Consider the following 137,264-nt stretch of genomic DNA (forward strand, 5'->3'; position numbering starts at 1 on the left):
AAAACATAGCCAGAGTCAACTGGGAACAGTTTAAGTTAAACCATAAGAAGCCACACCACAGGGGAAAGAAGAAAACACCCTAGCAAAGATGTAATCTCATGTGAGTGCCCAGCTCCAGGGGGTGAGCCAAGGGCTTCCTGCCACCTGCTAACAGGTGTTAAAACTACAACTGCCTTGTCTTCACTAGGAATTTAACTCCTGTTGGTTCCACACGTCAACCAACCAATGGTGAGGACACACCTTTTTTAAAGACAAGACTTTAAACTGGTTTAAGAGCATCCACACTGAAATTTAAACCAGCTTAACTATATCAATTTAAAAAATAGTTAAATTAAACCTGTGTAGACAAGGCCTAAACATTATTTCCTACCAAGGCAATGTGCTCACATTAGGTATTTATATGTTACACCAGTGCAAACTTTCCCAAGTCTAGACAAGGCCTCAGAGTGTGTAGCTGACAGCGTTGCTGCATATAAACATTATTGCTTACGATCACTCTATCTTGCCCAGCTCACTTATTGATGTAAGAACATGGCAGGTAATAAATGTCACTACAACCTACACACACTCACGCACACACACATATTGAGGGAGTGAAAACAAAAAACAATAAAACTGCTCTGGTGAATGGCCAGAACCAGGCAATGGTCATACATGGCAAGACTTAAAAGCCTTTTGAGGTAGAGAAGTTTATAGGAATTGCAGATCAAAGGGAGCAGCACAATGGAGGTTTGGTTTATCGCCACAGGGAGCCACTTTATACAAGAGAAATCAATATGGAGGTGGGCGCTGATTTCCAAGGCAATGGTGGGAGAACTGGGCCATTTTGGAAGACGCAGTTGGCCCCTCCTCAGCCTAGAGCCCAAGCAGCGCAGGGGGACGAATGTGGATTGCTCTCTGTGCTTTAAAAGGGCAGGGGCAGCATCCCCCTCCCCTTGTTATAAACCCTTTTTCCTGGAAAATCCACTCTGCAGTGCCAGACTGGCCAGCCCTCCCACGACCCCAAACTTTACTGACTCAGACCTTTGTCATAAACAGATAGCTAAGGGTTAATGTCTCTTTCACCTGAAGCACCTGTCCAGAGGACCAATCAGGAGTTGAACAGTGTTCTTAAAATGTAGAGGTCTGTTAGTTATATACTTAGTGGTATATGTAAAGGTGCATGTGTTGTATTAATCTGTTTATTTTAAAGTTCTAGGAGGAAATCACCGCCAGTGAGCTTCCCCACTGTCTGCAATTTGGGGGGCGTGTCATAAACAGATAGCTAAGGGTTAATGTCTCTTTCACCTGAAGTACCTGACCAGAGGACCAATCAGGAAACAGGATTTTTTTTCAACTCTGGGTGGAGGGAAGTTTGTGTCTGAGTCTTTGTCTGTCTGCCTGCTTTTCTCTCAGCTTTGAGAAGTGATTTCTGTTTTCTAATCTTCTGTTTCCAAGTTGTAAGGACAAAGAGATCAAATAGTGAGTTATTATGATTTCTTTTCTTTGGTATTTACATGTCTATAGTGGCTGGAGTGCTTTGATTTGTATTCTTTTTGAATAAGGCTGTCTATTCAATATTCTTTTAAGCAATTGACCCTGTATTTGTCACCTTAATACAGAGAGACCATTTTTATGTATTTTTCTTTCTTTTTATATAAAGCTTTCTTTTTGAGACCTGTTGGAGTTTTTCTTTACTGGGAAACTTCAGAGAAATTGAGTCTGTACTCACCAGGGAATTGGTAGGAGGAAGAAGTCAGAGGGAGATCTGTGTGTGTTAAATTTATTCGCCTGACTTTGCATACCTCTGGGTGAGGGGGGAAAGAGAGATTAACTCTCGGTAATTCTGTTCTCCAGGACTGGAAAACGGGGAGGGGGGAGTCCCTCTGTTTAGATTCACAGAGCTTGTGTCTGTGTATCTCTCCAGGAGCACCTGGACGGGGGAAGGAAAAAAGGATTATTTCCCTTTGTTGTGAGACTCAAGGGATTTGGGTCTTGGGGTCCCCAGGGAAGGTTTTTGTGGGGACCAGAGTGCCCCAAAACACACTAATTTTTTGGGTGGTGGCAGCCGTACCAGGTCCAAGCTGGTAACTAAGCTTGGAGGTTTTCATGCTAACCCCCATATTTTGGACGCTAAGGTCCAAATCTGGGACTAGGTTATGACAACCTTGCAGGAGGTTCAAACGGGAAATGGCATCAGCTTCTCCTGGCACTGGTTTTAAGGGGAGATCACTTGAAAGGAAAGCAGCACGTTTATTCCATTCCAGATTCCACAGCTGGGAAACTGACCAGGACTGACTCCCATATGTGTGAATAGGAAGATTCTAAACCTCCTTTTCTATTGCCAACTGCAGTGAGGCAGCTGATTCCTCTGCTCGCCCTTAGCTGAAGGGCAGCTTCAAAACTTTATTTCCTTTTTGATTAACCCTCCGATCAAGTAATTTAAAGGGAAGGGATTCTGCCCAGTGACGCTAATTTCATCCTGATTCATTTCACAGTGTTGTAAAACACAGTTATGTCCTCATCCCCTTCAGAACATTAAACATTGTTCAATAACCATCAGATCTAGTGAGATGAAACTGATGCAGCTTGTTAGAGCAGAAACTTATTGAAAATGTGCTTCACAGCCAGAGACAAGTGAATGGTGCTTTTTTTTTTTTCTTCTCCTTTTCAATATGAGCTTGGCTGATTCTCCTCAAATTAAATAAACGGGGCAGTTAACAGTCTCTGATAATTAGGTTTTTAAAGAAACCAGTTCTCATTCTAAATGAAGCTAATTCTAGCTAAATGAAGTAGCTAGATTTTCAGCAGTACTCAGAAGCTGCCATAGGGATCTGTTTTAGTGATTCTCATCAAGCCAAACTTTGGGTAGAGCTCAGGGCAGATTTTGAAGTGTTCAGCGTCCCCATGGGAGGCAGATTTTCAAGAATGTTCCATTTAGGTGCCTCAGTAAAAGCCAAGGTGCTTAGCTCCCAACACCACCCATCATGGCCCAATTTTCAAAAGATTTCAGTGCTCAGAATACTGAATTCTCCTGAAAATCTGGCCCACCAGGCAGCTGGCAACAACAGGAGCTACTCTTAGGTGGGCGTATTAAACATCTGACCATTTTATTTAGGTGCCTAAATGGGAGGTGAGCACTTCTAAAAACCTGGCCTTTCGAGAACAGGGTGTTTAAAGTCAGTTTGGTTTCTCATCAGTGAACCTGGATAACAAAGACCCAGCAGGTGATGTTGAACCACCTGAGAAAGGTCTGGCCCAGAAGCTGCCTCTCCCAGTTGCAGAGGCTGACCCAGTTTGCAGACACAGGCCTGCTTTCAGGTAGGAGCAACTGGTGACACTGGAGTAGGAATATTCCAAGGAGAGCTACCTTTCTGGGGTGAGGAGGTACAAATTGGCTGGTGCTCTGAATCTACCTGAATAAATCATCAAGGTAAACTGTTATCCCTGTTATGCTCTGAGACAGGAATGGTCTAGCTGAGGCCGTAGAGAGGAAAAGATATGGGATCTCATGTCTTGTCCAGGAGCCAGTATGTGCTGATGTCCCTTCTAAGGGACAACATTGTTTGTTAACTGATTAAATCCCATGACACGAGAATTTCAGAGCAGGAACCAAATCAAAGTGGGAGCAGATCCTCCCTAACATAGCACCAAGTGCCCGACCCATAGGAACCCTAACCCTAGTTCCAAGTGCCCTACCCTTAGGAACCCTAACCCTAGGGGGGAAAGACCTACCCTTAGGAACCTTAACCATAGCTCCAGGTGCCCTACCCTTAGGAACCCTAACCCTAGAGCGGGGAGCCCTACCCATAGGAACCATAACCCTACCTCCAGGTGCCCTACCCTTAGGAACCCTAACCCTAGGGAGGGAAGCCCTACCCATTGGAACCCTAACCTAGCTCCAAGTGTCCTACTCATAGGAACCCTTAACCCTAGCTCAAAGTGCTCTACCTTTAGGAACCCTAAGCCTACGGCAGGACGCCCTACCCATAGGAATTGCAATCCTAGCACCAAGTGCCCTACCCATAGGAAACCTAATCAAAGGGTGGGGTGCCCTACCCATAGGAACCCTAACCCTAGCCACAAGTGCCGTACACTTGGGAACCCTAAACTTAGCTCCAAGTGTCCTACCCTTAGGAACCCTAAGCCTAGCTCCAAGAGCCCAACCCATAGGAACCCTAACCCTAGTGACAAGTGCCCTGCACATAGGAACCCTAACCCTAGGGCGAGGACCCCTACCCATAGGAACCCTAAGCCTAGCTCCAAGTGCCCTAACCATAGGAGCCCTAAACCTAGTTCCAAGTCCCCTACCCTTAGGAACCCTAACCCTAGGGTGGGAAGCCCTAACCATAGGAAACCTAACTGTAGCTCCAAGTCCCCTACCCTTAGGTACCCTAACCCTAGCTCCACCAGTCCTATCCATAGGAACCATAACCCTAGCTCCAAGTGCCCTACCCTTAGTAACACTAACCCTAGGGCAGAGCGCCCTACCCATAGGAACCCTAACCCTAGCTACAAGTGCCCTTCACTTAGGAACCCTAACCCTAGGGCGGGAAGCCTTACCCAAGGGAACTCTAACCCTAGCTTCAAGTACCCTACCTCCAAGTGCCCTACCCATAGGAACCCTAACACTAGCTCCAAGTGCCCTACACACAGGAACCCTAACCCTAGGGTGGGGCATCCTTCCCATAGGAATCCTAAACCTAGCTCCAACTGCCATACCCATAGGAACAATAACCCTAGGGAGGGGTGCTCTACCTATAGGAACCCTAATCCTAGCTCCAAGTGCCCTACCCTTAGGAACCCTAACCCAAGGGTGAGACGCCCTACCCGTAGGAATCCTCACCCTAGCTCCAAGTCCCCTACCCATAGGAACCCTAACCCTACAGTGGGGCACCCTACCCATAGGAACCCTAACCTTAGCTCCAAGTGCCCTACCCAAAGGAACCCTAACCCTAGCTCCAAATGCCCTACCCTTAGGAACCCTAACCCAAGGGCGGGAAGTCCTAGCCATAGGAACCCTAACCCTAGGGCGGGGTGCCCCACCCATAGAAACCCTAACCCTAGGGCGGGGTGCCTTACCGTTAGCAATCCTAATCCTAGCTGCAAGTGCCCTACCCATAGGAACCCTAACCCTATCTCCAAGAGCCCTGCACATACGGACCCTAACCATAGGGCGAGGATCCCTACCCATAGGAACCCTAACCTTAGGACGGGGTGCCCTACCCATAGGAAGCCTAACTCTAGCTCAAGTGCCCTACCCTTAGGAACCCTAACCCTAGGGCAGGGTGCCCTATCCATAGGAATCCTAACCCTAGCTCCAACTGCCCTACACTTAGGAACCTTAACCCTAACTCTCAGTGCCCTACCCATAGGAACCCTAACCCTGGTTTCAAGTGCCCTACCAATAGGAACCCTAACCCTAGCTCCAAGTGCCCTAACAATAGGAACCCTAACCCTAGCTCCAAGTGCCCTACCCATAGGAACCCTAACCCTATGGCGGGGTGCCCTACCCATAGGAACCCTAACTCTAGTTCCAAGTGTCCTACCCTTAGGAACCCTAACCTTAGGGTGGGACGCCCTACCCATAGGAACCCTAACCCTAGCTCCGTTCTAGAAGGAAATCACCGCCAGTGAGCTTCCCCACTGTCTGCAATTTGGGGGGCGTGTCATAAACAGATAGCTAAGGGTTAATGTCTCTTTCACCTGAAGCACCTGACCAGAGGACCAATCAGGAAACCAGATTTTTTCAACTCTGGGTGGAGGGAAGTTTGTGTCTAAGTCTTTGTTGTCTGTCTGCCTGCTTTCTCTGAGCTTTGGAGAAGTAGTTCTGCTTTCTAATCTTCTGTTTCTAAGTGTAAGGACAAAGAGATCAGATAGTAAGTTATATGGTTTCTTTTCTTTGATATTTGCATGAATATAAGTGCTGGAGTGCTTTGATTTGTATTCTTTTTGAATAAGGCTGTTTATTCAATATTCTTTTAAGCAATTGACCCTGTATTTCGTCACCTTAATACAGAGAGACCATTTGTATGTATTTTTCTTTCTTTTTATATAAAGCTTTCTTTTAAGACCTGTTGGAGTTTTTCTTTACTTCAGGGAAATTGAGTCTGTACTCACCAGGGAATTGGTGGGAGGAAGAAATCAGGGGAGATCTCTGTGTGTTGGATTTGTTAGCCTGATTTTGCATTCCCTCTGGGTGAAGAGGAAAGTACTTTTTGTTTCCAGGACTGGGAACGGAGAGGGGGAGTCACTCTGTTTGGATTCACAGAGCTTGTGTCTGTGTATCTCTCCAGGAGCACCTGGAGGGGGGAAGGGAAAAAGGATTATTTCCCTTTTGTTGTGAGACTCAAGGGATTTGGGTCTTGGGGTCCCCAGGGAAGGTCTTTGTGGGGACCAGAATGCCCCAAAACACTCTAATTTTTTGGGTGGTGGCAGCAAGCACCAGGTCCAAGCTGGTAACTAAGCTTGGAGGTTTTCATGCTAACCCGCATATTTTGGACGCTAAGGTCCAAATCTGGGACTAAGGTTATGACAGGGGTGCCCTACCCATAGGAACCCTAACTCTAGTTCCAAGTGTCCTACCCTTAGGAACCCTAACCTTAGGGTGGGACGCCCTACCCATAGGAACCCTAACCCTAGCTCCAAGTGCCCTTCCCATAGGATCCCTAACCCTACTGTGGGAAGCCCTCCCCATAGGAACCCTAAACCTAGCTCCAAGTGCCCTACCCATAAGAACCTTAACCCTAGGGCAGGGCACCCTACCCATAGGAACCCTAACCAGGGCCAGGTTTAGCAAATCCGGTGCCTGATTCAAACAGTTTCAATGGGATCCCAGCACGGATGACTGAAAAAAAAAACACACAGAAAAACACGTGGGGTTTGTACTCACCGGGCGGTGCTCCTAGTCTTCGGAGGAGGGACCTTCCCTCGCTCCGGGTCTTCGACAACGCTGAAGGACCCACCACCGAAGTTCTGCCAAAGACCCAGAGCACTGCCGGGTGAGTAAAAATTATAAAGGACCCTCTAGCCAGGGAAGGGATTCTCAAGCCACTTGTCCCCCCATCGGCCCTGCCACTGGGTGCGGGGCCCAATTCGGGGGAATTGGTCTAAAGCCGGCCCTGCGAGAAGAATCCAGAGACCTGGGTTCTATTCCTCACTCTCTTCATGACTGGTGTGACACTGAGCAAGTCACTCAGGCCCAGATCCTCAAAGTGCCTAACTTCTATTGATTTTAGCCGTAGTTAGGTTCCTAAATACCTTTGAGGATCTAGGCTCACCTCTCTATCCATAAGGTGCATCTTATTGAGGTTTTCTTCCCCCATGACAGCTATTTCCTGCTCCATGATTCAGTTTCCCCACCTGTAAAATTGATAGCAATTCTTCTTTTCCTCCTTAGTGGCATAGCAAGGGCTGAGTTATTATTGTTTACAAAGTGCTTTGCATGGAAAGTGCTTGAGAAGTGCAAAGCCCAGTCATTTTCTTCACAGGTTTGGTTCCAGAACTGAAGGATGAAGGATAGAAGGAAGAGATACTCTCTGCCTTGGCCTCCACTCTTGGTCCCTGTTTTATATAGCTAGGTGAGCCAGACCTCCCATATTTCATACCCTCTACCGTCTCAGACGCCTGTCCCTTTGTACTCAAGTATCTTCCCAACATTTCTAAGGCCCTTGGATAACCTCAGATTTTTTCCTTCACCATTCCTGAGGCCTGATGTCCTCTCCAATTTCAGATATCCCTCTCTTTACCAGTCCCTGCGAGCTCACCCTACCATCTATTATTGCACTCAAGATATTGGAAAGGATCAAGAAAGCAACTCAGTGGCCCCCTCAAGAGTTGTAATGACCCTCATCTCCACCTCTCTCTTCTTGCCATAGGATGACAAAATCCATGTATGGGGGGAAGAGGGGTGGGAAGGAAAGACTACTATACATTTTTTTATACAGGAACTAGGAAAGACTCAGGGTAGCAAAATTACATTGAATCAGTCTGTATTAAAAAAATAAAAAGGTTAATGTTTTAGGTGGGCTCTGTATTGGAGGTTTTTTCCCTCGACATTCAGACCATGTCATCTGTCTCACAAACAGGCTGAACAGCTGTAACTCCACCTGCTTCAACATTTGATTGATGGCATAGACCAGATTCATCCTTGATTTAATGCTGCTGAGGTCAATGGAATTACAGCAGCAATGATACATTTGTCTGTCTATTTAACCATAGTAGACTTACTGTTTAAATAAACACACCAAAAAAGTGAGTGAGAGAGAGAGAGAGAGTGTGTGTGTGTGTGTGTGTGTAGGAAGGGGGGAGTCTTTGATTTTTCAGTGCCTAAAAAATGTCCCCTCTCATTGCATGGGAGAGCGTATTGGCTCAGAAAAGATCCCAGACTAAAACAGGAATTAAATCCAAGACAGAAAGCTAGGAATGTCAGAGAAGGTCGGGGGTAAACCCATATCCTCAACGGCATTTACATGCCTAAACTTCCAATCTTGGTTAATTCCCATTGACTTTCAATGCAGGCTTTGAGCCTTTTAAAAACATTGTTTTTAGAGGTGTATTGTTTTAAATTGCAAAATCATATAATGCAATATACTGAGGTGGACAGGTGAGGAGGTGCAGTAAGAGGCCAATGAACTTTTGCATAGATATTACATAGACAATGTAATTTTTCTGATATTAAATAAGCTATACATTTGACATGCATGGGAATTCAGGCACTTGTGAACAAATCTGACATCCATGAGTGTCTCTCCCACATGTGATTCACTGCCGTTGGAGAGTATAAAAGGAATTAATGCTAAAAGCTGAGAATATTCTCATTTTGTGAAGACAGCTTCCCTACTTAAGCATTCACAGTTGAAAAACTTCCCCATCCTTTGGCTCAGATGCTGATGAACCTGTGCGTCTCAAGAGCAAAGTCTTAAGGACAAGGCAGGCTACGTGGGATCCTCAGACAGGGCCCTACAGAGTGCTGTGCATACCGGACCCAATCCAGCAGAGCACTTCAGCACATGCTTAATTTTAACAGCTGACTCATGTATTTGGGGGCTTTGCTGATATAAGATGATGGGTCACCAGTTTGACAATTTGAGCTCTTATCCCAAATCTAGTGGTCATCAGGTTATGCTCTTCTCTGAGGGTATGTCTACACTACGGGATTATTCCCATTTTACATAAACCGGTTTTGTAAAACAGATTGTATAAAGTCAAGTGCACGTGGCCACACTAAGCACATTCATTTGGCGGTGCGCGTCCATGTACCGAGGCTAGCGTCGATTTCCGGAGCGTTGCACTGTGGGTAGCTATCCCGTAGCTATCCCATAGTTCCCGCAGTCTCCCCCGCCCATTGGAATTCTGGGTTGAGATCCCAGTGCATGATGATGCAAAAACAGTGTTGCGGGTGATTCTGGGTAAATGTTGTCACTCAATCCTTCCTCCGTGAAATCAACGGCAGACAATCATTTCGCGCCCTTTTTCCCTGGATTGCCCTGGCAGATGCCATAGCATGGCAACCATGGAGCCCGTTTTGCCTTTTGTCACTGTCACTGTATGTGTACTGGATGCCGCTGACAGAGGCGGTACTGCAGTGCTACACAGCAGCATTCATTTGCCTTTGCAAGGTAGCAGAGGTGGTTACCAGTCGTTCTGTACTGTCTGCTGTGCTATTGTAAATTGGCGATGAGATGACGGTTATCAGTCGTTCTGTACTGTCTGTTGCTGTCATGGGTGCTCCTGGCTGGCCTTAGCTGATGTCAGCCGGGGGCGCAAAGACAAAAATGGGAATGACTCCCTGAGTCAATCCCTCCTTTATGGTTTATCTAAAAATAGAGTCAGTCCTGCCTAGAATATGGGGCAAGTGTACTAGAGAACCAGTGTATCAGAGAACCAGAGAGCATAGCTGCTCCATGTCAGATCCCGCAGAAATGATGAGCTGCACGTCATTCACGAGGGGTGCCCCTGCAACAATCCCACCCGTTGATTCCCTTCTCCCCCAACCTTTCTGGGCTACCGTGGCAGTGTCCCCCATTTGTGTGATGATGTAATAAAGAATGCAGGAATAAGAAACACTTTTTAGTGAGATAAAATGAGGGGGAGGCAGCCTCCAGCTGCTATGATAGTCCAGGCAGGACATTAAACGGTGGGGGGGGAGAGGAGCCCAGCATCCAGCTGCTTGATAGTCCAGGCAGTACAGAATCTTTTCTTTAGACATGAAAAGGGGGGGCTGATGGAACTCATCCCCCAGTTGCTATGATGAGGACAGTTACCAGCCGTTCTGTACCATCTACCGGGAATGACCGGGAGTCATTCCTGTTTTTACCCAGGCACCCCCGGCTGACCTCACCTGAGGCCAGCCAGGAGCACTCATGAGCTGATGATGACGATGGATAGCAGTCATATTGTACTGTCTGCCACCGGGGAGGGGAGGGAAGAGGATGCTGCTATTCATTGCCGCAGCACTGGGGGCTAAATTGATGACATAGACCCTGAAACACCCCGGACAATGTGTTTGACCCTACAGGCATTGGGAGCTCAGCCAAGAATGCAAATGCTTTTCGGAGACTGCAGGGACTGTGGGACAGCTGGAGTCCTCAGTACCCCCGCCCTCCCTCCATGAGCGTCCATTTGATTTTTTGGCTTTCCGTTACGCTTATCACACAGCACTGTGCTGTGGCCTCTGTCTATCATAGCCTGGAGATTTTTTCAAATGCTTTCTCATTTCGTCTTCTGTAACGGAGCTGTGATAGAACAGATTTGTCTCCCCATACAGAAATCAGATCCAGTATCTCCCGTACGGTCCATGCTGGAGCTCTTTTTGGATTTGGGACTGCATCGCCACCCATGCTGATCAGAGCTCCACGTTGGGCAAACAGGAAATGAAATTCAAAAGTTTGCGGGGTTTTTCCTGTTTACCTGGCCAGTGCATCCGAGTTCGGATTGCTGTCCAGAGCAGTCACAATGGTGCACTGTGGGATACCGCCCGGAGGCCAATACCGTCGATTTGCAGCCACACTAACCCTAATCCGATATGGTAATACCGATTTCAGCGCTACTCCTCTCATTGGAGAGGAGTACAGAAACCGGTTTAAAGAGCTCTTTATATCGATATAAAGGGCCTCGTTGTGTGGACGGGTGCAGCATTAAATCGGTTTAATGCTGCTAGAATTGGTTTCAACGCGTAGTGTAGACCAGGCCTGAGAGTTCTTTCTTTCCCTATGTGCATGATTTTTAAAGAGAAGCAATTCTGACAATCTTGAAAACATCTTAAAAGATAGTGGGGTGTGTGGGTAATTCAAGGTGTGGCAAATAAGATAATTTTGCTTTTCATTAGGAACAGAAAAAAAAAAGGCAGATGTGGGTAGGCAGACCAGTTACTTAATTGGCCATATAGGCCTAAATAAGATTAATAAACTTGTCTCTAAACACAAAATAAGGGGTGACACGTCATCACAAATCCATAAATCAACAGAGAACTAGCAGATGAAGGAAAGAGAGCCTTCACAAGCCATCCTTTAATGAGCACAGATGGAGAAAAATGCCAAAAGCACTGCTCACCGAACAGGTACCACCTACAAGTTTTTTTAGTATGCCATGCAGTTACAGGCTTAAAATAAAAATGCTGTATTTTATACTACATTTTTTGCTGTGTAATCCTTTGTCACCAAATGCATCTCCCTGAACTTGCGCTTTCAACTGCAAATATTCCTTTGTTTCTGTCAGCTCGTTAACAGAAGAACTGGTGTATTTTTGTCATTTCCCAGGTTAATTTTAGTTAGGTAATGGCAATAAGTGTTTTTGAGAGGATGTTTCAAGAGTATTTTAATGTTCAGCAATTAAACAAAGATGCATTTATTACCTAGGCTCAGCACTACTTAGCTTTATGTCACTCCGAAAAGAATTTTCCATCGTTCCCAAAAGCTAATCAAATCTAATTCATTACAAAATAGTTAAAGATGTGGCAGCCCTAAATCTGTGTCTCCAATATGTCCCTATTAGTAGCTTTTAGATCTTAACATCTATCTGTTGCTAATGATCAGTTGGTTAAATCATTAAGAAAAAATTCACACCATTTATGTTGATTGATGGGGGGGGGATCACAAATAATTATCTGATAAATATTATTCAACAGCTCTGTTTAAAATGGTTTCACAGCTTGAAACATATAGTCCTGGGGTTTTGTACTGATAATGGTGAAATAGAGGCTTTTCTAAAAACAAATTAAAAATTATTTCATATCCCAAATGAGAGGTAAATCCATGGCTAAAATAATGACAATTGTCACAAAAACTCATGTTTGCTGGATTGGGACTTTAAGTGCTCTCTGTAGGGGAAATCTGGAATCAAACTCGGAACTTGCCAAGGAAATGTGATTTCCAAAGATCTTGTTTTAAAAATGTATTTAATTTGTGCTTTTTAAGCCCACAGCTAGTCTCTGGATGGTATGTGATGGTTAATATATATATTTTTTCAAAACATTCAATTTCATCTTTAACATTTAATTAGAGCCAGCTCTGCCTTGATTGTTATAATCCTGTTGAAAGTCCATGCAAATTCAAGCCCCTCCCAGAGGGAAGGGCCTCAATACATATTGTTGATGCCTTTAAGGAAGAGATTGCTTTGAAGTGATGCTTTTCTTGAGCAACAGCCCAATGAACCCTAATGTAGAAGACAGGTTTCCAATTCCAAAGAAACTGCTTGTTGCAAAGATCATGTCCTAGAAGTTCCTCCTTGCTTTCCTTGGAGCCTTTTTTCCTACAACTATCTCGATCTAGATCAAACCAGGAATGTGTGCAACGGAAGGGTGGCAGGGGGGGAATTAGAAGTTAAAAAATTGGACCACCTCTGAACGTTCCCAATTGTAAGAACAAACACTGTTTCTCAGATAGTTAAATATTCTCCCTTGAAATATTCCCTTTAATACTGTAAAAGAACAAAGATCATTAAGAGACTACATAGGCTTAAAATAGCCTTCTGTAATACCCCACAATAAGGGAGCCTATAATCGCTAATAATATTAACTACTAAAGAAAATAACCTCTTCCTCCTGCTGGTAGAAATTCCATTACATGAGCCTAATTCAAGAAACTAAGTCTTGTTGCTGGAATTCTTGATCTTCCTCACCTCCACCCTCCCATACTATTAAATATACCCAGTTGTTCTGTCATGTCTAATATGATACTGTAAATTCTCTTTTTACTTGTATTCGGCTCTACCACATCTTTAGGCACTGTAAAATAATGAATAGTAAGTATCATCTAGATCTCACTTGCTCAGGCTAGGTTCCTCTCTGTTCTGGAGAAATCTTCTTGTTCCTTTTATTTACACTTCTATTCCTATTGAGGAAAACGTGTGAAATAATTTGGAATTGGTTGCTATGGGACCAGTCCTGGAACACGGTGCAAAGAGATCTTAAAACTGCACCCACTAAGTGTGCCAGTAGGGATTCCCTTGGCCTGCGGGAATCCTCAGTTGCTATAAAGCTGATGGGGCTGAGAATTCCCTTGGTATGGAGCAATCCTCAGATGGTTTAAAGCTAGACTAGCTGGTTCTGTGCCAGGGCCACGTGCCTCCTCAAGTATGGGGCAAGACCTAAATGCACTGTGCTCCAATGAACCTTACAGGTGTATAGACCCCTTGGGGGCTATTACAAGCTAATGCAACTTAGAGCAGCTCTTGGGATTTTTAAACTTGTGCTGGAGGTCACTGCAGGCCTCACTGGAGAGCACTGCAAGCTCAAAGGTGGTTTAGACCAGAGGATTTAGCCCTGTGAGCTTAGGGCCTAAACCTGCATTCCTTACTTGGGTAAAACTGCCAATGAAATCAATGCTTGTAGAAATCACTGCTTGAACTGTAAGCCCACTGGGAAGGGCGAGAGCCTTCTTGCAGATCTGCAGAGTGTTGTTGGCATTATATATGATAATTAATAATCAGCTGGGGGGGGGTGTCCTTGTTCACAACTGCAAATATTTAAAAGACTTTCCATTATGAAAAGGTGATAGATCTTAGCACATCTCCAATAGACAAATGCATTTCCTACCTAGCAGTACTCATGTTCCCAATCCTTGTGTCCCATACCACATCCATATGTCCAGTCAGCCATCCATCCTCTCTGTATTATGGCTTTCAGCATGATCTGAGTAGCCATTGCTATTACAAATTTTATTATCAAACATGCATGTTCAGAAACACAACTTGAAAAAGAAGCAGCCCCGTTCAATGAATTAACTTCAGTGATTTTAGACCTTGTCCCCCCTAATCAGATGGAGACTAGGCCAACAAAGGGCATTTTTATGAGGGTTGATTACTCTCTGAGAGCACTGAAGACCTGCAACATCACGTTTGGGGGAATCTACACTTAAAAATGTAGATCAACGTAGCTACATCGCTCAGAGTTATGAAAAGTTTTGTGCCTTGTGCGTCGTAGCGAGGTCAACCAAACCTCCAATGTAGGCGCAGCTAGGTCAGTGGAAGAATACTTCTGTACACCTAGCTACCAGCCCTCAGAGGGGTGGATTAACTACATTAATGGAAAACTTCTTCTGCCAATATAGAAAGCGACTTCACATATCTTCACTACTCTGCCACAGCCTGAACCTATTGTGTTTTTTGTTTCAGCTTTCTGCCTTTGCTTTCTGTGGCCCTGAAAAGTAAAACCCCGTCTACACTACACTGTCCATTTTTATTTTCTCTGAATTCTTGTTAAAAGTCAGGACTCTAACTTCACTCTACATTAGCTAAAATAAGTATGTCCTGCACATTTCAGGGTAAATTTTCAAATTATGCTGCAAGGATTCATCTGTGCAGTTCCAGCTGATATTAGGAGTTGTGCAGCTGAAATTCAGTGCACGGAATTTTCCCCTTAATGGCTGATGTTCAGTTGAATAGAGCAGACATCACACTGGAATTCTTCTTACAAAAGAATTTTTCACTAAACTAAAACAAGAGTTAGCAGTAAGCAGACACTGCCAAAGGGAGGAGATGTACATCAAGTTCCAGCATGACAGTTTCACATCAAGACACCCACAAACTCCTGACTTTTTTTTTTTGAATGCAAATGTCATTGGTGACACATTGATGTTTCATGCTATGGAAGCCGTATAACTGGAGGCAATCACCAAGGAGTATATTTGAAAAGAAACAACAAAATGTTTCTGTCAGTTCCTGATGAACAGATTATCTACAGGAGTGAGCATCTCTCAGACTTCAGGAGGCAAAACAGTGCTGCAGTTCTGCTCAGGCCCTGTAAAGAAGGAAATACAACACCATGCACGTTGAATAGGTGGACTAAGATACATTCATCCTAGCACTTTTCATAGAAGTTCTAACATTACGTATTATAGTGAAGTGAAGAAGGCAGCATGAGTAGGCAGCACCCTCATTTTCAACATTCTACTTTCAGACTAGCTACAGTTCAGACCAAGAAAACAGATCAGCTTTGAGTCAGATACCACACTGCATAATGCCAGTTAGGGACCAATTCTGCCCCCTACTCTGGCCACTATTCATCTCTCCAAGAGTGTACAGGGCCCAGAAAGAAGCCACAAGTACTGGGAGAATTGCTCGGGTACAGGAGCTATATCAGGCTAATATCTGAGGCCCTATATACCCCCTCAAAGCCCTCCGAGAAAGGTGGAGTAGTGTAGCACTCAGTGCTGTGAAGGATTCTGTTGCACAATCCATAGACTGCCTTGGGAAGGTTACTGTAAATTATGCTGTGGGCTATACTCACTGCTGTAGCAACATCGAATCTGCCCTCTCTCTCCCTGGAATGTACCTTCTGTGTTCTGCCTCCCTGTCCCAGATCACTGCAGGAGTTCATTGCTATTCCTATTCAAGTATCAGAGGGTAGCCGTGTTAGTCTGGATCTGTAAAAGCAGCAAAGAATCCTGTGGCACCTTATAGACTAACAGACGTTTTGGAGCATGAGCTTTCACGGGTGCATGCATCTGACGAAGTGGGTATTCACCCACGAAAGCTCATGCTCCAAAAAGTCTGTTAGTCTATAAGGTGCTACAGGATTCTTTGCTGCTATTCCTATTCACAAATTTATAACAGAAATTGACCAATGCCAACAATCACAATATTAGTAGATTACACCTGTTTCATTCTGAAGGATCCCAAAGTGCTAAACATATAGTCATTAGTCACCCCACAATGAAATGCAGCAAGCTTTCTACAGTAGCAACACTATCCAATAATCTTTAGGTAGGGAAGTGAAGAAGAATTTTATCCAGTTGAAACTACAGCAGGAATCTAGGAAGGCAGAATGTAATGACCCAACATGAAAGGAGACTGGATCTAGCACCCTCTGGTGTTACAAAAAGTGTCAGGGGATTTTAATTGAGCCCATGTGTTCCAGGCTTTGGTGTTACATATTATCAAAAGATGCTGGGTAAAATTTTCAGAAGTGCCCCACAGCCAGATTTTTAGAGGTATATAGTCACTTAAATATGTCCACAGGTGCCTAGAGGGATTTTCCTAAAGATCCTAGGTGTTTTTTAAAATCCCACTAGGTGTCTGTCTGCATATTCAGGCATCTAAATTCCTTTAAAAGTCTGTCCCTAAGTGAGTTAGGAGACTAATTCCAATTTTCAAAAGTGACTTTGGCACTTAAAGCTCAGATCCTCAAAGCTATTTAAACACTTAGCTCCCACTGATTTTTAAATTGATTTCAGTGTGAGTTAGGTGCCTATATATCTTCAAGGACCTGGGCCTTAGTCTTTCCATGAAATTTCAGCTCTTGAGTACCTAAGTCACCTTTTAAAATGGCACTTAGGCACTTTGAAAATTTTTACCCAGTAGCATTAAGCACAGAACACCTGAGCATCAAGCTGAGAGACTAATACAAAGATTATTCAGAGGAAAGAATACCACTGACTGAGTCATGTGACTAACATGATTTCCTGCAGTAACCTGATCTCATATATAAAAACTGACCAGGTCCACTTAAAGAGCACAATTTCATACTGCAATTTACCCCTCACCGATCAATGTCCATTAACTGCAAAGTATTCCCTGAAGCAGACCAGAATGCTACTGGCTTCTACAATATTACAGCAGAGTGATTCTACCCATTACCTGCCCATTGGAATATCCCCTGAAGTTAGGGTATTGTTTTTCCTAGGTCGCGGGTCCATGTGACCTGGGGTGGAGATCACCAAAAGGTCCTGAAGGCTGAACTGATGACAATCTGATTTTTGGAAAACTGTTTGAGCACTCTGAAGTTGTGTTTGTCTCTTGTCCGTGGAGTTTCTGCTACTCAGATGGATTCTCCTGGAGTGGAAAGCACTTTCTGCGTAAACAAAAGTCCAATTTATATTCTGCAATCAACATGCACCCCAGACCTGTTTTCCTAGAGTCCATGTCTATGTATCTGAGATACAAAGGGAGGAGAGATAGAGGGACAGAGTGTAAGAATACTATAGGGGCAGATCTACTGTATTCTTATACAAAGACTTGTGGGTATGCTAAGATTTCCTCTCGTGCTGTAATAATCATGTACATTTGAGGCACACTGGGGCTATCACCCTATGTTTCCACAGAGAGGCACTAGGCACTTAGATGATACAATACAAATATGCTCCAATGAAGATGACACTCACGTGTTCTACTGATGAGATGAGAGTGGTGGTGAAAAGGGAATATTACAGCCTTGTCTCCTGGTGTGAAATTGAGTTTGCTGAAGAATTTTGACACCAAGATAGGTTTCTTTTCTATTTCAGGCTCTAACAAGTTTTTGTGTGGTCTATGGACTTTTGAGTATGAGGTCAAATTCTCCCTGACATGGGGCAGGAGTTGCTCTCTCTGGTATCCAAATGGCACCAAATTCTGAGTGACTATGCTTTCACAGTAAACCATGTCAGTTGCTGTTGTGATTGCAGTCCGAGGTTGAGCCAATGTTGGGAAAGGTTTTGAAGAACAATGAATTGGATTATCTGATACTTTGGAAGAATCCACTGATGTTTGGAGCTGGAGGGGAAAAATCAGAAAGATCAAATTAGGGAGGGGCAGGAGTCAGATTGAGGCTGGTGGTAATTAGGACCAAATTTTTTCTAGTAGCCCCAGCAGTTTCTACTGGATTTGAAATTTATTATTTCAAAAAATGAAAGGCCTGATTCTCTTTTATACTAATGCCCCCTTTACATGACTGTAGTGGAGTTTAGGAGCTACAAAGGGGGAAGAAACAACCTCAGAGAAATACCCCAGTTTATGGGGTTCCCAGGCCAGTGCAGAGCTGTCTCTATAGGAGAGAGGCAGTGAAGTGGGCACACTAGAGGAGGGAAGGAACAGTCTTAGCATAGTGCTCTCCAGATATTAACACCTGTCACAGGGCCCTTATGGGGCTGCTGTGGCCAGAGCATAGGCTGGAGAAATCTGGAGGCCGCTATATTTATGCTGGAGGATAGGCAGGGTAACAGCTGTTCCAGGGTTCTGGGGAGTGTACTGCCTTAAAGTCATGTTTCCACTCATTTCCATTCCTTTGTGAAACATAGGTTTGGAGAAACAGAGATTCAAGGTCTAAAATTTTAACTCTTATTTATGATTGAGGAGATAACTTCCAGCTTATATAATGTAGTGTTGTCTGAATGAATCTTCAGAAAAAACAGAAAAATGAGTAAGCTGTAAACTATCCCGTTAACCTCAGTGGGATGCTCCCTTGCTCATGAAACTATATGTCGGCCACCTTGACAGCACCAAGAAATGATTCAACTACCATCTCAGCAAGTGCAGAATGACAGTTGAATATACTTTGGGAAGAAAAAATTGTAAGCTGTAAACTATCCCATTAACCTCAATGGGGTGCTGATTTTGTACTCTAATGATGATAATTTACATGTCAACATTAACCATTTCACTGCTGCTGATTTTAGTAGCAACACTTAGCTATTCTGGGATCGTGGGAGGATCTGGCTTGGACACTACCACCACATTTTTTTGTCCGCTCTGACATCTGACTTATCTAAACATTGCTGACAAGGACTGATTTCATAGCTACTGTGTAATCAGAATGGGCAGTATATTGATCCTGTTTAATATAATGGAGTAGTTTCCATTAGAATTATACCCTTTGTAGAATAACAGAATCATAGAAATGCAGGGCTGGAAGGGACGTCGAGGTCATCAAGTCCAGCCCCCTGCACTGAGACAAGACCAAGTAAATTTAAACCACCTCAGACAGATGTTTGTCCAACCAGTTCTTTAAAACCTCCAGTGATGGGCATTCCATAACCCTCTTTAGAAGCCTATTCAAGAACTTAGCTTTCTTTATAGTTAAAGTTTTTTCTAATATCTAATTTAAATCCACCTTGCTACAGATTAAGCCCATTACTACTTGTCCCAGCAAAAGCAGACTTGGAAAACAGTTGATCACCATCCTCTTTATAACAGCTCTTAACATATTTGAAGACTGTTATCAGATCCCTCCTCAGTCTTCTTTTCTCAAGACTAAATAAGCCTAGGTTTTTTAACTTTTCCTCATAAATCAGGCTTTCTAAACCTTTTTTCATTTTTGTTGCTCTCCTCAGGAGTCTCTCCAATTTGTCCACATCTTTCTCAAAGTATGGTGCCCAGAATTGGACATACTACTTCAGTTGAAGGTTCACCAATGCCAGCTAGAGTGGAACAATTACTTCTCATGTCTTACATACAACACTCCAGTTAAAACACCCCATAGTGATATCAGACTTTTTCTCAACTGCATCATATTGTTGGCTCATATTCAATTTGTGATCCACTAGAACCCCTACCTCTTTTTCTGCAGTACTATCACCTAGCCAGTTATTCTCCATTTTGTAGTTCTACATTTGATTTTTCCTTTCTAAGTATAGTCCTTTTCACTTTATTGAATTTCATCTTGTTGATTTCAGACCATTTCTCCAATTTATCAAGGTTGTTTTAAATTCTAATCCTGTCCTCTAAAGTGCTGACAACTCCTCTCATCTTATTATCATCTGCAGATTTTATAAGCATAATCTTTACTCCATTATCCAAGTTATTAATGAAAATATTGAACAGTACTGAACCCAAGACTAAGTCCTGCAGGGCCCCACTAGATAACGACCTCCCAGTTTGACAGAAAAGCATTGATATCTACTCTCTGAATACAGTCTTTCAACCAGTTGTGCACCCACCATTTAGTAATTTAATCTGGACCACATTTCCCTAGTTTGCTTATGAGACTGTTGGATGTCACCATGTCAAAAGCCTTACTAAAATTAAGATATATCATGTCTACTGCTTTTCCCTTATCCACTCTGTCAGTAACTCTGTCAAAGCAAATGAGGTTGGTTTGGCATGATTTGTTCTTGACAAATTCATGCTGACTCTATTCCTTAACCCCGCCCCGTTATCCTCTAGGTGCTTGCAAATTGAATGTTCAATCATTTTCCAGTATCTTTCAGGTATCAAAGTTAGGCTGACTAGTCTATAATTCCCCGGGTCCTTTTTGTTCCCTTTTTAAAGGTAGGTGCTATATTTGCCCTGCTCCAGTCCTCTGGGATCTCATCCGTCCTCTGTGATTTCTCAAAGATAATTGCTAACAGTTCTGATATTGTTTAAACTTGTTCCTTAAGTACCATATGATGATTTTCATCAGGATCGGATGACTTGAATTTATCTAATTTACCTAAATATTCTTTCATCTGTTCTCTCTCTGTTTTGGCAGTCTTTCTCCCCTGTTAATAGTAATTGAGTCGAGCACATGCTCACATTAACCTCTTCAGTGAGCCTGAAGCAAAGTAGGCAATAGACAGTTTGTAGGCTGGTCTGGGGCCCACATTAAGTGTCATTTCTAGTCTGAGATGGATGTTTGAATGGACTGGAGTTAGAAATATAGGCAAACTACTACAAATACGTACTTACAAGTGTTCTGCTACTTACTATTAATCTGACGTCCATATCTGCTGCAGAGTGATGACCATGTACTGTGCGGTCCCTCAGGTCATGGTTGGAGTTGTACTGGTCCAGGGCACTAGTTGAATTCTGCACTGTCAAGTTTGGCATGGAGCTGCAGTGCTGTACCGCTTGTTTTTCAGGTGCATTTGAATACTCATGAGTGTTGGGGTGCTCTTTTGGTGGGATGCTTGATTCCCCATTAACCAATTCTTTTTTTGTTTCTTTTTCACCTGAGAAACTGTGAAGCAGGAGAGGAGCACCAGGTCCTGACTCTGAACAAAGATAATGCTGAGAATGGAAAAAAAATAATTACATCTCATATGAATAAAGAGCAACACTGTTGCCAGAAGACCCAGGGCCAGTTTCTCTGGTGCAAACAGCATAAAAGGGCCATATTCTGCCTGTAAATGGCCAGTGAAGAATTCCCCTTGGGGAGGGGAACTCTCACCTTGTATAAGCCTAGGGGAGGCAAATCCAGTGCCACATCACCCCTCACCCATCTGGTATAGGGGGACTGCTGAGGGAAGGAGGAAACTTTTTGGTGGTGTGGCACAGCAGAGCTCCACTGCACCAATCACCCACTGACATAAAGTCCTTAGAGATTTTATGCCAGAAATAAAGTTAGAGAAACACATAGGCTGCACTAATTGATGCTGTAACCACACCCCTAGTGAACCATCTCAGTGTCGGGCTGACCTCTAAGACAGGGGAGACTTGAGCACCAATTATCTTGTCTTCAGCAGTGTTTTTAGAAAACACTTCTGATGTCTAACAAAAGGTGACAACCAGATCTAGGTGACGATATTTGCTTATAGGATGCACATATCTGCCTACATGAAAAGACTTTAAATGATTAGCTTAGTGTCCCTCACCTGCTTGGGTGGAGAAAATTGAAAGTTTGTGAACACCAGTCGAGTCTTTTTATATATAATATGCCCATCACCATTATTATCCCATCTCATTAGTTTTCTTGTGGATGTTCTATTTCTGACCTTCAGGCTTCTATTCCCCATGCCCCAAGAAGCAGGAAAATAAGTGAAAAATCAACTGAATCTTCCCTCTAAATCATACCTGTCTTAATCCTTGTGCTGTAGCTGCCCTGCTCACTAACTTCTGTTTGAAAGTCTTTATCTTCTCAGATCCAGACTCCCCCAGAAGCTCTATCTTCTTCTCTTGCAAATGGGCTGTTTTTTGCTCATGCTTCATTCGCAGCTCCTGTAGCTGCTGCCTGTAGATACAAATGGGTCCTAACAGGTCTAAAATAGTTCTGATTATATGAGTCCCACTGACTGGATCTTGGCTACAAATTCTGCCTTATATGGAACAAGTCTGGTTAGATCTAGAGGCAACATGATTCAGAGTATTGAGCTCTGCGCTTAACTCAGGAACTCTGGAATTCTAATCCTGGCTTTGACCTAGATTTGTGAGCAAGTCACTTAACCTTTGAGTGTCAATTTCACCACCTGTCAGATTAGGATTGATAATACTCATTTACCTATCTGACAGGGCCATCTCAAAGAACCATCAGTTAATGTAAAGTGCCATGTAAGTGATGGGTATTATTATTTAACACAAATTCAGAATGCATCCTCCACCCTACTTAATAAAAATTGAGCTGGAAATCCTCCATACCTAGCATGTTCTTCTCGTGCCCTAGAAGCTGCAGTCTCCTGAAAAAGTGAATTGTTGTGCTGGAAAAACTTATTATATTTGTCCAAATCAGATTTGGGGTAAATTCTGCGAAAACCACCTATGTTTTTCTCCTCATATTTCTCAGCTTGTTTCAACCAAGTGGCCTGGCAGTTCCTATACTCCTCAGCCCTGAAAAAAAAAAATTCAGGTATAACTATTAACAAATCCTGTGGGATCCAGGCCTGGTGCTAGGAACTTATGTTGCTATAACGACATTGTTCACATCCCTGAGCAACACAGTTATATCGACCTGACTCCCAGTCGATGGGAGGGCTTCTCTCATTGACGTAGGCCTGGTCTACACTGGGGCGGGGGGAGTATTTAGATCTATTTATAGCGGTGTCTTCACTGCGTGAAATCGACAGCTGATGGTCTCATGTCGACTCCGCCTGCGCCTCTCGCCCTAGTGGAGTACTGGAGTCAATGGAAGAGCGCTCGTCGGTTGATTTTTCGTGTCTAGACTAGATGCAATAAATCGATCCCCGCTGGATCAATCGCTGCCCGTAGATCAGTCGCTGCCTGTAGAGAAGCCCATAGCTATCACCTCTCTGGGAGGTGAAGTACCTACACCGACAGGTGAACTCTTCCCTTCAGTATAGGTAGCATCTTCACTGAAGCACTACAGTGGTGCAGCTGCAGCATTTTAAGTGTAGCAAAGCCCTCGGAGAAATCTCCAGAGCAGGAGTTATTTTCATTTCACACTAATCGCCGGACTAGATGATCACATTGGTCCCTTCTGACCCTAGAATCTATGAATCGCATCCCTAATCCTGTCATCTTAGTTTTGGTGAAATGTAGAACGGTTCTCATTTACCTTCCTACACATAATTTATAGCATAAACGTAAAGATTATCTGCAAAGAAAAAAAATGAGCTTGTCTTTCTGGTTTCCCTATGGTTGTTAACGAGGGCCTGAAATTTTATTTTATTTTTTGCTTTTTTTCACGTTATAAATATGGGAACTGTCTAAGATGGAAGACTCTATGAAGACTAAAGAACTAGTGAAATGATGCCATCACAACAGCTAAGAAAGTGAAAGATGAGCTATCGAGAGGGGAAGGAATTTTTGGTCAGGTTATTTTTGTTACTTTAAATGAATTGTTCAATGAAACATTAATTAACATTTTGAATAAAGGAAGACTTTGTTAAACATTCAGCACCCTCACTTTTTCAATTCAGTTGTGAAGAGCTTATAATAAACAGCCCTTACAAATCCCAACTGCACTCCAACAAAGCCAGGAAAGACCAGACTTTACATTCCTGGTATTTTTAAGGTTAAAAAAACAGGAAAGAAAAAATCTTTAAAAATATCTGTGCAGGCCATCTGTATTTGCCACAAAGAAGCAGAAGAAAAAAAGGACATAAACTAATTAAAAAACATACTTTGCAGGTCACTTGAAAATTATGGCTCACATAATCTGAGGAAATTAGATGAAGCTGTATGAGAACACACCTGGTCTCTCGAGAACGGCATTGCTTCAGGAGTCTCTCCTTTCCTCGCCGTTTCTCGTCTTCTAGGATTTTTCTCTTGTCACAGGCCCCTAAATTTATCAGAACCAAAGTGTCATACAGCAGCTGGTCCTTCACTTCTTTGTCTAACCAGGAGTCAGTGGTGAAGCTTGGAGAGTGATTCACCTGAAACAACAACAAGAATGTCATCTATTTGCTGCAGTTGAGATTTAATGGAAATTACAACTCAGGACATAAAACAAGTCTGAAATCTAGATTAGTGGGGATTCCAGCCAGAATCAAGCATTGGCAAGGATCCTTGCCAGACTTCAATGTATGATACAGGTGTATAGTAGGATTCCATGGGCCAAATTCAGAAGTGACATAATGGGTGGGATAGATTTGGTAGAAAACAGATGCAAGTGGCAGAGTGATGTAGCTTGAACCAGTTTAGTATTCAGTGCAAGATCAGTAATTTATATTAATTTGATATGCTGTGAGGACCAAATTCAGGCTCTGGTATTAGCAGGTGCAGTTCCCATTGAGGTTAATGGATAACCCTGGAAGATTCCTTTGTTCAAAGAACTGAAGGGTAAGGCTGTCCCCATGAGCTAGGATTCCCACATGCAGGAACAGATTTAAATTTCAAGGCTACAGATCAATGTGACTGTCTGTGGGAATGACTGTTATTAGCTTATCTGTAGTCTCACCCCCTCTGCTGGTCACACATCAGCTTAGAAAGCTGATGGAATAATGTAGGAGATGCTACAGGATGGACTTTTGTTAGGAGATCTAGAGAAACGAAAAAAGCAAAAATCGGTGTTAAGGAAGAGGCTGGTGATAGCAACTCATGTGGCTGAATTTGGCCCCACAGTCAGGGAAGGGTGAAAAAAGATACCAGTTCATGGTATGGATATGTTATGAGATCTAAGAGACTTTTGCTGTGGTTCTTACCTCAAGCAACCAGGGTTTGAGTTTGTGATCCAATAGAATATCAAATCCTAATATTTCAAAGCAAGCGCTACCCACAGTGTGGTTGGGGAAGCAAGTGTGATAGTTATGTTTGATAATAGGATGTGCTGATATCAAGGTTTTAATAATAACATCTTCTATATCCAGCCACATCTGGTCGGTATCATAGCCATGTTTCTGCATGTACTTATTAAAGGTGGAGAGCTTCCTATGAAGAAAAAAAAAGTAAGTTGGTAGCCCATATTAATGGCAAATCAGTTCACAGTAAGCATTTTTCTGTATGTTTCCATGCTGCTTAAGTTAAGCATAGAAATTTAGGCCTCACGGAGATCCACATACCCGCAGAAACAAAATATGAATTAATAGAACAAATTGTTAGTCAAACCCTTTCACAGATCAATGTAAGAGCTTCTCAGACACTGAGGATGGGAGACACACTAATACGTAGGTTCTCAACCAAGCATACTATGAATGTCAGTCAAGTGTGTCCTGCCTGCCTTTACCATATTGCTAATAGGGAGAGGATCCCAGATATACAGGAAAGGATTCTTTGTATGAAAAAGAAGAACCACTGTTCTAATTAACCTCTTGCTCTTAGGACAGCTCTATTCTTGAAAATTGTATTAGTATAGCTATGTCAGTTGGGGGTGGGGGTTAATGATATAGTTATACTAATATAAGCCCTAGTGTGGACACAGTTATACTGGTACAAAGATGCCTTATACTAGTATAATTATTCCTCTTCATGTATGTGAATAGCTATACTAGCATAAAGTATCTCTATACCAATATAACTGCGTCCATACTAGGGGGGCTGTACTGCATTAACTATATTGGCATAGTTAGAGCAGGACAACTTTTATGAATAGACAAGGCTTTAGGATAGGAAATGGAAAGAAGACATACACTATTGGACAGTGACCAAGGCATTGCTCCAAGTCAATTCATTCTACTGGAGCCTTTCTGGCACCAACAGAGCACTGCAGAAGAAACATTGGCACTGCTGGAGTTCCTGCTACTACTGGCAAAGAGCAATACTGCTAAGAAGAAACTGATACCACTGAAGTCCTAGTGCAACGGACAGCAACAGCTAGAAACATGGTTTAGAAGAAAAGAAAAGTAGAAGAAGACTAGGAGAAGAATGTGAGCAAGAGGAAAAAAACCTGACTGATCATTATATATAGATTTATCTACATTAGATAGCCCAACGTAACCACCAAGGACAATAAACAGAGTGATGTAATCCAGAAGCACCAGTTGCAACAAATGCATTGATATTTTCAATTTGAAGGATAGTTCACTTTTCTCTCTCCTGCTTCTGGCCTCTCACTGTTACTCATCTGATCTTCTTTAAATGATGTATATAACTAATGATACAAAATACACTGTTCACTGGCTGCACAGAAAGAAATATTTCCTAAACATATATGAAAAAAAGTGTGGAAATGCATATGAAGATTTATGAGAACAGACTAACATCATTTGGCTGTGATTAATGTTCTCTCCCTCTTACCTCTTACTTCCAGAATCTTCATCTTGGACAAAATTAGTACTGTGCTTGTTAATGGAATAATTAGTCAGGTGCATGCAGATATCATCCTGCAAATAAACGAGTGGGTTTAGGGTGACAGAGACATCTGCCTTCTTCGCTCTCCCTGTACATGATGATATCTGGTCACACTACTTAATGCAGAAAAAATCTTAGGTGCAAGACTTTTAATATCAGTACTTATCACTCTAATGAGCCCAACACAGTCTTAAGGTCATTTAAAGAGGACCGCTTGCATGAGTAAAGTCATTGTGGTATGTAATTGTTTGCAGGATCAGCCCCTAACTGCAAAGAAACTATTATGTAGTGTTACTGTGTGCTGTTAAACTCTAGCTATGTTCTACCACAGAGGTGGCTGCATTTCAGTGGTGGGTGAGATGATTCATCTATAACCTTACCCATCTCACTTTGACGAAGTGAGGCTTAATTATTATTGTTTGTGAAGGGCGTTATGTTAACAGGGTTCTTTACTCACCAGATTGCTGTGTGAGGGATCAGAGTAGGCTGATGTAGCAAAGCGTGCAAGGCCCTCATTATAGACAAATATCCTCAGGGGGTCACATGATGTCACCAGCACGTAAATCCTCAGATCAAACTTAAAACGATCAATAATAAAAGGCTGGGAAAAAGAAGACAAAACTGAGTTGCTTATAGTTTGTTTGAAGTACAAGAGGAACATTAGTAACTCATTAACTCAAGGCTGAGGTGATGAAAATAGCTATACAGTCACACCTACAAGCTGAAAAAACAAAACTAAGACATGCAAACCTTATAACAATACTTAGCACATATACATCACCTTCCTTCTTCAAAGTGCTGGGCAGATATTCAGTAATCGAGCCTTGCAGCATCCTTTGGGAGATAACAACACTTCCTTATCTATCTCCATTTTAGAAATTGGGAAACTATCTAGGTTAAGACATTCCATCCAAATAAGGGTAATTGCAAACCTTATGCAGAGCATCATCATTTTAATAAGATCACATGATTAGAACTAGTCATGGACACTTAATAGATCATGCATCCGACGAACTGGGTATTCACCCACGAAAGCTCATGCTCCAATATCTCTGTTAAATAAGGTGCCACAGGACTCTTTGCTGCTTTTAGATCTAGGTGTTCTTAATATGGTTATATAGCATCCAGTAGAATGGGCCCTAATTCTGTTTGTGGTCCTGAGTTCTATTACAATGCAAACAACAATTTACATGTAACCCAGTATCCTGGATATAATCAATTCTTGCTAGAGTACCTTCCTCTTATAAATGATGTCTCTTATAGTTATTCAAATATTGGGAAATTAGGGAAGATAAGAACAATAATGTATTCTATGGTACTGAGGACAGCCGCAACACAATAACAATAATGAAACTAATCCATCATAGAGTTCTTTACATGTTCTGAGCATTGAACAAACTCATTAATCATCACATAGACCCTATGAGGTAGATAGGCTTCCCCCATTTTAAAGGTGAGGAAACAGACCCGGAACAGTGTTTTGCTGAAAGCCACACAGTGAGTCAGTGCAAGAGCAGATATAAAACCCAGCAGTTCTGAATCCCAGCTCCCCAGACCATGCTTTATCTCCCTTAAAAATCAGTAATAAAGAATAATAACGAAACATTTTCAAAATGAGAGAACAAACCAGAGTAAAAACTTAGGTTCTGGTATTAACATTATAGGCAGTGCTGGCTCCAGCTTTTTTGCCACCCCAAGCAGCAAAGCGGGGAAAAAAAAAAAAAGAAAAGAAAAGATAAAGCCAATCGGCGGCACTTCGGCGGCAATTCGGGAGCGGGTCCTTCGCACCCTCTCTTCCTCTCTGGCGGCAGCTCAAAGAGGAAGAGAGGGACTGAGGGAACCGCCGCCAAATTGCCGCCAAAAACCTGGACGTGCTGCCCCTTTCCATCGGTCACCCCAAGCACCTGCTTCCTTCACTGGTGCCTGGAGCCGGCCCTCATTATAGGTGTCCCAAAGACATAGGAGATCCTGGAGGCTTGAATGTGGATGTTTGCTATGAAGAGAGGGTAATGCCAAGATATCAACCAAAAGATTCTTGAGTAAGAAAGATTTGTGGGACTGGGTACAAACAATCCCTTCGCTCTCTCCTCCAATTGGGCCTACAAAAATATTGTGTCTCTTTGAGAGCTAACTCACTCTACAGCAGGAAGGAGATTGCCCTCATCCAGTTAGGTTCACCCAGCAAAGGTGAATTAGTTTATATAAAAAGCTTATTCAAAAATGATTTAGGAACCCAATGGCACACAAAAGAGGGATTATTTCAGTGGGCATGTATTCAAAGGTAATGACTGCTGTTTATGACCAGCTGATCACAGGCAAGCAAGGCTGAGCTGAATTAAACTCTGGTTTAATGACAGAACAGTAGTCTTGGTATGTGGAATAGGGAGATTACTCTTGAGATGTAGAGCTGGCAGATCATATCCTCTCCGGGTTTTATGTCTTTCACAGATCTGGTGATGAAGATGCCTCTACCCTGACAGCCGGAGTCGGGCTTACAGATGTATGTCTTATGTTTCCTTGATCTGCTATAGGTCTGCAAATCTCCGTAGCTATTGGGAAGGAAAGAAAGAAAGAAAGATCAGAATTACATGATTCTGAGGTTTGATGTCTCACAGCCTACCAATGCTAGAAATGTTTTGGCAGACAAATGCAAATATTTACAGAACCAGTGATCGCAAAATAAAAAATCTGTCCCTCCAAGGCCTGGAATACAACCTGTTCTCTAGCTCTCAGTAAACCTTTATTTCCAGTAAATGCAAATTTGAAGTGAATCACACAGTCTTATGGGAATGATCCCTTTTTTTGATTTTTAGAGAAAAGAGACTTAATATGATGTAGAAATCATCTTCTCTTCCAACAAGGGAAGATACCTCATCCCACTGAGTAATACAGCAATGGACTTCATCCAGAAAAATAAAAGGAATTTTATTCCATTCACTGCCAAGGGGTTTGCATCACCAATGAACATTCTAAGGAAGACTCACTCAGCAGGAAGACACCAGGTCCTGGGAAAGAAGTTAAATTCTTTTGGAAAGAGCTTTAGCATCCTGCTCATGTTCCTGGCCAGCAAATCCTTCCTACAGATTTCACTCATCCCAGGGAAGTGGTTGATTTTCTGGAAAGAAGTCCAGAGAAAAGGCATAATAATAAGCATCTTCCTGGTCTCTAGGTCATTTGCACTGGGGAAAAAAGTAATAATTTAATATCCTCTCCACCTCACAGAGATGAGTACCTGGTAACTTTTCATTTCCATTACCCGATCCAGTGAGACTGAATAGTCTGTCCAATAGAGATTCCACTCATCATTCTCCCCTGCTTCCCGTAAGCCATACTGCTGAGCAGCCCGACGCACTGCGTCGTAAGAAAAGAAACAGTTTCAATCATACCAGAAATTTAGACTTTAGAAAATTCTGTTTGGACTCAGAAGGAGATATAGAATCATGGTTCAGTTATACCCCTCAACTCAGCCATGTACAGACCCCTATTCCACTTTGAGTGGCAACTTCCAGTCCTCTAATCTCTATGGATATGCTGCCCAAAAATCATCCATTTTGTCTGACAAATTGGACAGTCACTGGTGACTATTGAACAAGTTGACCTATCCAGTATGCTGCTAGAAACTTCATACTAGCTAGCAAATCTTGCAAGATGGAGTAAGCTTGTGTTGTTGTTGCATTGGTCTTTCTATTGGTGTAAAGCAGAACTTCTTTAAATAAACAAATTAAATTATTCATTTTATGTGGAATGGAGCCATTTGAACTGGTTCCCCGTGTTCCAAATCCATGACAAGAATTCAAATCTTGCATTTGCAAAAGTTCATGGATATGAATTCTTGCCTAACTTCATTTATGATGAGGGAAACATATTTGATGATCACAAGCTAGTCCCTTTAGACAATTGACATCATTAGCAGACTATGCTTGAGGAGGGCAGGTAATAAAATTCAGGGGACACTGTGGGTCAGTAATGAGACACCCTGGGAGAGCTATGTGGTGCCAAATGTGTGGAATAACAGGAATGCAGGTCAGGAATTAGTTTCACTAGTAGGGGAATCTTGAACAATGCTTGCCCAGACTGCATGAGATTTTTAAATGAGGCTTTCATTTGGGCATGTTCATAAGCACTAAAATTCAGTTAACAAGTCACATGACAAAATAAATTTCATTTTAAACTGAGTTCTTTTTCTTAAGAGCAAATTAAAATGTACTCCTTTTTACATGAATCGACTGGGTCACAATTCTTTGGCTTACCTTCTACATTTGGGAAAGATGAGAAAGATACTCACCACTCTCATACTTACAGTTGGTCAGATTTATCACAGGTCATCTGGAAAAAAATAAAAAAAAGCAGAAAGACAGAGGCATACAGACAAGGACCAGTTTACGCTTTACGGGGAAGCCCTGGGAACTTTACAGTTGTGCTTCCATAAATTTACGTAAAGCACTATCTAAATGTTCATCTAATAGGCTATTCACCAGGATTGATCACTGTTTTTTTTTGCTCAGTGGTCACTTAGAAAATTACTTGCTGGACACAAACCAAATAACTACGCATCTAGAAAGAGAATTCAGTGATGAGCACTACAGAAATGCCTGTAAAGATAAAATAAAAAATAATACTAGAATACCAAAATACCAGAAAACCAGTAGTTATGGAACCAATGTGACTAATTTATAGGAAGAGCACTCTTTCTATTACAGTGTGAGAAAAAGATATGGCAGTTACTCAACAAGATTCATTATTTAGGAATCAACCTATGAATGGGATTCCCCAAAGTCATGAGCCAAAGGCCAAGTGATCAAAAGGTGAATGGGGATTAACAGAAAATATTTATGATCACAGATTGTACACATTCTTCTTCTCCTGGGCTATTCTGCACTGCAACACTTAGTAGCATATCCATTTCACATCAGAACAAGAGCTCCTCTGAACCATGTTCTTTCCATGAACACTAGTGTGTAACTATTACTACTATTATTTATTACAGTAGTAACTATTACCTCTTAGGTTCTTTCTATACATTCAAGAAAAGGCAGTCCCTACGTTAAGTAGCTGACAGTCTACAAAACTTAAAATCATCACTTTTTCTGAACACCAAAACACCTTCATTTCCCCTCCACTCCAACACAACACTTACCTATCCCTCTCACTACAAAAATCCTGTGTTCCTCCCCTTCTGCATAGCACCAGTCTGAACACCCTGTTCTCCAGCATCTCTTCCCCCCATTACCCTCATCTATTTTCACTAGCTCTACTAGGAACATATTCTGCCCTCTTCAGGACTTTTACAGCCCTGTCAATAGTTATTTCTAACCTCTTTCTCTTTCTTTTCTTTTTCATGGATATGTTAGGATCTTGAATTCTTCTTTTCTTCTCTTCACATCCCACTGTATCCTGGTGTATGGTGTCCAAGGCATTATCTTCTCTTTCTAGTTCTCTTGGTAAAAAGTTTAGTTCAGTTACATCTTTCTTATCTGACTCTTCTGTCTCCTGCTCCACTTCTTCAAAGGATCCATATTTTTGCAGCACAGCTGATGCCTTCATCCTGAGGAAACATCCACAACAGATCAGAAGAAAAATGAACAGAGTAAAGGGATGAGCAACAGTTTCATCAACCTTTTTGTGAATCCAGCTGCTTCCTCAAATACAGCTGATAAAACAGAGTAATGTATAACTCCCCACATATTCCCAAGTTTGGAAGAGAGATGTTCATCCCCTCCTCACGAGTCCACCCTCCATGCCTCTCTCCCCATTCGGACAGGATCAGAAGGAATATTTGTATCTATATGTATGTACCTATATAAGTATCTGCTTTTACCAATAGTGATTCCCATCTGAATGACATCTCTGCACAGGGAAATAGCTATTTTTGATGCTGATGAATATTTCTAAATTCCTGCTGTCTGTAATATTATGCTAATAGAACATCAGGAAGGTGTCTTGATGTGGGTCCTTAGTGTTACTGCAAGAAACTACAGTGGAAGGCTTAATAGCTTTTGTCTCATTAGAGTTAGTGCTCCCTTAACATCTTGTTCTTTCTCTCTTCCCAAAGGTTCAGTCTTGCTCAGACTTGAGAATTCAGTGCCAGCTCAGCGCTAACACATGATCAGAGGGATAAGATGAATCAACATCTATCAAATCTACAGGTGAAACCCTAGTCTAACAGATCAGGTTCTGCTGCAAACAGAAATCTTTGGCAAAGTAAAGAGAGATTAACAATCTTGATATAGAAGTTAATGTTTCTCATATATCTACGGATTGTACCCTGCCCTTCCAGCAAGGGGTTGTATTTATAGAATGCTCCAGGAGGTAAGCATTCCTTTCTCTTAAAGTATAAATAGCAAGTACTTCAAAAAACAAACTCTAAAAAACTTTATATTAACAAAAATGTTCTCACTCTTTTTATTTAAAACATAATTTTTGTTTGCACTTAAAAATTTCCTTGCAGTATTTACCACCTGAATAGTAAATATTGTGCTAACTTTTGAGAACCAGAAAGTGAAACTATTCTATTTCCATTATTACTTACAAAGAACTGAATGAAGCAGGGGACCTGTAGAAAAAATAGAATACGATCATGTAATTAAAGACTTTATTGTAACGCATACACACAAGGAAGGTGAATCAGGACACAGCCTAACTTTGAGCGCTTGACTTTGCAACTTTAATAATGTTCTTTTAATGTAGTTTTGTGTATGTGATTTTTGAAGTTTTAAAAAAAACAAACTGAAAAAACAAATTTCCATCATGTGGCAGCATATTGACATCCATATGGGTTATCAGCATTGTTGCAGCCTTTAGCCCCACCACACGGATGTTTGCCATTTGAACTAACAAGTAACTGTCATCCTCGATGTGAACCAATGCTAAAGGGGAATGGAACACTTTGCCAGTGGGTTTCAGATATGTTTGAAAAGATTGCCAGAATTTTTTAACATGGGCAAAACAACTTTTTTCATTAGCCTCATTCTTGGAAATGCCTGTACAGTGTTGGCTGAATTTTACTTTTTTTTAATTCAGCGTGAGGCAGATACCCAGGATGGAAAATTTCAGCCTAAATGGTTAAAGTTTGGCAAAGTTATAAGCAACTGAAAACAGTCTTATAATGGGAAATGTTGAGCAACCTTAATAATATGTGGTACTACCAGCCTGCCTATAATACAGGGGATTAAGTGCAGACAGCATATGAATGATTACATTTATACGTATTTTTAAAGTGTTCAGATTTAATCATCTAAATACTTTTAGTAGCACAACCAAATCTAGTTAAAAAAAGTTTCACTTTTAATTTGATAGCATCTCTTTAAATGTTAACCTTAATCTCTACAAAATTTGACCTGGATTTCTAGCTCTTGTGCCCACAATGAACATTGGGTTCTACCCAGCTCTGGCCACAGCATGGAGAAGAAATAGCATATTACAGTTTTTATCTAGTAGTTGTCTCTGGGGTAAGGAAGTCACAGACAGACAAAATAACAAACACAAATCCCAACTGATGAAAGAGTGAAATATGCCAGTGCCTCACATATATATGGAGGGCCTGATTCTAAACTCACATTGATGTACATCAGGAGTTACTCCATTGAATTCAACGGAGCTACACTGGAATAAAACTGATGGGAGCTGTCCATAAATTATGTAATACATATTTTGGTGATTTCCAAAACCCACCCATTCACTTGTAACACTGCAACAAACACTATGTCATGCAAAATTAAGGACCACCAACCCACTAATATGTTGTGTTATTTATGGGCACCCCCATGTAAGTGAGATCAGAATTAGGCCCATTATTTTCAAGACATTTGTGTGTTTCAGTATAACTGGCTAGATCTGGCTTTCTGCTATAGATTATTATGGCTTCTGTCTAGTTAGAGAACCCTGAATATTGTTTTTTGTATTGTCTCACATTTTAAAAAATAGAGCTTTTCAAAGGAAAGTGTAAAATGTATCTTATTGATCCTAGATCAGTACAGTCCTTTGGGATTTTTTATTTTTATTTTATTTTTTATGGTCATATAAAGGCAGTAGCTTCTTGGCAAGACAAAACATGGTATAAGCCCCAGTCCTGGAAGATTAACCACATGATCTGACCCATAAGCAAAGCCACAATTCAATAATTAGCAACCTTTCACAAAAGAGAAACTACGATTCAATCGTTCCTCCCAAAATTCCAATGGAAACAGACTTTTAATATAAACAACATAACAAAAAAATAAGCAAATATTCCTCTGCAAAGTTTGCAAATATTGCAGCAATATGCTACTGAACAAATAAACCAGAAAATAAAATTGACTGCAAAATAAATGCAAAAACTAAACAAACAGTGAAGAATAAATTAGATGTAAATATTCTTTTCATTTTTATAATCTAAAGTGTTGGCAGTAACACAGGTGAGGAATTTATATATAATTCCTGTGTTACTGGCAACACCTCAGATTAAAAACATTATTAAATTTGATATATGGTAAATTCTTTTCAGTTGACATTGTCCCTGTAACAAACAGAGCCAAATTCATCCCTGCTGTAATTCCCTTGAGCCTTGTCTTCATCAGATTTTTCTGTCAAAAAATTCTCACTGGTACTACATCCAGTTGTGCACCATTGCATAACAAATGGCAGTATTAGCGCAGAATGGTGTCCCTAGCCTCTGTTCGTCAGAGGATGGAGATGGATGGCAGGAGAGAGATCACTTGATCATTGCCTGTTAGCTTCACTCCCTCTGGGGCACCTGGCATTGGCCACTGTCGGTAGACAGATACTGGGCTAGATGGACCTTTGGTCTGACCCAGTACGGCCGTTCTTATGTTCTTACCAGGGAACACTGGTATTTTTACCGTCATGTATTTAAGACTCAAACAGGGTCATAAAACATAGCCATAGAAGTCATGTCTACTCTAGCATTTTTACTACAGCTACCACTGGTGCAGTTAAACCAGTACTAACAATTGGCAAATTCTGGGAAAACCTCTAGTGCAGGACAACCTTAAAGTCCCTGGTATTACAACAGGGTTGAATTCGGTCCTCCAGCTTAAGTTGTAAAGGAAAGATGTCTAAAACCATTACTAATCATACTGTTTTGAAGGCTCGTGATAACATCAATGCTTGCAGGACAAATACACAACATTGAACTCTTGGAAGATAATTCATAGACTCATAGACTCTAGGACTGGAAGGGACCTCGAGAGGTCATCGAGTCCAGTCCCCTGCCCTCATGGCAGGACCAAATACTGTCTAGACCATCCCTGATAGACATTTATCTAACCTACTCTTAAATATCTCCAGCGATGGAGATTCCACAACTTCCCTAGGCAATCTATTCCAGTGTTTAACTACCCTGACAGTTAGGAACTTTTTCCTAATGTCCAACCTAAATCTCCCTTGCTGCAGTTTAAGTCCATTGCTTCTTGTTCTACCATTGGAGGCCAAGGTGAACAAGTTTTCTCCCTCCTCCTGATGACACCCTTTTAGATACCTGAAAACTGCTATCAGGTCCCCTCTCAGTCTTCTCTTTTCCAAACTAAACAAACCCAATTCCTTCAGCCTTCCTTCATAGGTCATGTTCTCAAGACCTTTAATCATTCTTGTTGCTCTTCTCTGGACCCTCTCCAATTTCTCCACATCTTTCTTGAAATGCGGTGCCCAGAACTGGACACAATACTCCAGTTGAGGCCTAACCAGCGCAGAGTAAAGCGGCAGAATGACTTCTCGTGTCTTGTTTACAACACACCTGTTAATGCATCCCAGAATCATGTTTGCTTTTTTTGCAACAGTATCACACTGTTGACTCATATTAAGCTTGTGGTCCACTATGACCCCTAGATCTCTTTCTGCCATACTCCTTCCTAGACAGTCTCTTCCCATTCTGTATGTGTGAAACTGATTGTTCCTTCCTAAGTGGAGCACTTTGCATTTATCTTTATTGAACTTCATCCTGTTTACCTCAGACCATTTCTCCAATTTGTCCAGATCATTTTGAATTTTGACCCTGTCCTCCAGAGCAGTTGCAATCCCTCCCAGTTTGGTATCGTCCGCAAACTTAATAAGCGTACTTTCTATGCCAACATCTAAATCGTTGATGAAGATATTGAACAGAACCGGTCCCAAAACAGACCCCTGCGGAACCCCACTTGTTATACCTTTCCAGCAGGATTGGGAGCCATTAACAACTACTCTCTGAGTACGGTTATCCAGCCAGTTATGCACCCACCTTATAGTAGCCCCATCTAAATTGTACTTTCCTAGTTTATCATGATAAAGAATATCATGCGAGACCGTATCAAATGCCTTACTAAAGTCTAGGTATATCACATCCACCGCTTCTCCCTTATCTACAAGGCTCGTTATCCTATCAAAGAACGCTATCAGATTAGTTTGACATGATTTGTTCTTTACAAATCCATGCTGGCTATTCCCTATCACCTTACCACCTTCCAAGTGTTTGCAGATGATTTCTTTGATTACCTGCTCCATTATCTTCCCTGGCACAGAAGTTAAACTAACTGGTCTGTAGTTTCCTGGGTTGTTTTTATTTCCCTTTTTATAGATGGGCACTATATTTGCCCCCTTCCAGTCTTCTGGAATCTCCCCCGTCTCCCATGATTTCCCAAAGATAATAGCTAGAGGCTCAGATACCTCCTCTATTAACTCCTTGTGTATTCTAGGATGCATTTCATCAGGCCCTGGTGACTTGCAGGCATCTAACTTTTCTAAGTGATTTTTTACTTGCTCTTTCCTTATTTTCTCTTCTAAACCTACCCTCTTCCCGTAAGGATTCACTATACTAGACATTCCTTCAGACTTCTCAGTGAAGACCGAAACAAAGAAGTCATTAAGCATCTCTGCCATTTCCGAGTCTCCCGTTACTGTTACCCCCTCCTCATTGAGCAGTGGGCCTACCCTGTCCTTAGTCTTCCTCTTGCTTCTAATGTATTGATAAAAAGTCTTCTTGTTTCCCTTTATTCCCATAGCTAGTTTGAGTTCATTTTGTGCCTTTGCTTTTCTAATCTTGCCTCTGCATTCCTGTGTTTGCCTATATTCATCCTTCGTGATCTGACCTAGTTTCCATTTTTTATATGACGCCTTTTTATTTTGTAGGTCACGCAAGATCTCAAGGGTAAGCCAAGGTGGTCTTTTGCCACATTTTCTATCTTTCCTAACCATCGGAATAACTTGCTTTTGGGCCCTTAATAGCGTCCCTTTGAAAAACTGCCAACTTTCCTCAGTTGTTTTTCTCCTCACTCTTAATTCCCATGGGACCTTGCCTATCAGCTCTCTGAGCTTACCAAATAATTGAAGAGACTAAGCGTGATTCTCCACTGCTCTGAATCTTGTGTAGTCATTCGCATCTGCGCAAAGTGGATGAGAGATGCTACCACCAGTGAGTGAATGATTTGGTAGAATTATACATTCATTTCACACTTTTTGCATAGGTGCAAATGACGACACAAAGTGAAAAGGAGTAGGGATGCAGGGCCACTGAATTTAAAATGTGTCAGAAAATGTTAATGTATTTGTAACATATAGTCTTTTTCTCTTATGTATATATAGTATAACTGATTGAATCAAACTATTTTACAAACTTTTTATATCCAGGCCTTTTTTTACTCCAATCCAAAGACTACTGTAGTCAATTGGAGCCCTTCTATTTCTTTCAGTGGGCTTTTGACAGAGTCCACATGCCACACTCATCTCTGTGGTATCTGAGCATATACACATAATTCAGGATGATTATTATTGGTACATATTACCATATTTTCTCCTGGTATTCCAATTTTTTAATTCTGCATTGCTCATGCAGAAGAACTATCTGATTGGTGGAGAGTAGATTGAAGAATCTGTAGCTGCAGTTTAAGCAGCAACTTGCAAACTTACTTTTAGAAATTTAATTATGAGTAATGTAATTTATAAATGGCTTTTAGTTCACTTCTGAGTAATCAGACAGTGGGGGTGTTTCACCAACACCCTAGGTAATCTTGTATTATCTACACAGATTTCACTATCAGTCACTGCACAACATGGATAAATTGTTGCACAATATATGTCCTTGTTTACCCTCTGTCTGATATCTATATGCACAACTCCCTAGGAGAGGAGTGTGAAGAATGGGAAGGGGAAATATCGTTGGGTAAAGAAGGTGGGACTAGAGACAGAGAGCGTGAGTGAGTGACTGAGTATAAACAACAGGCACTGGGCTCAAGGAAAGAAAAGTGACACCCAGTAAGACGTTCACGAACGAAGACACATAGGCCTTCACCATTTCTGAACACTTATGTGGCCCTCAGCAAGCAGCCCCAGACAACAAATGGATAGAGCAAGGGCAAGACATAGTCAGATACTGTGCTGCATACACAGCCACCCTTTTTAGGGGAGGCAAGGAGGTTTAGTAGAATATTTATAATGTCCCTACTGTCTGCAGTGCCCACCATATTACAACCTTTGCTCTCCTTCCTCCATCCCTATCCTGACAACACAGTCCACCAGCGGTCACCAGTCAGAGGAATTGGTAAGGGGTCAATTCAAATCTGGCAGCAGTACAGAAAGCAATGACGTACTATTCCCAAAAGAGGGGAAAAGAAGAAAAAGTAAGGGATTGCTTCCTGTCACTCCTCACTCTTGCAGCAGAGTGGGCCCCTGGGGTCCCTCCAACCCTGCTCCAGTACTGGGGGGCAATGGGAGAGCTCTGCATCAGGATGGGCTCTGCACAGAGGGAAATATAGAGGAATCTGCACAGGGGAAAATGGGGGGGAGCCCTGCACTGGGGCTAGGGCCAGAGGGATGCTGAGGTGGGGGCTGTGTACTGGGGAGAATGAGGGGGCTCTGCAATGGGAATAGGGATGGAGGGATATTGAGGTGGGGGCTGTGCCCAGGGAGCTGTGTGCACCGGGGAGAATGTGGGGAGGGCTGCTGTGTACTGAAGCTAGGGCTGGAGGGACGCTGAGATGGGGGCTGTGCACTGGGGTGGACTCTGAACAGGAGAAAATGGGGGTGTCCTGCCCTGGGGAATCTGCAGGGAGCTCTGCACTGGAGGTGGGGACTGTGTGCACTGAGGAGAACAGGGGGGGCTCTGTACTGGGGCTAGGCCGGAGGGACGCTGAGGTGGGGGCTGTGCGCACCGAGGAGAATAGGGGGGCTCTGTACTGGGGCTAGGCCGGAGGGACGCTGAGGTGGGGGCTGTACGCACTGAGGAGAATAGGGGGGGCTCTGTACTGGGGCTAGGCCGGAGGGACGGTGAGCTGGGGGCTGTGCGCACCGAGGAGAATAGGGGGGCTCTGTACTGGGGCTAGGCCGGAGGGACGCTGAGGTGGGGGCTGTGCGCACCGAGGAGAATAGGGGGGCTCTGTACTGGGGCTAGGCCGGAGGGACGCTGAGGTGGGGGCTGTACACACCGAGGAGAATAGGGGGGCTCTGTACTGGGGCTAGGCCGGAGGGACGCTGAGATGGGGGCTGTACGCACTGAGGAGAATAAGGGGAGTTCCCCGCTCTTACCTGACCCTGCTCCCTTCCTCTCCTTCTCACTCCCCGCTTTATTCCCCAACTCACCCCGTAACGCTCTCAACCAACCTACACCCTCCGCCCCCCCACCTACCCTGATTACTACCTCCTGCCTTCTTATTAGTTGAAATACATCCCGAAGGCCCCGCCTCTCCACTTCCCTTACCTGTCAATCATTATATACTTCAGTCCCATTGGTCCAAGCGTCAGCTAGGTTTCTGATTGGGTGAGAAGAAGGTTGTCAAGGCAATGTTAGGACGCTCTGGCCTCGCGCTCCCGAGTGTGAGGGCTCGTGCCATCCTGCCCATGCGCAGTTGAGATTCTCGGGTATTCTCCTTCCCTTGCCCCACTCCCTCCCTCAAAAAAAATTAAAAAAAAGCTCGAGACAAACTGTCACCACCAACCGCACTACCTCGGGTGTGGAGCCAGGGGCGGGGCCTCGGTTTGAACCTCCAGACCGCAGCCAATCAGAGCTGTGAAGGCAGTGTTTGATTTGAATATACATAAGTCGCTCTCCTCCTTCTCTCAGGAGATTTGGGGGGCAGCAACTGAGGTTCTGCCTAGAGACAAGGGGGTCCAGACAGAGGGAACGAGACCCCTCGGGACTGGATCCCTTACACCACCCATTTCTAAACCACTGCCTTAGCCTGACGTGGCATCACGGCACTAAACGTTTCACCACAACATCAACAGCACTAAATATGTCACCGTGACATCACCGTGCCAAACATGTCACGGCCACATCACAGCGCTAAATGTGTCACCGTGACATCACCATGCTAAATATCTCACTGCCACATCACAGCGCTAAATGTGTCACCGTGACATCACCGTGCCAAACATGTCACGGCCACATCACAGCGCTAAATGTGTCACCGTGACATCACCGTGCCAAACATGTCACGGCCACATCACAGCGCTAAATGTGTCACCGTGACATCACCGTGCCAAACATGTCACTGCCACATCACAGCACTAAATGTGTCACCGTGACATCACCGTGCTACATATGTCACGGCCACATCACAGCGCTAAATGTGTCACCGTGACATCACCGTGCCAAACATGTCACTGCCACATCACAGCACTAAATGTGTCACCGTGACATCACCATGCTAAATGTGTCACTGCCACATCACAGCGCTAAATGTGACACCGTGACATCACCGTGCCAAACATGTCACGGCCACATCACAGCGCTAAATGTGTCACCGTGACATCACCATGCTAAATATGTCACTGCCACATCACAGCGCTAAATGTGTCACGGTGACATCACTGTGCCAAACATGTCACGGCCACATCACAGCGCTAAATGTGTCACCGTGACATCACCGCGCCAAACATGTCACTGCCACATCACAGCGCTAAATGTGTCACCGTGACATCACTGCATCAAACCTATCACATGACAACATGGCACTAAACACATCAGTGCACCACATGTGTCACTGCGATAGGGTTGACAACTTTCTAATCGCACAAAACCGAACACCCTTGTCCCTCCTGCCCCTTCCCTGAGGCCCTGCCCTTTCTGAGGCCCCACCCTCCATTTACTCCCCGCCCCCAGCTCCCCCATTGCTTGCGCTCCCCCACCCTCACTCACTTTCACCGGGCTGGGGCAGGGGGTTGGGGTGTGGGAGGGGGTGTGGGCTCTGGAGTGGGGCCGGGTATGAGCAGGGCCGACTTCAGGCACCAGCAAAGGAAGCAGGTGCTTGGAGCAGCCAATGGAAAGGGGTGGCACGTCCAGGTCTTCTGCAGGGGGTCCCTCAGTCCTTCTCGGAGCGGAGGACCTGCCGCCGAATTGCCACAGAAGAAGTAAGTGGCCCGGCTGAGCTGTCGCCAAAGTGCTGCCAATCGGGACTTTCTCTTTTTTTTTTTTTCCTGCCACTTGGCAAAAAAGCTGGAGCCGGCCCCGGGTATGAGGGATTTGGGGTACAGGAGGGGGTTCAGGGCTGGGGTGGGGAGAGAGGGGCAGGAGGGGATGCGGGCTCCAGGAGGGAGTTTGGGTGTGCAGGGAGGTTCCAAGCTGGGGCAGAGGGTTGGAGTGTGGGAGGGGGTCGGGGTGCGAGCTCTGGCCAGGCAGCGCTTACAACAGGCAGCTCCTGGTACAAGGCACAGCAGGGCTAAGGCAGGCTCCCTGCCTGCCCTGACTCTGCGTGGCTCCTGGAAGCAGTCAGCATGTCCCTGGGTGGAGAGGTCAGGAGGCTCTGTGCATTGCCTGTGCCTACAGGCACCACCCCTGCAACTCCCATTGGCTGCGGTTCCCGGCCAATGGGAGCTGTGGAGCCAGCGCTCGGAGCAGGGGCAGCACGTGGAGCCCTTTGCCCACCTCTGTGCCTAGGGGCTGCAGGGACATGCTGCCACTTCCAGAAGCTCCGTGGAGCCAGGGTCAACTGATTGACAGTGTCTCTGAGCCTAATAAGCAAGGTAACACTCCACCAGCGCTGTGTGTAATAAACTCCTATGCTTGACCTCTACATGGTGTGGATTTATGTCCTTCAGTGAGGATAATATTCTATGTCCATGGGGAGGAGAGAGGAAGGGCAGAATTGTGAGGCCTAATTCATCAATATTTGTAATGTGTTTTGAGATCCTGGGAAGGGAAAGGGCAAAGAATGAGCTGCATTTCACAGGTTCTGCAGATTAAGGTCTGCGTTGCTAAGGATTTCACTGTATTTTGAAGTCTCCACACCAGAGTGGCAATTGTGTGAAATTATGATCCCTAAAAGGCTAAATCCTGGTCATATGGAAGCCAAGGGTAACTTTGTCACTGGGACCAGGATACAACCCTACCTTTCCACTGACGATAGCTGGGGTTGGCTATGGGGGGATAACGTGGTAAAAGGATTGCACTTGAAAAGCCTCCTCTGATGAACAGCAGGAGATAGGATGTGTAGTACAAATACAGTAACTCTGTCAAACCAATTCAGATCAGAAACTCCATTGCTAAGGAGGAGGCCTTGTGTTTGCCTAAGATTTACTGCTTTGCAGACTGAGGGAGCGGAGTGTAAACGGCAGCACATCTGTCTTTATTCCCGCAGCCTCCACAGTTACATTATCCCTGGTCTCCAATCCCCTGGATGAATTGCCTTTCCTCCACTATGGGACCAGGTGACTCTATAACTGGCCACCCAGCAGATGCTTCTGCAATACCAACTGTTCTGAATCCCCCGCCCTTCTCTCTCTCTTTTTTTTCTCCTTCTTCCCTTGTGCCCTACCAATCTAGGCTGCCAGGCACATGCTGCAGGGCTGCAGTCCCACTGGAGTGATATTGTGATGGAAATGAGGGAGGGAATGCAGGCAAAACTGCACAAATTTACAGCACTCAGAGGGCTTCCGTTAAAATCCTTGACAATCTGTGATTTATTACAGGGCCAACAGTGCTCCTAATGTCCCAGGCCTAGGCACCATTCTGCTTCAATTATGCTGTTTGGAACAAATGAGAAACCAGCTCTGTTAGTATAATGGAGGAGCCCAACAACTGATTGGTGAAAACAACTGATTTCATTTGGGATTCACTCCTGCACCCATTGACCAGAGTTTCAGGGTCTGATTCTGCCATACCTGCACCTCATGTCATCGTTCATACCAATGCAAAGTGAGTGTACAATGCTGCCATTCTGATCTGGTGGCATTTACGCCCACTTTGCATTGATATACATGACAATAAAAGCTGCAGGGTAACGGAGAAACAGGCTCTGGTTGACTTTAATTGGAGCAGGTTCTCAGTGTCAGCTGGGACCTCCACAGTAATGCAAAGACGTACAACAAAAAGGGGATCTGTACTTCAAAAACAATATGGAAAAAAATGCATTAGCAGTAAGAATCTGCATTTATTCATTTATTTTCCAAATTCTACATAGGCACATTAGGATTTATTTAATTTCTGTAACAGTTTCTGAACCTTTAACATCCAATGCCCAGTGGCTTTTGGAATAACAATACCCAACCTTTTGCCCAAATTGTGAAAAATGGCAGGTAAAATATGGGTACATCTCTAACATAGCGACCATAAACAGAATAGAAATGATCCCTGAAATAAACATTCTGATGATCATGTAGCTTTACGCATGAGGATGTATATTATACAAAACTGTGAAGAAATTACCCTCTCTCTTGCTGTGTCTTAACATGGAACTGACAAGCTGAATGACTAGCATAACCACTCAATCACTTCCTGATATGTTGCTTTCCTTTCCTCCCATTGTTTGCTTGCATTTGTCTATTTACATTTCTTGTGGCAGGAGCATTTCTTTGTTTAAAAAGTGACATGTTAATGTTTTTCACCATATGCAGAATAATAATAGATAACTATGCATACAGAGGGTAAAATTTTCAAAAGTGACTTAGAAGGCAAAGTCACAGGATGTAGACTCCTAAGGAGCAGATTTACAAAGGTATTTAGGTGCCTAAATATGTAGATGAGTGCCTAGCAAGATTTTCAAAAGCAGCACCCAATCTGCTTAGGTGTATTTGAAAATCTCACTTGGTGTCTATCTGCATTTTTGGGCACCTAAATACCTTTAGAAATCTGTCTCTAAGTCACTTTTGAAAATGGCTCTTAGGCTACTAAATAGAGCTGGGTGAAATATTTTGGCTGAAATGTTTTTCGATTAAAAAAAAAAGCACATTCAGATCGATCCAAACATTTCACAAATGTATACTGATTTTGCCAAATTGTTTCAGTTGGAAAAAAACCTACAAAAATTCTGAAAACATTTTGATTTTTTAATTCAAAACAACTATTTGTTTTGAAATTTCCTTCACTTGATTTTAAAATGAAAAAAAAAAGAGCTCAAAATTGAAATGAAACATTTTGGTTTGAGCTTAACAAAATATTTTCTTTGACCCAAAACATTTTTTTTAACTTTTCAATTTGCTAGAAATTCTGAAAAAAAATTGATTTGGGTTGACTCCAAACTATTTTCTTTCCAGAACTCCCAGCAAACCAAAACATTAGTTATTCATACAGCTTCCTTCTTAGGTCTCTTGGGCCTTTCTGAAAATTTGACAGAGAGAGTCTGATTTCCATTCTTCTACACTTTACCTCGTAACCTACACTTGTGCAAAGCAAGTGTAATAAAATGCTACCATTCTGATTCTGTAGTATTTAACATCCAATTTGCACAGGAGTAATTAATGACTGAACGTGCAAGTCAGTGGTGAATACGGGTGTGTGTGTATGTTTCCCCAACTGTGTAGGATGTCCACATGCAACTACCTTTGACACAAACCCTCAAAAGCCAGGAAATAAATTATTAATTGCACATATTTATAAGATGCTCAACAAGCAAACCAACTCCATATAAGTCATTAACATGAGTTTACCAAACATAGGTTATACCTATACAAATTGCTCCATCTACCACATTGGCCTTAACTGCTACCTTGATTCTTTTTAATACTGTCTGCTAGTATTGTTGAAATAGAAATTATGAAAAATGTATTGTGCTTCTAGAGAAACATGTTTGCTTTGTGATCAAGGTACAATAATCACAAAAAAGGTTTCCCTCTTTTAATGCAGATAAGATAGTGTATTGCTTAATAAGAAATTTGGGCCAGATTCCACAGCCCTATTTCCATCCTCTCCACATGGCTTAAGCAGCATAAAGGGGATATAATATGGCTGCAGCTGGCCATCTGAGAATTCTTCCAGTGGATTTGAATTCCCAATTTGCATAAAGCCCAATTGGCTCTTAAATTTTTTCTCCTCCCCACTCCAACATAGTGGTATGTTGTAGCGGAGCAGATGGTGCAGGGTTCTGTTCCTCTACAGCAATTCTCTGCTAGCATATGGTAAGATCCCTTAGAGAACCTTAACCACAGCCATAAATCACAGCAGCCCTTAGGCTGCTCTAACTTACATCAGGACTAAGGTGGGTTTGAGAATCAGGAAAGCTGCAACTGGCTGTCTCATGGTCCCTTCCCTCTCTCCTGCACCAAGAGTATCTTGACAAAGGAAAAGCTCTGGCCCCTCTTGAAAGAATTGAGATCACTGAGCGTGTTATGCTTTCTGCAATCACAACTAGGGTTGGTAGTATGTCGCAGCTGTTGATGGAGTTTAGCATTTAATGACTTAACTGTTTTATTTCCTGGCTCCTGACTGTTTGTGACAACGATCACTGTACATATGCACCCTTTACTTTTGAGCAAAGTTTTTTTGTATGCAAATTGGGAAATGTTCCACCATGGAATGAGCTGTCTGAAAATATGACAGATACATTTCTGGTGTGTCTGAACTGGACAACAAAAGCCAAAGGGAGGAGAGGAGAGAAATGCCTAGGAAAGAGGAGAAAGTCAAAGAGTAGGGCAAAAAGAAATCAAATGATGGAGAGAACTCCCAGTGAAGCAGGGGAAAAGAGGCCTTCCCAGGCTGAACAGACATACCCAGAAGCGGACTGCAGGCACTAGCATTAGCAACTCCTGTAAGGGACTGCAGGCACTGGAGTAAGGCTGTGAAGAAAAGTTTTGGCATACTCTCCCTGCCTGCCTCACTCCCTTACTCTCACAAACCACCCACATCCCTGTGTGCATCAATGCTTCCTCCAAGAAGTGTCACTGTTTCTTCCTAGCTACGGTCAGTGATTAGGGGAATGGGAAGACAGAAGAAAAGACAGAGTGACAAAACCTCCAGGGGAGGGAAAAGGGGGAAGTGGAGGCATGCAGACAGAAGAAGGTGTAAGGGGAGGAGTCAATAGGGAAGGGGATGTGACTAATGGGACATAAGCAGAGCTCAATCACTTATCCCTGATTTGACCCCTGATTATTAATAATCAATGTTTGTTACAATTATTTAATAATTTATGGCCACATCCACACATCCAGGAAGGAATGGTCCCTGCTCCAATGAGCTCATGGTATAGCATATTTATAGTGTACTCATCTGTGTTGCATTTAGGCCTCCTTAATATGTGTTAAAACTGAATCTATTTGTATATTCAGATAGGAGGAACAACTTTAAAAGAACAAGAACAGAGGGGTGTGTGGAAACCTGGCCAGTTTGCTAATGCCCAGGATTTCATAGCCTATTGGGGGTGTGGACAAAAGGATGTCATCTTATTTTTCCAGATATGGCTGTGTTTAGGTTTTAAATGCCAAGAGTTGGTTTTATTTTATTTTAGGGTTGTTTTGCTGTACCTTTTTGTTGTTGTTGTTGGTTTAACAATTTGTGGAGCATGGGAATGGATAGAGGGATACTTTTATTTCATTCATAGGGCAAAGAGAGATTGTTTTGGGGACAGAAGAGAGATATGGTGGGGATACTGACACTAGGTTCCTGTGGTGATTGCTGCATTCATCTGGGTGGCTTGCTTGGCTTACAGGAGTTGCTACCCTGAACAGATCAGTGGCCCCAGAAATCCTCAGCTGAAGTACATTGATGTAGCTTCATTGAGGTGAATAGAGCTGACCAGACTTACACCCACTGTCCTCCCTTTTAGCCAAATTTCAAATAAACACCTTTTCCATTCTAGGATATAACCAAAGTTGGACATAAAAGTACCTGCTGAACTCTGCACAGGTACAGGGAAGAAACTATTATGGTAGTTGTAATGTCAGCACCTGTGGAGAGGTGGCTACTAGCTAAACCCAGCTGGGCTGAAGATTTGGTTTTTGTATACATTCCTTTAGGACTTTAGTAAAGGACTCTGTAAAGTAATCTGGCTGATGGCTAGGACATTCTTTTGCCTGGAGCAGGCCTAAGGATGGTGCAGGAAACTGAGACAAAAGTTTCCACAGGACCACAGCCAGCTAAGAGGCCGTGTTGGGATGGAAACTTTGCCACAGGCAGAAAACTCCTATGCCTTTTTGGGGTTGCTCTCTGTAGGTTCTTACTCAACACCTATCAATGTAATAGGGGAGCACCTCCAAAATTAGAAAGTACATATGGTAATTCCTCATTTAAAGTCATCCCAGATAACATTGTTTTGTTATTAGGTTGCTGATCTATTAGAGAACATACTTGTTTAAAGTTGCACAATGTTCTGTTATAAGGTTGTTTGGCTCACCCTGCTCTGCCTGCCCAGCATCCCAGCCGGGGTGCAGGCAAGCCCCCAAGCCCGTTCCCCAGCAGGAGCACCAGGTGGGCGGAAGGGGGCAAGCCCCTGAGCCCCAACACCGCTACGCCCATGCCTCAACTAAGCTTCAAAATCATCATTGGTGAGTACAGTATTAAACTGTTTAAAATTATTTAAAAAACTTATGCTGTATATATTTTTAGTCCAGTGAAAAAAATTTCCCTGGAACCCACCCCCTTCCCACACCTCCCCATTTACATTAATGTTTATGGGGATATTGGATTCGCTTAACATCGTTTCACTTAAGTAGCATTTTTCAGGAACATAATACAACATTAAGTGAGGAGTTACTGTATATGCCAGTGGAGTTACTCTTAATTTACACCAGCGTATCAGAGAGGATTCCTTGGGCCCCATTCCCTGGTGATATAAATGGTGCTGTACATTACACGTCAGCAAATGGATGCCTTAATCTGTGCAGGGGCCAAATTACCCCAGGACAGAGAAGATGCGTGCTGCACCTTACTGTGCTCTGTAGAGGGAAAGGGCTGAATCTGTGCCACTACTGCAGAAAATTCCTACTAGCTCCATCATGAGACTTCCTGCTATCTAACCTCCCCTGCTGGGCATCCACTGTCTCTGCATGCTATTGGAATGGTGCAGGCGCTGTTATGTGATGATACCTGCAGAAATGACAGGAGCACCCAAGAAGGAAGATGATGGTGACAGCAACCAATGTAAAAGGGAGGAATGGCGAACTAGGAGCACAGTTCATGGCATTGACAGCATAAAGGGCATAAGACACACTCCCGCCATGGATCTAACCTCAAATAACCATGGTTTGGGTTTGTGAACTCAGATTCTAAAGCAAGTTTTAACCACAGTGTAGCTATGGTGACCAGACAGCAAATGTAAAAAATCGAGATGGGGGTGGGGGTGGGGGGTTATAGGACAATATATAAGAAAAAGACCCCAAAATCAGGACTGTCCCTATAATTTCAGGACATCTGGTCACCCTAAGTGTAGGTGGGGAAAGAGGTGTGGTAATTGTGTCTAACAGAAGCATGTGTTGATATCAGGATTTTAATAACATCGATAGCTGTCTGTATCATAGCCATGTGTCTGTAAAAACGGAGGGTTTCCTGGGAAGCAAAAAATAACTTGGTACTCGGGCTGGTGGGAAAAAATGGTTTTTCACTTGAAAATGGGGCTTCTGTGGGAAAAGAACAAGTTTGGTGACATTTTCTGTAGGGGACAATTGAAATGAACCATTTCATTTGGGGAATCTTGAGATTTCATTTTGGTCATGTCAGAATGAAATACGCTGACATTTAAAAATTTCAGAACTTTTTATTGTGCAAGGAGTCTCAGTATTGCAATTTTTGTGCCAATTGGAGATGAAAACAAAACGTCAAAATACTGTTTCCCACAGGATAAAAATTCCTTTTTTTCAATCTGCCCTGTTTGGAGTTCATATTAAGGAGGCAGCTAACAACAGGAATCTTTCCTTTTTCCAAGATCTTCTATGCCATTTAAGTTAAACACAGAGGGTCAGATCTTTAGCTGGTGTAAAGGGAGCTAACTGATTTACATGAGCTGAGGATGTGGCCAAGAGAGATCTCATGGAAACCCATGGATGAAATAAAGGCCAACTCTGATAGTGAAACTCAGACATCTGTCAATGGATCAGGGAATCAGGGTGCTAGACACCAGACACGCATAATGAAAAAAAGACCAATCCCTGCCTAAAAGCATTTATAGTCTAAACATATGAGGAGAGGCAACAAGTGGAGAAAAATAGAGTAATGATGTAGCAAATCATGCAATGCCCTAATTATAGACAAATGTCTTAAGAGGATTGCATGATGTCACCACCACAAAAACCCTCAAGTCAAACTTAAACCTAATGATGATAAAAGGAGGGGGAATAGACAATCAAACTGAATTGTTCCTCCTGTACTTCAAGCAAACCTCTGAACATCAGTGACTAATTAGCTCAGAGATGAGGTGAGGAAAACAGCTCTATGGTCTCACCTACAAGGAAAACAAACCTGCAAACCTTATCATAATACTGAGCACAAATACAATGCTCTCCCTCTTCAGAGCTATGCAATATGGTCTTGGGTGATAGGTACGAAAGTGTCAGAATCCCCATGCTACAGATGGGGAAACTGAGGCAGTGAGTATAAGTGATTGTCCAAAGTGACATGATTGTGTCAGTCCTGATCCATCTTACTAACTAAATGCCCTGGGTATGAAACCGATGCATGTTTCTCTTATGAGGAAATATTTATCCAATTCTGGGGATGGTGATTATTTATGCCAGCCTGGAGGCAAACTGGGCAGCAAGGGATGAGTGTGAGGAACACGGAAGGCGACTGGACATGTCAGGGAAAATGTTGTGTGTTTGTACAGCACCTAGCAGATTGGGGCCATGGTCCACAACTAGGGCTCCTAGATACTACCGGAAAATAAATAATAGGCATTCTGAATGGTGATACGGGTGGTAGAGTCAAGGGGATTCAGTAGCAATGCTGGGGGCAGAGTGAAGAGGCTGGGAATGTACTTGGGGATGGGAAAAGTCCGCGGGGGGGGGGGCACTTACTTTAGAATAAAAGGGTTCTAGAAGAGTGTCCTTGCACAGATTTGCACTGAAATAGCACAAGGTGCAACTTGCAATCAATTTAGTTATTTTGGTGCCAGGCTGTGTGAGGACAAGCCCCTTGTTTTACAGTAAGTGCAAGCAATGCAGTTGACTTCAGCGTGGAGTGCTAAAAGTTAGGGATGTGCATAAATGGACTTGGGCCTTAGAAAGGAATAAGGACCTGCAAGACAACTCCCCGAGGACATCTGTCACTCGGGATGGGATGGTAGAATCTCCACCTGTCTTATTTGTTACAAAAATAACCAGACGTTTTCTATGGGCGTAGTTTCTGTTTGCTATTGTTTATTCACCTTTTCCATTTTTCTGTTACACCGTTTTGTATAGTGCCTGCTAATAGTTAAAAAAATAAAATAAAAGCCTTATTACATAATTGAAGACAGAAGTCCAAAGTTTTCAAAGGTTGATGGATACAAGTTTATTTAAGCCTTTAGCACTGAAGATACTAAAGCAGCATTTTAAAATATCCATTATTCTTAACTTCATTTGAATCAGGCTATTATGAAAACCTATTAGGATTCCCTATAGATTTAGAGATTCATCACTAAATTAATGCACAGTGTAACTCTGTTGGATAATAAACTTTACCCTTGGGTTTGCATAGAGGAAAGAATGTTTGCTGTAAATTGCAACAAAAAGAATTTAAACTTGTGCAAAAGCAGTGCAATCATCCCAGGAACTTGATAGGTTTGAACCTCAGCATTCTGCACTCAGAAGAGGCTCCTTTTGGCCTGGAATCAAGAAGCGTCAGGCAAGCAAATCAGAGAAACAATCCAGGCTCCACCCCATCAGTTTCCTTAGAGGATGCACATAGATGGTTAAACTAATTCCTGAGATATGTAAAGCTTTCACTGGCTTGGGATAAAGGGTGAAGGAAGGATTCAATTTTATTATGAAGTTAGAGCTGCAATCCTGTAACCATGAATAAGAGTTGGGACTTTGGGCTCAAGGGCATTATACATTGTTTTTGGCCTTAGGGTTAGTGGTCTCAGCTCTACTCTATGAAATATAACAATTGTAACAGAGACATGCCTGCAAAACACAGACAGTTGGGAACTGCTGTTCTACAATATCAGCACTTGGCTAGATTGGAACAACAGATCATAGTGACAGCCTTTGTTCTGAAGTATTGGTATCGCACTTGGTCTGAACAACTGGTTACAGGGACTGAGCTGTTGAAGAGTGCCCATATTTGACTAAAGATAAAGGACACAGCTGACAAGGATGGATTATTTCAATAGTATTGGTGGGTATCTGACCCATCTTGATGATGGATTACATCATACGGAACAGATGGGTCAGCACTACAGTACTGGTGCTGAGTCCAGCCTTGCTGGGGTGATTTTTCTAGGATCTATATTCTTACAGTATTGGTTATGATCAAGTCCGTGCTACCACACCTGAAAGAGGCGCTATACACCTGCTAGGCAGCACAAAGCAGACTGAAGAATTATTCCAGGCTGTGGCAGTACACATGATCATCATACACCTGCTTATCCTGAAAGGTCTCGTCACAGAACGGGCAATCCAGAATGTGGCTTCGCACATGCTCCTCGTACTGACGTGGCCCAATGTCATCAGAAAAGACCTCATGACACAGGGGGCATTTCTTCACAGAGGGCTGAAAGGTGAATACAAAACAATGATGTATAGATATCTGCACTAGCAATAAAAGGAGGAAGGGAGGTTAGAAATAATCAGTTACAGGACAGGCCACTCTAGGTTCTAATACTCCACAGGGTTTTAAATGTCCCCATGCCTCAGTGATTGGCTCTGGGAGCCCAAGAGCTTCTCAGAATGGCTTTTGCTTTCTATCCTACCCAGTATGTGTCCATTTCTCCATATGAAATACAGCATCTGGCAGCTGAATTCTGCTCATTACGGCTTCCATGCTCATGTTGTCCAGGGCTGCAACTGAGTTCTAGCAAAGTTCCCTCGCTCCTGCGTAGCACAATTATCATTAATTCCCCCAGCTTATTCTGAAATATCCAGAGCTCCATTTGCTATCCGGGAAGGTAGAACCCACTACCCTGACCAGCACTAAAAGCTTATAGAGGAAACTGGCCATAGAGCTCAGTTAGACTGCCACCTTCAGACCACTAAGCAAAATCCACCAGCCACTTTACTCACCATGTTCACACCATATGTTTCTAGGGATTCTGCAAAAGAACAGAAAATGCAAGTCTTAACCATAGCCAAAAGTAAACCATTTGATGTGCTGTTGACCTGTTATTCTTGATTCTTCTTGAAGCACCAGCTCTAGCTCTGAATCTGGAAGGAACTTCCGTATTTAAGACTCTCGAATGCTCAACTGGCTGCCTTGCGACTGGGCAAACTGGCTCTCTTTCTTGGCAGAAAGAGAGCACAGTGCTAATCACTTAAGCCAACTCTCAGACCAGACAGAGTTGTGGAGCTGGCAGGGCGTCTTCTGAACACATGGGAAGCAGTACACACATGCTGTTGAGAGCTTCTTTTCTACAAGCCTCCAAATCAAGAGGGATGACAACCTGCTGAGACCCCAACCACCACGTGTAGGGGGATGTCCCTCCTGCCAACAAAGAGTGAATGGACAGATTCCATCTTCTCAGGAGCTATGGGAAGGAAGTAATTTTTACCTTCTGTCTCTCACTGGCCAAGAAGAAGTAGGAGGACTGAAGAAAAGATCTTCAGGGGGTGGGGGCTGGAATTCTGGTAGCTCCGAACTCTATTCATTCTTAATGCATCTCTGATTCTAGCCCAGTTCCTTGATTAGGGTTCTCCTGCTTGGGAGCTGTCAGGATTGTGATTAGATTGGACCCATCCCATGTGGTCCCTGGGAGCCTCTGCACAGAATGCCAAGTAACTCACTATTGTACGGGTTCCCAAACAAAAGGTCTGCACTTTCTGGAGACCGAGTTGGAACTTGCGCCGATGGGACTGCAACCCAGGCAGAATAATCTGGGCTCTCAGAGAGGCGCATCAGCAGCTCATTGTTCTCTTGCCTTAGTCTCTGCAAAGGGAAAGAAGAGCAGAATGAAGTTCCAGGAGCTCAGGGGGCCATTTCCAAGAGAAGCATCTGTTGTTATATCAGCGCAAACGGTCATGACTAGTTCCTCTCACCTGAGAATCTCAAAGCACTTCACAAATCCTTTTCAGTAGGTCAGGCTTATCCCGACTTTACAGATGGGGGGAAAACAGGCAAAGAGAGGTGAAAATACCTATTTGATAGCCTGTGTAACACAGGATGTCAGACCTGATGATCATCGAATCATAGAAATTTTGGGCTGGAAGGGACCTTGAGAAGTATTCAAGTCCAACCCCCTGACCTGTGGCAGGACCAAGTCAGGATCCCTGACTGGTGTCTGTCCAACCTGTTCTTAAAAACCTCCAATGATGGGGATTCCACAATCTCACTTGGAAGTCTATTTCAGAGCCTAACTAGCCTTATAATTAGAAACCTTTCCCCTCAGGATCTAACCTAAATCTCCCCTGCTACAGATTAAGCCCTTAACTTCTTGTCCTACCGCCAGTGGACCTGGAGAAAAATTGATCACTGTCCACTTTATAACAGTCCTTAACCTATCTGAAGACTTAACAGGTCTCCCCTTAGACTTTTCTCAAGACTAAACATGACCAGGTGTTTTGGTTTTTTTTAAACCTTTCCCTCATAGGTCAGGTTTTCTCAATCTTTTAAGAATTTTGTTGCTCTCCTCTGGACTCTCTCCAATTTGTCCACATCTTTCTTAAAGTGGGGTACCCAGAACTGGACACTGATGATCAAAACCACCCCTTCTGCCCTTAAAATCTATGACCAGCCTAAGGTCATTCAGTTAGTGGCAAAGCTCTGAACAGAAACTGGGAGCTATTCTTTAGCTAATAACTCAGTGAAAAGACTTTTGTGTGGTTTGTTTGCAAATACTGAGTAGGGCCACTGATTTCCATGGGAGCAGTTAGGTAAGTGCTGAGAGCACCTGAAAAAACCCACCATGTTGTCTGATTGCATTTTAGTAAAGCTTTCTTCCACAATTTCCTTGTCAGACAGCCCTTTTTAACTATTTTCTCATGATTCTCTATTTCATAATAATGGTTCACTTTTACAAGCTCCTTAATCAGTCTCAGCAAAATCTCTTACAGCTTTTCGTCCAACCACCTGGCCTAACTCTGAACTGCGTTCAGTACCACTGCTAATGAAGACCTCTCTGCGCTGTGAGGTTGGTAATGCGGGTGTGAGTTTCTCACCAGATTTTTCTCCTCAATTTCATCCTTTTTCCGCTGAAGAATCTGAAACAAATGGTTCTTCTCCTCGAGTTCCTTTGCTAGATCGTGATTTTGATGCTGTTAAGCAAAAGCATTAGGTTAATCAGGGATGGGGAATCACCAAACGAAAAGCTGTGAGAGTATCAGGAATTGCTCAGATATCATTTGTTTCGTGTGTATGTGTGTGTGAGATCAATAAATCAACCTTGAACTTCAATGAGAGTCTGACCATGTCATATCTAACCAACCTAAGTCACCACTGCTTTCAAAATAAACCACTCATGGTCTGTACTTCCCTGAATACATACATGGTGATACTGTGAGTAGGGATGTAAAAAAGTTTGATGCTTATCAGTTAATCTTATCAGTTTCGGTTATTGATTAAACTCCATAGCTGGCCTCCGCCCAGGACTCCTCTCTGGTTGTCTAAAAGTCTCCATCATCTTGGCAAACAGCAACCTGGCCTTGGCTATACATGCCTTTGTTACCGCTCAGGCTGGATTACCTCAATGCAACATACCTGGGCATGAAGCCTTCAGCATTCAGGAAACTTCAGCTGGTAGAGAACACCACAGCACATCTCCTCAGCAACACTGGCTACTGTGAACTAAGACCGCCAACCTTCCAGGATTGTCCTGGAGTCTCCAGGAATTAAAGATGAATCTTTAACTAAAGATTCTGTCATGTGATACAATCTCCAGGAGTACGTCCAACCAAAACTGACAACCCTACTGAGAATACATGAAACATGCCCTCAGCTCCCTACACTGGCTTCCCATAGAATAGCAAATCAAGTTTGAGGTCTTGGTTCTCATCTTCAGGGAGCTCAATGACATGAGCCATGGGTATCTAAAAGATTACTCAAGCTCCGAGCTCAAGATCACGGTCAACAAGTTTGCTCCTCAAGCACAATGGTAACAACAAGAGTAACAGTTTGTGTGTGCAGGAACAAGAGCTTTCTCAGGGCTAGTTGGAGCTTGTGGGGCAAACTCCCCCAGGACTAAAGACCATCGCAAACCTGGCTTCCTTCCTCTCCAAGTGCAAGGTCTGTTTCTTTGATGTGACTTCTCTAACCTGCCAGCTATATGCCCTTAATGATAAAAAAGTAATGCAGTGTTCCATTCTGCTGTAGTCCCATTGACTTTACATTCCCTTCAGTGAAATACTGGCCCTCTCTGAATCCCAGCAACACACTGTCCTCTGTGCAACCACAGATTTCATCCCTTCACTTTGCTCTTTGGAGACCATCCCCCCACATCCACCCAAAGAAAGACATGACACCTGCTTATGTTGCAGATGAAGAGCCATGCTGGCCTCTGTCACCTTCAGATCCTCCAGACACTGTTCCAGCTTCACTTCCTGCTCTTTCTGCACAGGACCACAAATTTCAGCACCATACACATCAGTGAGCGGGAGCCACATATAAATAACAAAAGGAATGCCAAAGAGAAGGGAGGTTGGAGAAGAAAATGGGAAATGCACAGTGCCTATCAACTCATCCCCCACCAAAAATGGATGCTTCCCACTGTTTTTGGCTTTCTTCTGTAATTTAGACCCTATTAAATGGCTTTGCTAAACTAAGATACTATAGATGAATAAGGAACAATAGAGAAGAGTTAAGGGTATTGTTGCCCCTCCATCAAGCAGTAGCGGATGTACAGGGCTTTGTAAACCAGCTTCCCACTGGAGCAGAAATCAGCAATGCAGAGTCTGGGTATATTCCTAGTATACCTTGTTTTATTTATATGTATACACCAGTCCTGGGACATGGGTGGTCACAAACAGAACACAGGCAATCCTCTCTTTTTCAGAAATCTCAGCCAAACACAAAACCCTGGCTCCCACAGAGCAAACCTGACCGAAGAATTGACACTAGTTAGAGATTAAGGCAGGGAGCAAATTCTCTTGCTGCTTGCAACTGCTCTTCCAAAGGAACTGAATCACAACAACCAACCAACCAACCGTCTCCCCGCCCCTCCCCAACTAAAAACTGGTTTGCATTCTAAAAAAAGAGCACCTGGAACAGAAAATTATGTGCAACAGCACCACCTGCCATAACAGGGGCAGCTCCTTTCCCGCCATCACCTAATTCCCCTGGAGCTTCCATAAGATCACCTCCATCTGCTCACCGCTATGGGCTGCTCTATATCCCTCCAACCCAGCTCCCTCAAGCCTCAACATTATTAGGGAAGGCTCTACCTGTTCAGTCAAAGTAATGCGTAACTGACGATTCTCCTCCTTCAAATGCTCCAGCTGCTCAGTCTTGTCATGGTCCAGCCGAACCAGGTTTTCCATTTCCTTCTCTTGATTCAACACCTGTGACTGAGGTAAAACGAGTGGATGAAAGCGATGGCCCAACAGTTTATACAGGACAGAAAGAAGCGCAGGGAATTTATAATGCAGCAGGAATGTCCAGAATGAAAGTAGCTTGTCAAAGTCTTACTAAGCCATAGATCCTAATTCCAAACGTTGCCCTATTCACGTGGATTTTGGGGGTGATTTGCATAACAACACACTAGTGGTAAATAACCTGAAATGTTGTGGAACAAATGTCTGGAAATGAATTCCAGTGAAACATTTTTGGAACCCAATGAAATTTTTGGACAAGCACCAATCTAGAGACAAGAAAGATGATCCTTTGGCTAGGAGACAAGAGAGCTCGGTGCTACTCCTGGCTCTGACACTGATTTTGTGCATGGCCTTAGTCAAGTCACTCCATCTTTGTTTCCCCATTTGTAAAATAGGGCTAGTAATCTTAAAGCAGATCAATTTTTCTTGATGCAACGGTTTTCCATCAAATGCCATTTAAGTGAAATTGGGATGTTTCAAAGGAATCATATTGGATTTGATAACATTTTTGTTGGAAAGGTTCGTCGGGACCAGGACGGCATTTCTGGTCAGGAGGGTGGGAAAGCTATGTAGCCGGGTGGGTAGAAGCTCCATAATCCAGTAGTTCAGACACTGCCCTGGGTCTCCCAGATCCCCAGCCTAACTACAAGGATACAGAGAGTCAGTCTCTTCTTTTCCTTCTAATGCAGAACAACACATTTTTTGAAACCTCTCTGTTTCATGAAATGGAGTTGTTGTTTTCCGGCCATCTTTACCACTTATCTACCTCACAGGGCTCTTGTGAGAATAAACCCTTCCACATTCATAAATCCCTTTGAGATCCTCAGATAGGAGGAGCTAGAGGAGTACAAAGTCTTTATGATGAACCTAACATGGGTGCACAAGGTAGGTATGTTGGAGTATGAGATGAAAAATCTGCAAGGATTCACTTAAGTTTCCTCCTTCCCAAATACAGCACTTGTTAGGAACTTCCTGGAGCTCAGGTTGTCATGTTGTAGGTTCACAGTTTCCTAAGAAGCTCATGGAATCTCTAGGAACAACTCAGATACCATCCTAATTTGGTACAGGCAGCTCCATTCCCAGCCAGACAGATACAGAGTACTGCACAGATTGCAGAAGCAGAGACAGACTGCACTTTGCCTACCTGCAGCTGGTCCATGTGATCCAGGGTAGTTTTCAATCTGCTTTCTAGCTGTTCCTTTTCAGATGACACTTCTTGGTTGTGTTCTTTGAATCTGCTCAGAGGAAACCAAACTGTAACATTTTCAGCTGCATGTGGGCTCCCCGCCAAATTCCCCCTCAGCACCAGCTCTTGGTAAACCACACCCGCAGACCTTCATTTCTCAACCTAATCAAAAGCTTATCTAGTCTTCAGGCAGGTTCAAATGGAGTAACCCTAGATACCAAAGCCCTGCTGTCTTGCTCAAACCTTTGCATGAAGTTACCAGAGATCCTGTGAATCCTGGATCTGTTTCACAACCCTGTGGGTTGCTTTCCCCTCAACTGACGCAAACAGCTGAGAGCCTATAATGCGTGGACTTATTCCAAGAGTAGTTTTGTTCAGTCACCCTCACACTTATGTTTGCCTGAGGGCCTGTGAACGCCAAACCTAGCTCAAAACCCCAAGGGGCTCCTTATACTCTCACTCACAGGGTTCATTCTGTGCATACAGTCACTGGCTTTCATCAGCACCAAACAGAAGAGGAAACCCAAACCGCTGCGCTTCCAGGAACTCCCATTTGCAAACATATCGTGTAAACACTCACTGCTGTAGCTCTCTCTCTCTGCAGCCATTCTGCTCCGTCAGCCGCTTGTTCTCCTCTTTCAGGAAATTTCCTTCCAGCTCCAATTTCTCACAGCTGCTCCTCAGAGACGCCAGTCCTTTCTGCAGCTCCTGAGTGCAGGAAGGTAAATGGGAGTCAAACCACAGAAATGGCCATCATTTTTGCTCCCCACTATATCTTTGAATGCAACAACATCAGACAACCCTCCTGAAGGGAACAAGATTTTCTCTCTCCTTTCTCGCATGTATTCAGCTCCAGTTTTCCTTAAATTGGGGCCTTGGCCAACAGAAGAGGAGGAAGGAGCAATAGGCAGGTCAGATCCAGAGCTGGTCTTTGGGGTTTTGGGACAGGCCTATGAAATCATTCTTGAGCACTTCCCCTTCCCCAAACATAACCAACTCCAGGCCATCATTACCACTCTACTCTGCACTGGGTCAGCCTCAGGCTTTGGGAGAGGGTTGGGGAGATGGTTTGTTGGAGATACACGCACAACTGACTTGTTGCAAACAAGATGCGTGTCAGATCTCTCTCTCTGTCCAAATCTTTGGACCTCACCAGGCTCCTGCTACAGAAGCGAAGCCCAGCTGCTTGCTCCTTTCCACCCAAGCGATTGGTTTGTATTTTCAAGGCTTTTTGTCAGGAAAGGGCCTTGAAACCCTTTTTGTTTTGCTTTTTAAACGGAAGTGGAGATTCTCTGTTGCACTGAGGGTTTCCCCCGAATTGGGAAGGTCCAGGGTTTCCAACTTTGCAGAGCCCAGGAGCCCCGTTCCATTCAGAACCTGTTTAATTGCAGAAAGAGGCTTGTCAGTTTCATTCCCAAGCACAAGGCACTGGGGCTGCAGCAAGACCGTTCCACAGAGATCAAAGAGGATGGGGGGAGGGAAAGAAGTGAGGGGGAGATTCTCTCTTCTCTCTGCCCTTTGGGACTAACCCTGAGAAGCATTTACCAACCCCTTCATGGGTTACAATGGGAGATACAGTTGCTCACATTTCCCTTAGGCTAAGACCTTGACTATCTTATTCTCCCCTCTCCACTTTCTCTGGACTCCCCTTTTTCCCTTCCTCCATGTCACCCGTTTCCAGCTAATCTGGACTTTTACCTGATTTTCCTTTCCAAGTTTTATGTTCTGTTCCCTAATTGAAGCCAAATTCATCTGGGCAGAGCTCATCTCTCCGGCCTGTAGCTCCTGAGCTCTCCGCAGCTCCAAGTTCCCAGTCTGCAAGAAACAGACTTCTCCCTCTAGTTCCTTCATCTTCTCCTGGAAGCACACAATGGGCATGTATAAGCCTGAGCTGTCAGCCACAAGGCCTCTGAATTACTGTATTATCCCTTGTCTGTACCTGTGCCAGCCGGAGCTCCTCCTGCAGACCCAGGTTCTGTTTCTGGAGACACAGGCAGCTTTCTTTCAGTTCCTTGTTTTCTTTAAGTAAATCCTTGTTTTGTTGCTCAATCTCCTCCACTTCTCCCTGGCAAACAACACAGACTTGATCAATAAGAATGCAGTGTAGTGATGAGGAAAGGAACGTGAGCCCTGCAGAAAACCAGTGTATTCTTCCCTACCTCGTCACTGACACCAAGGAGACTGGATTTCCCTTTCAGTCTCTCCCGGTGCTGCGAGAGCTTGTCCAACCAGAGCTCAAAATCAAGCTCCACTAGGCCTGAACCTCTAAGGCGCTCAATGCCCTCAATTCCCTGTGACATCAGTGGGAGCAGAGGGTCTTCTGCCTCTTGTAGGATTAGGTCCATGAACTGACGGCTCTGCACAACCATTAACTTCAGGTGGCCAGCTGAGTCCTCGATACAAACAAGCACCTGCTGGCTACCCAAATGCACCCTTGATCATTTCCTGGCACAGCACTACCTGCTGCCACAGCTGCACTTCCACCTCCATCCTGTTAATGCAGGAATGGTCCAATTTCTACTTCTGGGGTTGCAGGGAGCAGCACCTACTGAGGCTCTTGGAGACTGAGGCTATGGGACACCTTTAAATCCCCACCTCCCCCAGCCTAAGGGAAGAAGCCACTGAACCCAGGTCTCAACAGATCATAGGAAGCACAAATGAAAAACCAGACAGGAATGAGAGTCACATGGTCAAAAGCAGGGATCCAGAGGAAGACACTGAGCAGAGAACCCCGGATAGCACCCACTACCCCTTGAAGGCATCCAGGGAACCAGTGGACGCAGCCCAGAGGAACTCTGCCCAGAGACATGTCTTAAAGGAGAATCAGAAATATCACAGAACACCTCCCTGCCCAGCTTCCTCCTCCTGATATAGTGGACAGCCACCTTGGCCAGCACCAGGAGGAGGCTGAACAGGATGTCTTGTACTTTGCGGGGCCACAGATGAGGTATGCAAAGATCAAGAGATGCAGGGAAGTGCAGCCAGAACTTAAGAAGAAGGTTCTGGAGAAGCCAGAAAGGGGACTGCAACCTGGCGCATTCGACGTAGATGTGCGCCAGGGTCTCCCTCTCACCGCAGAAGGGGCAGGTGTCGGAGAAGGTGGTGAACTGCACCAGATACACACCCATGCTCAAAGCTCCCTGACGGAGCTGCCGGGAGCAGCAGCTGAAGGAGCCACAGATAGCTACAGGCCACATACAACACCCCACCATGTAGCCCAGCCAAAAAACACTTTCCACTTACACAGCACCTTCATCAAGGGACTCAAAGAGCTTTACAAAGTGTATCTTTCCTCAATTTACAAAGGGGTAAACTGAGACATAGAGCAATAAAGGAATTTGTCCAAATAGCACAGTCTGCAGTATACCTGGGGACATAACCCAGCAGTCTTGATTTCCAGTCCTCTACTCTAGCTATACTACATTGCTTCTTTTAAGAAAAGTCTCCTTAAGTCCAGTGGAAAACTGAATCTGACAATAGTTCTTTCACAGCACCTAGGAACCCCAATTATGGGCCACGACGAGGTGCTGCACAAACACAGAACAAAGCAATGGCCCCTGCCACAAAGAGCTGACAATCTAAGTTGGCTGTCTGACCCTCCTCCCAAACACCAAACTTTTTAACGGACTCCAAGGCCAATTTCTGCAAAGAGCCCTTAACAGGATAATTTTGCTCAGCCTGACAGCGGGAGGGGAGGGAAAAATCCTGTTCTTCTGTTTAAGTTCCAGATCTCAGTCTGTAAAACAAGAGTCCTCAAATTGTTACACTGACAAGGAGATTCCCCGCTAATGGAGACAAATAAAATGCCAGTTTCTACCTCCTGCTTGGCAAGCAGAAAAGATTTGTCCCAAGCTAAGATTTGTCCTAAGCAGAAAAGATTTGTTCCACCCTAAGTTCTATTAAGCTAGGGAGGAAGTGAGGTCTGGTCTTCTGAGCAAGAAATGGGGAACCAGGATTTTGGGTTCTATTTCTAGCTCTGTCAGTGAGTTGCTCTGAGTCTTCAGGCAAGTTTCTTTACTGCTTTGTGGCTCAGTTCACCCGTCTATAAAATGGGGATAATATTTGCTTACCTCAGAGAGAGGCTGCAAGGGCTAATGAATGAACGTTTGCAAAGTGTGTGAGATTCTTGAGCAAAGAGGTGCTACAGAGTGTACATTATTGTTACAATATTTCATAGATTTCATTTCATAGCCTTCACAAATGCCAGAAGGGACTTGTAAATCATCTACTGATCTCCCATATATGACCGGCCATTAAATGTATTCACGTGCTGAGCCCAATAACTTGGATTAGTCCAGGGTTGTTAAATGTACATTCTGCAGGCCATTTCATCCAGCCCTCAGATTTTGACCCCAGAGTCCGCATTACGGGGATGTGATGTGCAGAACACACCAATGTGTTGTGCTCTGACTCCCCCAGGCAGACCATGCTCGCGTGCAGTGGGGAGAACCAGGACTACATCAATGTGCACTACAGAACATTTAGTGCACACCAGCCAGGATCGCATGGGGGAAGTTAACACGCAGCACACTGGCGCGCTCGACAAATGTGAGTCCCAGTTCAGTGCCGTAGTCATTGGATCCCCATGTTGTGTTAGGTAAAGGGAGTTTGAACAGAAGATAAGGGCATGAGAAAGCAGGACGAGAGAGGGAACATACCTGTGTAGTAACCACCAAGATATCATCCTCGGTCTCTGCCCGGAACTGGAAAGGTACGCTGGCTCCACGGACCACTCCCTCCTCGTCAACGTAACAGAACTGGTAATATTCGTCATCTTTCGGCAGGTAGTAGGCTTAAAAGGAACAAAAATCCCCACCGTAAGGTGTTTTTAATTACTCAGGCCTCTTGTCATCTGTACAGCACCGAAAGCCCAGATCTAACAGACCCAAGACCACAGAATACAAAGCAGCATCCACATTATGGGGCCAGGTAATCACTGACCCACTCATTGTGCCTTCCTCTATAGCAGTGCAAAGTAAGTGTAAAACACTGACGTAAATGACTCCTCAAGGAGCAGGTCAGTGACTCCTTATCACCAGAAGAACACGGATGGTAAAACACAGCTCGGCGTAGTACCTGCAAGGGGGATTCTCACCAGGGGCTTTTGCTACACTGATAACAGCGGAAGAAGAGGCCGCAGGACCGCATGTGCTATATAGACGTGTCTCTGTGTTAGCAGGAGGGTACACTCTCACCAAGCTGAACTTGACTGACAGTACATTTGAGGGGAAGGACCCTTTGAGAAAAACTTGGGGGCTATTATTTTGAGATGACCTTATAACCACAGCTCCTCGAATGAAATTTACCCAAGTACTGGACTATATTCCTGTTCAACAGTTGTACAGCTTCAGGTGGTAACACTTATTACTGGCGTTTAGAGCAATTTGGTACATGATGGTATGTGTGTGTGTGCACGCTGTGAGCTGCCCATCCCTTCCCAACTGACCTCGAAACTGAATTTGCTGCTGCACGATAGAATCACCGCTGAGGTCACTCGGGAAAGGAGTCCACATGAAGGTGTAATATTCGCGGGTTGTTTTCCATCCCACCTGCAACAGCGAGATAATCATATGGTATCATACAGCTTACTTACGTTTATCCTGTGGCAGGGCGATATTGTAACTTGGGCTATACGTCCGCACTGCCATAAGAACCCCCTTTACACTCCTATACTAGCTACCCAGATCTTGGGTCCATACAAATAGGAAAAACCAGGCTATTTGCCTGCTTACTCCTTCCTTGGAGCAAGACAGAAGGGAGAGGTGTGAAATGAGAGGCGCGCTGGAGAAGAGCATTGAGGGTAGATGGGGGCACAATGCACTACACCACGCCTATTCCTCACTGGCTCTAGGAAACAGGGCACAAGTCAGATTAGCCCTGAAACAGCTCTAATTTCAGGCTGGCCAGTGACCAGTCCCAGAATACAGGAAGTGCAACAGTGGCTCAATGCACCATTAACCTCCCCTACTCCATTCCTGCTCCCAAGTGCAAGAACGGCACAGCAAAGATTCAGGTCCCACGTCTCCTGATGCAGTACAGACACAACAATATACAAGTTAGCCACCGAAAAAGAGCTGCTACTCTGTTCTTCCAAAGTCTCAAACTCCCGCTTAGGGATCAAGCATGAAATAACTGGAAATGCCCACATCAAGTCATTCCTTTTGTGAGCAGCCACCTTACAATACATGGTGGCTAATGGCTTGGAGCACACGCTTACCCGGAAAATGCCCACCCAGTCCTTTCTGCGAGGAGTGATGTGCTGCGTGAGGGTATAATAGCAGGTTATGTCTCCTCCGGGGACGTAAAATTTCTCCACATTATTAAAGATAACCTGGGAGAAGTGGCAGTTGTCCAAGAAGACAGCAGAAGTGGGAGGTTCATCTAAGGTCTTGTCCATGACGGGGCTCTATGAGAGGACAAGAGCAAAAGCGAAGGGTAAGACAAAACCTTGCAGCCTGTGGTGCTGGGACACAAGAGAATCTTCGGACCTCATCCAGAGCATTCTTACCCCCCAAGGCCAGTCTACATGAGAAATGCAAGACACGCACTTATGCCAATAAGAAGCAAATCCAACAGCCTTCCTATTTTTTTCATTAGCAATTCTACTGTAACGCTTTAGCATCCAAATCCAATACATTTTGTGCCATCCTCATCTTTGTGGCTCAAAAGGGAGACTGATACCTCACTGTTAGGCTTGGCAGAAATCAATTTTTATTTATTTATTTATAAGTTTAACAGATAATATCGATGTTTATTGTTAAGCCTTTTTTATCATCAGCTATCTACATTTTCACAGTTGCAGGAAGTTGTGGGCAGGTCAGCCAATAACTGTTTAAACAACAGGAAACATCGAGATTCAAAAAGTTAAAGCTTTTTAAATGTTAAAAAACAAAATTGTCAGCATTGCATATCGAAATATACATAACAAATATCCTTAAATCAAACTGCAAGAAGTTCCCAAGAAACATTTTTCCTGCCTTGCCTATTCGTAAATTTCTAATACTGTTGATAGAAATATTTTTGGTGGGTTTGTGTGCTTGTGTACAGTGACATCGACATTTGCCAACATTTACCAGTAGAAATGTAATGGTTCCAAGCCTATTCATTGTGCACTCCTCCCAGGCAACATGATCCTTGCTCCCTAAGTGGCAGTAGTTCGCTCTTAAGGGTCCGAACCCTAAGGATATAGCATTTGCTACTAGCAATCACTATACTAAAATTGCCACATAATTCTCAGTATTAAAACACATATGTTGCATAGCAGCAGCATTAATCAATAGTATAAGAACTCTCATCTGTTTCTTTATTTAGGAACCTTTTAACTGTGCTGTTACAAGTTCAAAAAATAAATTATACAAGGTTACCTGCAAGAGACAGTACAAAACTACTGACCCAGCAACTGTTAATAAAACAGTATCCAAACTACCAAGAACAGAGTCAGGAAACGCTCAGAAAACTAAATATATGCCTTACCATCATGCACAAGAGGCAGCCAGCCTCCTTGTCTGGCAGATTGCCAAGGGGTGGGATTTTTTTTGCCAAGAAAATCCTGCTGCAAGTCCAGGAAAACCCAATTCCAAGAGTAGAAAGCAGGAGCCTCCCAACTGATCTTAACTGCAGCTATAGTACATAGGGTAAGAGGTGACCTCAGATAAAATCCCCAGAAGGTCTGGGACTGTGTCATCAAAGTCTGTGTCATCACCGGCACCAGGAGTTCCATGTGGAAGTGACTTTAGATCAGAACACTGCTTTCCTGTGATCACTTAGAAGGTGGCCAGCTGCATTCTGTGCCAGCCAATACTTCTCAGTGGCCTCGTGGAGCAGTTCTCGATGGAACAGATGGCAGATGTATAGCCTGAAGGTGGCAAGGGTATAGGCGTTCTTAGGGCCGCATTCAGAAAAGAAAAGCTGTAATATCTCAGCCAGCCATAGAGAGGAAGGGGGACACTATTGGTCCTTATTGTTACTCGGGTATTGTCAAGGTTGGGACTTGGGCAGCCTGTGGGCACAGTGAGCTGCTCGCTATCAGGGCCAAAGGTCAGAGATCAATCCAAGTCGGGTCAAAACCACAAGGTCAAAGTCCATTACAAAACTGAGAGCGTGAGGTGAGAATCGGAGTCAGGCCAGGCCAGGGTCTTTCACTAGGGTCAAGAATGGTCTCAAGCCAGAGACAGTAAATCGGGGTCGGGAACCAGGGATCACAGCAAGCAAAGTTGGGGCGAAAGCACACCAGAGTCTGCATTGCTCAGACAACTCCCAGCCATGGCTTCCTAGCTTATATGGGGAGTTTCAGCCAATCAGGGAACCGTGGAGGGCTGTCGCTCACGCCCCTTAGGGTGGGACTTCCTGCAGGGCTTAGCCTCTCAGTTCCTCTTGGTGATAACTCTAACCAGGCTCTGGGTAGCAGTGAGGAAGTAGTACCTACCTTGGACCCTGCAGGCCTGGTTCTAGGCCCATGGGTTCTCACAGGTCTCCTAGTACAGGGGTGAATTCAATAGTACTCCAGCTGAGAACTTATTCAGCAAAAGGTAGTGCAGCTATCACCTCTGCCCAATCCACAGCATACAACAAAATGCCGTGGGTAGATAACAATTACTTTATCTCCATTATTTCCCAGCCTTCCTAATCAAGGTACAAAGGCTGACAGCTACCGACTCCATGTTTAAATGACATTCATCACCCCAGCCCCCAAATAAGCATTACATTTAGAGTGTGATCTTCTTGTATCTCGTATCTTTCATGTTCAATATGCCTCAAGGCACATTACAAAGCAATGGTTCAGATGTTGAGAGAGCAAGGACTACGTGGACAAACATAGCAACTGTTCTGCACACAGAACTAGCTCAAAACCACTTGACCCTTGGAACATGTTTCCTTGGGACAGGAAGGAGTTAGTCAGGCTGGGGGCAGGGAGCCTGGCTCTTTCTGGGCTATGCCATGGGACCTTTAACAGCCACTGTGCTACGTCAGAATTGGGTCTGAGCCCAAGATGGTGCAAAGGCTACATGTGAACAGTGTCTGGCAGCAGCCAAATAATGAATTCAGCAGCAAAAGAGCTAAATTCAGCAGCTGCCCCAATAGCAGAAGCCATAGGGCCCTGAGTGAGATGGCTGGGCCACTCACAAACCCAATTATTTCAGACTTTTTACAGACTCAGACAGGCATTGCTTTACATTTGTTTCATGTTTTAGAGGTTGTTATAGCCATTACAGATCAAACTTAATTTTAAAAAAAATGAAAGCTGAGGTGCTGGGGTACAATCTGAAGCTATGGGTAAATTCCACGGCAAATTCCACAACCACAGAACATACAGGGCTCTGCGTTCGTTTTATAATTAGCAATGCTTTGCCTCTCTCTTGCATCTTCCAACAAAGTGCCATGCAAACTTCACAACCCTTCTAGAAGAGTATTATTATCCTCATTTTACAGATGGGGAAAACTGAGAGACAGAGAGTTTAAGTGACTTGCCCAAGATCAAACAGCAAGTTGGTGACAGAATTTGGAAGAGTGCTGAATCCCAGTTCCCCCCTGTTCTAGCTGCTAAGCCTGCCAGCTGTCTGCATGCGTTGTTCCAGTGCTTCACCGATGCAAGACTTGTTTGTCAACTCATTTCAATCAATAGAACAATAATGAATTAAGGAGAAAAAAGAGGGAGAGGAGGAAAATAGACATAGGGGAGGGACGAAATTATAAGAGCGTGAAAGAAAGGAAAAAAGGATGAAGTGACAATGTAATGATGTCAAATCTCGCCACTTATTCCTTGAGCTGTTCATAAACCGTCAGCAGAGGGAGAAGAGGGAAGAAAAAATGAGCAATCTGGGGCTGCTCCTTATGAAAGGGCCAGTGACAGCCACACCTTATGGAATGCTAATGAGTAGCTTGCTGTAACGCAGACTGTGCGATGAACTAATGAGATATTATTACACCATGCACCCAGCAGGGGAGGAATAAATAACCAATTAAAGATTTCCCTTTTTTACAGTCCATCTCTGAGGGACTGTTTTTTTTTTTTCTTTAGGAAGAGGCCATTTTCAATTCTATCATATAAGCACCAGAGATCCTAAGATAGGCTTGTATATGAACACTGTTTCCTAGAACTATATGAAACCCTGAATTCTTCTTACCAGGCAAGACGAGGTCATTGAATTGTCATGATCAGAAAGGTTAGACCTGCACTCGCACCTCACAGGTGTTAATCAACTAAAGTTATTTGAGAAGAGTTTGAGTCTCTCCAAAATACACCTCTACCCCGATATAACGCGACCCAATATAACATGAATTCGGATATAACGCAGTAAAGCAGCGCTCTTGGGGGGAGGGGGCTGCGCACTCCGGCAGATCAAAGCAAGTTCGATATAACGTGGTTTCACCTATAACGCGGAAAGATATTTTGGCTCCCAAGGGCAGCGTTATAGTGGGGTACAGGTGTATTCATATAGCCCTCAGGTACCAGCTAGATAATAAATAATTGGATTAAAGAAAAAGAGGGGGCAGGTTAGTCTTGTGGCTAAAACAAGATACTCAGGAGATTGGGATTCAATTCCTGATTCTGCCATAGACTTCTTGTGTGACTCTGGGCAGGTCACTTAATCCCTCTATGGCTCAGTTTCCTTGTGCAAGAAGAAACCAAACCAAACTTATAAAGGGCGATCACAAGTATCTAGACAGCGGTAAATAGACTGTTTCCACAAGGCCCAGAACTGAACCCTTCAAGAAATCCCTACACCTAGCATGGGTGATTGCTGAACAAGTTAAACCAATTGCTCCATTGTGTCACCAATAAATAAATATGCCAGGGCCTCGATCAGGGAGTCCAGATCCAGGAGAAAGGTTAAAAAACAGCAAGAATCATCCAGTCCAGGAATTCAGCGCCCAACACAACCCTCTTATCCCCTCTGATGATCAAATGCTTTGCAAAGCCCTTTGAGATCCCTGAATGAAAGAAGCTGCATAAGTACAATCACGATGGCCTTCACGTGAGCAGGAACCCCAACTCTATTCTCTTGCTCCAACGCCATCATTCAGATACATCAGCCCCTTTCTCCCTCCCCTCTTCTCTGACAGATGATCCGCCACTTATTTTCAAGGATTACTGTAGTCCTAAAGGAGCCTAGTTAGATGAATCACGGGATGGAGAGAAGCCGTAAGCTCAAGCACAATAAACCCTCTGCCAGCAAAGCTAGCAGCAACTCTTGACACTCTGGAGCAGGGGGGTCAATAGGTGGACCATGGGCCAAATCCAGAGTGCTTTTGAATGGACCCCAAAATATTTGTCCTTTTTTTTTTTTTAAATAATTTTCTCTGGAGTCTGGACCTTGGCAAAGAAATTTGGACCTTGACAAAAACTAATTGACTACCCTTGCAAGTCTGGAATATCATATGTTTATTTCCTTGACTGCTGTTTTTACGATGTCATCCCCTTTTCTTCCACTTGAATCTCTACTCTGGCTTGCAGTTTCCTTCAGCACCATGCTCAACCCCCTCATTCTGACCATGAAAGCTATTCACAGTTCTATCCCACGTGTATTTGACCCCCACACCTTTCACTACTCCCTTGCTCATGCAGCCAAATATATGCCAATGCAAGAACAGAGGGGAGCAGAATATGTCTCCTCTATTCAGTGGCACCCCCTGAAGCTACTGCCCTTATGGGTACTGCAGCAACAGAGAATGGCTAGGTTTGGCCCAGCTCAGCCCCAACATGCCATCTGTACATTAAGCGGGAGGGACTGTACAGAAATGAGTAACTGGGCCCAGTGAACACTCCACTCTGCCAGCACAATGTGCATTGACACACCTCTAGTCTCCTTTTCCCATAAGCAGCTCTATGTCTTTTCCACATCAATCCACATGCATGGAACATCCTCCCTGATCCTGGGTGCCCTGCAACTTCCCAAGACCCACTTCTTTCTGCTAGGTTTCCAGTGCTGACCTCCCTCTTCATCACTCATAGAAACTGCCATATCAGAGCAGACCAACGGTCCATCTAGGTTCTGACAATGGCCTTTAGCAGATGCCTCACATACACGATCACGACCCACTGCTTAGGGCAGTTATGAAATAAACTACCATTTGGGAAGTTTCTCCCCAATAAGGCAAAGGGATTATATCCCTTACACTTTTATATCCCTTACACCCAATATTTCGGTAACATCCCTTACACTTTTTTTCCTACCCAGTGTCACAGTGGATGTTCTCATTATTCAAATAAATGGATAATCATCTTGTGAAGCCTGCTGAGATCTTGACCTCAATTGTGTATTGTGGCAGTGAGTTCCACAGGCCAATTATATGTGTGTTAAAACACCTTACTTCCCTTTATCAGTGTTAAAGTTTATTTCCTTAATAGTTTAGAAACATCAATAAAAGTAACAGACTGCTTCCATGTTACCTTATCTATATAGCCCTTTATTTCATATATCCCTTTCATGCTCTCTTGTTCCCCAATACTATAACATAGCTCCCTTCCACCCAAACTCATGTCGTCACGTGGCGCACATGCAAAGTTGCCTCCTTACCAACTCAGGCATCACAACCCTACGTGGACCCAGGGACTATTGACACATCATCCGTCTGTCGCCGTGCACTGTCATGTTGGTGTGCAACACCAGCGCATCATCTGGCACAGGTTGCAACATTTCAAATGGGGCCCCTCGAGAGATGATCGGGGCAGTGGGGGGGAAAACGGGGACAGCCCCAGAAAATCTCAGGGTGGGGCAGGTCATTCAAAAAGGTTGGAGCTATTGGCCCATGGAAGATGCTATGGCTAAAGTCCAGGGTCCAAAGGATTCTTGGGGAGGGAGAGACATCTGACCCATAGAAAGCCTAAAGACCTGCCTCTTTCCACTTCTGGTATGGGGGGGGGAAGGCATAGGAGATTGTGCCACCCCCCTCCTCTTACTGGCCACGTACAAAGAGGCCTTGGGGGATGGGAGTAAGTAGGGACAAGGGGAGGAAGGCGGAGGGAATTGGGGGGGAACCCCACCATTGTGCCCCAAGGTGACACTTTGCGGCGATCCTACGATGGGGGGGTCACCCCCAGTGCCAGCCCAGGTGGGGCACTGCCCCCCCAGTCCGCTGATGGTGGAGGAGAGAAGTTGTCCCCCACCTATACAACAGCCATGCCTTGGGGGGGTGCCCCCGAGTGGGGACCCCCCCCTCCAGCCCAGCCCCACTTGCGCTGCGCGCAGGGAAACGAAAGTGAAAGCAGGGGGCAGCTGGTAGAGAACAAACAGCTCCCCGGTGCCCCCCAATATCCTCTCCCCGGGGGGAGGCGGGGCTCTCACATCCCCCCCTCCCCAACGCTGCCCCGCGGACTCGCTCACCGCTGGGCCACGTCTCTCTCTCTCTCGCCGCCTCTCGGGCCCTGCTGCGACAGAGGAGGAGGAGCCACCGGGAAAGGGCGGAACCCGCTGCTCCCGCCCCTCAGCCCCGGCCGGAATTGGTTTAGCGGAGCACCTCCCCTCGAAGAGGATGCTGGGATTTGTAGTCCTGCCAGAGGGGACCCTCGCCCCTGAGAGAGAGGATGGGACACCATTTGAAATAAGTCTGCATCTCCCAAGCCCAGGATCTCACCCACCCTGCACTCCTGCAACAACACATCATGGAGGCATTCCATGCCCTGGGATATGGCTTTGGAGTGGGATATGGCAAGGAGACTGTGTGGGTCCTTCATGTTAGGAGGAAAGAGTGACAAGATGGGAATCCTCTTAACCATTTAACTGGGCACTGGAAAGGGAGGTACACACCCTATTGCTCAGGCAGATGGCTCCACTCGCTGGCTAGTTTGTGGATTGACAGACAGCTGTCAGATAAAATGGACAATAAACCTGACTGAGAGAGGACGTGGGGTTTGGGGGGTTTTATTATTATTATTATTCAGTGTCTAAAATCTCTAAGCTTTCTGTTTATCAGCACCTGTTTAACTCAATACAAGATAAAGTATTGAACAGCGAGAAAAAATCTTCAGTGGTTGAATTTTTCCCCTAGGATGAACCCAAAGCCTAACTCACTGCGTGTCTTTACTCTACTAGAATGGTTGAGCAGCACCTCACTTTACTTTTCTTCTGTGGCTGCCCTGTTTCCCTCCTGCAGTCTGTACTGATCTGGGGAAAGGTCAAGGTCACTGAGACATGTTAGCACATGTGAGAGGTCTTTAAAAATCAGGCCATTAACTTCTTAATACAAGCATGAATTACATAACTTTGACTTAATTGAAAATTGTTTGTAACTTCTGTTTCTATTTTTTACCTCAGAAATAACTGGAACATTGAGCTTATCTTCCCTGGAGGTCTCCTAGAAAGATGCAGAAATAGCAGAGGACTTAATTATAGGACCCGGGGTGCTGCATTAAACAACAGCGTTTCTTCCAACTGTTTGCTCAAGTGTTTGAGTTACAACTGTGAACAAAACAAAGAAAAATTAAGTTGTTTTAAACAGCTCATTAAAAAAACACAATTAGAAGCAACTTATACAAGGAAAAAAATGGGCTTCTGACATTTTTGCTTCTTCTGGAGGTGAAAAGAAAATATGAATTAAAAAAATTCTAAAGCACTGGATAACAAGTAGAATTATGAAACTGCCTGTCTGTATCTATCTGTTGTCTCTTGTCTTATAAATTAGATTATAAGGTTTCTGGGGCAGGGACAGTCTTTTTGCTCTGTATTTGTACAGCACCTAGCACAGTGGGATCCCGATCCATAATTAGGGTTTCTAGGTCATACAAATAAAAATTAAGAATAGTGACATCACAGATAACATGGAAAATAAACCTAAACTAAGTGAGAGGGGATTTTTTTTTTATTATTTGGTGTTTAAAACCTCTTGATTTTTATTTGATTTTGTCAGCACCTGTTTAACTCAAACACACAGGAAAAAAACCCTCTTTGTTGAGGCCTGATCACATATATACATCCTTTAACTAAAGGTTGAGAAAGCCCCAAGCCTACATTTCCAAGTGACTCACAGGATATATTTATGCTGCAGTGTAAACCCAGGGGTTGAACTCAGGCTCAAACCTAACCCTCCTGATGTCTACAAATCGTACTAACCCAGGGCTTGGACCTAGGTTTCTTGGACAGGGGTGGAAGGTCTAACTCTGCGTCAAGATGCGACCCAGGATAGCCCTATTACCTTGCAATGTAGACACAGTTCCACTGGACTTGTGCTCTGGGAGTCCACCAAAAGTATCTAACAATTCTATGGGCTGAATTTCTTTGTCATTTGGACAGTCAAGTTTTACCACACTACCAAAAACCAAGGTCTAGAGCGGACACATTTTGGGAGGGTGCTAGAAAGTCTTGGATATCAGTGACTGGTCTTGGGCCCGCATAATGCTGTGTAGATACTGGACTGTAGCCCCAGGTTAGTATCCAGGGTTCAACAATTGCTAACCTGATGGTACAAACAAGCTCTAGCCGTAGGTTAACAAATCCAGGGTCTGCTCATTTGAGTTCTATTAACCATGGGCTTACATTGCAGTGTAGATATATCCACAGAGACCTCTGACAAAAGGGAAGCATAACATTACTAAGGGAAAAAAGTACAAAATAAAATAATTATAAACATTTCCAGCCTTTGTTTTGCATCATGAAGAAGCATAAAAAGAGAGATCACCTTTAAACATAAAATAGTGAAAGGTTAAAACTCAGATTGAACTTGAATCCGTGACCTCAAGTTCAAAACCAGGCTGAGAGTTGTGCAAGGAAAACTGTTCCTATAAACGGCCACTCATGAGCCCCTGGTCTGAATGCAGCCCATACTGGCCACTGGAGACCCTGGGTTCAAATATGGGACAACTGCAGGGAGGTGAAGGGACAGGCTCGAATCCAGCCCAAGATAGCTTGAGGGGGGATTTAGGGTTCCAATCCAGCCCAACACGGTGGATGAGGATCCCAGATTCAAATCCAGCCCAGGATAGTGGCTGTGGGGGTTGGGTTCGAATCCAGCCCCGGACAACTCCTTGAGATCCCCTGTGCGTGAGGTAGGTTTGGGGCCCCCAAGGAGCTGTCCGGGGCTGGATTCGAACCCACCAACCCGGCAGTTACAGCCTCATCACGTGACTGCCAAGGTAGCTTCAGATCCCATGTTGCAATAATCTCCAGGTCTGAAGGGGGAAAGAGTCAAAGTAACAGCGACTCTCTAGCCTCCCCCTTGGCCAACTCTACGGTCCTTTGGAAGGCTATCAGGAAGCCAACCAATCAGAAGCCAGAGACGCCCCAAAGGAGCCAATCAGAAACTGGAGATATGATCACGTCGTCTCCTTTTTACGCAGATCAAATAACCCGGATTTTGGTAGGCGGAGACTCACCCAGGAGAGCCAATAGAGAGAGCACATTCTGTTCCCATGAGGCAACGGGGCAGTGCACGCTGCGTCTCGGCGGCCAATGGGAGTGGAGGACGCTGAGGTGCATGGCAAGGTGAGCGGCGGGGCGGGGCTTGTTCTCCTCTCTGAAAGGGCTGCAGCGCCGGAGCTCGAGTGGGGGCCTACCGGCTGCAGGTGAGGTGCCCGAGCTGACTGCTGGGCCTCTGCTGCGGCTGCAGCCTGAGCCTGGCTCGCTAGGGCGGCGCCTTCTCCTCTGACCTTCATGGCTTGGGCCGGGGAGAGGGGAGGCAGGAAGGGGGGATGGGGGCAGTTGAGGGGGGGAGGCAGGAAGGGGGATGGGGTAGTTGGGGGGAGGCAGGAAGGGGGGATGGGGGCAGTTGGGGGGGGGAGGCAGGAAGGGGGGCAGTTGAGGGGGGGAGGCAGGAAGGGGGGCAGTTGGGGAGGGGAGGCCCCTTTACTGATTTGCTGCATCCTCCCTCTTATTAGGGTGTGTCCTGACTATGACAATAGGTGTATTTAAAAAATGTAGTGATTAACAACGGTGTGTTTTACAACTGGCATTGATGAGAAAAGCTATATGGTAACTTGTTCTCTGGTAAATGTGCAACTTTAGGCTCCACCCCACCAGAATTCACCTCTTCCTGCTAACAACTTGTCCTGTGCCTGCTAGAGCTTTTAAATATGCTAGCTTTAAAACTTTATTCTAATCTAGGCAATCCCTTAGTTTATTCTTCCCATCTTGGCCCTCGTGGTGACTTTCCACAATTGGAAGTCAGTCTCACTCATGCCACTCCATCTTTGTGGTTCTCTCTTGTTTCTGAGGGACTGACTTAATCCTTCTGTTGGCATCCACTTAAAGCCAGCCTTTTCTTTTAGTTTAGTTTATGATTGAAAATTGGCAAAACCCTTTCATGACTCTGTCTGAAGGACCCCAATTAAAACTACAACAAACTTTGGCCGAGAGAGAGAGAGTTGTAATTGAAGGGAGAATCAGGGGAAGGAAGCAGGACAAGGATAGGGCACAGCAGCTAAATTTTGCATATAGTTCTCCTGGGGAGCATATGTTGATCTGATGAGCATTCTACTAAAAAGAGTAACATGGATTTGGGTATGTGTTGTTCCTTTTCAATGTTCTTTTGCTTTCTTCTCACTAGATCAGTCAAAATGCAGACTCCAGTGGCTCTCCTTGCTTCTCCAGCTCTGGTAAGCAGTCATTTGTTTGCAGAGGAGTAATGCCAGGAGGTGGGGATGCAACTATCCTGGAGAATGAAGGCATTTCTGTTTAGAGCTATAGTAAGAATGCTGTCCCAGACACCATTCTACTTGGGATGTGTTATGGTGGATAACTTTCAGTCTAGACTCCTTGACTGGGGGAATCAAGGTCATCTGTGGTGTTGGTGAAGGGAGGGTGGATATCTTCTCAATCTCAGTAGGGGTGTATTGTTATGCAAATCCAGAGGCTGAGAAGATATGCTAACCTGGGGTAGGCAACCTATGGCATGTGTGCCGAAAGTGGCACATGAGTTGATTTTCAGTGGCACTCACACTGCCCAGGTTCTGGCCACTGGCTATGGGGCTCTGCATTTTAATTTTAAATTAAACATTAAATGCTTCTTAAACATTTTGAAACCTTATTTACTTTACATACAACAATAGTTTAGTTCTATATTATAGACTTCTAGAAAGAGACCTTCTAAAAAGGTTAAAATGTATTACTGGCACACGAAACCTTAAATTAGAGTGACTAAATGAAGACTCAGCACACCACTTCTGAAAGTTTGCCAACCCATGTGCTAACCTATTGTGGCTAAGGGTACTGGCACCTCCACTCTTGATAGGATTCCTTCCTCCTTATAAATCCCACAAAGTGTACAACGCTGGCTCTAAACTCAAATTTAGTGGCACTTATTATACTTCAGTAGTGTCTTGTCCTTTAGATTATAGGTTATTGTTAGTCAACTAGCTTGAGTCCCTGAGACATGTACTTTCAAATTTTCAGTGGAGTTGAGGGTGACTCTTAATTTCTTGTTCCTGACAAAAGCTGCTCAAAGACCCTGACAGATGACTGTAAACTGCCTTCATCTCTAAGGAATGTGGAGGTGTCCCATTGTGGGTCAAATGTTTTTCTTTCACTTCAGTTCCGCTGCTGTTCCAGGGCTCTGGCAAGGCCGGTTTCCATATCTGTACTGAGCAGGCCTGAGACTCTTACTGTACAGGTAAGACTAAAGAAAATTGCCCCTCACTGCTATAATTGGGTCTCTGTTTTTAACATCTTGGAATGAAATGCCTCCTTGTTATGGGTAGCCCTGTCATTCATCACTAGCTAGATGTATGTGGGTTTGGACAGAGAAGATACCGTTTGTCTTCGGTGCCTGGTTCTGGTTACCAGCTTGACTTGCTGGTGACACTGTACAGAGATTCGAGGAGGGGCTCTGTGTGTGTGTGTATGTCTAAGTTAGAGGCCTGTACATTAAGGAACGGCTAGAGGTTGTACTATGGGTTGGAGTGTTGCCCTACCAAGATGCTAGAATGGCCTTTCAGCTGAACAAAGTTTGTATGCCCTTGCTGTACCTAGAATAGAGCATAAAATTTAGACAGACACTTAATAAATGTATTCAGTTAAAATCATGTCGCTATTTGGCTTCTCCTTTCTCCCTACAGCCCTCTGGTGTTTCCCATCTACAGCTGGCTCACCGGGAGTTCCAAACGAGCACTACCTCTAGGGATATTGATACTGCTGCTAAGTTCATAGGTGCAGGTGCTGCCACAGTTGGGGTGGCTGGTTCAGGAGCAGGTATTGGAACCGTGTTTGGCAGCTTGATCATTGGCTATGCCAGGTAAGCAAGCCACTGGCTTCAACTTTACTTCCCTGTTCCAGCAGTCAGTTGTGGAGGCCCTTTTTGTAAACATTCAGTCACTTACAGGTCTGTCGCATCTTATGTGCATTTAACGTACGCGATTTCAGCTTTATGTGGTCGGCAAAAACAAAAGAGAGAAAAATAACAATTTAAATACTGTTTCTGTAGTGCAGGTGATTCTGCCCGCCATTCAACTCCAATGTAATTTTGACTATACACAGTTTTCGCTTTACGTGCTAACCACGGAACGGAACCCCTGCGTAAGATGAGACTCGCCTGTACTTATTTTGTAGGAAAAAGACATTGAAACTGACCATAGCAAACAGAAAAGTGGGAGGAGAATAAGAAGGTGAATTAAGAACTGTAGTGTTCCAACCCGCAAGGAACCATTTATGAGGATCTTGCATTTGTGTAGCATCTTTTATCCACGCACATCCCACAGGCTTTACAGCTCAGCTCTGCCTTCTTCCCTGAGCGTGCTGCATGCCCACTTTTCCCCCTAGCTCCCAGCGCCTCTTCCCTGAGCTGGGGAAGAGGTGGGGCCGGGGCAGGGATTTGGGGAAGCGGTCCAATGGGGCAGGGAGGGGGTGGAGTTGGGGCTGGACTTTGGGGAAGGGGTTGGAATGGGGTGGGGAAAGGGTGGGAGTGGGGAGGGCGTGAGCACCCACCGGTGCTGGGGAAAGTTGGAACCTATGTAAAGAATGTCAATCACTTCCTTATTCTTTCGACGTGCTTACAACAACTAGATAGAACTTCACAACTGCCTACCATCACACAGAGGGTGTAATCCCATTAATGCTTGGTAAGGGATTGCTGCCTGATCAAATAATTCATTGGAGACCAACCTTCAGGAGCTTAGTGGATTGCACACAGACATGCTAAGAAGCCAGGGAAATACCTTGAACTATTTTGGCTTTTTCTCACTAACTTATTTGCTCCAACTTAATGCATGTGTGTGTTCTGAGCCTGCCAATGCCATATCCACATTCATCTGTATCCACTGTTCTGTGGGATCCTGTCTTCAGGAGGCATAACTTTACCTGAATCAGTGGCTTGTGGAATAGTTTTGTTGTTGGCTTTTCTGACATGGGAATTTTTTTTTTTTAATGTGTCCCTTACAGGAATCCCTCTCTCAAGCAGCAGCTCTTCTCCTACGCCATCCTGGGCTTTGCCCTGTCCGAGGCCATGGGACTCTTCTGTTTGATGGTGGCGTTCCTCATCCTGTTTGCTATGTGATAGCCTCTGGGCCGACCCATAGCTTCCATCACTCTGTGTCCTCTCCGAGTTGAGTCTGCCTCCTTCACCAGAGCGTTCCAGATTTATAATTAAACAAAAACTTTTCTCCTAATAAACTAGTTTCAGACTCCTTCTTTCTCACACTCAATATGGCCCAGTGCTGAGGCCTGGGATGTCCTTAAGGATTCATCTTCTGTAGTATACTGATAAAAGAAAGTAGTCTTGTAGGATTTTTTTAAAGATGACTCAAGAGAAAGAATGGGAGGCTGTGGGAGAAGGTAGCTATTGTAAATAAAGTGGCAAGATGAGTAAAGTTGGCTGGCTGCCACTAAATGACATGAGTCTGCAGCTTTATACTACCATAATAATAGGGCCACTGGAGCTGATCGCATTCACAAATACAATGGTCTTACACAAATCTATAAAGATCTCAAAAGATAGAGCAGATGTTGCCATATTAAAGCGGATAACTGCTTAAGCTGATATGAGACAGCACCATTTTCTCAAATCAATATCTTAACTCTGGTGTCTTTCTTATGCAACATCTGAAACAGGCTGTTTTGAGATTCTCAGAAGGAGAATTTGAGCATATCTGGTGGTAGTAATTGAATGTGGGTAAGGTATCTTCCATCATAGAAAAAGTTCCAACAACACATGCCTTATGCATTTAACTTCCCTGTTGTGTTAGAGAAATGGGACAGGCTGAAGGTCAGGGTTTAAAAGGGCTGTCATCAACCAACCCTCCCTGGGTTCTTTGCATCATCTTCTGGTAAGCAGTAACATAAAGTGGTACCAATTAAGGTTTATTTTTCCACTCAGCAAGGTTTTTGAAAATTCTGATGTGATGTCACTGATATTCAGACACGAATACATGGCTTTTACTTCCTCAGCAGCTGTGCATGACTGGCAGTGTTGTAACAGAGATTGGAACAGAAGAAAGCACCAAGGCTCTAACACGTTCTAAATCAACTCAATTAACCTTCTGCTGGCATTTCTGCTGGAAAGAAAGTTATGATCTTAATAAAAAAATTGGAAGATCACAGCTCTGTTGAAATCTTACCTGGTTCTCTGCTTCTGATAAATTAATTATAAAACAACTGTTGGTAAATTAAAGCCCTTGTTGAAGTTCTAGTCATGACCTTTGCTGACAATGTGAATTTTAAAATGGATTATACTAATAACTAGGGTGCTTTCTCATTACTTACCTACTGGAGTAGCCTTATGAGGCAAACAGTAACATGGAGTCAGAAGGAATCCCAAAACTCCCCTGTAGGAGTAAGAAAGTACCCTTATGAGGAAGGGATTGTGTTGGAGAAAATGACTTACTTGAATCTCGGAGGATTCCAGGTTGAAAGTTGTTGGCCAAATACACATACGTGAATGTGAAAGGACTATGCTATTTTAAGTATGGTGACTTTTGTGCCCTGGTGTTTAGCCAGTTAGGGGCATTCTCCTTGCATGGCTGGAACTGTTTTGTGTACATGGTCATGTGGTACCATAGCTAAGGCTCTACAGTTGTTTCCTAGGCAACTGCTGTATTAAGTGAGCTAAAACTCGCTTCATACAATGAGCCTTGTCCTGTATTTCCTATCTTACACAAGCCCAGTATCTATCTTTTCTGAGGAAAGTGATTATGTTGGGAGCAAGTACCTGTGTAGAGAGAGGAGGATTCTGGGCCAAATAACATTGTGTGAAATCTCAATAAAGAGGAAGGTAGGGGAAAGGATTTGGAATGTATGTAACTTGTCCTGAGATAGGTAGCTGTTGTGAACTGTTCTGAGGATGTACATAGTTCTGCTGGAGGGGATCAGTGTACATGGAGCAGGATCAACTACTTGTTAAATGAAAAGACTCTGGGGACCTAGATCTTTTAAGGTATTTAGACACCTAACTCTTACTTCAGTGGAGGTAAGGTGCATCAGTACCTCTGAGGATCTGGTTTGTTTATAGGTGTGGTTTCTTAACATGCTGGACTAACCCCCACTCAAGGCTGGCCTTGAGCATAAATAAAGGAAGCAGCCATGTAGAACTCTACAATCATCCCACGTGAGCCTGGCAGCTCCCTCTTTTCCTCTCTGGCAGTAGGAAAGATGGGAGTGGCAATAACACATCACTGGTGCCTTTTATCTTTTTCCATAGGGCCACAGAGGCCCTCACGTGGAGGAGGGACTTGTATTAGGGGTCTCCCACATCCTGGTTGAGTACCCTATCCACTAGGCTAAAGGTTATAAGGGAGCACCTCCTCCTGGCTGTTTTGTTTGGGGTTCCACATGTGACTTAGGGGGCCAAACACCTATCTTCCAATCCCCAGGTTTGAGACTCACTAGCAGGAACAGATTTAAAGGTGGCAATTTTGCAACAGAAAAGCTTCTGTGAGAAACTGCTGAACTTGAATTAATATGCAAACTAGATACCATCAATTTAGGTTTGAATAGAGACTAGGAATGGCTGAGCCATTACACACATTGAATCTATTTCCCCATGTTAAGTATCCTCACACCTTGTCAAACTCTCTGTAATCTGCTATCTTGATTATCACTACAAAACTTTTTTCTCTTAATTAATTAGCCTCTTAGAGTTGGTAGGGCAACTCCCACCTTTTCATGTTCTCTGTATGTATATCTATCTTCTTACTATATGTTCCATTCTATGCATCCGATGAAGTGGGCTGTAGCCCACGAAAGTTTATGCTCAAATCAGTTTGTTAGTCTCTAAGGTGCCACAAGTCCTCCTGTTCTACTAGCAGGATAGGCAGCTATCTCTGTGAGAGGGGTGAGGGTTTAGCACACACCCCTCTCAGCTTCTTCCTATAGTCTCCTGTAAGGTGCCTCTGTCTCCCCATTCATTGTATAGAGAGCCTAGGCACCTAACTCAGACTGTGGATGATAGTGCTATTCCTGTGATTTTCTGGGTACCTGAAAGTTAGGCGGTGTGATGCTGAGCATCGTGGCTCATACGTCCCTGTGTGGATCCCATCCCCTCGAGCCCATCTAAGGGCGATGCTTGCATTTATTGCAGTGTAGTTGTAGCTGCATCCCAGGATATTTGAGAGACAAAATGGGTGAGGTAATAAATTTAATTGGACCGACTTCAGTTGGTGAGAGAGGCAAGCTTTTGGTTTATGATAGACTTACATTGTCTCAATGGTGCCTGCCTCACAGGGTCTGCCTGCCTGGTGAGTGCAGACTCTATGTATAAAGATAGACCTTAACACCAGCAAGTGGCTTGCTGGGGCCTCTGGATGCAATGTGCCTGCCCTGAAGTGAGTTTGCTAGTTTAATGAAAGGCTGTATATACATCAGGATCTTAGAAAGCCTGAAAACATGTCCAGCTTTAGTACCCAGTTACAATGAAACAACTTGGGGTCAGATATTGTTGCTTGTTTGATCTGGCCTCTTCCAGTGTTAGAATTGTATCCATGAGGGGAAAAGCGATTAGCCAGTCAGCCATGAGTCAAGTGATGAGACAGAAGCACAGAGTAGAATCCCCATCAGCTGATTAGACTCTCTGATATTTTCCCATTTGTAATCTAAATTTCAAGTCTACCCTTAGCACTAGGAATCAGGAATAGCTGTGGAATAATTGGATCTTACAAAGGGATAACCTAGAACAGGGGCTGCTGTGGCAAATTGTCACAAGCCCTAAAGCTAGGTACAACATACATAAAAACACACCAGAGGTACTTTCATCTTAGGATAAACTGTTGGGGTCACCCCAGAGCAGGGAGTGCACAATGACCCCCTCATCTACACTGGCAGAGACCAAAGGACAGGTGAGTCTGCCTAATCCCAGCTCCCAAATTGTGAATCGTAGCTCTTGAGGGCTCCCATTTCCTCTGCTGTAAAATTTGTACAGATGTTTCTAAACCTGTTTATTTTCTATGCACTTTTTTTATTTAAAGTCCCACTGTCAAGTCACCCTCCCCTCCTTCCCGCCCCTCTCTGTTGATATAATTGTAAATAAAAGGCCACACATTGCTTAAGGGTATGTTAAAGCATAGATTGCTGGGAGATGTAGTCTCTCTGGGTTGCTCCTTTCTAGTAGAGAAATGAGTAACTGCAGACTGCACTTTGGCCTTCCCTGGCCTTTGTGACTCACTAAATTAATTTTAAATTACTTATTACATTTGACTTTTCCTGGCAGAGATCTCTTTTGCACTGATTTGTGACTAACAACATTTTTATTTTTCCAGGTCATTGATTTTCCTTTCTGTGCCCCCAGTAAAATGACCTTGAAGAGAAATTATTGTTAGTCAATTGTGGCTTCGTAGTATTGTTACCTCTTTTTGACCGAAGTGGTTAGCCAAAATTTGGGATCCTATAAGTTGTTTCCATAAGGAGAAATTGATGATAGTTATTTCTTTGATGCAATCCTGTTTATTTCCAAAAATGTACACAGTCCTGTTTCCTTGAACACAGGAGGAATCAAACAGGAGATAGTTTCTTTGCTCACAGTTCCAAGCCTCTTTCAGTCAGCAATCAGCCCAACAAGTTCTCTCTCTAGGCTTTTTCTCAGGGCCCTGCTCCCCATGCTTGCTCTGGCTGTATCCTTGGCTTTCTTGGCTGTGGTCTGCCACTGTATCTGCTTTATTGCTTCTGCCTCTGTCTCAGGGCTGGTCTACACTAGAAAATTAAATCAACCCAGCTACATCCCTCAGAGGTGTGAAAAATCCACACTTCAGAATGATGTAGTTAAGCCGACCCAACCCCCTGTGTAGACAGTGCTAGGTTGCTGGAACAATTCGTCTGTCGCCTAGCTACCACCTCTCAGGGAGATGGGTTTACAACAGTGACAGGAAAACCCCTCCTTTCATTGTAGTATCTACACTGAAGTGCTGCAGCTATGCCACTGTCTTGTTTTTAAGTGTAGACATAGACTCATATGCACCCCATTCCCTTTCCCCAGTGAGTAATCAGCCCCTGCATTTGTTATATAAGTGCCTGGGAAATCCCTGAGCCTGCATGTCATAGCTTGCACTCAGCCTTGCCCTGTGGGTCTGTGTTTTGGGCTTTGGTCTCTATTGTTTTGGCTGTTGCTAAACAAAGTGGCATTTAATTGCTCCCTCATTTACCTTGAACGGAAGAGTGGCTGTTACACTGGAAAGTTTTAATGGGGTTTAAACCAACCCATAAATTATTATTATTGTGTGAGGAAAGTTCACCAAATATTTCCAACTTGTAACTACTGCCAAGTATATACATTTGAGGTCATTTGTGGTTCAACTTCTATATATTGATCGAAAAGAATGTAACTGTTAAATTCCAGCAGTAGGCTGAGTCCTGAGGTCTATTCAAAGCTCTGTCACTGTCTTGCTGCCTGACCTCAGGTAAGATTTTCATGTCGTATGCCTCAATTTCCCATGTATTAGAGGGGTAGCTGTGTTAGTCTTTATCCACTAAAACAATGAGGAGTCCAGTGGCATCTTAAAGACTAACAGATTTATTTGGGCATAAGCTTTCGTGGATGAAAAACCCGCCTGAAGAAGTGGGTTTTTAACCCATGAAAGTTTATGCCCAAATAAATCTGTTAGTCTTTAAGGTGCCACTGGACTCCTCGTTGTTTTTGTCAATCTCCCATCTCTGTGAACTGAGTATGATAATGCTTTATATTTCAGAGAAGGTTTGAGGTTTAATTAATGTTTGTAAAGGGCTGTAAAACTCTAGGATGAAGATAGGATCATTGCGGGAGTGGTGAAAACACAACATGATTGTAGCCAGGAGAGCATCATGGCAAGAGACTGACAAACATTACTGAATGCACAGTCACTCTCAAAATGTCTTCATGCTGTGATTAGAGAGACATTCCAAGGTGGGTGAGGTAATACTTTTTATTGAAGAAGAGCTCTGTGTGATTCAGAAGCCTGTCTCTCTCACAAGTTTGTCCAATAAAAAAGTATTCCCTGACCCACCTTGTCTCTCTAATATCCTGGGACCCACACGGTTATACCTACACTCCATGCATTCAGGCTGTGATGCAATGTGGTGACATCCTGAATGCCATCGCACTGAAACATCATCACCCTCCACAAAAAGTATAGGCCAAGGACAATGCTGTGTGCAAACTAGGGTAACCAGACAGCAAGTGTGAAAAACTGGGACTGGGGTGGGGGGGGTAATAGGAGCCTGTATAAGAAAAAGACCCCAAAATCTGGACTGTCTCTAGAAAATTGGGACATCTGGTCATCCTAGTGCAAAGGTCACAACACCCAGGCACCAGCCTAGCTGCACGGAGCCTTGCAACTGCAAAGTCTTGCACCCCCAGGCCACGCCCATTGCCTCCCGGGAGTGAAAAGCAGGGCCCTCCTTCTCCTCGGCCTCTCGTTGACTGGTTTGCCACTCTGCTCCCAGGGAAGACTCTATGGTCAGCAACTCGTTGGTTGGCAGAGGGGGACGCTCTAGGGAAAGTCGTCTCTTCGGCGGGCAGCTCGGTAGCGACACTCTGCAGGTGGGAGGCGACTCCACGGTGGTGAGCGGAGCGCTTGCGGCGGCAGTAGGGCGGGGTGGGTGGACGCTCTGGCCCGGAATCGGTGGTGAGGGCCGCTCTGGCCGGCGGACTCGCTGGTGTGGAGTCCCGGAAGCTGCGCTCTCCCGGGCTGGAGAATGGCGGAGAGTCCGGCAGCGGAGGAGGCGGCCGCGGCGGCGGTGCTGGCGGCCGCCGCGAGCGGCGGGGTCCCGGCGGGCCCCGGGGGCGGCGGAGCGGGCAGCCCCGGCGTGTTCATCCCGGCCGAGCTGTGGGCGGTGGCCGGGTTCGGGGCGCCCCCCGCGGGGGCCGGAGTCCCCCCCGGGAGCGGCGGGGCCCCCCTCGCCGGGCTGCCCGCGGCCGCCGCCGCTGCGGCCGGGGCCGCGCTGCTCACGCACTCCGCCTTCTGGGACCCCACGGTGAGCGGCGACTGGGACAGCGAGAGGCCGAGCCCGGCCTGCCTGCTGCGGATCAAACGGTGAGCGAGCGGGCGGGCGGGCCGAGCCGGGGACCCCAGCCCCACGGGCCTGCCCGCCCTGGGTGGGGGGTGTCTGTAACTACAACCCCCGCCTCCCATGGGTCCCTCCCCCGGGATAGCGCGCCCCAACACCGGGCCCCCCGATGGGGAATCCCCCGTTCGCCTGGTGTCTTCCCTGCTCCGGGCCCAGCCAGCACCCCGCCTACCCGCTGGGGATCCAGTGACCCCCGCCCCCAGTGCCGCAGTCATGTCTCTTCCTGCCGGCCTCCCCCCGCCCGGCCTTGCTGGGATAGCCAAGGACTTCCCTGGCGAAATCGCCTCTGAGTAAATGCCCCGTCATGGTGATAATTAGTTGCTCTATTTGGGATCTCCCGAAAGGAGCCGGTTGTCTGTGCTTGGGGCCTTCCCCCTCTTTCTAAACCCTCGTGATCTCTTCCACCTTCTTACTCTTTGAGCCTAGAGTTTTGGGCTTTGCATTACCAACACACACAGGCAGATGGGACAGTGTATGTGGAGTGGGCCCTAGCCACCTAGATAGCCTATACCACATGGATGTCATCAGCATTTGTGCTGGGAACAGGACAAACTCTTCCATGTTGTTCTGCTGTATGGCCTGAAGTCACCTTTTGAGGCACCTATATATCCTAGGGTACTGGATGCATTTCTTCATGCTCTAGCACTTACAGCTTTCCACAATGGAGTGTGGGGCTACCTCACTCATCACCCCTTTGGTCTTGTCCCCAGAGGTATCTGCAGCTCTCTAGGTTTTAGTAGACTTCCCCAGTGTTAGGAGAATGTTCTGTGCATCAAAATGCTTTAGATTCCCTCTGGCTTTGTTCACGCATCTACTCCCAGCTGACTGCTGCTGCTCTAGAGCCAGCGTGCTAATGCCACTTTGTATTTATAAAGCACTTTTCAGCCAGAAGGATCACAAAGTGACTTGCAGGCTGTATACATGTAAGATCATGTATCCACTTTTCGGGTGGAATGTGATACCTGTTCTCCATGCGCAGCAGTGCTGTACAGCACAGGAAATGAAGCATCTCATGTGCACATGAAACTTCCAGGTAAATGTAGTAGACAGAATAAATTATCCACCATTGACATTTGGCAGTTCATATGGATCAGCAGCTTCTTGCTAAAACTGCCACAGTCCTTTTCATTTATCATTTTAATGGGGGAATTTTCTGTTAATTCCCCCCTTTGTCCCCCACCTGGTTTAAACCATTCTTGCTGCTATCAGTGGCTAGGAAAATATGACTTCATACAACTCAACAGAGCATATGTTTTGCCCCTTCCATGCAAGGATCTCAAAGCCCATACATTGAATTCAGCCTCACAACTGCATTTTACAGGTGCATACGAGAGGCAAAGTGACTTCCCCGAGGTTAACGATGAAGCTGTGTCAGAGACAAGAGTAGCATTTTGATCTCTTAATTCTGTCCTGTGCATTCAACATAAGATGATGCCTCACCTGACCAAAACTACCTCTACTTAATCTATTGTGCTGGCTGTCTGCCAGTGAGTGATCTGAAACCCAATGTCTCTGTGCATCTGCAAATTAGGAGTTTTTTGTATTAGATCAATAGGGGAATGGGTTTCTTTTTTGTGTTCCTAGATTGAATTATAAGGTGTTCATTACTGGCCCACCCATAACCCTGTTCTTTCATTTGCCTGAGTGGTGCAAATTGATCAGTTCAGCTGTTTCTCCTCTAACTGCAGTATTAGAGGCTGCATGTAAAAGGATTGCTCACATTAGGTCTGGCGTGTTAATCAACTTTATAACAATACAACAACATGTTGTTTTAAATACTGGCATTACGTCAATAGATTCTTCCTCTTCCCTCATCACCAATATCATTGCTTGCCAAATGATTGCATATCCTTGTTCTACTGCCGGTTATAAAACTCCTTAACTTCACCATAAGATGGTACAAACTATGTTTCCAGTCCAAACGGACAATAGCACTAACTTAATAATACTTTGTAAGAAGATGAGGTTCTCCTGTCACTTCAGAAGTTTCATCTGCCTAGTCATACTGCTGAAAACTTTAGCTCAGCTCAGTTTTCTTTACAATCAGGAAGGCTTTTTGAAAATCCTTTTGTGGCTGTGTGCAACTCGGGTCAACACTGGGAGGTGCTCTTTCACTGTTAGAGGTGGAGTGCTGCCCTATGTCCCCAACTCGCAGTGAGTCGGATCTGATTCCATATCTCTTTTGTTACATATTTTGAGAGCATGTGCACTCCTTATCTCCTACAGCTCTTCTTCTGGATAAGCAGGAACAGCTTAGCCAGAAAACAATGAAATGGCAACAAAATAAATGCTTTCAGTAACAGGTTTACTTCTTAAAATACACCCCTTTGCGCGCGCTCTCTCTCTCTCTCTCTCTCATACTCTGTTCTGTTCCTTGGATTGGGCTGGACCCTGAGGGAGAAAATGGCTAATTTCTGTTTTGTTTTCTTCAGGGATATCATGTCCATTTATAAGGAACCACCCCCTGGAATGTTTGTTGTGCCTGATCCCCATGATATGACTAAGGTAAGTGAATATCCAGAACTGATCCAACTTTCCCCTTCTGTGTATCTTGTTTTGCTGGCTACTTTAAGATTTAGTCCATATAAGGCTTGTCAGTATCATGTTGGGGTGGGTAAGAATATCATAGAGCATCCTCAAAAGGTTGTAAAAGAATAAAGTAGCTTAAATTTTCCTGGGGACAGTGGGAAGGGGTTGTGTTTAAAACTGGAAGAGGCTTTCAAGGAAGCTGGCTTTGTGAAGTGAGAAACCTTGGCGCTGCAGATAAATCCTGTAGCGCCTCCATGGCCATGTGACTTGGTAAAGCACCAATCCTGCTGGCTTCGTGCTGCCAGTGCTTGAAAACTATCAGTGGAAATGTTTGAGGAAGAGCTGACTCCACTGTGAGCTATTGGATATGGGAAGCTGGGGATGGTAAATGTGGTAGTCAGATGCATCAGAAACTTCAGATTAGTGACCCTGTTGGCCATGATTCACATCCACGCTGCTGCAGAGAGGTGTAAGTTACACTGCCCGTGTTAGCCTGCATCCCTGTGCCCCAGCGGAGGTGTTCTTGGGAGAGGCCTGTCCATGTAGTTTCTGCTAAGTGTCACACTGCAGTCAGGATACCCTAGTAAGTTTGCAGACAATGGATGCTAACAGGATGCATTTGATGTTGTGCATCTCCCAGCCTCTGTCTGACATCCACTCTTTGGGCTGCACTGGTTCCTGGGAGACTCATAGTGGATGAGAAGTTGCCTCGTCTTTTCCTGTTGCTGCAAGCTTTTCCCACCTCTCCAACAAAGTTTCCACTTCCAGGTTCCACCAGCACTAACCCTTGGTTGAATTTGAGGCCTTTGGGTTTTACAATACTGCAAGGGAATAGTTGAGAGAATTCCTATATACAAAAATACTCCAAATTCCGAGTATATACTCAGTATTTTAGTCATAACTTTGGCCCAACTTGATGCTGGAAGCTGAAAATACACACACGTTTTCCAACAATGCATTATATCATTGACCATGTCCTAGAGCGTCTTAGTATTGGCATCTTCTTGCAAATCACGAGGAGTTAAAAAGCATTTTAAAAAAGCACGGAAAGAAATAAAATTGCTCAACTAATAGCTTCGGAGGAGTAGTTTCACTTGTATGTGATCAGGATTTTCAGAGGTAACTTTACGGTGAGGAGAGAATATGCTCCTAACTTTAGGTCCTGGCTGAGGAAAGTTAGTGATCTGTTTAAGTACAAATCAGTGCAGTATCTTCAAGCCAAGCAAAATCCTCTTGCTGGCGGAAATTCAGAAGTTGGAAAATAAATCGTTGGGGATGGAAATAGGTGGTGAATGTTATTTTTTCTTAATTGCTTTTTGTTTTTAAATCCTGTACTTTTGAAAAGTCGAGCTCTTCCGATGAAGTACTGTGTACTCTGCGTTTGGCTGTGCAGACATGGAGCGGATGTATGTGCAAGTGTGTGAGACGTGCAGCTGCTGCGGCCCCTTTGTAAAAATGGCTACGTAAGCACGCATCGCGCACAGGTGTGGCAGAGAAATGTGAAGCCAGTGGCTCAGGGAATGAGTGAGTCTGGCAGGGAGGGGAAAGAGTGGACCGTGTATGACATGCTTGTGAGAGAAGCCTGGTCTGTGTTGGGATTCCTTGCACTTGTTCGGTTTTGTTGAGAATTTCACCGTGCTGCGCAATTTTGAAGTGGTGCGCAAGATGGGCTTTTGTTTTGCAGATTCATGCATTGATCACAGGCCCATTTGACACGCCTTATGAAGGGGGTTTCTTCTTGTTCCTGTTTCGCTGTCCTCCAGATTATCCCATCCACCCACCAAGGGTCAAACTGATGACAACAGGGAATAATACAGTGAGGTTTAACCCCAACTTCTACCGCAATGGGAAAGTCTGCCTGAGTATTCTAGGGTAAGAGGAGACTTCAGCTGTTTCAAGGGGAAGCCAGGAGTTTGCTGCAGGCAGTTATCTGCAGTATGTCCCCCTCTTTGCATATTTCGGTCCCAATCCTGTAGTGATATCTGCCTGCACAGACCCTGCATGAAGTCACTTGTACAATGGAGGCCTTAACGCTGCCAAAATGTAGCTAAACTACAACTGACTTTCTTTGAACCTACAAAAGCCAGGACGGAAATTCTCTTCTCTCCGCCATTGTGCCTAAGTAACACAACATTCTTCCCCTCTCCCAGTCCCACCATAGAGTTTTGGCCTGAACTTTTGCATTTCTTCTGCTTTTTGTGGTTTGAAGGCCGTCCGTTATTGTTGTCTGAATGTAGATTTTTGTGGTTTTAATTTCCCGTGTGTGTGTGGTTTTTAAAAAGAAAATAGAAATTAAAAAAAAGCCACTAAGAACTCCCTGGAAAGCTGTTTAACTGCTTCTCTGCTTCCGCCTGTGCTCAGCGCAAAACCATGAGTAGTATAATTATTTTAAGTCCCCAGTAGAGCACTGCCTATTCAAACAGTGCTTTTACAAACTTAGGCTCCAGTTCTGCAGATGCTTAATTTTAAGCAGGTGAGTAGTCCCATTAGCCTCAACTGGACTACTGTGCTTAAAGGACACGTATTGATGGTCCCAATCCTGCAAACGCATTAGCCCGTCCCTGACACGTTAACAATGTAAGGGCATGATCTTGGGTGCCACTGAGCACCGTGCAGCTCGGCGTGAAGCCAGTGCAGGCTGCAGATGCTCATTGTCTCTCAGGGTTGGGGTCTAAATTCGAGCAAACCCAGAACAACGGTTTAAGGAAGGAAGATTATTGATGTAAAGGGAGGGGGTGGGTTTGAAGCGGGAGGCACTTGGTTAGGCAGACCACCTCAAGCTCTTGGGACGTGCATCAAACTGAAAGGCGGAGGGAAAGGGAGCAGTAAAAATGAAAGGATTTGAAAGCATCTCATGTGCTAGGTGCATCCTTCTTTTGAAATGCTGCCATTCCTAGGGGAGGAGAGAGAGGATCTATAGCAAAAGGGTTAAGGGCAGCTAATGCAGAGTCGTCTTCTAGCAGTGTCCCTCTGCATAAAGGGGTGCGCACCCCTGCATTTGGAATAACACAGTGAGGTTTAACCCCAACTTCTACCGCAATGGGAAAGTCTGCCTGAGTATTCTAACACTAACTTCACCCATAAAAGCTTCTGAACACTGCAGATCATTGGGGGCTGTTCTGGGCTCCGTTTTTCTTGTCCACTTCCCCTTCTGGATAATCCCCTCTTAGGTTTTTCTGATTTCCTAAACTGGGGTTTGTTGACTTTGAGAGTGGTAATGGTGAAAGGGGAGGTCACTGCGTCATATTGTAGGTCTTGTGTTTAAATACATTCCTATGTTTATGATGTTTCAGCACTTGGACTGGTCCTGCTTGGAGCCCAGCACAGAGTATCTCTTCAGTCCTCATCTCCATACAGTCTCTGATGACTGAGAACCCCTATCACAACGAACCTGGCTTTGAGCAGGTAATAGATCTGATTGAGCACGGTTTACTCCAGTTCTGAGATGACTTTGACTGCTGGGTCATCGTCGTCCCCCCACCCCCCCCCCGCTCCCTCACTCCAACAGTGAATTCCCTCTTGCAGAGAGACAGTCATCCCGACGCTATGCAAGCAATTTGAGCTGAAGTGTATACTTATGGGCAAAAGGGAGTGTTGTCTAGTAGTTAGAGAACTGGAAGATTCCTGCTTTCTGTTTCATTCTTTGCTGCTGAGTTGCTGTGACCTTGAGTAAATCTGTTAACTGTGCCAAACCCCAATTTACCCCACCTATAAAATGGATATGATGCTACCTGACTTGCAGAAGAGCTCAAATGTTTGTAATTCCTTTTGAGATTTGTATGGTGGAATATCCTGTCAGCGCTAATGGTCACCTGGCTTAAATACACAGGGCTTGGGTTAAAAAAGTGTTAGCACTCATGCCGCAGAGCCAATGCCACGGATCCCGTTGTAATTTTACATTATAAGTAAGGTAGTGGAATTAACTGGAAACGTACAGGAAACTGACTATATCTGCAGGGTTTTTTCCTAGTTCTCCCAATCTCTGCTGACAGTAAATGGCTTCCCTGGGACGTATTGATTCATGTAGGACATAACAAACTGCTCAGGTTATCCTGGCCTTCAGTCCCAGAGAGAGAGACTTGTGCTGGCTTTAGCCGAGTTGATCCATCTCCTCAGCTACCGGAATCCTGTGCTTTGAGAACATGCGGAATCTCTTACCAGCTTTTCAGCATAAACTAGATCACTGTACTTCGAGCAGGCAGATCTGAGGAGAGTTCGCTGTGGAGTGTGAAATCCTTATGGCCCAAGGGGAGGGGAAGGGATAATAGCCATTCACACGGCACTGGACTCAGCAGAGCAATTTATGTTTACAGGAGAGGCACCCTGGGGATAGTAAGAACTATAACGTGTGCATTCGGCATGAAACCATCCGAGTAGCTGTGTGCGACATGCTGGAAGGAAAGTGTCCCTGTCCTGAGCCTTTACGGTAGGTAATGGGGAGTGGCCCCACCTTGCTCTGAACAGTCAGGGTCCGCTTTAACTGGGCACTTCTATATGCGTCATGTTCACTTGCTGAGTCACTGTTAGGGGCTGGATCTCTGTTGAAGGGGCAGTGTCATATATTGGAACTCTTATCTTGGTGTTTCTGAATCCTGAGTTCCAGTCCTAACTGTGTCACCGTGGGTACCGCTAAACCTGTCTGTTCCCATTCCCATATTGTAAAGGGGGATGACGTGTCCCGGTCTTGCACGGGTGGATGGTTAATTGTTCCTGATGTGTATTGAGTATAATATTTATACAGCCCCCTGTACTTGTTCCCTGCCCTGCTTTTGTCTCACTGTACATCCAGTTGCTATATGACCTCCTCTCTTGCATACTCTTGTTCCTGTATGTTGTGATTCAGTCAGGGCAGTGAGACACAAAGTTAATGCAAACCCCACGTGTCTGAGGTTCTGCTGAGCAACAGAATGGTTGCCTCAGTTGCCAGGGCAGATTTTTTTGAATGCTTGGATCATCCTTGTAAATTTTTAAGACATACACTGAGTGTTGATTAGATGAATGACAGGTTTGCTTAACTGAATGGAGTCTCATGTGGCCAGGAGGTGATGAGACCATTGCTTAAATGCTCGCTCATCCTGCATTGACCCTGTGCTCTTTTGTGGCGTTCCAGGGGTGTTATGGAGAAGTCTTTCATGGAATACTTTGACTTCTACGAGGGTGCATGCAAAGAGAGGCTTCACCTCCAAGGACAGACAATGCAGGTAAGCAGCTGGCAACCATGCCATGACTTAATTAGAAGGGCACAGTTTAATGACCTGTTAGGTTGTAAGAAATGAAAGTGTTGATGTGCCAGCTATGTGGTGTGAAGTGATGTCTGCTTGTTGAGATGGAGCCACAACTCTTTCTATTGGCCACTTTGGCTGAAGGAGGTAATGAGCTTGCCTCTCAACATGGCTACTTTAGGAGGGAGGAGAATGGGAGTTCATTGAAGGATAGAATTTCTTAAATTCTCTCCAGACATGTGCTTTGAGTTCGCATCAGCCATGAAATAAGGCTGAGAAATTCCTGTTGTTGTTTGTGTTTAGAAGAAAGACAGTGTACTAAGTGTCTGCTTAATTCTCTGTTGGTGCCAATTGTACTTCATTTGAAAGTTTCCCCTGAAAGCCAGAAAGCGGGGGAATACACCAGCTTAAATGTGCTTGTATTTCCTCTTCACGTGGATCAGGGCCATACAGGTAGTATTGGATGCAGCCCACATAACACATTGTGAGCCACATATGTGGCCCCCAATGGTAAATAAGTTGAGAACTGCTGGTCTATCCTTGGACTCGTGCAAAGAGAATAGGAAACTACTACCACCAGTTGGACATTGGTGTGATTCCAGTCGGACAGTTCCTATGTCCCTGTCAAAGGTTTAGCTAGCTGGTGTTTTTCTGCTGGCTTTAGCTATTTTGGGTACTTTACAGGACATCCTAAAACTCTCCTGTGATGCTGCTAATCTCTTGTTAAGGGCCCCATCGCAATTTTACTTAGTAATTATGCAATACAATCCTGGGAAGTCAGAGAGGTTTCTTCCCACGCTCTAATCCTGAGAACCAGCTATTAACTCTTGTAATTTTTAATCTGCGCTAGCTTAAGTGTGGACTCAAAGGTGCTTTGCTGAGACCCGGTCCCTTGAGGTGCCGAGTGCCTTCAATTTCCATTGATTTCCCAGACCCAGTACAAGCCATTGAGCTTTTCCTAGCACTGCTCCTGAGCCCCTCGTCAGAAAAAACCCTGGTTTTTTTCCTATTGCTGATTGCTAAGATATTTTGGTATGAATAGAACAGAAGAAGCTTCTAATCAGCCATCTCCCATCTGCTCATTTAAAGATATCACCATTGATGAAAAAGGGAGGTGGTTAATTTTACCACCTAGTATCTACCCATGCCCTTATTGTCAACAAACAGCCCCATAATCCATAAAATTAGAGCTTGACACAAGCAGACTGCTTGTGTTTGGACTGAATAGTGCCACCAGGCACTATTCCAACTGACTCCCATCAGTTGGAATCTTTAGTACAGCAACTAGAGGCTGTATTGTAAAACCACACGACTTGAGGGGTTATTCAGGAATGGCACCAACCACATTCTACAGTCATAACTGCTGCAGCTGCAAGGAGCAGAGGTTCAATTTATTACTGTAGCACCTAGGAACCCCATTGTGCTAGGTGCTGTACACACACAGTGCTGGTCTTACAGTGGTCGTGATTGCTGTGTTCCTGTCCCCATCATAAATTGTAGCATAGGCACTTCATTAGATGAACTGTAGATAAAAGAATAAACTGTGTGAAAATGAAGCCATTCCAAAATGTTGAGCTCAGTGTCGTTGTCAGCTTCCCCACATGAGCGTAGTGTTTGGGAAAGAAGCTGACTTTTCAGTTTTGGAGTCTAAAGTCATCTTATTTATCCCAGAGTAGGTACAGTGCAAGCTTCCTCCCAATCGCTCTGTCAGTGTGGTCCTGTCAGGGTGAGGGAGTAGGAGCTAAATCTCTCTTCCCTGTTCACTGCTGTGAGTGACTGTAGGCAAGCCTGGTCACTTGTGTGCCTCACTTTCCCCATTTGTAAAATAGGGATAATGCTACTTGACTTCCTTTAATAAAGCCTCTATAGCACTACGTGAGGTGTTAGTAACTAAGTCTGTAGTCTTTCCTGATGAGACTGTCACTCCCTCCTGCCTGAGACCAATTCATCAGTTCTCTGAAACTGGTTCAAATCCAGCCAGTGTCCACCCAAGCTTTCATCTGGCTATGGAAGGTAAACTAAGTTCCCTCCAGTTTATTTTGCCTGGGTTTTTCAGATGAGCATTTAAGAGCCAGGGTCCCATATGCTCTGCTTTGACACTGACAAACCCCTAACACACTTGCAGAGAGAGGGTTAACCAGCGTCTTTGGCCAAAATGCATCTCCTTGCCATGCAGTTGTCTGCCCTTGCGGTGGGTGTATTTCGTAGATGCCGCATAGAGTGTGATGTACTTTGGCACCGTACAAGTCTCTAAATCTTACATGTTTCCCCCCAGGATCCTTTTGGTGAGAAACGAGGCCACTTTGACTATCAGTCCCTATTAATCCGTTTGCAAGGAATTCGGCTGAAGGTGCAAGAGAAACACCAGCAGGAGAATGTAGAAATAGACTCTGACAGCAGCTCCTCGGAGACAGAGACGGACACTCAAGGGAGCTCCAAGGCTTAGAGGTGTCTCTCTCTAAGTGAGAAACCCAATCCTGGGGATGGTTCTGTCTTCGAACTCTAGAATTACCCAACAGACTTGAGAACCAAGCCAATCCCAGAGTGGCTAGAGCAGGAAGAAGTCTTCTGTCTCCTTTAATGCTCTGGTGGATACCGAACAAGAGGACTTCATGGTAGACAAAGCCAAGCTTGTGACAAGCTACTCGAAAAGGTACTTCCTATGCTAGAAAGCTGGAGCATGTGGCATCAGGTTATTTTGGAAACACCTATACTGGGTGGCTTTTTTTTTTTCTTTATTGGATTAAAACAATGAGATGTAGAATGCAAGTCCGATTTACAGCTTTTCTGTTCTTAAATAGCCCATATGTGCCCTTCCCTCTGGCCATGCTGAACTCCCAAGGACCAGAGCTGTAGGAGCACTTGGGTGGAGTCCATAATACTAAGGGGTCCACTTGCTGCTTGCCCAGGGTTAACTTCTGTCTGAGGAGAGGTGGGGCACAAGTGCTCTGCATAAGCCCATCTACCTGCTGATGTCTCTTCTAGACAGACCAAAGAAACAGGGTGGAGTCTAGCTTTCTTTCTGAAAGCTTCATCCAGTGCCTGGGTGGCTTTTGCTGGCTGAACTTTAGGTGGAAGGGGGGGAGAAATGGATGCAAACTGTAAAAGCTTATAAATCAAGAGCAGGTGCTTTTACCTTGGAAACATTGGAGAGAGAATCACTGTTTCTTTTAAAACAACCCCCCCACACCCAAATCAAGGCTTTTGTTTTTTTATGATCTTGACTGGAGTTGACACGTTCTACTTTGGCTCTTCTAAATGGAAGTGCTGTTTCCTTGACTGCTGTTTGCTTTCAGCCCCTGAAGTCAGTGTTTTTTGTTTTTTTTTCTGTTAATATTTTGATCCAGGCCACATTTAAATGCTAGGATAAGGGACACTTGTAAGTAGGAAGCCAGTTTCTGATGGAGTCCTACAGAGAAGGGGAGGAGCGAATGTCAATAGCAGCAGAATATTCCCTTGCTAAACTTGGCCAGTGGTAAAACTAGTTCTCGGAACGATCAAAGCTTTAACAGCAGAGTCTCCTTTTTGAGCAATTCATACCTCTTGGGCAGGTGTTGTCTGGCTGCATATGCCATTACATCAAGGATGTATTTAAAGTAGGGGTATGGAGATGAAACATACTAAGGTCAAGCAAGCAGATAAATAAGCCTGATTTGGTAACAAAATAAAATCACCAAACTGGGTGGTAAAATGCTCCCCTAAATTGAGCACATAGAATGGTGCATCAGCCTTCCCACCCACCCCTGCCCCCAAATTCCTTTGCTGTAATCCTTTTTCCGATTTATTGTAGCATGGAAAGAAACTCCAAGCCAGGAAACTTTGTTCTAAAAAAATTGTTTTTGTAGATCAAATTGCAGTTGTTTTCAATGTCCCACATGTTGAATTGTTTTCAATACAGATTGTTGATATTCTACATAAACTTTTGTAAACTTTCAGAAGCCTGCCTCCTGCTGCGTAAGTAGCCTTGAAGTTGAAAGATGTTAAATGGCACCTTGAATTCAGGAATGTTTCCAACAACTTTTTTTCCCCTCAAACAAAATCTCACCTTAGGTCTGTCATTGGTATGGTTTAGAATAGAACCCTAGCTTCTCTGAAGGGAAACTCACATAGGACACCCCACATGGAAGTAAATACAGCAGTTTATTCCTTGATATAAGGTTTCATGGAGGCATATCTGTATGAGAAGGCACAAGCCGTGCTTCTGTGATGCCTCTGTTTAATCCCCTTGTAAATTTCACTGTTTCCATCAATCAATAGTATCCCCACTTTAAAATGGGTTAGAGCTGGGCCTCTGCCTTCATAAGGCAGATCTCATTCAGAAATATGTATGTGATGCATGTGGCATTACCATCCACACACACAATGCCTTACTATGGACACCATTCACCTAAAGCATGTGGCTGTAAACGTATTAGTTTAATAGCGCTGTTACCCGTCCTGCTGTTTCTGAATGTTTCCATTTCAAAGTGACAATCCTCAATGACTGCTCTAGGCAGACCTGTTTTAGTGACAGAGTTTTAGACCTAATGATTTGAAAATATATGCACAAGAGTCACTATAAAACACCTTGTTTATATACAATTGTACATAAGATTTTTTTTGTGCAATAAAGTTTGTTTTGGCAGAATCTAGACTATTGTATTTTTCATGGGGAAAGTGACTTGAGCTTTCTAAAATACTTGAGCAGGGATGCTGGTGGGAACAGTTTAGTCTCCACAGCTGATAAGCTTAAAGTGGAATTTACCCTTTTAAGGAGGTAGAATCACTTTTACATCCTTCCAGTGTTCTAGTTTAGAATAGTAGCCCTTTAAGTCACACCGCTGGTAAAGGTTGGTACAATTCAAAGGAAATTTAAAGCTGTATAATTTTGACCAATTAAATGGTTAAACCTAAGGACTTTGTTTAAACAAACTTTAAGGCTAAATGTCCTACTTCAAGTAATACAGCACAGGGAGAACATGTACAGCTCCATGTTTTCCTCTTAACAGTCAGGGTATTGCCTCCTTTGCTTCCTCTGGAGTGATTTCCTGAGAGTAAAGTTCTGTAAAGAGAGCCGGCAGCCAGTACTGAGATTCCCCTGGAGCTTGTGTGTCAAGCCAGGCCATGCCTTCCTTCAGCAGGTGTTCCTGTCAAAACAGACCAAGGTCTCAGAAGCCGAATGGAGAAAACAAGGATCTGCAAAAAGTCAGTTGAAGCATGCAAGAACCACTTCTGCATTCCAGCCCTTCTACAGGCAGGAGAAGGAAGAGTCCTGTGACTCAATTTAGCACTAGACTGGGCTTCCTTTGAACTACAAGCAGCTAGACTGAGTGGGGCAGACAACTGATCACCACTTCCGCTACTGGAAGTGTTCTCACCCACTACAAATATTTAAAGGGCAAGTGGCTATACTGACTGCAGAAACACTTCACTACAGTTACCTCCATTCTCTCCACATACTGCACTGGGTGGGGACAGATGAAGATGATGATCAAAGTGTATTCTACAATCATGGAAGCAAAGCCAAAGCCGGTGAGTAAATTTTACAGAACTAAGGAAGGTGTAGCCCCAATCCCAAGGCAGGAAATAAGGAGTGGCAGGAGTGAAGTGTGTACATAGTTCACAGCAGCACCAATCAAAGGCCTGGACCTGCCATTAAGAGGATTCTACCTCACATCCTGGCCACACTGAGTCCTACAGGGGTGAAGAACCCATTTTACTTTCTCCCTAGTTTGGTCTTGCAGACTAGATGGTAGGGCACAGTAAAAAGAGTGTAATCCCATTAGGATGGATGTGGTAGTGTAAATGGTTGGATTAAATGCCATTGTAGCAGGTTACAAACAAGCATACCCCACAAGGACTATATACATACCAGCACATGCTTGGCACGTTCCATCTCCCACTTTAAACTGGACTCGATCTCGCTGACAGTTACGTACCCCTTTTTCTGGAATAAGGGAAGGAAAATTTGTAGGACAATTATTTCAGTGCACAGAAAGCTCCTTACTGTCTGCTAAGCAGCAGGACTTAATAGCAGAGTCCATGTTTTGGAATGTCTACTTGCCTATATGTTCATATCTTTACAAGCTGAGACCTTAGGTTCTTGCTCATATTAGAATTTACACTCTTCATACCATCTCTTCTCTATCTATAGAGCCTGCCCTAGTATGTCAAGGGTACTCTCTGGCCCCTCAGGGGTAGCTTATACTAAAGAATCTCTTGCCACATTACCTCGGCCAGCTGCAAAACCACTGTGTGATCCATGTTCAGTTCAGCTGGTACAGACTGGATCAGATATGTTCCTCCGACAGGAATAATCCCAAAGCCACTACCCAGAACTTTCAGCTTCTTGATAGCGCGGAGGAGATCATCCCTGAAGAGGCAGTGGGAGTGAATATAAGACTTTAAAAGAAAAGCTTTTGCTCTTCAGTTGAACCAGATGCTAAGTAATGTAGTAAATAAGGGACAACTGTACAAGTGGCAAAGTTAAGGTCTGAAATGCAGAGGCCACTCCCGCATGTTGAGTGGCTATAGTAATTTCTTCTCATGCTAAGCATCTCTGAAAAGTCAGATGCTATTTGTTTATGTTTTCATTCATACTTACCAAGAGGCAACAGCAACTGAAAAGATTGCTTGCCTTCCTTCCATTTAAGGTGTGCTCTGATTCCAACAAGATCCTGAAAGGGTCACTAAAACTGTTTCAGTGAACTCATTCCACAACTGTCTAGAACATTCGTTATATAAGTCCTGTGAACTCAAACTCTAAATTGCCAAAATAAGATTCAAAAGACAAGGTCAGGCCCAAAATTCAGATACCGTAAGACAACCTTTTGCAAACTATCAACGGAAAGGTCTCCAAGCACAAGAAAGTTTCAACTGAACTTTCGTTATTTCAACTGTTATTTGTTCAAGTAATACTCTAGCAGGTTGGGGACTGGTAGACAGTAACACCTTACTAATGCAGGAGAAGAAAGTGAAACTCAGTCTATTTTCACTGTCCAAGTGAATCTGTGGCAAAAGTATGAATCTCATTTTCATAAGATGTTACACTTAACATACTAAATACAGGTTTCAGAGCAGCAGCTGTGTTAGTCTGTAAGCCCACAAAAGTTTAGACTAACATTCATTTGAGCATAAGGTGCCAAAAGTACTCCTGTTTTTTATACTAAATACAGATTTCCCTATCTTAGCAGTCCTCTTAAGTAACTCAATGTAAAGTCAAAAATAAGGTTTTTTTAATTAGTCTGTCAATTCTCCTTGATGCAAGTACAGACTGTTTACATTGCAATACAGACTGAGCTAATGTTTCACTTGTAGGACTTTAGTGTAATTTGTCTTAATGTATGATTTGCAAATACAGATTCTTATTAACTGATCTAAGCTATCCTAAAAATATTTTGCATAATGTAATCTTGAGAGGAGGGAAGAGGGCAGGAACCAGGCTGGGCCCCTCCAGCAGGCATATCATTTATAATAGGGCATTACTTGCAACCTTAATTATGGACTCACTACTGACAGACTTATTATTATGGAGCTATCTGGGGTTATATTAGCAGCAGCAGAACTTTCAGGTGCCTGCCTATATTAACTGTCACTTTTTATTCATGCTGTTTTCAGGCTCTCCTTGATTGTAACAGTTCAAGCAGATACTCACTGGCTGACATCCTGGGCAAACTTCCCTCTTCCCTTCAGCACTTGCTGATGAAGTTCCTCCAGGGTTATGAGACCTAGAACAAATGAGGGAGGTGATGTTAATACAGAGCAAACTTCCTCTGGTAGCATTATATAGCACTTGAAATTCCTTTTCACATTCACCATTATCTTACATGTTCCTTTCATTTATGTAGTCATTTTAACCCCTGTTTTTCACTGTATTCAATTTCACCGCTTTAGACAGGATATTAAATATCTAAACATTTCTATTCCCAGATTGAGAGTACTGCAGAGTTAGTTGGTTTTCTCCCATTAATGGATCAGGTACATTTAATTCAATTAAAAAGGGACTGTAACCTCCTGTCTCTTTGTTCTGTGTTTGTCCAGCACCTACCACCATGGAGTTGTGGTCCAAAACTGGGGCTGCTAGCCACTAATGCAGTACAAACTAACAGCAGATGCCATACACGTGACGTTACCTTACAATAAATGCTTGCATAGTAAGTTGCTTACTCTAGATGTCAGAAGTATTTCTAACTTTTACTAGGCAGGATATCAGGCCAGTTCTTTAAAATTAGTTTTGTCCATTTATTTATTTAGCAATAGTGGGCTAAAAATTCATTTTTTTCCCCCTCTGTGTTTGTCTCTATGTATAGTTTAATAAAAAATCAATTACTAATCCTCCAATCTTTGCTATTAACTTGATGTACTGCTACAGGCTCACCAGGCATATTTTATGGCACTGTTAAGCAGCGTCTTTGCTGCTAAAAAATGGTGTAAGAAGTTTACATTGTAATAACTAACACACATTAGCTATTTCACTATAAAATCCTATCAGTGACTGCATGCAGGTCGCTTTCACTGCACTGTAGCTAGGCAATAGCAACACTATCACCTCCCATCCACAGTTCAACTCATCAAGCAAAAAGCGACAGAGCCTTGCCTCCAGCCAGGGTGGATTTGATTTTAAATCACTACTCAGGAAGACTCGATTTAATCATGGTTTTCTACATAAAAGTGCATTCTTGTTGGTTATTACTTTAATACATATTCTTCACAACTCAGAGGTTTCATTTTTAGAAGGTACACACTATACATTTTTAAACAGTGATTTATTCTGAAAGCTTTTCAGATGAGTTCTACAGCTATATCAGAAAATGAATGATTGTTTGGTTATTTCATTTACCAAAGGTAATTGAAGCAGTTCACCTCCCAATGACTTGATAAATAGCTATCTCCAATTTAACAGGTTAATCATTAATATTTGGAGGATTTTCTTGCCATGCTGTATTAGGAGGAGAACATCACCAGACATTTAAATTGTTTTATCTAAGTAAAACATTAAGTATTCCGGATTTTTTTCCTTCAACAGCCAACATAATATTTTAACAAAAAAGCATATGTCCCTCATGTCTGTCTCACATTTATCTCCAGACTTCTTCTCCTTATCCAGATCTATTCTGCCCCCCACAATCTTCTATTCATTGAACTTTTTGAAACTTTGCACTTGTAGAGAGAGGTAAGGGATTGAGACTGTGTACACAAATTTGCAGAGGGACAATAGAACTGAGGTCTATTATTTCTCAAAAAAACATTTTTGCTGTTAACAGGCATGTTACCTCTGGAGACACAAATCCACAGTTTGAGAACTGCAGAACGAAACACCTCTGATGGGATCTTCTAGACTGAGCACTGAGTCCCATTGGGTAGATAGAAAGATTAACCTAAAGAATCTGTACAGAAGACCCTGGAACCCCATAAGATTGGGTCCCTAATCCATGAACTATTTGAACTCATTTACAAAACTTTTCTTAAACATTACATGAATATATTGTCTCATACTATAGAATTAGAATTTCTAATCCCTATTCCATGAGGAGATATCTTTGCACTATAATGTATCTTTAGATTGTTTTTTTATAAAAAACGCTTTTTGAGGAACACAGATTTTTATCCACCCTGTCTCCAACGGATTTTCTAAGGAAAAACAAAAGCCGTGTGTGTTAGCTACCTCACTGTAAAAACCAAACCACTTTTTTTTTTTATTGGAGCAGAGACAAAGCCAAAACCATTTTCTCAGCACTTTTTGAAACCCGATAAAGTACACCACACACTGAGCATCTTACCAAGCATGGCTCAGTTTTCAGAAGCACCTTGTAACATACAACCGGCAGAAGCCAGTATTTGCTCCTGTGCTCAAGAGGCAAACATGTAGAGTCCTCACCTCCATTTCTGTGTTTCAGAGCCAGACAAACTTCAATAATCTGAACACCCAGCTCATAGTAGAAGTCTCCAACTCCCAGCATCTCTGACCAGAATCCTTTACCAGCTGCAAAGGAAGGGGGGGGGAGGGGGAAGGAGAGAGAGGGAGAGTGTGTGTTAGATTAGGCATCAAGACTATTCTTCTTCATTAACAGCCTAATCCTCCAAGGTATTTATGCTCCTAAATACCTTGGGGGATCTGAGCCTTACTGATGGCAGTAGGGCTACTTTCAGTCACAAGCACTGTACTGTGTAGCGTTTGCAGGACTGGGCCCTGCGATAAGGTGATGCAGCAGCCCAGAAGGAGTTAAGGGAGCCCTTCCTATCACAGGGTAGGCAAGATGTATAAGGATGTGTCCTTTCAGTCTCCAGTCTGTCAGCCAGAGAAAATCCGATTTGTCCACGGAGTTGCTTTATTTTGGGTTGTTCATGTCTTTTTTGTTCAAACAATAAAACATGTCCTAATGGAAAGGCCTTAAAAGGACTTAGTCCTGGTGTTTGCTTCCCTTCCCAGGCTGGCAAAACAGTCTATCAGTTTACAGGCCCAAAGAACCAAATCCCACCATCTTTATTCAGCACAGCTCCTATCAACTTCAATGAGAGATTTTACCGAGCAAAGACAATACAATTTGTCTCCAAACTCAATCACGACATTCAGCATTAAACCTCTCCAGCATATTCCTTACATGCCAATGGATCCACTCCAATGGTTGCACACATGTCCTGAAACTGGACCCGAAACTGGGGATTTTTACGAATCTCTTGCTTGTGTTTGCTGGCAAACTCTTCTAAGTTGGTCTTAAACATGTCCAGTTGTTTAGACATCTGTAAGTGACAAGTGAAGAGGGGAAGCATCTATGACTGAACGCTTGCTTTGTAACATTATATAAAACAGTAAGGCTTTAGAAAAGCACAGCATGGCACTGATACAAAATATGACAAAGTCCCTGTTTAACTTACACAGACACAAGAACAGCCATACTAGGTGAGACCAATGGTCCATCTAGCCCAGTAGCCTGTCTTCCAACAAAGGCCGGTGCCAGATGCTTCAAAGGGAATGACAGAACAGGAATAATCAGGTGACCCATCTCCTGTCATCCACTCCCAGCTTCTGGCAGTCAGAGGTTTAGGAACACCCAGAGCATGGAGTCTTAATTCTTTTCTGAATCCAGTTTATATTTCTGACCTTCACAACATCCTCCAGCAATGAGTTCCACAGGCTGACTGTGCACTGTGTGAAGTGCTTCCTTGTGTATATTTTAAACCTGCTGCCTATTCATTTCTTTGGGAGACTCCTGGTTCTTGTGTTATGTGAAGGGATAAATAACACTTCCCTGTTCAATTTCTACAGCCCATTCATGATTTTATAGACCTCTATTGCAAGGGTTCTCAAACTGAGGGTCACAAGGTTATTACATGGAGGGGGCTGCGAGCTGTCAGCCTCCACTCCAACCCTCGCTTTGCCTCCAGCATTTATAATGGTGTTAAATAAATTAAAAAGTGTTTTTCATTTATAAGGAGGGGGAGTCACACTCAGAGGCTTGGTATGTGAAAGGGGTCACCAGTACAAAAGTCTGAGAACCACTGTTCTATCATATTGCTCCTTAATCATCTCTCTTTGCTAAGATGACCAGTCCCAAAGTTTTTAACATCTCCTTGTATGGAAGCTGTTCCATACCCCATATCATTTCTGTTGCCTCTCTATATACTTTATCCGATTCTAATACATCTTTTTTGAGATGGGATAACCAGAACGGCATGCTGTTTTCAAGGTGTGGGCATACCATGCATTTATATAGTGGCATTTGGTATTTTCTGCCTTATCTGTCCCTTTCCTAACACTTAACTTTTTTGGACTGTAACTGCACATTTGAGCTGATATCTTCAGAGAATTATCCACAATGACTCCAAGATCTCTTTCTTGAGTGGTAACAGCTAATTTAGAACCGAACATTTTGTACGTATAGTTGGGATTGTTTTCCAATGTGCATTACTTTGCATCTATCAACATTGAATTTCACCTGTCATTTTGTTGCTTAGTTGGACAGTTTTGTGAGATCCCTTAGTAACTCTTTGCAGTCAGCTTTGGATATAACTATTTGAGTAATTTTGTCCTGTCTGCAAATTTTGCTACCTCACTGTTTGTCCCTTTTTCCAGATCACTTATGAATACGTTGAACAGCCTTGGTCCCAGTACAGATCCTTAGGGGACTCCCACTACTTACTGCTCCATTGTGAAAACTGACCATTTATTCCTACCCTTTGTTTCTTATATTCTAACTAGTTACTGATCCATGAGAGCACCTTCCTTCTTATCCCAGGATTCCTTACAAGCCTTTGGTGAGAGACTTCAAAGGCTTTCTAAAAGTCCAAGTACACTATATCCACTGGAATATCCTTGTCCACAGGCTTGACGACACCCTCAAAAGAATTCTAATAGATTGGCGAGGCATGACTGCCAAAGCCACATTGATTCTTCCCTAACATATTGTGTTTATCTAGGTGTCTGATAATTCTGTTCTTTACTACAGTTTCAACCAATTTTCCTGGTATTAAAGTTAGGTTTACCGGTCTGTAATTTCCAGGATTGCTTCTGGAGCCATTTAAAAACAACAAGATGACAATTGACCATAGGGATCTTAGATGGAGGATATAATAATAAAAGACTGCTCACAGGAGAAACATAATGAGAAGTCAGAATCCTTTGTTTAAATATATATTTAAACAAACAATCAGGCATAAATAATAGAGTAGTCCACAACAGAGCAGGATGGCATGGCATTTACCAGGGACAGTTTTCACCAGGTAAATTTTTTTTTTTTTTTTTTTTTTTACTGTCCCCGAAAAAACTAGTTAGTCCCAGTTTAAGGCATTTTCTATTTTAGAAATGGTTTCATTAACGCACACTTGGTTTTCATTACATATTCAAATTGTGGTTACATAAGACAGCTGATGCACTGATTAATTTAAGGCTGCACAAATAAGTAAAACTGCTGTGAGTGCAATAATAATAGCGGTAATTGAAATACTGAACAACAGAATGTCTATATACATTTTGGTTCAGTATTTTCTTCAAGGAAACTGTATATGTAATGACTCATTTCAGTATTACATAAACAAAAGTCAAAGACCATCAATTATATGAAAACGCCAGTAATGCAGAGTTGTAGGCTTAAGGCATTAAGTAAGCAGAAGCAGGCAGATTTGCAGCCTACTAGTTCAGGTCCGTTTGGTCATGCAGTGTTCTGTAATGGACCAATTCTGATGTAGTGGATCGACTGAGCTTTTGAATGGATGTATACAAAGTTTGAAAAGGTTCGTTCTGGACTTGCTGAACTTGCTGGACACTGGAGCAATTATTTTTCCCCACTTCCCAGTTTAAACTGGAATTAAGCTGGTATTCACTTGCATCCTGCCCCAAACTAGTTTTTCCTAGGAAAGTACCAACCTTACACAGGAGGCAAGATAAGGAGTGGAAAGCCAGCTGAAAAGACTGTTGGGGTTGTTTTTGGGAGTGGGGGCAGAGATCTGGAAGGCCTACTTGGTGCACACTGAAGAGGAAGTTAGTTCTTGTTGTGAAGAAGGGCCCTAAAACGTAAGCGGGAGGAGGATTCACAGTCATCCATGACTTCCAGATTTCCAGCCTAAAATCAGGTGAAACTAACAGGTGCAGTACTCTTGTTTTTCCCACCACCATTACCACATCAAGCCACAATAATAAATAGGTGGACAACTCCAGTTTCAGAGCATGCTGCAAAACCTCACATCCCTCCAACTTTCAAGTCCACCGCATACCAGCAATGGTCCCTATACACACAACCTGGAGCCGGTGTCTCACCTGAGCCAGCTGGTCTTCAGCCAGAACTGTCCCTCGCTCCTTGTATTTGGCCTAGGAGAGAAAAAAAAATCCTCCTAATCCAGGGTTTTGGAGCTGTGCTTGGAGCTGGAGCACGGACTAGTAGGTTTTTGCCCAGAGCTGGAGCCGGAGCGGAGCAATTAAAAAATCTGATTGCTCCAAATCCCTGCCCTAATCATTTTATTTAAGTTTTTCAGCAGTGCCACATAGGCCGAGACCATTTCTCCTCTGCAGGGTCCCCCACCTGTACCACCACCATTTCTGCAGTACGTCCGCATTTTAAACTAGAAAACCCACCCCAGATGCGCTCCCTACCTACCAAGAGAGGATACGCCTAGTTTGGGTGACAGGGGTGTCCTACAGCCAGTTGCTTTGGAGAAAAGAACCAGTAGTTTCAAAGTTGCTAGGGGAAGAAGGAGGACAACACCAGTGGAGTTTAAATTGTCAAAAGGGGTACTCAGGCCCAGATGAGTTCAGAGCAGGGGAGTACAGACTCTCAACACCCCAAGGATCTGGAGATGGAGAATTCAGACCCCCCTGCTTGAGGGGAAAAAGGCTCAGCCTCTCCAGGATGGAGTAGGAGGAATGGGGCTCAGCACCTCCAAAGTCCGGGGCAAGGCGGCTGGGATGGGGAGGAGGGTGTTCAGCCTCTCCAGAATCTGGGTGCAGGGGCGGACTTGGCGCTCCTCTATCTGAAGAAGGGGGAGGTCTCAACCTCCGCAGGTTGGAGGAGGAATAGGACTCAGCACCCGCAGGTCCGGGATACGAGAGGGTGGTGGAGCCTCAGGAGGGACTCGGCCCCCTGGATCTGGGACGATCCCCGGGGGGGGGTCTCAGCCCCTGCCGAGGATGTGGGTGCGCGGGGGGTGTCTCGGCCCCCCGGGGTGTGGGTCGGGCTGAGGGGGGGGCCGCGTCCCCGGCTCTCACCTCCGCCAGCTTCCTCTTGGCGATGGCGCCCGCTCCCACCCCCCGCCGGTGCATCCCGGCGGCTGGGAACCGCCCGGCTCCCGGGAAACGCTCTGGTGCCTCCCGAACCGGAAATGCCCGCTGGCAACGTCATCTCTCTGAGACAGGAAGTGGCGTCTTCTCTTCCGCGCCCCCTTCTAAAGGGGTGGGGCTAACCCCCCTGCAGCTACTGCGCCTGCGCCTTATCGCAGCGGGGGTTGATTCCCCCCTCCTCGAGATTCTAGGGGTGGGGCTAATCCCCCTGCTACCAAAAATCCTGGGGGGAGGGGAGGCTAATACCCCTTTGTATCCCCACATTCTGGGGGAGGGGCTAATACCCGCTCGTAGCCCCAAATCCTGGGGGAGGGGTCATACCAATTTGTCCCCCCAAATCCTGGGGGAGGGGCTCATACACCCAAATCCTGGGGGAGGGGTTCATACCAATTTGTCCCCCCAAATCCTGGGGGAGGGGCTCATACACCCAAATCCTGGGGGAGGGGTTCATACCAATTTGTCCCCCCAAATCCTGGGGGAGGGGCTCATATCAATTTGCCCTCAAATCCTGGGGGAGGGCCTCATACCAATTTGTACCCCTGCCCAAGTGTTGAGGGTCAACTTCCTACCAAAATCTTGGGTGTTGGAGTCTAATCTCCCCTGCTTTCAAACTTCTGTGTGTGTGTAGGGGGGGATAATCTTGCTAGCATCCCCTCCGAATCTGGGGACTGACTCCCAGATTCCTGGGAGACCAATTCCACTGGCACCCTCGAAATAATCAGCAGAGGAGGTTGAGTCCCACTTGTCACCTGTGGTTCTCTGATTCCTTCCTTCCCCTGACCTCAGCCCTGAAGGCTTCACTATACCCCCTGCCTTCCATCAAACTCTATGGGTCTGTCTACCCTGCAATGTAATACTCCTGAGGGAACTTTGCACCAAAATATTAAAAATTCTGCACACAATATTTTAAAATTCTGCAAGTTTTATTTGTCAATAAATAAATGCAGTGGAGAAGAACAGGCTGCATGATGGTGGGAGGTCATCCTGCAGCACCCCCCCAGCCCCCAGACACAGACTCAGTGGTGAGGCTACACCTGACCTTGACACACCACAAGGGCCCTGTCTCTCTGTGCCAGGCACACCAGGTTTGGGGCAGGCAGGCAGGCTCAACCAGGGAGGCTCCAAGTGTGGAGGGGATCAGAGATGGGGATCCAGCTGTGGGGTGAGAGGATTCTGTGTGGGACAATCTGGGTGCAGGCAGCTATGTCAGTCGAGGATCACAGCTCTTACCAATATAGTGGTGTCGGCAAAACTATGTAGCATAGACCTGGCCTCAGCTGAGTTACACCATGGATAAATTTAATTAGCCCTGCCATAGTAAAGTGAGCTTGGTAAAGTGTGTTCCTTTTATAAGCCCCCCCTCTAGTGGTGAGCCAATCAAACTAGACTCCTGAAACGTTTCGGGTGTGAATTCAGCAATGCTTGGGTTAAGTGCTTTGCTGGATCAGGGCCTAGAACCATTGCAGGCAAGAGTTTTTATTCTGCAATTAATTCTAACAGAGGATTTATTTTGCAATGGACTTTTGGTCTCAGCACTGCCAAGCCCTATTGGGATAATAATATATATGAGTGTGTGAGAGGATCCAAGAGTGTGAACAGGCAAGGTTGTCTTGTAGTTAAGACATAAGTCTGAGCATAGGCAAGATCTGGGTTCTGTTTCAGACTCTGCCCTAGACCAGGGTAGGCAACCTATGGCACATGTGCCAAAGGCAGCACACAAGCTGATTTTCAGTAGCACTCACAGTGCCCAGGTCCTGGCCACTGGTCCAGGGGGCTTTGCATTTTCATTTAATTTTAAATGAAGCTTCTTAAACATTTTAAAAACCTTATTTACTTTACATACAACAATAGTTTAGTTCTATGTTATAGACTTATAAAAAGAGACCTTCTAAAAACGTTAAAATGTATTACTGGCACGTGAAACCTTAAATTAGAATGAATAAATGAAGACGCGGCACACTACTTCTGAAAGGTTTCAGAGTAGTAGCCGTGTTAGTCTGTATCCGCAAAAAGAACAGGAGTACTTGTGGCACTGCAGGGTATGTCCAGACTATCCGCTGGATTGGCAGTTAGCAATTGATCTAGATGCACTACATTGATCCCCGAATGCGCTCCCGTCGACTCCGGAACTCCACCAGGGCAAGCGGCGGAAGCTGAGTCGATGGGGGAGCTGTGACCGTCGATCCTGCGCCATGAGGACGGGAGGTAAGTGAATCTAAGATACGTCGACTTCAGCTACGCTATTCCCGTAGCTGAAGTTGAGTATCTTATATCCACCCCCCCCCCAGTGTAGACCAGGCCTTAGAGACTAACCAATTTATTTGAGCATAAGCTTTTGTGGGCTTACAGCCCACTTCATCGGATGCATAGATTGGAACATACAGCAAGAAGATATATATATACACAGAGAACATGAAACAATGGGTGTTACTATACACACTATAAGGAGAGCGATCAGTTAAGGTGAGCTATTATCCTGCTGATAATAGCTGATCTCTCTCCTTATAGTGTGTATAGTAACGCCCATTGTTTCATGTTCTCGGTGTATATATATTTCTTCCTACTGTATTTTCCACTGCATGCATCCGATGAAGTGGGCTGTAGCCCATGAAAGCTTATGCTCAAATAAATTGGTTAGCCTCTAAGGTGCCAGAAGCACTCTTGTTCTTTTTTCACTTCTGAAAGGTTGCTGACCCCAGCCCTAGATCACTCTATGCCTGTAGCAGGCCATTTATGAACAGGTTTTTAGTAAAGGTCCAGTGCCCACAGTCAGGGCTTGACTTGCAGAAGAGTTCAGCCTGCTGAGCACTTCCAAAAATCAGGCCCTTATTCAGGTGCCTAAATGAGAGCTGGGCCTTTAAAAACCTGGTGTTTAACCAGTCTGTGTCACAATTTGCTCGTCTGTAAAATGAGGATAAAATTAAGAAATGTTTCTAAAGTGCTTAGAGATCCTAGGGCACAGTGTTGTGTTCTTTTACTATCTCCCTGTAAAAGGGCGTGCCTGCACTATGACGTCCCCTTCTGGCCAAGTGTGGCTCTGCAGCACCTTTCTTGCCTCAGTTTCCCCACAAGTTAGGGTTTCCCCATTAGAATTACACCAGGATGATCCATGCTGATGATCAACCTGGGTTTCTTTACTGGGACAAAGTCACCTGCTCACTCCCACAGACAGGAGGATTCGCCTTGCTCTAAACCCCAATGTCCAGAGACAATAGTGGTCTCTCCTTCTCCTTTCAATTTCTCCAGTTCAACAATCCCACTCTTCCTGGAACCATCTTAAATCAATGCTTAGACATCCCACTGCCTCCTCACCAGGTGCTCTCTCATCAGGCTTTCCCTCTGGAGATATCATCTTCTCTAAGCACGGTCTGCACCCTGACACCTTTCCACAGATGGTGTCTTTTCAGGGCTTTCTTTCTGGAGACGAGCTTCTTCTTTAGCACAGGACTCTGGGTGTCTCTTACTAGATTCACCTTCTTCTTTTTCTCCTCCTTGTTTTTGTGTCTCCTCCCTATATAAGGCCCAGGGGCCATCCCTTAGACCCAATAGGGCAGAAGGTAATCAATCTCTGGTACCCTGGACCTCACTCACTCTTAAAGGGACCACTGGTAGGGTTGCCAATGTTGCTTGGATGTATTCCTGGAGGTTTCATCACATGACATAATCTTTAATTCAAGATTAATCTTTACTTCCTGGAGACTCCAGGTCAATCCTGGAGGGTTGGCAATCCTCCCAGTCACCCTGTCATATTTCCATTCATTAAAAAAAAAAAATCATCTCAGTCTCATTTCAGCTTCAGATTACCTTCTTTATTGTTTACAGTAGCAAAGAGCACAATATGCACAGAGGGGGAATGTTGAGCTAAGTGGCTACAAAATCCTCCTTCGTTCTTAACACGTCCGTTGTTAGAGTGCATAGACAGCTCCTCTGGAGAGTCTTGGGGCTACTGAGTCCTGGGAAAAGAGATAATTGGGAGAAGGAACAATGTTATGTGTTGCTATATTCAAGCCAGGCTGGATCAGATCCAAAATCTGTCCACTACAGTGGCCAGCAACAGATCTTCAGAGGAAGGTGCAAGAACCCCACAGTAGGCAGATATGTGATAATCTGTCCGCCACCCTCCAGGTCTCATCCTGGTCTCTAACAGAGATCGGCTTAAACCCTGATGCACAAGGCTTAATATCCCTTCTGAAAATTGTCATAATTAATTATGACATTGGTGCACATACTTGATATCCATCTAAGTGTCCAATCTGTCTTTGAATCTTCTTAAATTCCTGGCCTCAGCACCTTCCTTGGACAGTGAGTTCCACCATTTAATCATACATTGTGTGACAACATATTTCCTTCAATCAGTTTTTATTTCCCACCTTTTAATTTAATTAAGTGCCCTCTTGTTCTTGTGTTATGAGACTGTGAGAACAGAAATTCCTGATCTTCCCTCTCTAGACCAGTGGTTCTCAAAGCCGGTCTGCCGCTTGTCCAGGGAAAGCTCCTGGTGGGCCAGGCCAGTTTGTTTACTTGCCGTATCTGCAGGTTCGGCCGATCGCAGCTCCCACTGGCCGTGGTTTGCAGTTCCAGGCCAATGGGTCTGCGGGAAGGGTGGCAAGCACATCCTTCAGTCTGCGCCACTTTAAAAGACTGTGATTTTTGGAAAAGAGACAACTAAGGTGGGACATGACAGAGGCCTACAAAATCATGAATAGGATGGAGAAAGTGAATAGAGGAGTCTTATTTACTCCCTCACATAACACAAGAACTGGGCTCACCCAATGAAATTAGTGGACAGCACATTTGAAGCAAACAAAAGGATGTAATTCTTCACATAATACGCAGTTAACCTGTGGACCTCCTTGCCAGGGGATTTTGTGAAGGCCAAAAGTATAACTGGCTTCAAAAAAAAAGATTTAAATAAGTTTATAGAGCATAGGTCCCTCGATGGCTATTAGCTAAGGTGTTCAGGGCTGCAACCCTATGCTCTGGGTGTCCTCCTAGGCCTCTGACTGTCAGATGCTGAGATTGGACAACAGGGGATGGATCACTTGATAATTGCCCTGGTCTGTTCATTCCCTCTGAAACCTCTGGCATTAGCCACTGTGAGAAGACAGGATACTGGGCTTGATGGACCATTGGTGTGACCCAGTCTGACTGTTCTCATGTATGTTATGTTATTATTAAGGTGGAATGAAGACATTATTCCTGAGCTGTGCCTAGGGTGACCAGACAAGAAGTGTGAAAAATCAGGACAGAGGGTGGGGGGCAATAGAAGCCTATACAAGAAAAAGACTCAAAAATTGGGACTGTCCCTATAAAATCGGGACATCTGGTCACCCTAGCTGTGCCAGCACAGCTAATGATCTGGCCTGAACATTATCTGAAGAAATCTAACATCTGTCACCAAAGCAGCCCAGCACCTTCATGCAGCTATTTGTACAGTGGGACGGAGGGGAGATGGGAACTGAAGCGAAGCATTAAAAAAAACAGGACTAGGAAGAACAGCCACTCACATCGATCTACAGAGATCAGCAGACATCAGCCACGCCAATAGCTCCTGGCTCAGAACGTCTTTTGGGGGATCAGATTCTTTGGGAGCAGTAAGACTGCAACAAATGTAAATCAGAGGAACAGAGATAATCCAGTTTCATTTGATAATGATCCATGAATACAAATCTCCCCCCAAGACTATCAGCTTTGTGTTTTCCTTCTCTTACAAATATATTCACTCAGTTTAATGCTATTGGAAGATGTTTGATTGCCAGCTCTGGAGACTGGAGTCCTACACTGGACAGAGACAGGATGGGGCATTGGCAGAGCAAGCTTTCTTCACTCTGCCCCCTGCCAATATTCCTTCTCTGCTTCAAAGTCTTGTCTTCACTAGAAAATTTGCTCATGCAATTCAGGTTGCCCAGCAGAGAGGTTTGAATTTGAGAATTTTTGCTAAGGTAGCAATGCCAATGTCAAAGAGAACTTGCTTTGCCAGACTGCTGGACAGATTGGACAGTGATTAGCTTATCAGAGGGTAACGCCGAGGGAATTTCACTCTGCAAATAAATTAGAGTTGGACCCAGATCAACCCCGTGGGTCTGAATGGGAAAGTTTAGAGCTCGATTCAAATTTTGCAGCTCAGGGTCTTGTCTAAATTCATCTGCTGTCTGGATCTAACTGCTCAAGGACTCCCCAGTGAGGGGCACGCATTTCCCTCCTCTCTGCATCTCACAGTGCTCTGTATTATCCTTTACTAAATGTATCACTCCACACTCTTTCCCTCTGAAACCACAACATGGCTTTCCCTCCATCTTCCCCCTGCGTTGAGGAACCTCCCAAATAAATCTCTGCCTCCTGATCCGGACCAAAAACTAGGTAATCCTGCATGGATCCAGTCTCGTCCCTCTAGATGCCGCTTGGAGTCCTGGTTATTGCAGCAGGCAAGACAAACTCCCTTAGGTCATTTGCTTCTTAACAGAAACCCTCATGCTGCTGTCTGAGCATCCCAGCAAAACCATAAGCAGTGACAGGCAGTTTAAATTAAAGGGTATTTTGGTCTTAATAACCGGGTTCTCTTGTGCAAAATAAAAGCTTCAGTGAGGAAGGCAGAATGAAGAGGACATCTCAATGGCTGGGGGGCATTCCTGCTGACTAACAAGGAAAGAAATGTGAGTGACTTAACCCCCTTTCTGACATGACAAACCCTTCAAAGGGAGTTGTTAATGTGGCATTGATTGTCCATTGGCTGAGCTCACTCCTCTTTGCAGTTCTGGGGTGCATGGTGACCAGTGTGTTTGTGGGTGAGGGGTATTCTACAAACTCTCTGACACCCCCATGCCTGTTCCTAAACTTCTGCCATGCATAAAAGTGAGGGCCATGAATGGAATAAATTGACAGTTGCATTTGGAATTCACCAGGGATACACTTTGTTTTCCAACAGAATTTGTTGTTGTGAGTCATGTTGCTACCAGTGTTTTGATTAAAGATTGGAAATGCCAAGTTTCAACTATCTCTAATTCTTAGCAAAGCTTTGGAATCTGAAAGTGTTCCTTCAAATCACTTGGCCACTGGGGATCCCGTCCTGCCATGGGGATACTATTTCACAAGCAAATAGCTCTCCAGTCACAGAACTAACTCACCTCTGTTTTCTTTTATTTTTTAGAAGCCAGACAAAAAAGTCCTGAGCCCCTTGGGAGGCCAGCTCCAAACCTTGACCACTGACAGCTGACAGCTGGGGTTCTGCTTCCCTCTTGGATGGATCGATGGCATTACTGGAAAGGCTAAATTAAAAGAGGACTTTACCTTGGGATTCCACCAGAGCGTGCTAACATGCTTCCCTTGTGTGATTTCTGACCCCCTCTCCCTCCCCATGCCATCTATCAGCAGCACTGGAGGCCAAGGGGAAAGCCTCAGATAGCAGAGGGGAGACTTGCTGTGCTGTGTCACCCCCCATGGAACAGAAGCATTTCCTGGAGTTCAAGCACTTGCATCATTGCTGCTGTCATGCAAGAAAAATATTCCGGGCTCTGCACTCTCCATATGCCTCAGTGTGGCCGACGACAGCCTGAAATTTGGACAACGGCAACACTAAAGACTCACTCGCTTTTCTTCTCTCTTCTAGCCAACAGCCACTCCACAAAGTTCTTCTTGAGCATGTTATCCATGGTCCGGCTGTAATCGCTGGCCAGGATGGCCTCGGAGTAGCGTCGCTGTACGGCTCTGGCGCCGAGACTCTTTGGGTTGGCACTGAGAATGCAGGAGATGCACAGAGTGAGTCGTGGCCGGGCAGAGAGAAAACGTTGCAAAGGCCCCCCTGCTTCTAGCTCAAGGCGAATGCCCTATTTAAGGATGGTGGTTAGTGACATTTCATGACCAGCTGCAATATCTCTAATGCCATGATAGCCCCCAGGGCCCGCCCAACTTAATGAAGTACACCAGAGCCAGATCCTCCTTTCCCAGCTTTCCATTCCATCCCCTAGGATACAAGTAACTCCTGTTGATTTCAGTGCGAATCACTTGTGTTCTATGGAGGAGCGAGATTACAGTGGGGGGAAGAGTTATAACATATGTCCATTTGGTATAATTGCCTGTGGCTTCAACAGCTTCAAAACATGAGAGCCTTCCAAGCCTGTCACCCCATAGGAATTAGCCAGCCTCGTTTATTTCTAGCTCGTTTGCATGAGAAGTTTGCAGCTGGGGACTCAGGAGTTCATGGCTCCCACCCCTGTGCTCAGGGCCCTTGGCTGAGAAATCTCCCTCATACCTGATCATCTCTAAAAGCAACTCTTCCTCTCCGCTCACCTCTCAGTGCTCTGAGATACACCACATGAGATCCAGCTAAGGATCTGACCCAGTGCCCAGTGAAATCACTGGGAGGTCTAAAGTGCACAGAAAATGTTCGTGGCTTACCTGAAGTCATTCTCCTCTGTCAGAACAAGGCTCAGAGAGACCGTGAGCAGAGCAAGAACTTTCAAGGACATCATTTTCCTGGCTTGTTTCTCTGAAGGAAGACGGAAAGCACTGGCAATACAGATGACCAACAAGGCCAGACGACCAAGTGATCTGCTAACAGGAAAGCAAGCTGAGGGAGACGTGTGTAATTTGTGTGTGTGACTGTAATGCATGAATCCGACGCCTCTGCTTAGAACAGCCTCTTCTCTCCTGAACACAAAGCGACTTCCACACACACCATTCCCAAAACCATTCCCTGCCACTTTACATTTTTATATCGGAATCATCAATACATGGACACTGTAAATTCCTTGAGGCAAGGGCCTGGTCTACTCTTAACATTTAGATTGAGCTAGCTACATTTCTCAGGAGTGTGAAACAGTCACACCTGTGAGCAACACAGCCATGCTGACCTAACCTCCCAGCGTAGACACGGCTAGGACACCAGGACAACCCATCCATAGACCTAACTACCACCGCTTGGGCAGGGCCGCCCAGAGGGGGGGGCAAGTGGGGCAATTTGCCCCAGGCCCCCATGAGAGTCTTTCGGGGCCCCTGGAGCGGGGTCTTTCACTTGCTCCAGTGGCCCTGGAAAACTCTCCCAGGGCCTGGGCCCCCGGAGCTGCTTCTGCTCCAGGTCTTCTGTGGCAGTTCGGCAGCAGGGGGTCCTTCCACTCCGGGACCTGCCACCGAAGTGCCCCGAAGACCCACGGCGGGGAGTCCTTCTGCCCTGGGACCCACCTCCGAAGTGCTGGTTCCCCTGCCCTCGGGGAGGTGGAGTTCCTACAACAACAGGAAAACCTGTCCATTGCTGTAGTCTGCAACTACGGTACGGGGTTATAACGGCATAGCCAAGGTGCTGGAGCTATGCTGCCCCCTGTGTAGTCCCCATAGCATAGACAAACCCAAAGACCCTATCTTCCTCCACATTTGTGAAAGGGCTGCATATTCTACACTGCTTTAGGGGCTGTCCAAAGCCCAGTGAAATCGGTGGGAGACTTTCCATTGACTTCAATAGCTTCAGATTAGGACCTTACATAATAAATGGTAATAATATGGCAGCTTGATAGGAAGATTATTCTATGTAACATTTCTGCAGGATTTATGAACCCACTCTAATTTCTATTTAGATGAATGGGCCTTTTTCCAGTCAGTTGGATAGGATTTTGAATTAAGATTTAAGCCAAAATCCATTGAAGTTAATGGAGAGGCTCCTGTTCATTTGAAAACACTTTGGATCAGTCCCCAAGAAGTTATGGTCTTTGAGCTGTCACTGGTCCATGTGGTGTTTTTTCCAGACTTAAGTTCAAAACTCACTGGGCATTTGACTGCTTTGAATTAAGATCTCAGCTCTGCAAATGCTTTTCATAGAATATCAGGGTCGGAAGGGACCTCAGGAGGTTATCTAGTCCAACCCCCTGCTCAAAGCAAGACCAATCTCCAACTAAATTCCCAAGTCCCTAAATGGCCCCCTCAAGGATTGAACTCCCAACCCTGGGTTTAGCAGGCCAATGCTCAAACCACTGAGCTGTCCCTTCCCCCTCAAAAATATTGTCTTGTCTTTTCATTGTATTTATAGCAGAAAACATGCATTTTGTTGCTCAGCATCTCACTCTCTTTTACAGATATTTTGGAAAATGTGCTGCAGTGCTGAGTTTTAATATTATTAACACCAATAAAAAAAGATCATTATATATCAGCATTTAGGTGTCCAGTCCCGCAAATATACCTCTACCCCATTATAACGCGACCCGATATAACACGAATTCAGATATAACATGGTAAAGCAGTGCTCCAGGGGGGCAGGCTGCGTGCTCTGGAGGATCAAAGCAAGTTCAATATACCGCGATTTCACCTATAACGCGGTAAGATTTTGGGGCTCCCAAGGACAGTGTAATAGCGGGGTCAGGACCGGCGCTAGGGGTTTGAGTGCCCTAGGCGGACGGCAATTTTGCCACCCCGCGCGCTGGTCCCGCGGCTCCGGTCAAGCTGCCGCAGTGGTGCCTGCGGAGGGTCCGTTGCTCCGTGGCTCCAGTGGAGCTGCCACAGTGATGCCTGCGGGCGGTCCATCGGAGCCACGCGAGCAGCTGACCGTCCGCAGGCACGACTGAAGCAGCTCGACCGGAGCCACGGAGCACCGGACCCTCCGCAGGCACCACTGCGGCAGCTTCACCGGAGCCGCCTGCCGCTCCATCTGGCAAAACGGCGCCCACCATTTATTCTGGTGCCCTAGGCGATTGCCTAGGCTGCCTAAATGGTAGCGCCGGCCCTGAGCGGGGTAGAGGTGTACTTTTATATCAGAGTAACTTTAGTCACATCAATAAAGTTACTTATATTCTTAAATATTTCCACGATCAGTCCCCCTTAATTATAATTTACAGAAATTGTGAAAATTTTAGATGCCGTTTAATGAATGACACATTTTTCACTTCTGGAAAAACAGGACATTTAAAAATTATTTGTGCAGCCCTTTTATTAAGTGAAAACTAATCAGATGGACAGAGGTTAAATCAAAGGTATAGTGGTTAAATCAAATGTATCAAGGTCAAATGAATCAAGAATCCAATCTTTCATGTTTAAATCAAATGTATAGTGAAACAACCACCTTAAAATGCTTATATCTAAAACAAGAGAAGACAAATGTTTGCAGAATGTGCTCATGAATTACAAAAAGAAGCTACATGAAATACAAAGTTGAACAGTATTTGATTAATTTTGAATTTTAAAAGGCATAAAGCTTAAATAACTGGTGGTGGTCTTTTTTTCAAATGCTTTGTGTTACATATATGAAAATAGTTAATCTGTGGAAGAACACTGTTTTACTTAAAAGGTAATTTTTGGTCAAGCTGGGATAGAGGTAGAAATGTACCAGGTATGAAAGAGAAGGAAAACATGTAGTAAAACGTTCCCAGATTATGTTACATTTACCAGAGCAAGGGGGAAAAGGTTTAAACTGTTGAGAGATTTTATGAAAATCAGAGCTGAGTTAGCACAGTAATGTGATGACGTTTTTAATGATATTGCAGGATTGGGGTTCTGGTATGAAATTCTGAATCCAAATCGCTCCCACGCTATCAGCCACTGCATACAGCATAATAAAGGCTCTGCTGTCCCCTCTCCATCATGCTGTTTGCCGGCATCACTACCTTGTCGTGTCACTGTAACTTAACTTGTTTATGAGCATAGGCAGTTGGCCTGTCCCTCCACTCCCAACCTGAAGGGCAAGCGATCTGCTTTTTGTCTGGCCTCTACCCTTTGACCTGTCCAGCTTGGGTGGCCCTGCCAGGAGTTAAAACTCCCACCAACATACCTCCCGAGGTCATCGGAACACACAAGCCTTCCCACTGTGGCAAGATGCTAGAGGAAGGATCTTTGCCTTCCCTACCCCTATCAGCCACTATATGCTATCCCGATGCTGTATGGGGAGAATTCCCCCAGAACAAACATTGTATTGAAAGCAAGTATGTGGACCAAGCGGATCCAGTGGATATTGTGTACTTAGATTTTCAGAAAGCTTTTGACAAGGTCCCTCACCAACAGCTCTTACACAAAGTAAGCTGCCATGGGATAAGAGGAAAGGTTCTTTCATGGATTGGTAACTGGTTAAAAGATAGGAAACAAAGGGTAGGAATAAATGGTCAGTTTTCAGAATGGAGAGAGGTAAACAGTAGTGTCCCCCGGAATCTGTTCTGGGACCAGTCCTATTCAACATATTCATAAATTATCTGGCAAAGGCAGTAAACAGCTAGGTGGCAAAATTTGCAGATGATTCAAAATTACTAAAGATAGTTAAGACCCAAGGAGACTGCGAAGAGCTACAAAAGGACCTCTCAAAACTGGGTGACTGGGCAACAAAATGGCAGTTTAAATTTAATGTTGATAAATGCAGAGTAATGCACATTGGAAAGCATAATCCCAACTATACATATAAAATGATGGGGTCTTAATTAGCTGTTACCGCTCAAGAAAGAGACCTTAGAGTCACTGTGGATCGTTCTCTGAAAACATCCACTCAATGTGCAGCTGCAGTGAAAAAAGGGAACAGAATGCTGGGAATAATTAAGAAAGGGATAGAAAATAGGTCAGAAAATCTCATGTCACCTCTGTATAAATCCATGGTATGCCCACATCTTGAATACTGCATGCAGATCTGATTGTTTCTTCTCAGAAAAAGATATATTGGAATTGGAAAAGGTTCAGAAAAGGGCAACAAAAATGATTAGGCATATGGAACGGCTTCTGTATGAGGAGAGATTAATAAGACTAGGACTTTTTGGCTTGGAAAAGAGACAGTTAAGAGGAGATAAGATTCAGGTCTATAAAATCATGACTGGTTTAGAGAAAGTAGATAAGGAAGTGTTGTTTACTCCATCTCATAACACAAGAACTAGGGGTCACCAAATGAAATGAATAGGCAGCAGGTTTAAAACAAATGAAAGGAAGAGTTTCTTCATACAATGCACAGTTAATCTGCGGAACTCCTTGCCAGGAGATTTTTAACCACTAGTGACCTACAGTTCTAAGGGAGGATATGAAAGAGGTCTATAAAATCATGAATAGCGTGGAAAAAGTGAATAGAGAAGTGTTAGTTATCCTTTCCCACAGTACAGAAGCCTGGGGTCACCCAATGAAATTAATAGGCAGCAGGTTTAATACGAACAAGAGAAAATACGTTTTAACACAACAAACAATTAACCTTAGGAACTCATTGCCATAGGATGTTGGGATGGCCAAAGGTATATATGGTTAAAAAAAGAACTAGGTAAGTGCATGGAGGATAGATCCATCAATGGCGATTAGCTAAAATGATCAGGGATGCAACACCATACTTAAGGTGACCCTAAGCCTCTCATTGCCAAAAGCTGTAAGAGGAAGATGGGGTGGATCACTCCAAAATTGTCCTGTTCTGCACACTCTCTCTGAAGCTCTGTTACTGGCCACTGTCACAGACAGGATAGTAGGCTAGATGGACCATTGATCTGACCAGTAAGGCAGCTCTCACATTCCTACTTTGTACACCTCCTTCTGCCTGAGAATGTCAAAGCCCTTTGCTGCCATCACACTATTATTTTAGAAAAGAGATTACAAAAATAAAGAGATTGGATTTTAGTTTCTTACCTTCCTGGTCCTCCGATGTAGCAATTAGGACTGCAGCAGATTCAGGTCTCAACTTAGGACCTTCAGCCCCTTTATATACACCAGGTGTGATGAACCAATTCTATTTCCATGAAATAAACAGGAAACCAGCCAGCTAATTAAAACAAATCAAAGCCACTTAGATCAGCTACATTAGGTCCATTGACCCACAGAACAGGAAAATAGCCTTTTAAAATATGTTTACATTAATGGCAATTAAGCATGGCTGTATGACAAAATTAAGAACTAGCGCACATTATGGGCGTAATAGACATGGCATAAACCGTGTTGGCCCAGAACTGAACTCCACATGGTCCCTCCTTTCAGATCCAGTTTCGTCGGGCATGATAAAGTGGGGCAATGTTACTTAATTCCCCTCACTTCCTCTACCAAATGCAAATGGCAGCTGTTAATCAGTCCAAAGGCTGATTCTCTTTTCATTTACATTGGTATAAAGCAGGAGTCACAGCACTAAAGCCAATGGCTCCAATTCTGTCTCCCCCACTATGGCTCCATTATGTTTCTCAGATAGAATCCCTGGGGATTCACCTGGCATGGGAGGGTTCCTGCTTCAGCCTAGAGGTGTTGTAGGCTGCCTGTCTCTGCTTTCCTGTGCAGCCCTGGATACTGGGGTGAGCCCAGGGGTGAAAGAGATTGGATCAGGGGAGGACAGAGGCATGGTAGTAGAGCTCTGGACCAGAGCCACCTGGGGGGGGGGGGGGCAAGTGGGGCAATTTACCCCAGGCCCCAAGCCACACAGGGCCCCCCATGATAATATAGTATTCTATAGTATTGCAACTTTTTTTATGGAAAGGGCCCCCAAAATTGCTTTGCCCCAGGCTCCCTGAATCCTCTGGGAAGCTCTGCTCTGGACTGCAGTTATTCTGGACTGCAGAGCAGCTCGTAGGCAATTATACATGACCTATATAACTTAGAGCAGCCCCTGGGGACACTGAGGTGGCAGGCTCTTAACCATGCTAGAATTCAGGAAGCACAAACCGGGGGAAGTAAAGCCACCTTTTCCCTCTCTCTCCAGTGCTGCATCAGCTGTGAGGTGCAGCACAGAATCTGATCCAATGGAGTTATATCAGTATAAAAGGGGTGTATGTGAAAAGAACATAGGATGTGGGGTGCTGAGAGCCATTGAACCAAACTCTAAACCCTGTATATGATGGAATCCACTTCAAAGCAGGGGGTGTGGCAGCCCCCGTAGCATGCCTAGTTTCAGCACCGATGCTGGAAGGACCTCTTGGACCAGCACGTTCAATCTGCTGTTATCACCGGCAACTTCATCATATAATTCCATTCATAAATTTATCAACTAAGAACCAGCGTGTTTCATAGAATCACAGAAATGTAGGGCTGGAAGGGACCTCGAGAAGTCATCCAATGCAGCCCCCTGCATTGAGGCAGGACCAAGTAAACCTAGACGAGTCCTGAGATGGGTTTGTCCAACCTGTTCTTAAAAACCTCTTGTGAATTCCACAATCTCTCTTGGAAGTCTGTTCCAGAGTTTGACTACTCGTATCGTTAGAAAGTTTTCCCTAACATCTAACCTAAATCTCCCTTGCTGCAGGTTAAGCCCATTACTTCTTATCCTACCTTCAGTGGACATGGAGAACAATTGATCACTGTCCTCTTTGTAACAGCCCTTAACATATTTGAAAACTGTTACCTGGTCCCCCCCCGCCCCCAGTCTTCTTTTCTCAAGACTAAACAAGTCCAGATTTTTTAACCTTTCCTCCTAAATCAGGTTTTCTAAACCTTTGATCATTTTTGTTGCTCTCCTCCAGACTCTCTTCAGTTTGTCCACGTCTTTCCTAAAGTGTGGCATCCACAACTGGACACAGTACTACAGCTGAGGCCTCACCAGAGCAGAGCAGAGCACAACAATTACCTCCCGAGTCTTACATATGATGCTTCTGTTACTACACAATTGCATCATGTTGTTGACTCATATGTAGTTTCTGATCCACTATAACCCCCAAAAAGAACAAGGCATACTTGTGGCACCTTAGAGACTAACAAATTTATTTGAGCATAAGCTTTCATGGGCTACAGCCCACTTCATCGGATGCATGCTGTAGTCCACGAAAGCTTATGCTCAAATCAATTTGTTAGTCTCTAAGGTGCCACGAATACTTCTGTTCTTTTTGCGGATACAGACTAACACGGCTGCTACTCTATAACCCCGAGTTCCTTTTCAGCAGTACGATCACCTAGCCAGTTATTCCCCCTTGTGTAGGTGTGCATATGATTTTTCCTTCCAAAGTGAAGTACTTTGCACAAGTATCAGAGTGGTAGCCGTGTTAGATTGGATCTGTAAAAGCAGCAAAGAGTCCTGTGGCACCTTATAGACTAACAGACGTATTGGAGTATGAGCTTTCGTGGGTGAATACGACAAAGTGGGTATTCCCCCATGAAAGCTTATGCTGCAATAAGTCTGTTAGTTCATAAGGTGCCACAGGACTCTTTGCTACTTTGCACAATTCTTTACCGAATTTCATCTAATTGATTTTGGACCAATTCTCCAATTTGTCAAGGTAATTTTTAATTCTAGTCCTGTCTTCCAAAGTGCTCACAAACCCTCCCAGCTTGGTATCAACTGCAAAATTTATAAGAATACTCTCCACTCCATTTTCCAAATCATTGATGAAAATATTTAACAGTACTGGACCCAAGACTGGCTCCTACAGGACCCCACTAGATAATCCCTCCCAGTTTGCTGTCAAACCATTGATAATTATTCTGAGCACAGGCTTTTAGTCAGTTGTGCATCCATTTTATAGCAATTTAATCTAGACTATGTTTCCCTAGTTATAGTCTGATGTTGCTGACTATTGTGACTTGTCAAGTTATCTACTGCTGTGTTCTGCATGTCTATCTGGCACATGTACCAGTAATAGTGCTGCCACGTTTGCAGCTGGTACTCCAGGTTCCCCCTATTACTGGGGTCAGATTGGGGGGAAGGGGGAAGGAGAAAGGTGGAGGCCCTTTTCCATGCTCTGCCCACAAAATAATACGTCCACGGTCTTGGGCCTGGCCTCTTCTTGACTGAGGGAAAAAAGGAGGGAGGGAGAGTTAGTATCTCTGAAACTCCACCCACTTGTGGCAACAAAAAGAGGCATGCCTCAGAGCAATTTGTGCAGGTCTATGACTCTCCCTCACCTTTCTTAGGGCTTGGGTGTAGACAGCCACAAATCTTAAGGCCGCAAGCTCTGAGAGGTGTGAATGACCTCATTCATCTCAGTGAGATGTTAACTCCCACGCCAACTGATGATAATGTAAATGTCAGCATTGTCAAATATTTCATTCCATAGGCCTGGTCTATACATTTTACTGATATATTTATACCAGTACAACCTCTAGCATGGACATGGTTAAACTGTACAGGAAGGGGAATAAGCTATACTGGTATCAGGCACTTTCACGTTGGTATAACTGCATCCACACTGGGAGCTGCATTGGTGTAACTATATTGGTAAAAAATCACCCTGACCAATCGAAAAAGTTATTCTGGGACAAGAATGTGTGTTGACTAGACCTATAAAATGAAATAGTTAACAGTGTTAATATTTAAATGATCTTTACTGGGCATCTGCATTAACATCTACACTGGAGCCTGAGGTGTAACTTCCGGCTAGTGAGCTAAAAATAGCAGCCATGGCTGCAAGGGCTGTGAGAGGGGCTAGCTGCCCTGAGAACATACCTTGGGTTTAAGAGGATGGCCAGCTTGTCCCACTGCTTGCGCCATGGTGGTTACGCTGCTATTTTTAGCATGTTAGCTCAATCACAGCTGGTGCGGGTATGTCTGCCTAAACTGGAACTTACACATTTCAGCTCCAGTGCAGACAAATCCTGAGATGAATGGGGTGTTTCACCCCTCTTGGAGTTGTTGTTCCAGGCTCTCTGCACACTCAGCAACACATCCATTACATTTGGGTCACGTTTTCTGGTTTTCTTAGCAACCATCACCGCTAGAGATTCAGGCCAGGTCTATGCTCAAAAGTTAAGTCAACCCAGCTACGTCACTCAGGGGTGTGAAAAATCCACACCTCCTGAGCAAGGTAGTTGAGCTGACGTAACCCCAAGGTAGACAGCGCTAGTTCAAGAGAAAAATCCTTCTGTCAACCTAGCTAGCACCTCTCAGGGTGGTGGAATTAAATACATTGACGGGAGAACCACTTCTGTCACTGTAGTGAGTGTCTACACTGAAGTGCTACAGTGGAGCAGCTGCAGCTGTGCTGCTGTAGCGTTTCAAGTGCAGACAAGCTCTCAGATCTTGTCTACACTAGAAAAGGTTTGCTGGTAATGCTGTGCCAGCTACCCTCTCCCTGCACCATAGAGATACAGTTTATATCAGCAACAGAATGCTTTTGTCCATACGGTTTATACCAGTTCCATGAATGAAATAAGCTATCCTGACAGGAGGACATGGTGTCTGCATCTACACTAGGACTTTTGCTAGTATAAAAATGTAATTAAAAATAAAATAAAATAAAATCACACCCCCGAAAGCAAAATCACTGTCCTGGCAAAAGTTTCAAGTGAAGGCCTTCATTTTCCTTTTAAATTAAAGGGATTCTGGAATACAAGCCAGTAGCTTCAGAGAGGTGCTGAATATACAGCATATAGGTGTGTGCTAGCTATTTCAAAGCCCCGCTATCCCAGTCCTTAACTAGGTGGGTACAGATGGACAGATCTGAAATGGAGAGATCATAACATGGTAACGACTGAAGCCATTTTGTTACCCACATGGCAGCAGGGTAAGAAACACAACCTCATTTTGCACTGCCCTTTTTCATATGCCTTATTAAAGCTTGTAACTACTACATCACACTACACCCTTGTCACAGCAAGCCTGGCAATTTCATAGTGTACCATACGGAGCCTTGCAGTTGCCTTTTGGGCTAGTGAAGCATTGGAAGTGGTTGAGACTAAGAAAAATCAGTGCTGTCCACCATGAGACAGGAACCTTGGGTTCTTTTCCTGGGTCTGCCACCAACTTGATGTTTGAGCCCTACCTCAGTTTCCCCATCTGCCTATCTCAGAAAGGTGCTGAGATTTTATTCTTTAGTGTTTGAGATCCTTAGGTAGAATGTGTGAGAGGAGGGAAAATTATTCATTAACCAAATAGTAACAGCTTTTAATCTGACCTGAATTTGAACCAATGATCTAGAGCTTAAGAACCTCATATGGTCCATTATGCCTCCAGCTGCTACCTTAATGTCCTTGTAATAATGATGCAATATAAGAGTGCTAAATAACTACAAATAACCAATTTGTGCTCCGAGTGTGGTTGCTAATCAATAAGCTGGAATAGTATATCCCAATGTCTTTATTATATGTATTCTGAGTACTGAACTCCCAGTCAACTCTGATATCTTGTTTCTCCAAAGTGCAACACATTTGTTTTCCCTTCATTAAGTTCCTCTGTAGGATGTGGAGTTAATAGGGTGAAATAAAAATCCAGCAACATTAAATACTGACCGGCTGTTCTGAGCGAGGGTGATTTCAGTGCTTTCACCTGGGAGCCAGTTTGAACTGCTGCTCTTCTCTGAAATTAAAGAATGGAACCTGTGTTGCCTGCATTTAATTTTGTTTCCCAACTATCCATGGTTTAATAATGCTAATGGGTGATCTTTGTGTATTAATTCAGGCCCCAGTTCAGGACAATAATGAAAGCATATACTTACCATTAACTGATCTGTGGTACAAGATTGCCTGTCAGTCTCAATATTCAGTATGCTCTAACAATAACCCCAGTCTGCACCTCTGTAGCACCTTTCGGCTGAGGATTTCAAATAATTAATTAGCCAAACCCTGCAAAGTAGATACATATGAAAGCAAGTACTGGAGTGGGACTCAGGGAGGACATTGGCTGAATTCCCTGCTTTGCCACAGACTCATTGTGATTCTGGGCAGTGGGCAAGCCACTCATCTTCACTGTATGGTTAACCCAGGCTCTTATCTGGGTTTTAGTCCAACTCCCTCTCCCCTCCACACAGAAAACCCTCCGAGCTGGATTTGGATGTGCTTTAAGACTAGCTTACCTGCCCAGGGTATTAGTTACAACCTAGGCTCTGCTTTCACATGGGCTGGAACCTATCCTCTTTGCAGATAGGACTCTGGCTAAAACACCTGCTGATAGTCCTCCCGAAGGACAAATAAAGTTCCCCTGCAACTGACACAATAGCCTAGGAAACAATCCTAGAGTGTCTCAGTGCACAGGCTCTGGGACACACAGGAGTGAGTGCAGAAGCAATGAGGACACGGTGACTCAGGAATGGCTTTGCAGTGGGCATGCTCAGATCTGGGCTTGGCTAACCCAGGTATAAGGCAAATGCCTGGGTTCACTGGGCCACTTTTTTAGAAGAGCTCAGCAAATGAGCCCCAGCTGGCTTGGGAGGCCTCCCACCACCTGAGTGGCCAAATGGCCTGTATTTTCGCCTGGCTGGTCCCACTTAAAAATTGTGTCTGGCCAGCCAAAAATACTGACCATTTTACCCCAGGAAGACGTGTATCTTACATGGCTTGTGCTTATAAGCATGATATCCTACCTTGTGATCCAGCCGGTCTGACTTCTGGATAACAATAGCCTGATTGCAACCCAGAAAATCATCTATGGGGAGGGATAGCTCAGTGGTTTGAGCATCAGCCTGCTAAACCTAGGGTTGTGAGTTCAGTCCTTAGGGATTTGGGGCAAAATCAGTACTTGGTCCTACTAGTGAAGGCAGGGGGAGCTGGACTCAATGACCTTTCAGTTCTATGAGATAGGTATATCTCCATATATATTAGGCTGCCTGTTCTAAAGTATCTGAGCAGCAACTTCCGAGCTCAGATAAAACTTCTGTATGGATGGGGCCAGCAACTCATTACCTTTGCCTGTCTGCTGGCAAAATCTTCCTTGGCTTTGGCCTTTCCTGCACCTGGACGCTGCCATCTCTCTCTTTCACTGTAACATGGGATGTTGGGCCAGAGCTGGTGAAATAGCCGCTGAGTTAGGACATTGTCCTAGGGCAATTTAATACAGCCAGCTGTCTTCAGCCGGGGTTTACACCTCTGATGGATAACGCACTGAAATACTTGGTTGTATTGCTGGGAATCTGCAGGCTTCATTCACAACCCTCCCGAGCAATAACTCCAGCTGGGAAGTGCCCCATAGCTTCTTGCTCCTTCCTCCCTTTTCTCAGGTGAGCCTGCAGAACAAAGGCCCTGCTAAGAGCACACTCTTGCTATACACCCTTTGGAGCTCAGCGAGAGCAGCCGTTCCATCTCCTCATTCCTAGTTTCCATGGCAATAAGAAGATAGCCCTCCTTGCCAACAGCGGCGCAGGCCCTGTCTACACTAGGCAAAAATGTTGCCAAAAGCCCAGTCCTTCGGTTGCCTTGTGCTAGAAACTCCTTTGCCCTGCCCTCACCCAGCCCTCACCGCAGACATCTCACCAGCATCAATCGGCCATTTGGTTGGGATGAGGCTTTTAGCTCTGGTCTCGCTCAACCGGTGCAGCTTCTGTTGGTTTCTCTGCAGCATAGACAGGAAGCCGTGAGAGCCGCAGCTGCCCCAGTTCTCCATAACCCTAACCCACAATGTAGCGCTTCATGACTGGAGGTGACTCCAATGCCCCCCGTCTCAGGAGCAAAGTTGACTTATGGGAAATGGGATTCAGGAGCCCCAGCATGGACTGGGACAAGCCCAGTTGTGTGGGATGCACCCAATGGTATTATCAGAAACAACACAGCACTGAAGCATCGCACGGGCAAATGAGATGAGCATCGTATGCTTTCAGGACCTTTGCAATGGGCTTCCTTGCTTTGTATGGACTCATCCATTGTGTCGGAAGAGATCATGCAGAGGCCCCTTGCTAACTTCCTAACTGCCTGATCATCCCAACCAACTTGAAATCCACACTTAGAGGGGCCTTTCCACATGCTGATCTTATCCTTTCCTGATGGGGTTAACCACCTCTACACTATCATCCTTCTATGGGTACAGGGATCTACACGTGGGGGCTAATCGAACCTGCCCTGAAGGCAATGGAAAGATTCCCATTGACTTAGGTGGATGCTGGCTCGAGGCTGTGGGGAGTAGATGGGTGGGGGTGGAATCTGGCAGTAGGAGCATTAAACCTGTATGGTCCAACCAATGCTGCCTCCACCCAAAGAATCACAATTCTGTCCCAGGCCACACAGATTTCAGTCATTACATACTTTCAGTGAGAAAACTACTTCATGCTGTGGGGTGAGCCCACATTCTTGGTCATGTCAAAGTATGACCGATCCCATTTACAATAGACCTGTGGCTTGTAGTAACTAGAGGCTCTACCTCAGACCTGGTCACATCCTTAGCCCAGCCTTGCTGTTTGTAAAGGAGAAGGGATTGGAGGCATGGGAATCTCAGGGTCCGGTTCTCTCCCCCTGCCTAAGACACAAGTAAAAAAAAAAAAAAAAAAGTAAACCTGGAAGTCAACAGGTCCAGTCAGTTCATTTGCAGAGGATGGAACCCCAGGGCAGGTTTTCCTTCCCACACTTCCTACTGTGTCTTGGCAGGTGCGTTGTCTAGTGTCACTCTCTGTGTCAGCCCTTGAGTTTATATGACCTAAACCCCTTCAGTGCAGCGCTGTCCATCCCCCTTAGTAAAGCTGATAAATCTGCTACAGACTTGGCTAGCAAAGGCGAATCTTTTAGATCAGGCAGCAGAGGGTTAGGCTTTAAGATCCAGAGCCTACAGGTTTGATTCCACCGAGGAGTATGTCATTACATCTCTCCTGCCAATACAGTTCCAGATCCCTGTGGTGGTATTTGCTAGCCTCAGCATCCTACACCTGTTGCCTGCCTTTAAAATCACCCCCAAAAAATCAAACTTCTCTGAATTCAGAATCAAATGAGATTCAGATCATGCTCCTGGGGAATCTCTCAACTGAAGAACACTGCTTCACCCTCTATGCTGGATCTTAAACTGCATTCCTGCCCTAGCTTGTTGAGCTCACAGATGGTCAATGAAGCAGTTTTCCTTACAGAGGTGAAACACCTGATATGTCATTAAGCAGTGACATTTCGTGTTAATTGCAAATAAGCCCTAGAATCTGTTAGGGTTTCCAAAGGTTGTTCTTGACCAACTATACTCACCTGTTTGGCTGCTCCAGATCCTTCCCTGCTGAAAATTCAACCACAATCAGCAAGATATTTGGCCAAATCCAGAAAACTGGAGTACAACACAGAAAAGGACAAAGGCTTCCTTATGCTCCCCCATCTGTCTGTCTGTATCCAGCTCTTAGATTGCAAGCTCTCTGTGGCAGGGGGCATCTTTTTGTTCTGTTTTTGTACAGCCCCTAGCACAATGGGGTCCTGATCCATGATGACGGCTGCTGAGCTCTATAGTGATACAAAGAAAGAAAGAAAAAATAAAGGCTAAATAAATACAAAGGAAAAAAAGTATATTTTTACATCAAGTTCACTACCTTAATGTAAAAATCTTAGTGGAGACAAAACCCTGTTGTTTTTAGCTCAATGTGTCTAGCTGATAATGAAGTATACTCCAGATAGTGGGATAGGGTTCACCTGGACTAGTGCTATCAAGGTAAAATCAACCTGTGACTTGTCTCCATTAAGATGTTGTTTATTATTTTCCCCACGTAAAAAGGCTTTCTAGGTCTTGCAGCAAATGAAATAGCTAGCTAGAATGAAATAGTGAATTGAGCTGAAGAGATTAGAGCCATGGGAGCTTCAGGTAACAAGGGGAAAGAATAGGTCCTGATTGAGTGTGTTCATGGTAGGGGGGCAAAATGAACAGCACAGTTATACCAGGAAGGAGTTGGACCAAGCAGCCACTGCAGTAAAGTGAGCTTACTACTGTCTTTACTTCACTTTTTCTGTGGGCAAGTATTACTGTTGCCGTGAGATAGGTGTGTAGGACTGGGACTGCAGGGTTGGTCCAGGGACAGATCTCTAATTTATGAAGTGATCCACAATGTAAACCAGTGCTTAAGGGCCCCATGCCATGAGAGGTAATGATTTTGTGCATGATTAATTAGCTTTAGACAAAAGTCAAATGGCGTTAGGCAGCAACCAACTAATTTCTCTATGTTACAGAGAGTTTACAAAGGTGGTGGTGGTGCTGGGGGGGGAACATTTGAAGCTAGAGCTCTCTCCATCCAGTAGAGGATTTGAATTATGACTTGAAAATACAGGGCCAGAGTCTGAATTCATTTAGTAGTGCAAATCTGGAACAGGGGCATTAGCTTCTGAATGAGTGAGGTCAGAAACTGATCTCACAGATCATACATTTCCCTTTTAAAAAGCAAACTCCATCACGATCTTACAGATATTCACTGTGAGGACAACATTTCATTTGTTTTGTAACCACTGAGGGGGATTTGAGCTTTAAAGAGATCACCTCCTCCTTGAGGTAAGGTCAATGGGAGTCCAGCAGGGGCAGAATTCATCCTCCTAAATGCTTTATGAGCTCTGTCAATTTTGCTTTTTCACTGTATCAAACCCCAACCTTTTAATCACTCATTCAAGCCATGGGAGTGGGGGAAGCCCCTAGAACTACCAATGCATTTTTTCACATCAGCTGCGGGGAGTGGAGGGAAGAGAGACCACAACATTTTGGTTAGAATATTCTGCTGTAAAACATAGTAACCTGGTAATTTGGGGGAAAATTATAGGGAATGTGGAATCTTTTCCCAGTAGCTCTTGAAATACAGTTACAGGTCTTTCCCCAACCTGCTTAAGCTGCCAAATTTAAAAAGTTTTCTACTAAAGCAAAGAAGGAGGGGGCTTGCAAAACCAAAACTGAACAAAAGCATTTTCATGATACATGTCAATGAAAATGGTGTTTTGCTTAAATGACAACCTTTCTTTGAAAGTTTGTAAACCCAAACACAGTATCAGGTTGTTTGTTTTAGTCCTGGAGAGCCAGAAACTGACTAGAGACAAACCTGAAACTGACCAGCGGAGACTGAATCAAATGCAAAAACAGTAAACAAACAGTGATGAAGAGAAATATAGATTTTCGAAAACTCCATCTTTAAGTTTTAACAATTCAAGCCATTGTTAGTAACAAAGGTAAGGGAACTTTTTAAGATGTGATTTGGTTTTTTGAGTCAAAGCCCCTTTCAGTGTTTGCTTTGGTTTTGACTGAAGCACCTACAAGTTTATGAGATGTTCAGATCCCCAGGGCAGCTGCAACTGTAACCATTTCTTAAAACCCCTAGTTTTCTTTGATGCAGACGTGTTTCCATGTTTAAATCTCACATATATTCCTTATTTAAGTGTCTTTTCATAGAAGGAAAGTACATTTCTGATCTTTTATCCCAGTGTTTTGACAAAAAATTACTTAAATGAACAGATTTTAGTTAAAAATGTTGAGAGATGCAGAGGCTATTAATAGGCTAATTCAGACCTTCATCTGGTGTAAAAGCAAACTGCTAATTTAATACAAACAAATCTGTCAGAAATAGCTATCATCAACTGAATCTTCTGAGAGGAGAGCTTCTTTTCCCTCTCAGGAATATTTTTTAAACAAAATATAGTTTAAATTGTGATTCTATTTACAGTAAAATGAAATACTTCACAATTATAGTGGTCCTCACTTCTTTTGTCTTGATTTCTCACTTACATATTCTACCGGCTCTTGCTTTATATTCAGATCAAGCCAGAGATTTGTTATATAATTTAAATGGTTAATTACAATTAAGTGAAAAATAAAACCACCATTTCTTCTTGCTTTATATACTGAGTATTTTATTTAAAGCTCTAGGCACACATTTGTTTGGCGCTAGTAATGATACACTTTCAAACTGATCCTAAATTTAGACTTTTCGAGGTTTTTTTTTTAAAACTCAAATGTAATGTTGTATAAATAAGCTTTTGTTATTGCACAAGCAATTAGAGAAATAAATTCATGAAAGGTTCACTTGAGAATTTGTATAGAACGATTTGCATTTAACTTGTTCTTGTTTACTACTAATGGACCAAAAAGATTTCTAACACAGATAATTTATTGGTGTTAATCTGAAACAGAAAATAATAGACTTGAAGTGTGCTTTTTCATAGTAATCCCACATTTCAATGAAATGTCATGCACATTTTTTTCCAAAACACTTGCAACATTACATGCCAAGAAACTTTTCTAAATATCTAAGGAAAAATCATTGCTATACTGTACTTGCAGACAAACTTTTAAAACTCCGTAAGAACAATTTTTTTTGCCTGAGCAAAAAGAAAACAAATGCTAAAAATCAGAATACATTTATGAAGACAGAAACTTTAAGCTGATGTAAAAAAAAACCCCACAATGTACAAAAGCTTCCATTCTACATTGTGCCTCAACAATATACAAAAAATGCAACTGTCTGAAGTGATTTTAAAAAGAAATACAACCATGTTTAGGGAAATATTTAAGAAAAACGACACATTTATAAAACTGGCAGTGTTCGTAAACTGCAGGAAAACTGTTGCTTAAGACATTCATTTTATAAAGCCTTCCTTACTGGGTTTTTGTTGCAATTAGTAGGAACATTTAAATTGCCATGAGAAATTTTGTGTCTCATAGTAGATTGGTTTACCAAAAGGATATTTTTTCCCACATTCAGCTGACACATGGAAGTTTAACATTGTATGACACCATCTTCTTGAAGTGAATGAATGCAAGTCTATTTCCCCCAAGTAGATCAATGATTTAGCCTCCTCTTCTGTTTGCATTCCCTAAATACCTTGCATCTGGAATGCTCCACCAAGGGGAAGTCCTTTGACTGATATTCTTTCTTGTTTCAGATCTAAATTAAAGACTTCCCTCTTTGTTTGGGTTGTTTTTAGGAGAGGCTCCCTTGATTTCGTTGTTTTAAAGGGTAATGTTACATGGGGTCGGTCCTCTGGAAATTAATAAACTACAACAGAAGTATTTTGATCAAGTTTTGAAAAAGATCTGAACTAAGTAGTGGTCAAAACAGCTCATTTATTTTACCTGACTGCATTTATCTCAGACACATTTCAGTGTGAGGTTGCAGAGTTTTCAGATCAGTTGCAAAGAAGTTTTGAAAGGCTTATTCTCTGCCCTAGCAAGTTTCTTTACAAGTTTCACTGCTCTGTTCTTTTCACCTGTAAATTTCAAGCTTGAATTACAAACTGAATGCCTTAATAACATGCATATGGCCACAGCAGTTCCCCTGTAAAGAGTCCTCTGGTGAATTTAGTTCGGCTCTTTAAAAAGAGGGAATAAGCAATGCAACTGGAAGGGAGGAAACAAACTTTATCCTGATCAGCAGTCTGCACAGTTTTAAAAGAAGGGATCTCAGTATAACAAACTGGTTTAGATGAAGTGGAAGTGAAACATCGTTTTTTAAAAGATTCTAAGACAAAAAGTAATTCACAAGTTATTTTTTTATTAAGCTCCTAGGTATCTGTGGCATATAATTCACACATTCTCTTGGGTATACAAGTAAATTACATGCAGGAGATAACTTCATATCTTGGAGTGATTCAAAGTTTGTTTACTACCAACCTTTGCATGCAAACCCTCATCAAAGCAATCTTTAATATATAAATACTATTTTAAAAACTAAAATCAAATAAGTTAAAGATGGAAATGTATTTCTAGAGAATAACCAAATTAAGTAGCATATATCATTCGATTAGTATCCAAAAAAACCTCCAAAAGCAAAGTAAGCAGTTTACATTTTCTTTTAGTAACCATTTCTTTAAAGTATTTTTATATACCAAAGTTTCTGGGGGATTATCAATGGAGATATAATAGATATGATGCAGATAATAATCCTTAAACAAGGATTTTCCAGATGAGTTTTACTTGATGGATTGAAATGACTGAAATGCCATGCACGTTACTAACCATAACATAATGAAATACGTTGCACACCCCCCCCCCCGAAAGAAAACACGTGTTGGTAAATGTTATCAGGATCTGTTTTAATTAGACAATAAAAGGGGAGAGCCTGGTATATACTTTTATTGGGAGTTTATAAATCAGTTGTTGCCTGTCCGGAATGTGTTAATAACAAATCAGAAAAGGGCAGGGGGTATTTTTTGCTTTATTGTCTGTTTCAAACAGTGGATCTTATTGAGATTAAAAAACAAAAAGTCTGGCTAACTCTTAAGGAGGAGGCTCGAGCTCCACAGTTCAGTCAGCAGTTGTGCGTTTTTGGTTTGAAATGCTACGCGTCAGCCAGCACCACCACTGGTAGCCAGGAATGAGCCGCTTCTGCCCAGCACACTGGAAACACGAACAACCTGCAGCCGGAGCGGTTATCCCCACGCTTGCAAAGGAATCGGTTTATGCCACCCGGTTAGAAACACTCATCCACGCCACCAAAGAGGCGAGACGCACACGCCTCCCTCTCTGCAAACACAAGCCACCCAACTCCGCTCCGCATCGGGGTTTTTGCACCGAGGGGTGGCACGTTTGGAAAAAAGATCCCAGCCAGCAAAGGGACTGGCCAACAGCGAATTGCCTTTTTTGGGGCTAACTGGAGCCTCTTCTGAGGCGCTTTTGCGGCGGCACCTCTTTTTCCTTGGGAAGCTGGAAGGAGATTGTACATTCTCCCTCTCCCCGGCTTCCTTCCTCTGCCGGTGTTTTACTGACGGGGCTGGCCTCAGCCCAGGCTATTGTAGGAACTGAAAGAGCTCGACCCCCATCTTGGTGACTTAACTTACAAGATCATGGACTCTTTAGCCTTCCCCCCTCCTCCCCCAGACAATGAAGGGAACTCCACTCCCAGGAGGCAGCTGCCAAGAACCTTCCCCACTCAGCAGCGGAACGCGCGTGGGAGCCCCCGCAAGGGGGGGACACACACGTGACGTTTGCCACGAGGGGGTGGGTGTGAAGCGGAAGCATTTTGTACGGATGCTTAAGGGGGAGGGGGTGGTTGTTTTCACAGCGATCAGCTACTACACACCGGCTTCCACTCCATTCATGAAATCCAACCTCAGCGCCGGGGGAAGGAATGAACGCGACTGAGCTCTCTTCACACCCCCGCCTCTCTTTTTTTGGGGGTGGGAGGAATGATTTCGGCTGTTGCTATTTTAAACCGCTCCTAAAAGTCTGCACAGAAGAAAGGCTGAGACTAGGGCAAGCCGGAAAGCGGGGGGGGGGGAGGGGCGCAGGGGGTGTGTGTGTCTATTTATTGGGAGCCTGATGTCCAATTCCGTTGCAATTCAGAGAGCCCCAGCCGTTCAGAGAGGGGGAGAACGAATTAGCTCCCGTCCCTTAGCCTGGGATGAGTGACATTTTCCAGGGCATTCTCAGCCCAAGCCATTCCTCCCCATCCCCCTGTTGCTACCCTCCTGGC

The 137,264-nt window shown here is 44.2% G+C and overlaps 5 protein-coding genes across 14 annotated transcripts; 2 read left to right on the plus strand and 3 right to left on the minus strand.

Annotated features, from left to right (window-relative positions):
• Positions 1-11,548: 11,548 nt before the first annotated feature.
• On the minus strand, positions 11,549-40,382 carry TTLL6 (tubulin tyrosine ligase like 6). Of its 3 annotated transcripts, XM_030541628.1 has the most exons (17): positions 40,211-40,382; positions 33,080-33,103; positions 31,865-32,095; positions 30,836-30,873; positions 29,783-29,901; positions 29,535-29,665; positions 28,943-29,099; positions 27,008-27,151; positions 26,497-26,582; positions 24,966-25,191; positions 24,016-24,197; positions 22,504-22,692; positions 21,943-22,099; positions 20,857-21,159; positions 17,580-17,946; positions 17,056-17,269; positions 15,629-15,804 (listed from the first exon to the last, which is right to left on the minus strand). In XM_030541628.1, exons 1-17 carry the CDS (start codon positions 40,237-40,239, stop codon positions 15,780-15,782), a joined length of 2,622 nt encoding a protein of 873 aa, XP_030397488.1. In that variant the 5' UTR covers positions 40,240-40,382; the 3' UTR covers positions 15,629-15,779. The 3 variants fall into 3 exon arrangements, with proteins under 3 accessions (XP_030397489.1, XP_030397488.1, XP_030397490.1); XM_030541630.1 differs by lacking the exons at positions 33,080-33,103; positions 40,211-40,382 and having other exon boundaries at positions 30,836-30,876; positions 31,865-31,917; XM_030541629.1 differs by lacking the exons at positions 15,629-15,804; positions 31,865-32,095; positions 33,080-33,103; positions 40,211-40,382 and adding an exon at positions 11,549-15,217 and having other exon boundaries at positions 30,836-30,876.
• Positions 40,383-50,989: 10,607 nt separating this feature from the next.
• Positions 50,990-71,929, minus strand: CALCOCO2 (calcium binding and coiled-coil domain 2). 5 transcript variants are annotated; one of them, XM_030541006.1, is made up of 14 exons: positions 71,821-71,929; positions 64,713-64,901; positions 63,942-64,044; positions 63,154-63,287; positions 60,435-60,560; positions 60,194-60,352; positions 59,076-59,203; positions 58,454-58,544; positions 57,160-57,282; positions 56,242-56,328; positions 54,943-55,038; positions 53,572-53,713; positions 52,855-52,883; positions 50,990-52,345 (listed from the first exon to the last, which is right to left on the minus strand). In XM_030541006.1, the coding sequence occupies exons 2-14, from the start codon at positions 64,890-64,892 to the stop codon at positions 52,175-52,177; spliced, it is 1,569 nt and encodes a 522-aa protein (XP_030396866.1). In that variant the 5' UTR covers positions 64,893-64,901; positions 71,821-71,929; the 3' UTR covers positions 50,990-52,174. The 5 variants fall into 5 exon arrangements, with proteins under 5 accessions (XP_030396866.1, XP_030396863.1, XP_030396862.1 ...); XM_030541003.1 differs by lacking the exon at positions 71,821-71,929 and adding an exon at positions 71,481-71,568 and having other exon boundaries at positions 56,284-56,328; XM_030541002.1 differs by lacking the exon at positions 71,821-71,929 and adding an exon at positions 71,481-71,567.
• A 2,936-nt stretch (positions 71,930-74,865) lies between these two features.
• Positions 74,866-79,025, plus strand: ATP5MC1 (ATP synthase membrane subunit c locus 1). 2 transcript variants are annotated; one of them, XM_030541377.1, is made up of 5 exons: positions 74,866-74,993; positions 75,974-76,022; positions 76,958-77,035; positions 77,481-77,656; positions 78,799-79,025. In XM_030541377.1, the coding sequence occupies exons 1-5, from the start codon at positions 74,881-74,883 to the stop codon at positions 78,911-78,913; spliced, it is 531 nt and encodes a 176-aa protein (XP_030397237.1). In that variant the 5' UTR covers positions 74,866-74,880; the 3' UTR covers positions 78,914-79,025. The 2 variants fall into 2 exon arrangements, with proteins under 2 accessions (XP_030397237.1, XP_030397238.1); XM_030541378.1 differs by having other exon boundaries at positions 74,869-74,913.
• Positions 79,026-85,745: 6,720 nt separating this feature from the next.
• Positions 85,746-98,262, plus strand: UBE2Z (ubiquitin conjugating enzyme E2 Z). The gene is made up of 7 exons (XM_030541379.1): positions 85,746-85,850; positions 88,317-88,389; positions 90,098-90,285; positions 91,707-91,818; positions 92,727-92,839; positions 93,524-93,614; positions 95,911-98,262. Exons 2-7 carry the CDS (start codon positions 88,324-88,326, stop codon positions 96,079-96,081), a joined length of 741 nt encoding a protein of 246 aa, XP_030397239.1. The 5' UTR covers positions 85,746-85,850; positions 88,317-88,323; the 3' UTR covers positions 96,082-98,262.
• Positions 94,991-108,446, minus strand: SNF8 (SNF8 subunit of ESCRT-II). Of its 3 annotated transcripts, XM_030541375.1 has the most exons (9): positions 108,313-108,446; positions 107,368-107,418; positions 104,216-104,354; positions 103,492-103,596; positions 101,269-101,341; positions 99,846-99,987; positions 99,487-99,561; positions 98,600-98,761; positions 94,991-95,157 (listed from the first exon to the last, which is right to left on the minus strand). In XM_030541375.1, exons 1-8 carry the CDS (start codon positions 108,364-108,366, stop codon positions 98,624-98,626), a joined length of 777 nt encoding a protein of 258 aa, XP_030397235.1. In that variant the 5' UTR covers positions 108,367-108,446; the 3' UTR covers positions 94,991-95,157; positions 98,600-98,623. The 3 variants fall into 3 exon arrangements, with proteins under 3 accessions (XP_030397235.1, XP_030397234.1, XP_030397236.1); XM_030541374.1 differs by lacking the exon at positions 94,991-95,157 and having other exon boundaries at positions 97,757-98,761; XM_030541376.1 differs by lacking the exons at positions 94,991-95,157; positions 104,216-104,354; positions 108,313-108,446 and having other exon boundaries at positions 97,757-98,761; positions 107,368-107,401.
• Positions 108,447-137,264: the final 28,818 nt, after the last annotated feature.

This window comes from Gopherus evgoodei, chromosome 23, assembly GCF_007399415.2.
Source record: "Gopherus evgoodei ecotype Sinaloan lineage chromosome 23, rGopEvg1_v1.p, whole genome shotgun sequence".
NCBI classification, from domain to species: Eukaryota; Metazoa; Chordata; order Testudines; family Testudinidae; genus Gopherus; species Gopherus evgoodei.

Coding starts and splice junctions, on each gene's coding strand:
- ATP5MC1 (XM_030541377.1), top strand. CDS start 74,881: ATGGGAGTGGAGGACGCTGAGGTGCATGGCAAGGTGAGCGGCGGGGCG. Junction 74,994..75,973: donor TGGGGGCCTACCGGCTGCAG/GTGAGGTGCCCG, acceptor TCTTCTCACTAG/ATCAGTCAAAATGCAGACTC. Junction 77,036..77,480: donor CTGAGACTCTTACTGTACAG/GTAAGACTAAAG, acceptor TTCTCCCTACAG/CCCTCTGGTGTTTCCCATCT.
- TTLL6 (XM_030541628.1), bottom strand. CDS start 40,239: ATGGGACTGAAGTATATAATGATTGACAG. Junction 29,666..29,782: donor TGGAAATGAAAAGTTACCAG/GTACTCATCTCT, acceptor ACTTCTTTCCAG/AAAATCAACCACTTCCCTGG. Junction 22,100..22,503: donor GCACGAGAAGAACATGCTAG/GTATGGAGGATT, acceptor TTGTATCTACAG/GCAGCAGCTACAGGAGCTGC.
- SNF8 (XM_030541375.1), bottom strand. CDS start 108,366: ATGCACCGGCGGGGGGTGGGAGCGGGCGCCATCGCCAAGAGGAAGCTG. Junction 104,355..107,367: donor CTGAAGACCAGCTGGCTCAG/GTGAGACACCGG, acceptor TGTCACTTACAG/ATGTCTAAACAACTGGACAT. Junction 98,762..99,486: donor AACGTGCCAAGCATGTGCTG/GTATGTATATAG, acceptor CTGTTTTGACAG/GAACACCTGCTGAAGGAAGG.
- CALCOCO2 (XM_030541002.1), bottom strand. Junction 58,545..59,075: donor AGAGAGAGAGAGCTACAGCA/GTGAGTGTTTAC, acceptor TCCTCTGAGCAG/ATTCAAAGAACACAACCAAG. Junction 56,329..57,159: donor GCATTACTTTGACTGAACAG/GTAGAGCCTTCC, acceptor GGTCCTGTGCAG/AAAGAGCAGGAAGTGAAGCT.
- UBE2Z (XM_030541379.1), top strand. CDS start 88,324: ATGTCCATTTATAAGGAACCACCCCCTGGAATGTTTGTTGTGCCTGAT. Junction 90,286..91,706: donor GTCTGCCTGAGTATTCTAGG/GTAAGAGGAGAC, acceptor ATGATGTTTCAG/CACTTGGACTGGTCCTGCTT. Junction 92,840..93,523: donor CCCTGTCCTGAGCCTTTACG/GTAGGTAATGGG, acceptor GTGGCGTTCCAG/GGGTGTTATGGAGAAGTCTT.